Raw genomic sequence first — 117,842 nt, forward strand, 5'->3', positions numbered from 1 at the left:
TGTCTTGCATGATTAAATAAGCTATGATTGAGTTGTGAATAATTTATCATGATGTAGCATTTAACAATACTGTTAAAAAGTTAGACTATGTATATATTGATATAAAATCCGTCTCTCACCCCCTCTGGGGTGGTGTGTATATCTTCTTCGAGTTTGGGTTCTCTGCCAGAGGCCTGGGAGTTTGAGGGTGCTGAACAGTATCTTAGCTGTTCCTTGGACTGCACTCATCTGGACAGTGACCACCGATGTTGTACATGGAATCTGCTGGAGCCACTCTTCCAGTTTGGGGGTCATGGCCCTTTGTTCCTCGATTACCACTGGCACCAATGTTGCTTTTACTCACCACATCTTTCCTAGTCCCTCTTTCAGTCCTTGGTATTTTTTGACCTTCTCATGTTCCTTCGTGATGTTTCGGTTGCTTGGGATCGCTGCATCCTTCTTCCATTGTTCGTCGACCACTACCATGTCCCACAGGATCTTAGCTTGATCATTCTCAATCACCTTGGGAGGAGTCTTCCATTCTGACATTGGGTCTTCTACAGTCTTGGTGTGCTGGATTTGGGGTGGAACCCTCCGTGCATTGTGAGGAGCTTCCTTGTCTTGAAATCAGTGCCCCCTATTCCCTTTGGCCAACTTATTATGCCAGTGGGGTATCTGATGACTGGCATGTGTTGATACTATTCAGCTGATTTCCCAGGACCTGCCTCACTCTGTGTAGGTATTTGACTGCAGCAGACTTCCTTGTGGCCTCCTCATCATTTCCATTTGGCTGCATAGTCCCAAGGTGCTTGTAACTGTCCAGAACATCTGTAACGCTGCCTTGTGGTAGCTCAACCCCCTCCAATTCTTGTTGTCCTGAACAAATTAAAATAGCATACGTTTTAGTATGTCTGATGGAGTTGACACAAATGATCCTGAATTGTACTGTATAAGGCCATAACCTCAGCAGGGGCTAAATTTCCCATGCCTGAAAAAAAACAAAACAAAACAAAACAGATCTCCCCTATTTTGAACGTGACATAAGAACAAATGTTCATAACAAAAATAATAAAGGTGAAGACTTCCTGTAACAGAGGGACCTTTGTGCCTATAAGGTCCCTGTTGGTGGATGGAGGGAAAACCCCTCCGAGATGGTTGGGGCTCTCCATAGTCGTGGAGTGACTGGCCTGTAGATGTCCACTAATACCAGACCAGATTACTCCCCTTATTTTCCAGTCCTCTCACAGTTTCAGATCTTTCAACTTTGTGATGATTTCCTAAACTCCTGGAACCTTTCTTTCACTCGCGTCTCCATTTGTTTTCCTCTGATGGTTGCTTGTTGCCATGGGAATGCCTTCAGTATACTCTCCTTCAGGTTGGGGCAAGGGTCCTCTCTCTCAGCAGCCACCTGTAACCTCGTGCACTCAGCTCCTGTGTGGTCTGATGTGCGTCCTCGTAGGTCAGTGGACCAGTGCTCCAGTGGATTCAGATTCTCATGAGGAGACTTTGGAAGCAGATGCCCTTTTCTTTCTGTGCTTTCTTTCCCCCATAGCCTCTGCATTTCTCCATCACTTCATAAGCGTAATTATGATCGAAGAAAATCTGTTTGTTGTTTCAGTGGATTTTCTTCTTCCAGGCCAACTTCAGTACAGCAGAGACATACCCTCTGGGAGAGCAAGCTCAGCAGGTTTTCTACAAACTTTATCATCGAGTCACCCTCGGACTCCTCCAGTACTCCATACACCCGAATGTTGTTTCTTCCGGACCTGCTTTCCAGATCTGTGACTTTCTCCCGCAGTCTGCGTTGTTCTTTCAGCAGACACAGCGGAGCCTCTTTGGTTACAGCGTTGTTTGTTTCTATGTCCGAGATGCATTCCTCTGATGTTATACATTGAAATTATTTTAATGTTGCATAGTGTTGTTTCTGTGCTTTCATTTTTTATGCCCTGTAAGTTGACCGTGGGTGTTTTGAAAGGTGCCTATAAATAAAACGTATTTTTATTATTATTAACACATATGACTCCTTGAAAGGTTTCAAGGAAATGATGGTGAGAGAAAAGCTGCAGCATTGTGACTATAAGTGTGCAAATTCAGTCCACTGATTGCATGAGTGGAGCCAACAAACTGAGTTCAGCTGTGTAACAGGTTAAAGACCACAGGTGACTGAGCATGACTTCTCTTACAACCAAATAGGGTTCATGCTCAGCCAACCTATCTGAGTAAACAGCTCTGCCCAAATAAGGAGACTGTCTTGCATGATTAAATAAGCTACGATTGAGTTGTGAATAATTTATCATGATGTAGCATTTAACAATACTGTTAAAAAGCTAGACTATGTATATATTGATATAAAATCCGTCTCTCACCCCCTCTGGGGTGGTGTGTATATCTTCTTCGAGTTTGGGTTCTCTGCCAGAGGCCTGGGAGTTTGAGGGTGCTGAACAGTATCTTAGCTGTTCCTTGGACTGCACTCCTCTGGACAGTGACCACCGATGTTGTACATGGAATCTGCTGAAACCACACAAATATTCATAACAAAAATAATAAAGGTGAAGACTTCCTGTAACAGAGGGACCTTTGTGCCTATAAGGTCCCTGTTGGTGGATGGAGGGAAAACCCCTCCGAGATGGTTGGGGCTCTCCATAGTCGTGGAGTGACTGGCCTGTAGATGTCCACTAATACCACACCAGATTACCCCCCTTATTTTTCAGTCCTCTCACAGTTTCTCATCTTTCAACTTTGGGGTGATTTCCTAAACTCCTGGAACCTTTCTTTCACTCACGTCTCCATTTGTTTTCCTCTGATGGTTGCTTGTTGCCATGGGAACGCCTTCAGTATACTCTCCTTCAGGTTGGGGCGAGGGTCCTCTCTCTCTCAGCAGCCACCTGTAACCTCGTGCACTCAGCTCCTGTGCGACCTGATGTGCGTCCTCGTAGGTCAGTGGACCAGTGCTCCAGTGGATTCAGATTCTCGTGAGGGGAATCTGAATCCTGTTGCATAGTGTTGCTTCTGTGCTTTCATTTTTTATGCCATGTAAGTTGCCCTGTAAGTGCCTATGAATAAAACGTATTGTTATTATTATTAACACATATGACTCCTTGAAAGGTTTCAAGGAAATGATGGTGAGAGAAAAGCTGCAGCATTGTGACTATAAGTGTGCAAATTCAGTCCACTGATTGCATGAGTGGAGCCAACAAACTGAGTTCAGCTGTGTAACAGGTTAAAGACCACAGGTGACTGAGCATGACTTCTCTTACAACCAAATAGGGTTCATGCTCAGCCAACCTATCTGAGTAAACAGCTCTGCCCAAATAAGGAGACTGTCTTGCATGATTAAATAAGCTATGGTTGAGTTGTGAATAATTTATCATGATGTAGCATTTAACAATACTGTTAAAAAGTTAAACTATGTATATATTGATATAAAATCCGTCTCTCACCCCCTCTGGGGTGGTGTGTATATCTTCTTCGAGTTTGGGTTCTCTGCCAGAGGCCTGGGAGTTTGAGGGTGCTGAACAGTATCTTAGCTGTTCCTTGGACTGCACTCATCTGGACAGTGACCACCGATGTTGTACATGGAATCTGCTGGAGCCACTCTTCCAGTTTGGGGGTCATGGCCCTTTGTTCCTCGATTACCACTGGCACCAATGTTGCTTTTACTCACAACATCTTTCCTAGTCCCTCTTTCAGTCCTTGGTATTTTTTGACCTTCTCATGTTCCTTCGTGATGTTGTGGTTGCTTGGGATCGCTGCATCCTTCTTCCATTGTTTGTCGACCACTACCATGTCCCACAGGATCTTAGCTTGGTCATTCTCAATCACCTTGGGAGGAGTCTTCCATTCTGACATTGGGACTTCTACAGTCTTGGTGTGCTGGATTTGGGGTGGAACCCTCCGTGCATTGTGAGGAGCTTCCTTGTCTTGAAATCAGTGCCCCCTATCCCCTTTGGCCAACTTATTATGCCAGTGGGGTATCTGATGACTGGCATGTGTTGATACTATTCAGCTGATTTCCCAGGACCTGCCTCACTCTGTGTAGGTATTTGACTGCAGCAGACTTCCTTGTGGCCTCCTCATCATTTCCATTTGGCTGCATAGTCCCAAGGTGTTTGAAACTGTCCAGAACATCTGTAACGCTGCCTTGTGGTAGCTCAACCCCCTCCAATTCTTGTTACTACTTTACATACTTTTTAGCATATCTGATGGAGTTGACACAAATGAGTTATGAAGAGAATAATGTTTATTTTTAGAAAAGGTGTTTTATAACAAAAAACAAAAACTGCTCCTTGACATGGTTTGATATCCGAGAACATTACAACATACAAATATATCAACTTCAAATTAATTTGGAATACATTTTAAAAATTTGATTTCTAAAACATGTTTTGTCCCTGATCTGAAGAATCGGTGCCTAGTGATAACAGTGTATTCTTCCGAGATGTAACACTACCATATTACAAGCCTACATTTTTAATCAAATGTATGCAGTATAATGTCTATCACTGATTTGTGGGGCAAAGTTTTTTAACCCATTAAGCACACACAGGGACTGTGCATGTCATGTTCACACAGGAGAAGCTGAATGAAACACTGAATAATCACGACCGACAGAGGGCGCAGAGCTGCAACTGAAAGAAATCTGTTGCCGAGACACAATGGCGGGGCCTTTATCAAAGACGTGAGCTAGCCCAGGCAATACCAGACTTTTTTTCAGAATAAAAACATCACATTTTAATAATAAGCAAGTAAGTAATTGTATTATATCATCAGTTTTGTACAGGGCGAAATGGCTGCAATCTACATACAAAAGAGGGGCCTATCTTCAATAAGTGGGAAACATGGCTGAAGTTGTAGTAAACTAAAATACATGTTTTTAATGAAATTACACGTTTGGAACGCAGTAACACAGACAAAATTATGAGTGACTGTGAATTAGGAGCAGATAATTGACGACAGGTTTTAGCTTGTTTAAGTATTACCAAAAACAAAACAAAAGCAAAAGCAAAAAACAAAAGAACATCAGTTGTTATTTCATCGTTGCTCAGGCCAGCCTTCCTTCCTACCTTCCCGTCGTACGATAAATTAATTCGGTTAAGCTTTTATTTTGAAAGATTTGACCGGAATAGCTACTTTATTATGCTGGCTAGCTCGGCGAGAGAGGCCGTGTTGAGTTAGGTGGTTTAAGCAATATTTTGGTTACCAGAAATGGACAAGTTGACAGGCTATAAATATCTCTTAAATAAGTTCTTATGTTTCCAATAAGAGCGATAATCTAAACCGAGAGGGCAGAAGAGGAACTACGAAAACTGCAGTGTATTTAAAGTCACGTCGGAACATAAAGGAAGACGAGTCAAGCAGTGGATCCTATGGCACTCGTGGTTCAACACCATCCAAACTGAGGTTTGTTTTCTCTGTAAGGTAAATAAGTAGTTTAATTGTGTTTCACGATAAAAGCTGTATGCTTCTTTGCAGATTCCTTGCCCTGTCTTAAAAGCTGTGTTGAAAAAAAAAGCTCCAGTGGTTTGACCGCAGCCCAAACTTCCCTTGGAAATCTGTCCCTTTCGAACGCGACCTTTAGAAACGCATTTTGTCTCTGAGAACAAGAGGGTAAACCTAAGCCGTATTGGAGTTGGTACAAAGTTGACGTAGTGTTTTTTAAATCGCTGTTTTTTTTTGTTCAGTCAGGATATATTTTAGCACTTCAAAATTGTACTTTCATAACGGCTTCTCTTCGAATCAGAAACCACGTCTCCACAAATGATTATGCCCAATTTAACTGCATGTAACATGTATCATGGCGTATAATCGATAAGTCGATCTTGAATTGATTTTTAAACGGAAGTAGAGTAGCGTTTTGGTGCGCAAGTCATCAGAGCTGCCTAAGTGTTGCATGTAAATTATTAAAGACAAAGGCAATGAGTAAAATTTCAGGTACTTTATTTTGTACGCAGAATAACGGCCCATCTTTTTTTCATGAGAAGGTCGGACCACTAATTTTAACACTAAAACTGTAGACACTCTTACAAACTTTGAATGTGGACCACGTTCTCTAAACACGCGTTACAGCTGAGTCATTAGAAATGATCGGCTATAGGGAATAGGAATATGACATCATCAACAACAGATTTTTGGAGAATACCACACATACACCATCAGTACCGTCTACCCAGATAGTCTCAACCTGTTCAGCTTGGTGTAACTCACCATGGTCAGCAACCACTGTTGGCCAGTAAAGCCAATCATACAACCAACAACAGCAGACAGCAGTGAGTGCAGGACTTAAGGACAGACCGAGTGACTACAGCTTTAACATTTTTATATTTTTGTATAGATGGGAAGGTATAATATAGAGGTCAGCTAGCCTAGCTATGTAGGCTATAACATGTGATGTTATGCTGAGATCTGAGTAATATCATTCTGTGTAAACTCTCAGTGTATAACTGTATTTACAAAGGAAACCAACACAGAACACTGCACACTGAATAAGATTCAAAACACTGTGTGTTGAAGTAGCCTGATAAAGCCTGACTAATACAGTCTTCATTTTACAACTGGTAGATCAATTCTGCATGATTGGTTGACTTTAGCATTGCTAACCCTCATGCTATTATTAACTGTCTATTTTTCCACTTTTGAGAGTTTCTTTTAATATGGGAATTTGTTGTGCACATGTATTTAATACATTTCTGATGATGAGCAATTGACAGCCTGCATTGAGGCACTGTCTTTTTTTGCTCATCTCCTTTCATGCATTAGTTTCATGTTGTTGTGGCTGCTTTGACTTTAACAGTACATTGGTGTTCAAGTTTGCTGTCAGCTAAGGATGCGTCAATACCAGTACTGGACATGGGTTTGATACTGTTTATATGTACATGTACCATTCTACAGCAACATGACAGTAACCTCTCGTCTGTTGAGCTGCGTAAGTAGGCAGCGGGGAAGCAGTGTCAGGAGTTTGGAGATTTTTTAGCAAAGGCAATGAGGACAAAAATGGATCGCACAGTATTCAATACTCTGTTAAAGACTCCAGCAAGATGTGCAAACGCTGGACTAGCACATACTGCATGCTGCTGTCCCTAGTCAAGCAGTCAAGCATCCCTACTATCTGCTATAGTATGAAACATTCTCAGTTTTTTGTAAATTGTTGCTGACTGACTGATCAATAATCAAAAGTCTAAATGTATTCCCTTTACAATGATAATTAGAGAAAAAAGTGAAAAAGGAGCAAATCCTCACAACTGAGAAGCAAGATATTTTTGACTGTTAACTGATTGTTTTCTTCCATTTGGACCTGTTTTAATTAACCTGCGATATGGTCACATTACTTTTCCACCTTACATATTAATATTTTTATAATAACAACATACCAAATGACAGGTGTGTAATGTGCTCATCAGTTATCCTGGAATCAGCAGTGCCTCTCGGCTTTAGGGAACCTATTGCATTTAAAGCTTTCCACCAGTAAAGTGCTGAGAGGCTTTTATTGTGAAATAGCCACAAGAACGCATTTGCTGCATAGCAAGAGAAATGTGTGGATTTAATTGTGAAGTATGAAACCCCTCCTTATCATGACTAGTTGACCCCCAGTTATTCATGTCATGTCTTTAGAAATCTGAACTTCTCTCATCAGAATCAGAATCAGAAAGACTTTATTGCCATTGTAAGTGAAGAGGTTTCATATTACTAGGAATTTGTCTTGGTGCATACATAGAACGTAACAAGTAACATATAATAGAAAAATAAAATAAAATAAGGTAACATAAAATAAGATAAGTAAAATAAATATGTTTCTGGAGGTAGTCTAAAAGTGAGGTAGTGCAGGGTGGAGTATAGTGCAAGTGGGTGAAAAACAGTGCAAATGAACAGCAGGTGGATAATGTTATGAGCAAAAATCAGTTACTAAAGTGACTGAACCCTTTTTGTCTCCACTGCATGCCTTGAAATACACTGTTAAATCTCCCACTTTTTCTGTGTAGGATTCCATGTAACGGTGTGAAGATGGGCCAGGGTGGTGCCGGAACTGACTGCAGCCCTGGAGGCTGATGAACCTGCTCTTTTGGCCAGTCAGGATGCACATAGCTTCAGTGGGTTTCAGCAAGTTCTGCTTCCTGTTTTCCCTTGCATTCTGTGGCCTCCTGCTTCTGCTCATTCCTGCCCTCCAGCCTCCAGCGCGCCAGGTGGACCTGCCTCAGCCCCGACCCCAAGTTAGACCTACACAGGCAGGCCCATCACACCATGCTAGGGTTCCAGTGGTGTCTGTCCTTGCAGGTGAAACTGACTCCAATGTAGGGCTCAATAGGAGCTCAACAGGGCTGGAAGGATCCATCCAGACCGAAGTTACCAGTAATGATAAACACATTCCCAACAGGGGGACAGACTCTAAAAAAGGGGCTCTCCATGGAGAAAAGTATGGTCGACTTTCAGGGTTTAGGTCTCGGGACTTATTAGACTTTAAGGACATTTTTATTGCGGTGAAGACTACCAGGAAGTACCACAAGTCCAGACTGGAGCTGCTGATTCAGACGTGGATTTCCCAAGCTAAAGAGCAGGTGAGGAGAGCTTGAGTTCTTTATTGGTTTGGAGTGGATAATATTGTAAAAGGAGGCTGATCTTTTGTAACTTAATCAATGGTACCTTTCCAAGTAGTGGAAAGAGAGGCTGAATCCAGAACTTTTCTTTTACAGAGAGTACACAGGAGTTGCACATGTAGAATGTTATCTCCCTTTACATATTTTCCAAAAGTTCCTCCTCTGCAAGAAGTAATTTAAGCACATGGCAGTAAGAGCAGGAGCACCAGAGTATGGAAATGTGAAGATCACTTAAATCCTGATGGCTAAGTATTAGTTTCTTTATATTCATCTTTATACACCTGTTACTTTTCATTTATATTACAGCTCTGAAATATTGTGCTCTGGTAGCTTGCAACCTGACTTAACTTCAGCACAAAATAAATCACATATTATAAGGAGTTGCAAGTTGAAAAAAAACAAAAAAAAACAAAACTAAACTAAACCTAAACACACTGCATTTTTGAAATTTTGCAGTAATTTAGAAATATAACCATTTAATCCTTGTGTCCCAAAACTTGAACCATCCAATACGTCTGCCAATGGTGTAGTACATGAGCTAAAAGCCTTCTCTAATAATCCATAAAGTTAAAGTTATCAGCTGCATACTGACAGTAGATAATACATTCAGAGCACATCTTTAAGTAAATAAACAGTTCTCATATAAACACATTCTTGCAGCAAGTACCAGAAGTGAGGTGAGACAAAGGAAGCATCAAGAGTTCATGAAGTTGCAGAGTTCACATTCAGAAGCACATAAATCATGACTTTACCCTTATTTGTTCTGTGTCAACCATCAACCAGACCAATTTGTTCAAGGTCATTGTGGAATCAATCAGAAGTTTTAACCATTGTATTTTTCTCTCTTTTAATCTCTGGATACCTCATATTGTTTAGATGCCACTGTGTGTGTTCCCTTCGGGATTGTACATTGGCAAGAATCCAGCTTTTCAATAAATACAGGCATGACATTTCAATATGTTGTGATAAGCAAGGTGACATATTATTTCATAGACGCTTGTTCTTTGCGTATACATTAGTGATATACTGAACTTCTTCCTCTCTCAGCTGTTGTAGTTATGTCGAAATTGAAGAGTGAAATGACGCAAGATAGTCTTCAAGTCTGCAAATCTAAACAGTTTATTAAAAACATGTAGTGTTTTGAGAATTGATACAGTATGACAATCGAAAATATTGCAGTAGTGAAGAATATCATATTTTCTTACACCCCTTGTTCCATCTTGGCAGCCCTGGTGGGGACCTGTGGAGAGGGAATACTGCAACATGAAACTGGTAGAACGTGCTAAAACACTTTGTTGTGCTCTGTGATCTGACGTTTCCAAAAATCCATACACACCTGGTACTCACAACACCACGGCTCTGATTCTCTTAAGGTATGACAGAATAGCTTTATGCTTGACACTTCTTATCCGACCTTGGAAAGTGTTGTCAAAGTTAACGTTCTAGCCGACGTGGACGTGAAGTCTTAAACGTGCTTAGAAGCACAGAAAGTTTAAACTGCTACTATGACCAAACTACCATCTGTGGGTGAATATGCTAGTCTAAAGCTCCAAAAGTGGAGTGGAGTGCTTTCACTTGTTTTTGGTAGATTTTAGTCTTCAGTTTAGGACAGAAGTTGGTAGAACTATGCAGGAGATATACTGCTATACATGGTAAAGGCATAATTTCAAGAATTTCCCTTCAGGGATAAATAAAGGAATTCTGATTCTGATTCTGATTTGCCCAGGTACAAGGAAACTCGGTCTTGTCACACTAGTATTTATAACTGCAACATTTTCCATTGAAATCAGTTAGTTTCATTTGAATAACAGGATTAACTGGATTAACTCATGTAGAATTCAAATTTGGCTTTTCTTCTGTTTTTGCGTGTAACTAAAGCTATTGCATATTGGGCTCTGGGTGATGCACAAGTGCAGTTGACTTGCTCAGACAGTGCTGAGGCTGCTGGTGCTGCTTTGCTAGTTTGCTGCTCACATACCTTCTCACACGGTGAGGTGCAAGATAAATCAAAATAAAAATCAGAATGCAAAGATTTGCATTAGACCTGTGTTCAGCTGAATACAGCACAAAGACAAAATATTTCATATACAAACTGATAAACTTTATTGTTTGTGTAAATATACCCTCACCCACCTGTCATTTGTTTTAATGGACTTGTTTGAGTTGAACTGCACCTCGCTTGGACAAGTGGACGAGAGCAGGCGGCATCAGCAGGGGCAGAGACAAAAAGCTCCAGTCAAATTGGACAGTTTCCAAGATTCAAGTTTCAAGATTTAATAGTTTTTATTGTCATTATGCAAGCATAACGAAATTTTGTAAAGATTCTCAGCTCAAATGCACACATGTAAATAGCAGCAAAACTTTTAAATGAACACTTAAGAAAAACAAGAAAAATATAAAACACAAAGTGAAGTAAATAAAGTGCACTTAGTGCCAGTCTATGGTGTGCTTTGCGGGGAGGGGGGCATGTGTGAAGTCCTCAAGGGGGATGGGATGTGAGTGTTTTCACTGTAGGGGGGTTATTGCTTTAACAGCTCTGGGGAAGAAGCTGTCCCTGCGTCTGTTTGTGCTTGTTTTAATGTTCCTGTACCGCTTTCCTGATGGAAGCGGCACAAACAGTTCGTTGCCCGGGTGGGTGGGGTCTGTGGCAATGCGTCTGGCCTTTTTCTGGACTCGGGCAGCGTAACTGAGTCCAGATCTGGTAGACGGCAGCCCACAATCCCCTGTGCTGTCCTCACCACCCGGGCTAAGTCCTTCCTGTCCTATCCTGTGCTGTGCAACTGCTATACCACACAGTCACACTTAGATACAGGATGCTTTCAGTTGTGGCCCTGTAAAAGTTTGCAAGCAGCTGAGAAGACAGTCCAGTCTGCTTCAGCTTCCTGAGAAGCTGTTGTTGGTCCTTTTTTGTTGCTTCAATGTTTTTAGATATTTTTGTCAGAAGTTACTATTGTACACTGCAGTATAATAACAAACATTTGTGTCAAAAATTTTTATTGACAGTTACATTAATGGAAAGAGTCAATATTTGTATTGTTGACCCTTCTTTTTCAAGACCTCTGCAGTTTGCCCTGGCATGCTGTCAATCAACTTCTGGGCCACATCCTGACTGATTTTTTTTTTGAAATTTCAATGTTTGGTCCCTGAGCCACTTAGTTATCACTTTTGCCTTGGTGCTCTATCATGCTGGAAGAGGCATTGTTCGTCACCAGATTGTTCTTGGATGCTCTTGGAGGGAGGTTTTGGTCCCATTCTTTATTCGTGGCTGTGTTCTTAGGCAGAATTGTGAATGACCCCCACTCCCTTGGCTGAGAAACAACCCCACACACGAATGGTCTCAGGATGCGTTACTGTTGGCATGACACAGGACTGATGGTGGCGCTCACCTTTTCTTCTCCAGACAAGCTTTCTTCCAGATGTCCCAAACAATTGAAAAGGGGATTCATCAGAGAAAATGACTTTACTCCTGTCCTCAGCAGTCCAATACAATAACACTCTGGGGTACAGTATAGTATATGCAACAACAAACTGAGGCAGCAGACTAAAAATTAATATTTGTATAATTCTCAAAACTTTTGGCCAAGGCTGTACAGCTATGATATATTGTATATAGGTTATAATCAGAATCAGAATCAGAAATAATATGAATATATTTTCACTCTTTACTACTACTAACTCTCCAGTTCAGCATGAAAGAAAAATATGTATAAAAGATGTTGTTGAGTCGACTTCTAAACCAATCAGCTCTTGGATCAGGCGACATGCAAACGTTTCCCATTGTGCCCTGGGTCTTGCAGTCGGTGGAGAGTTATGTCCGACTCCATGTGTGTGGCTCCAAATGGCAGCTGTCTGGAGATTATTATCCTTACATGAAAACCAACAAAGTCAGTAGTGTATTATCTAAGAAAAACACAAAGGGGGCAGCTGTGGCTCATGAGGTAGAGTGGGTTGTCTACTTATCAGAAGGTTGGTGGTTCGATGGCTGGATCCTAGAGAAGCGCTATGTAAGTACAGTCCCTTTACAAAGAAAATTGCATCAAAAATGTGGTCTGTTACTTTTCTTGATTAAATCACTTAACTGTTGCAGCTCTATTTTGAGCAGTCTGGTGTCACACGAAACCAGTTTTAGTCTACACGCTACACGTCAATTGGACAGTGCATTAAAATTTCCAAAGAATTGTTATACATAATATGTGACATGGCCTATTTTGACAGGTTTTTAACACATACAAAGTGAATAAGGAGGGACTTCAGTTTAAAGTAGTCCTAAATACTTCATGTAAGGTTTAAAGTTTTAAACAAAGAATGCACTGTGACCAGATCTGTATTGAGCACTATTAAAAACAATTAGTAAGCTGCAATGCCAGACAAAGAGCCTCAGTGTGGAGAGAAGGAGGCTTAACTGCAGAAACGCTTTACCCAAAAATGCCAGTGAAGGAGAGTGAAGTAGTTCCAGTTCAACTTGTGCTCCCAGTATCAACAGCTCGGCTAATACTGGCTCTGAGTCCAGGTCTACTGTGAAAGGGTTCCATTGTGAGTCTGTTAACCATTTACTGTCACGCACTGAGAGGCTTTACAGGCGTGTTGCCATTTTCTTTTACTGCTCATAAATCAGTAAAGTCTGGCCCTCATGTTTACAACTGCCTGTAAAATTAAAAGGTGCTCTTATCAATTTGTAAGTGTGTCAGTTTAGCTCTTCTACTGTAGGCTGTCTGGTGGCTAGAGAGACAGATGTTGGTTGTTTAATAGAAGCCTAAGGTCAAGTTACACAAGCCCTTTGACCGTGTCATTTGATGGAGTGTAAAGATTAAGCCTGCCTGTAGGGCTTTGAAGACACTCAGCATCTCTGTCTCTGCCTGCTGTACATGACTAACTGTCCATACACAGTTTTGTGGGAAGGGACTAATATGAGCTGATATCCACATGGAATGCTAATTGATCAAACACATCAGTCAAAACTTCATTGTCAGTGTAGCACTTGAACTTTGTGTCTTTTCAACAAACATCTCAGCTTTTTAAACCCTTATCTATTCAGGGAGAGCAGGTTGAACAGGTGGAGTGTTTTAAGTACGGTATCTGGGGACACAGCTGGACACCCGCCTGTCCTTCCAAATGCACTCAGACTCAATCTCCAATAAAGCACGCCAGCGCCTCCATCTCCTCAGGAAGCTAAAGAATTTTAATGTCAGGAAAAATATCTTAATCACGGTCTACCGGTCACTTATAGAATTCTCACCTTTAATATCACATCCTGGTACAACTTCCTCACCAGTAAACAGAAAACAAAACTCTCCCGGATCACAGATCAAGCTGGAAAAATAATTGGTTCACCACAAACTCCACTGTCCCATCTGTATGAGCGCTCTGTGATCAGGAAAGCCACCCTGATCACAGAGGAACCCTCTCATCCCCTCCCCCATCATTCTTTCAGTCTTCTCCCATCAGGCAGGAGATACAAAGTCCCACTGGCCAAAAAAGCAATCTACAAAAAATCATTCATTCCAACTGCAATCACAGCCCTCAACAGAAAAGGAATTTCTATAAGCAGATAATAATTTTACTAATGGTCCTTTTAAGTAGCAATGTGTGTGATTTTAGTTCAGGTTTATGTGATCTTAGGTCTTTTAATGTCTTGTATGTGTGTGTAGTGATGATGTTGAGCCCTGTTGAAGACAAATTTCTGTTACCTTTTGGTGTCAGACAAATAAAGATTCTGTTCTATTCTAAAGAGAAATGAAAGAAGCATGCAGTTCATGTTGTTGTATCTGTTATTTCTGCAAAAGACTGAATTCTGTTGGTACTCATTCCTACAGTGCACTGTTTGTAAAAATGGTGTCAGCAGTAAGGGGTAATGTGAAATGTCCTCTTCCTCAACTTGTTTTTGTTTTTATTTATTTCACTGCTGTGTGCATGTTATTTTGTTCTACCCTTGCTCTTCTTCTTGCTATTGCACTGTCATCAGCAAGAGAAAACAATGATGCACTTCACTGTGTTCCAGTCGGAGAGCATGAATGCACATGTGTGTGCACTAACAGTGTGTCTTTGTATATTTCAGACCTACATATTCACTGACGGTGAGGATAAGGAACTGCGTGTGAGAACAGGTAAGAAACTGGGCAGTTGTCATAGAGGAAAAAAGGTTTTTTTATTGCACTCAGGCAGTTTTTGAAGTGTTTCTAGCTACATAGCTGTGTAACAACAACAGTGGTGAGAAATATGAACACCATATATGTAATGAACGATGTGACCATTGGGCAGCATGTACACAGAGAACAGGATGGGAGAAGGAGTCGACCCCTGTGGTACACCGCCTATTAAAGGATCCAGTGATGAAACATTATCATCTATGGAGACATCAAATGCTCAAGATGAAGTAATAGAAAAATATGTGAAGACAAAGCCTCCATTTAATAGGTTGAAGGATATGTATAGGTGTGCTTTGAAAGTTAATCCTGTTATCAGGTATTGTATTTGATAAACAGTGCAGATTATAGGAAAATGTGCAAATGTACACCTTATGAAGAACTGTGCCATAATGTCCAATCTTCCGTTTGTACTGCAGTGAATGTACCCAAGGAATATGTCGTCATCTGCAATTTCATATTTTTGAAACAAAGCAGATGGAGGAAGAAATTGTAAAATTGGTAATTGTGGTATTGCATTTATAATGTACAGTGTCTCCAGCGCTTATGTTTTTGTCAATCATCTGCTACCAACAAATCTGTCTCTTTTTCAGGAGTCAACATCATCAACACTAACTGCTCAGCAGCTCACACCCGACAGGCTCTGTGCTGCAAGATGTCTGTAGAGTATGACAAATTCATTGAGTCTCAGAAGAAGTAAGTGATAAGTTGATAAGTCCAATAAGTCCATCAACTTAATTATAGGTTCACTTGAAAATGAATGTACAATGCTGATCGTGCGTGTTCCAGGTGGTTCTGCCATGTGGATGATGATAACTATGTGATCCTGCCCAGCCTGCTGCAACTGCTATCCTCCTACCACCACAGCCAAGATGTCTACCTGGGCCGGCCCAGTCTGGATCATCCTATAGAGGCTGCAGAGAGGGTCAAGAGTGATGGATCGGTCAGTTAGCTTATACCTCATTCTGGATCCATTAACTGACAAAATATTGCAGCAAGCAATTAGTCACATCCAGGTTTCAAAATGTTCCACTATGTGACAAAGTTAAGTTCCCTTGTTCCTCAACAGCTGGCTGATTTGGCTGTGTTTGCCTGATTCTAGGTGTCTGTCAAGTTCTGGTTTGCCACAGGTGGAGCAGGCTTCTGTATCAGCAGAGGTCTGGCACTGAAAATGAGCCCATGGGCCAGGTAGGTCATGGAGCCCCTGATCTTTTAACTCATTCAAATTGTTTAACCATTTGAAGCCACAATACTTGTGTTGCAACATTTTGTGGAACATAACCATTTTTATATGAAGTAAAGTCAACCCTGTTGGTAAGCTATGAGGCTGAGGTTAGAAGAACTATGTTTCTTAGAATGTCTTTTCCTCTGATGCCTCTCTTTAACACACCATACAGTATATTCTTATATGTTTGCACAAAAAACTGGAACTGACACCAACGTCTAACATTTAACCCTGATGTGTTGCTGTAGATGGTGATGTAGTGCTTTGAAACCAAACAAAAGTGGTGAAAATGGATTCAGTCTCCGTGTTCTACATCCCCTCTGCTGTGATGAATGATGAATCATTATCAGTTTACATTTCTAGAAACTTCCATCCCTTATATCAATATTGTGCAGTAATGCATTCTGAATTTCTCCTATATTCATATCATTAATACAAACATGCAGTTTTCTATGGGCTTCTGTAAACAGCAGCTATTTTTCTAAACAGGCTTTGTAGGCTAAAATTGTGCCCTTCTTCCTTCAGCTTGGGGAATTTCATCAGCACTGCAGAGAAGATTCGACTGCCAGACGACTGCACCATTGGCTACATCATCGAAGCGCTGTTGGAGGTGACCCTAACACACACGCACCTTTTCCACTCTCACCTGGAAAACCTGCAGAAGCTGCCCACTGACACCGTGCTCGACCAGGTGAGTGTGTCCAACAGCGGGGATGTACATGCAATAGTGTGTATCTATGGGGGTGTGTGTATGTATTTGTGTGTGTGTGAGAGAGAAAATGTGGCATTCTCAGATGTGACTTGTCAAAGCAGTTAAGGATTCAATACTTGCTATTGTTGCTATGAAAATATCAGTATCACAATTGCATCAAAAAATTTTCAGTCTTTGGATTTTTTTAAAATTTTCCTGAAATCTTTTTTTTTTCCTTTTGATCTTTTCCCTGAAGTTGAACTGAGTATATTTTATGTTTTGCAACAGGTGACTCTTAGCTATGGAGGTTTTGAGAACAGAAAAAATGTTGTCAGCATAGTTGGAGGCTTTTCACTGGCTGATGACCCTACAAGGTAAACATGTTAATAGGGAAACACTGTAATATGGCTCTTCTGCTTTGCGACACACAACGTATTTGGTATCACATACTATACTATACTACTCTGTGAGACAAACTAGGATTAAACCTACAGTACTGAGTCAAACTTATGATTCAGGCTTTATTTAATGGTAATACAGCACCTACTCAAACTTGTAACATATTGTTCTGTGTTTTCTATTTTTCTAGGAGCTATTTATGATTCATCACAGTCAATTTTATTCTCTTGTATCATATCAGAATCAACAAGGAGCATTTGACTCCGGTTTCACTTTGCTGTCAGTATCATATTGTGCTGATTTAGCATTCTGTATCTTACTGTAGTAGAATAAGTTTTGCTAGCTGCGATATGTACAGCATAGCCAGCATGTGGACATCTGAATGTTTCTCTGAGACTTGAGACCGAAAACATGTGATTCAAAAACCAGCTGATAACAGCCTTTGTGGAATATTGTGTAGGGCTTTTCTCCATGTGAGAAAGGGGTGTGCCATATGAAAATAGTCTATCACTTCATGGACATTTTATGTCATGGTAACAGCATATATCACAACACAGTAAATATTCAGTAAATTTAGTTAAGAATTGGTTTAAAATAACAATTCTGTATCACTTCATCACATTGGATTACTGTCTTCTGTTATTTTGGACGTCCGTACAAATAAAACAACAGCCTCACATGAGTGAACACTTTGGAAGCTTTTTGAAGCATACACAGGATGCACATAGCCTGCCTAGCTCTGATAACTCTGTCTCCATGCACTTGAAATTTTGTAAGAGAAGTTAATATGTCCCTGATTGTCTTTTTTTTCCCCCCACCCTGCAGGTTTAAGACAGTCCACTGCCTTCTGTATGCTCATACTGACTGGTGTCCAGAGTACAAACCTCACCACAAAAACTGAAAGCCACTGTGTGTTTAATCCTGCAGCACTGATAACTGCTCAGCCTTTGTCAAACTGTCTGACTGTGCCATGATGCAGCTATGTTTATCTGGAAATACATTACATGTCATTTGATGGATGCCTTCATCCCAAGCAGCCTCACCTCATGCTTCATGAATGCACAGTGCTTCTGTGTCCTACGCTACCGTTGTTGCCATTGGAGGCTGTATTTGGTCTGCAATGTTTACGTGGGTGGTGTGTGTCAAAGAACATCCACATGATTGCCAGAACCCAAAGGTTTCCCTGCAGAACATTGCCTTATAAAGATATGATTAATTTTATTCACATCACCTGTCAGTGGTGTTAATGTCGTGACTGATTGGTGTATATTTTACACACCTATTCAGCAGGCCAAATTCATCTAACTCATTAAGTCACTAATAAGAGGATCCAAAGAATGACTTTCTCTGGCTAAGTGAACATGGAAATAGCTTTTAGAAGTTGTCTGTTGACACCAGCCTCAATGTACCTCAACAGATTGTGCAAAGCTCAGCTCCCAATTTCATTTCTCCATAGATGTTCACACTTTTGTGCAAAAATAGTTTTTGTGTTGACTCCATTATTGTGTCCACGATTATGTGGTGGATTACAGCATTGTTTTAATGTACATTTGACACTTCCTGTCCAATTCTTCCTGTCTGTTATTAGTTCAGTAAAAGAAAGATTACTTTGATTCTTTGACTCCATCCAGTGGAAATGAACTTGATCAGTACGGTATCCAGATGGGCTTTGTTACTGATAATAATTCTTAAATCTGAATCCTCTTTTGCAGTCTTACTCTGAAATCTAGTGGCTCTTTGGCTCAAGCAATGGCAACATTTATCTAGAAAACATAATGCTGAATTTCCACTCCGCGTGTCTGTGCTATGCTCCTTCCATTGAGTGGAAAGCTGTTTGAGGCAAATGCTACAGTATTAGAAGGACCTGCAGTGTTATACACAGTATTTCCCTGAGTTCATTATTTATGAAGGATGTTTCAGTGTTTAATCAAGGCCTTACTTTCCTCTGTCTCTTCCAAACCACTGACTCTTACTGTTAGAGTCAATTTCACTTTATTTTTGTGCTGTAGACACCCCCAAATCATCATAAAATCAAGGTAGTTTCTTTTGAATGAGAGGTTCTTGAGGTACTTTTATACAATCTGATTAAAATGTGATGAAATTATTGTATTGAACTGAACTGATGTTTTATATGAAGAGATATAAGATTATTAGGATTGTCAGAAAACCTCTGTGGATGGTTTGTGTGCTCCTGTGACCGTCTCCTCATATTAGCCTGTTTCTAAAAGGCCCATCTTTATAGTTTTGCACTAATTTTATCTTGTTACTTCCTGTATGCTATTGACTAGACTGTTTTACAGTGTTGGCGTGAATATGAGTGAACCTAGTTTAAATATTTGCATAGTTTGTATTTTTAGCTCTGCATACACTTCTTTAAGGCAGAGCTGTTGTGGAGGCAAAGATAATTAATTTGTTGGAGTATGATTTCAATAGAGCCAAGGGTATCTCAACCATATTGCCATGAAATCTGGACATTCATGGTCCCCAGAATATGGTTGCTAATAATTTAAGTGGCGCCTGGCCTTTTCTTGGGCACTGCCATCATGTCAAAATTGCCGGTTGACCAACACTTTGGTCAACAGGATCGACCCTGGTCCGCAGTACTTGCCCTATCAAATTTGAGCGTAGCCACCATTGCAGTGAGCAATTTTCACATGAAACGATTTATTAAAATAAGTCAGGATGCCAAGCTGCAAATCTTAAAGACCAACCAAAAAGATAAATTTGTGGGAATTATTCTTTAATTTCTTTACAAGCCAGTTAATTTAGAGATACTGCCTGTCTGAATTTCTCTTGAACAAGATGGAATTAGATGGCACTACACTTGTGTTGCTCAAAGCACAAATGAAGCACACTGCTCAAATAATTTTTTTAAAAAAGCTAATCCCATCATGTAGGAATTATTTTCTTTCTGTTCAACCGTGCAGAGGCGAATGTGCATCCACTCATGGATGAGGTGAGCAGTAACACTGGCTGTTACTGCTCACCGTGTCACGGGTGCAAGCCTCTCATCCACATGCTGTTGAGTCATAGTCAAGAGAAGCTAGACATCTCTGTAGCCAGTCTCTCCAGCACTCTTCATCTCACACCAAAACAATCTAGATGGACACATGGCACTGCAAAAATATGTAATATGCAAATGTATGTGTTTTGGATTTTGGGGTGAACTGTCCATTTAAGTAAGACTGGTGTTAATCTTGTTTCTATGTGACAAAACATAGAAACCGGCCATGAATACTGTTCTGGCACAACCTATATTGTATAAAGACTGGGTCACCATGACAACTGACATCTTGTGTGGTGGATTTAGCCATGGCACGGGTGATCGGTGGGTTTGATGGTTTGCCGTGAAGTTGGGTTCAGACCTTCATGTTTCCCTCTGGATCAGTCATAATTTAAGGGATCCTCTGACTTTTCACCTAGCTTTGTCATTATGTGAAACTATAATGTGTCCGATACTCTTACAAAGCTAATAATATTCCTGTCAGCCTAAGTTTTTTTAGTGTTTATTGCTAATTCACAAATGTTAGAATGCTAACTAGCTAAACTAATATGCTGGACGTGGTAAACATACCTGCTAAACATCACCTTGAGAAGCATATTAGCATTTAAGTACTGCCTCAGAGTGTAGTCATGTTTCTATGTAAACTGCAATGAAATCCAGTGAAAGAATTATGTTTATATACCTTCTCTAAATAAAGTGCGGAAATACCTTACTTGCCACAGCAATGCTATAATTTTTTAACTATGTAAGTTGGTCTGCGGACCCTCAACTCTAAATGCTAATGATAAAATAACATTGTTCAGTATCAAGGACACTGTTCCTTCATTGGACCTCATATTCAGCAGTTTGCTGACTTTTACGCCAATAAATTGTTTTTTTTGTTTTGTTTTTTTGACTCCACTCACTCAGTTTACACCAACCAGCATGAATATTTCTGCTTGTAAAAAAAGCACTTGTTTAGAACACCATCTGCCTTGTTACACACAAGACTAAATCCAAAATCCAGATTATGTGTCCTACTGCAGGTCAGTGGGTGATGCTGAGTGAGAGATGTGTGTGAGAGAACTTTTTTACTACTGCTCTGTATTTTCTATAAGAATAAAACATTTCTGAATTCACAAAAGTGTTTGTTTTACTGTTGGATTTCTACAAAATTGCAGAGTTGATGTGTGCGTTTGTTTTGTATGATGACCCATACAAAACCAAACACCATGTAACCAAATTCATTCTTTGGTGGTACCATAGGTTTTGCAGAGTTAATGACATTATGTATATTTATAAAAACTTGTTTCACACATCCCTCTGGGAACTGTCTGTACTCAGTTAAACCCCTTTTAGACAAGCACATGCATCTGCTGAGCCAAACACTGGAATACATGCTTGATTCAGGAGAACGGTGATTTACTATTGCTCAAGGATTCATTTAAGTCCCTTCATGACTGTGTGTCTTCAAAACTAACAGGAAACCACATATCAGTATCCTGTGAGTTTAAATATGGACAGTAAAAAGCAAATTAAGTGTTTTGCCAGAGGCAGACATCTTGCCTTATAACAGGAAAAGGTAAGGTAAACGAAAAACGAAAAGGTAAAATTGATACTGACACTGCTTGACAACACCAGGAACTTGAAACTGAAGCAGCTTAATGGAATTCAGATATCATTACATTTATTGTTTACACCTGTGCTTTTTCTACTGTGACATGTCAAAATGCCTGCTGTGGAAAAAGGTCCGTAGGGCAAACTCTTTCAGGGCCCTGACGAACCCACGCTGCATTCCAGATCTCATACTACTTTACTATTTGGTATGCCAGAAAAATACAAAGCTTGTCCCAATACATAGTATGTCAAATGCATTACGCCAAAAATACCATTAAGTCCTTCTGCATCCAGTCACATTTTGCAGTATGACAGCCAGCACACTTTTGTGGATGTTCTGACCCACAATCCCACAGATAGATGACAGCTCATTAAAATGATATCCAGCCAATTAATCTGTGATCATTTTTGTTATCAATGTGCCACACAACAGGCACGTAGCATTTCAGCACAGTAACACCATACACGATGCACAGATAGTGTGGGAATAGGTTTAATATGTTTTATGTGGTCCCTCTTATATACACAGGATATCAGAACATTTAGAAAATGATGCTCATTTTTGACGTGGCCATATTTTCCAGTCAAGGTTGGCCTGGGATAAAAATCTGCTCTTGGGCCCCTCATCTGTACGTGTCAGCCTTATTATACTGCAACATATGCTGAGAGAACCAGAGACATACCAAGTCCACTGGGGCTGGTTTCAGAATGCAGGCTTAATGAGTAAGGTACATACAATACATGGTCTTCAGAATTCCAATTATACCAACCTGTCATGTCTGTCCTAGTAATTTATGATGATTACTGCATGTATGTTTCTCTCTCTCTCTTTCATCCTCTCTGTCCTGTCTACCTCTTCTTCTCCTCCTTCACCCGGCCGACTATCAGCAGGATAGTTCTCCCTTGCAAGCCAGGAACCTCTGCTTCCTTTCCTCGTTCATTCATTCATTCAGTAACGTAGTACGACCGAGTAATTACTGTTAACGTGGCATGTCCTTTTCTTGAAGATCCTATAGATGATGAGGCTGCTTTGGATTGTTCTTTCCTAACTAACTCAGATAAGCTGTTCTGAAACCGGAAACCCAGAGTTTTCCAATCTCAGAGTAAATTAACTCAGGATTCACGGTTTGAAACGGGCCCCTGTGCTGGAATTAAAAAAAACAACAAACAACTGGCTGTGGGTTTTCTGTCTGTCAGTCTGAGTTCATTTGAGAGCACAATATAAACTGAAATAAACTGAAATATCAAAACCGTAAACAAGACTTGTGTTGTTGACAAAACTAAGCAGCATCACTAAAGTGTTTTGACAGATACAATGCCTGCTGAGCTCATATGATAGCTGCTCAGTATTGATCAAACAACAGAAGCAGCTTAAGCATCTAAAATCTCAAACATACTTTGTTCTATAAGCAGACAGACATTATTGAATCTCCGTGAGAAAATAACTGAATAATTTATTAATCATTATTAGGGTGAACCAATCAAACTGTCGGGTGACTTCAGTATGTTCATAGTGACTGTGCAGAAATAACCTGGAGGATAAACATGCTTTTTTTGACCATTAACTTTGGTAGAAGTTTAATCTTTGAGCCCGGCGGAACACAGAGACGCTACTTCCTGCAGTGTGTGTTGTCAAAGTGGGGGCTGGCTTAGCCGCAGTGCAGTGATCGCTGGCTCTGTCTGCTGCACGCCAGGTATGTAAGTACGTCCATGCTGTTATTAGAGCCTTAAAACACAAATAATGCATGATTAGTATTTGGATGCTGAGCTGGGAAATGTGTGGCAGATGTAGGAGACAGATCAAAAAGTTGCAGCTAAGTTTTCCTCGACGCTGACGTTGGGCGAGTCACATGAGTTCTTCATGTACCTCTCTTTATTGTTGGATATCAATCTACAGCTGATCCCGGACCTGATCGAACATGGAGATTTCATTCCCAGGCAAACGAGCCCTGGTCACCGGAGCAGGAAAAGGTAAACACAACGCTCAACACCACAAGTAGTCCAGTGGTTTTCAGTGCATTGACACCATCAGGCTGCTGAACCGACGTGACGTTCGCTTTATAATCCCTGAAGGATAAGGACGCACGCGCACGCATGCGCAATCAAGCACGGAGGCCATCGTTTTTCACCCTCTGACAATGCTGTAATTACAAAAGAGTCGTGCTAATGTTATGGTCAGTGTAGTTTTAAAAATATTTACTTATTCATTAAATCAAATATTACATCAAATGTTTTCCTGTTTCTTTAATATCCATTCATAATATTCTTGACTCAGATTTCACTTTGTTGTCCCCCAAAATGTAGACATTGTACTTCAGTAAAAGTAGCAATACCACAGTGCAAAAGTCAAAAAACAATAGTGCAAAGAAGTAAGAGTACTTATGCAGAATGTCATATTTAATAATAATATATTATTGGCATATACTGTGATCATAGATGAATTAATGTGATAGTTTGATAATCATTTTTAACTTGTATTCAACTGAAAACAGTACAAAGACAATATATTTAATGTTTGACCTCATCAACCTCACTGATTTTTAGAAACATACACTTATTCTGAATTCGATGTCAGCAACACATTTAAACAAGTTGGGACATGGCCATCAAAAGATTGGGAAAGTTGTGTTCTGTTCAAAAACCACCTGTTTAGAATATTCAACAGTTAAACAGATTCATAACAGTGCAATGTACAGTACAATGATTGGGTTTGGAAAGGGCATCCTCGAAAGGCTCAGTCATTCGTAAGCAAGGATATGTCATGATTTAACAAAAGACCAGGACACCAAAAAACAGACACTGACAGCAAGAGAAAAAGGTGACGTTCAGTCTTCACTAACAAAAACTATATACACCATTTACAAGGGAAGACAGTCAGAGTTCCCAGTCTTTTCCAACCAAGTAGCATTCAAAGCAGGAGACTGATGGCAGATGAGTGCATGTGGTCTACTTGCAGATAACTACATGAAATGTCCAACACCAAAAATCCAATCTTCCAAAGTCACTAGAGCAAGTCTGGAGAAGACTGGGCAGGAGAGGCAGAGGCAAGGCAGTACAACAACACATGACACAAGAGACAATAGTCCACAAGAGTAAGACAAAGCAGAAGGGTAGCCTGACATCGGTACCACAGAAATGATAGTATAATCTGGCGAAGGGGAAGTGAGACGACCTGTCCTTAAATAGTCACAGAGCTGACAAGGTTAATTGGTCAAGGTGTGCAGGCAAGAAGATGACTTGAGGAACACAGGAGCCGCCCAGCTCTGCTGCTGCGGACTCAGATGAGTACACACACACATGCACACACACACAAGAGAGGGGAGAGGAAGTGAGGGAGAGGCAGGCAAAATGCACAGAGAAATACACAGCCCTAACAGTATGGGCCGAGGTTCAGCACTGTGTGAAACGTGATTGTATAAAGAATATTATTATGTGGGCTCAGGAACACTTTGTAAAACCATTGTCAGTAACATATCTATATAGATTCTCAGTCATCCAGGTCATGGTCAAGGTTGAAGAGTTCCATTTCTTCTTGCATGAGAGGCGAAACATCTTCTAGAAATCTTCATGTCCAGTTGTCTAACGGAACTCTTCAACCATTATTATTAAACAGTTTGTTCTCAAGTGATTGTATTGTGTTTTTATTTACATTTTAAGCAGTGTCATATATTAAACTGAATTTTTAAAGTCCCTGGAAACTAAATTTGTTTAATAAACGTAGTGGTGTAAGACTACAATATATATCTCTGAATTGTAGTGAAGTAAAAGCATTCTAGTAAAAGAATTCTGCTGAAATGCTTGAAGTTTCCAAACATATCACATCTTTTCACACGATGTAAGTGCTAGGCATAGCTGTCGAGCTTTAGTATACACAGAATACATGTTTAATTCAGTGTTGTCATTTCCCACACAGTGAGAAAATTGTATTTTAAAAAGCTTTGTTCATGGAGTGGAATGTGTGTGTGTCAGCTCTGGTGACACAGTCTTTATATTTGTGGATGTTTGGTGTCTCAGGGATTGGAAGGGCCACGGCTCTGGCTCTGGCACACTGCGGGGCAAAGGTCATTGCGGTCACGCGCACGCAGGCTGACCTGAACAGTCTGGTACAGGAGGTACACACACATACGCTGTCATCCATTCGAGGGGCCCCTGTTCCCGACCTGTGACCCCTCCATACCCTGCTCTGTTTTATGTTTCCCATTGTGCTTTCGTTCCATCTCTTCATCTGCTTCACTGGATGAGGAGTGCAGAGCAGCTCTGCCCAGCTGATTTAGTTATCTTGAGTCATGCTGATATGCTGTAGAAACACTGTGCACTGGCAGCATAAAACTGTATCTCTTTAATTTGGGTTTCACTGCCTTGAACAGGCTACGTGAGACAACATTTAGGGATGGTTATTTAATGTGTTCCATTATTTTCAATATATCAGAGCTTTCAGAATAATCTGTTTCCCCGATGTTATGATGTTACGATCTTATAATGAACACTTTTTTAGAGTCGGAAACTGCTAATGATATGATATGTGATAACTGTAGTTGGAAGTAACTTTGCCCAGTTTTGCAGCTATCCCTTCTTTTCTAAATAACAAGTAAAGGAAGGAAATAATAAAATCATACAAACAAAATAGTAAATTGTTGGCCATATATCTATTTTAAAGGTGCACAAAACAAAAGAAGAAATTAAAATGAATTTTGAAATGATCAAAACACTACTATCAGGATATTATTCTGTTTTACTATATACTGTGATCATTTTAGAATGGATAAATATGGGCTCTCCAACAAACCCTCAAACTCATCATGCTTATACATTCCTTCTTCTTCCTCTGTTAACTGCACTGACACCTCTTCCTCTCACAGTGTGCTTCCATCACCCCAGTGTGTGTAGACCTGGCAGACTGGGGGGCCACGGAAGTGGCCCTGCGGGACATCGGCCCCATCGATCTGCTGGTGAATAACGCCGCCTGTGCCAACCTGCAGCCATTTTTTGAGGTCACTCCTGACCAGTTTGACCAGTAAGACAAATACAGAATACTTTAATGATTTCCAAACAGCACAGTGTAGAACATACATTGCACAATGCAGCCATTTGCACAGAACTCTGCACTACTCATTTCATTTGCACTACTCTGCCATTTGCACAATACCACAGTACTGCTGTAAATATTGTTGCTCCCTGTTCACTTTTATATTGTTTATATCTTTTATTCTGATTGGTTTTTTTATATTTATATAGTGTTGTTTTTATATTTATAGCATTAGGTATGTTGTTAGGTAATTGGGCTCATACTGGGACCGGGGAAACTAATTTCGTTCCACCTCATGTTCCTACATGTGTAAAATGACAATAAAGCTCCTTGAATCCTTGAATCCTTGAATACAGTATGAGTTAGACTTCATCGCCTGTTCTGTTTATTGTGTTCTTTCATATCCAGGTCATTCAATGTGAATGTGAAAGCTGTGCTGCATGTCTCCCAGGTACAATAACAGCTCTTTGAAAATCACTACACTTGCATTGCTGCAGTTGTTCCCTGGTCTTAGTGTAAGATGGCCACATGTAGATGATTTCCAGGTATTTACAGCAACTTGTATACAGTTTGGTAGTAGCAGATGTTTTATTGTTTTTTTGCCTCTTTAAAAAATATCTCCTGGACTAGAAGAGCGGTGTGTCTGATTGCACCACTAGTTTAAATTCAAATGTGTGATTCATCAAACTGCTCGTCTTGAATCAAACGGAGCTCTGTCTCTGTGGTCAGATAGTGGCTCGTGGTATGAAGGCCAGAGGTTCAGGAGGCTCCATTGTCAACGTGTCCAGCCAGGCCTCACAGTGTGCCCTGAGAGACCACACTGTCTACTGTGAGTAACAAAGAATGCTTCACATCCATCCATCCATTTTCTATACCGCTTATCCGTCAGGGTCGTGGGGGAGCTGGAGCCTATCCCAGCTGACTACGGGCAAGAGACGGGGTTCACCCTGGACTGGTCGCCAGTCAATCACAGGGCCAACACACAAAGACAGACAACCACACACTCTCACACTCACACCTAGGGGCAATGTAGAGTAGCCAATAAACCTAATGTGCATGTTTTTTGGTATTGTGGGAGGAAGCCGGAGAACCCGGAGAAAACCCACGCAGGCACAGGGAGAACATGCAAATTCCACATAGAAGGGCCCAGACCAGGATTCAAACTAGGAACCCTCTTGCTATGAGGCGACAGTGCTAACCACTGCCCGCCCAGAGTGGTTAACATTCACCAGCATTTCAGTCTTTGGATGTCTTACATAAAAGTAACTGCACAGGTGTTCATTACAAGTGCAAACAATTCTGTAACAGAATCTTTAAGTCAAACTGATTATACTGAACCACTGTGACATACTAAATCATTATTGACCTCATGATGGCCCTGTAATAGTCAAGTTTACTTTTGCACAGTTAGCACAGTTAGTTTTTTTGTGCTGAAAATGTCAGATTGACCCCTATTATTGCCACTTGTGTCTATATTTACATTTAACTTTTATTAATTGTTCAATTTGTATTCAGTTCCTCTTATGAAGCTTGGTACTACACACCCAATCTTGATGTACAATGACAGCACAGGCCTTTGTATGAGTCTGTTGTTATATGCATCCATCCATTTTCTATACCGCTTATCCATCAGGGTCGCGGGGGGGGGTGGAGCCTATTGAGAGTTCTCAGTCACAAATTCTGCTATTATGGTTTTAAAATGTCCCTATGAATTACCATACTCACAGATTCATTGAGAAGGTAAGGTTTCTGTTCTCTCTTGTTGTTCAGGTGCCACCAAAGGAGCCCTGGACATGCTAACTAAAGTGATGGCTCTGGAGCTGGGACCCCACCAGGTATTCTCCCTCTTATACAACATGGAAACTCCTCCAAATAAAAGTTGGACCATCTTTTTCTGATAGATTTTGCAGAAGGCTACTTCTAATTTACATTCACTGAGTGATCAGACAATAGGAGTCTCTGAGTATTATACTGATATACTGGTACTTTATGCGAGATTGGTGCAGTCTTACCTCCTCCTACCTATGCTCGTGAAGACTCCAGGCTTTTAAATCGACTTAGTGTTTTAAACAGCTGATACAGTAGTTTGGCTTATCCCATATCCCCAGAGTGTTACTAGTGTTGTACTATTGGACCAGTGCTCAGCAAAAGTTAGCTAATAGTGAAAGGTCTTAATGAAAACAATTAATAAAGCACAATTGAATCCTTTTAATTTTTTTGTCATTTGAAAGCCACACAAAAAAAGCAAAGCAAGGAGATATTTAAGCACAAAGACTGGATCTTAATGGTGTTCACATTTATGAAAGTTGAAGTGTTTTAACTGAAGCGCCGCTGTTGTGTTCTGAACAGATTCGGGTGAACAGTGTGAACCCCACCGTGGTGATGACAGAGATGGGGCGCCTGGGCTGGAGCAATCCTGAAAAAGCCAAGGCCATGACATCCCGCATCCCCCTAGGCCATTTTGCAGGTAGGTCAGACACCTTGGACCCTCTACACATGCTGTTGACTTCATCACCACATAGAGCAGGAGACAGGAGCAGGACAGATTTTGATTTCACCAGTCTGTAATATAGTAAGAGGTCATTTAAAGTCATTGTTTGGTACAACTGTCTTAGCACATAGCTTAAAGGATATGTGATTCATATTCATATTATAGCTGCTGGAGCCTGTTCCAGTTTGCACTGGGCAAAAGGCAAGGTGCACAGTGGATAAGATCCATCTGGTTTCTACCTTCACCTGTATTTTTGAATGGTAGATGTATTTTTGAACTTGACAGAGCCAGACTATGCTAAGCTATATTAACCATATCCTGGTACTCACTAATGTTATGGACCCACCTACCTCATGATACGGCCTTGAAATGGTGAGGTTCAGGCACAAAAGCTACCTGGTTTAGGTTAGGGAAAGGTCTTGGTGGGTTGTCATATAGTGAAGTGCAGACTGTAAGATTGCAACTGGATCTCCATGTTTAGAAGTTGCTGCTATATTTATTTATTAGTATTTAGTACTCTCTCAACCCTAGATATTGTAATATTAATGGGTATTTAGTTATAATTAGAATTATGTTTACTAAAGATTTGAATCATGTTGTACCATAGCTATTCCTTTTTTGTAATATTTTTTATATGGGGTGTGAGTGGGGGCATTTTGAGCATATTTGAATCTGGTGGTCAGGTTCAATTTATATTCTTTTATAATTGTATATACACATACTTACACTTAACATATTTGTTAAAGGCATAATATGCAACTGTCATTTTTTGCTGTTTGTAAACACAACATTAAGTGGTCCTAGAGAAAGATAGTTAATTGTAATGTCTCATACCAGGTTGTGGCAGAGGGCAGAGTCTCTGCAGATACAGACACTGTCTTCTACTGGGTCATAAGTGGTGACTGAACAGGGTTATTTTGTATGAGTCAACATTACTTTTTTTTAGGATGTTCCTGCGTATTATACTGTTAACCTGAGTGTTAACAAAGCTCCCTGTGTGTCTGTGTGCAGAGGTGGAGGACGTGGTGAACAGTATTTTATTTCTACTGAGTGATAAGAGCAGCATGACTAATGGAGTCACTCTGCCGGTGGATGGAGGCTTCCTGGCCTGCTGACCAACATGACTTTTGTCTCAACACACTGGCCATCTGCTCAGAGGAGAAAGAACAAATACTTCCTGTCTTATCGCCTCACTGCGTTTTAGAAATAGAGGTCAATTTTATTCAGTAATTAAACTCAATCAACCTCTAACTTTCCTTTGTTGTTTGTCCTTATTCGTACATTACTTTGGAGCATGTTTCTTTTTTCTTGTGTTTATGTAAATACTTTGGAATATTATTGGTAATTACAGAAGGACTAATGATGATACAGAGGTTTATTTAACATTGTGCAATATGTCCTGCTTTATACAGATGATGGCTGAGATTCTGCATTAATATTGCAAAACACAGTACTTGTACCATGAGTATTTAGGCATACATTTAAATAATATGGCCATTTTGAGAAGACAATTACAGCACAGGTGAAAGAAGCCAGCTATTGACAGATGTAGAATTACTTGATGTGCTGACAGAAATCCTTCTGTATGGCAGTGGCATATGGGTTATTAATAATCTTGAGACCAAATTAAAATGTGTCATAAATTGGCTTGAAAGGTTTGTTGAAACAAGGTATCAGTTCTGTTGATTATATGACGTGATAAGTCATGTAGTAATCAATAACTGTTGGTGTTCTGTGTATACTGTATATTAAACAAATCTTTCTAATTAAGTCATAACCTCTCTAATTCAACAAACAGATATGCATGCCACTCTAAGTGGTGGAATGTAACAAAGTTCATTTACTCAAGTACTGTTCTTAAGTACAAATTAGAGTTACCGGTACTACTTTACTTGAGTATTTCCATTTTATAATTTTAATTTATAATTCTGCTACATCTCAAAGGAAAATAATGTACTTTTTACTTCACTATATTTGTCTGACAGCTTTAGTTACAGGTTATTTCTCATTAATATGAGAACATTTTCCTACTTCCTAGTATATTATATGTAACATTTCCAAAATGAAATGTATAAAAACAACTCAACCTTTGTTACATATTGTGTTGAGTTTGCTTACACACATTATCCCAAATGTTTCCAAAGTGTCCAAACCCTGAGAGATCGGTAATTTTATTCAAGCTAATGATGCATTTCATTTGGTCCCTGCTGATGTAACTTTCAGGAGTCACAGAGTGAGGAAAGATGTCAGGGAACTAAATACAGCAAGTATGGTTAAGTATGGTTATGAATGCATGAGTTCTATATGTACTTCACAGTGTGGTATTAGTACTTTTACTTCAGTAGAGGATCAGAATATTTCTTCCACTACTGGCCACTGTGTGCTGAGGTCATGCATTTCATGTTTGACTGGAGGTAAAGATGACAGTTATCACATTAGTTTGTCCTATTCTGAAGAAACAGATTAATTAAAAATAATTATAGAATTACTCAACACACAATAAATTTTGAAAAACTGATCAATACAAGAACATTTGTAAAAGATGTTTAACAAATATTGCAAATTAAAAAAAAACTATTTCTATGTCAGTATTAAATATGTACTAGTGTCCTATGTACTATGTACTTACATATCCTTTTTTATTTACTGTATTTAAATTTGATATAAAGTACTAAGTAATACTTTCTTATATTCTTACTTAATTATTTACTTTCTTGTATGTTGTTAACATAACTAGAGCTTGTTGTGGAATAAGGAAAGAAACAAAGAAAGAAAAGGCTGAGTGAATAACAAATCTACACAGTACACAGAGTACCTTACATATACATTTGTATTTAGTATACAAAAAATTGAAATATTTCACCACACAGACATGTGAAGTAATAAAAATAAGACAAACAGCTGGAACAAGTATACAAGTCTTCTTACATTACATACATACATGGCCAATGCATTTCATCATACAACCTCCCCTATGAATTACAGTGGGTCAAATAACCAGAAAACTTCCATGCAATAGTAGATTAGAATTTTTCGCTGTGTTTCTCAGCTACATTTCGACATCTAGCTAGGCAGGACCACACGACATGATTCAACCACACAGTTTGCTATGCCAACCAAAGACAGCGTGACAGAGTGGACTGCGGTGCTGCGTCTCGCCACATGAGGGAGACAGACACACTGCAGGCCTGCAACCATACAGAAATGCATTTCATAAAGGTGCAATCTGCACTGTTCGCCACGATGACAAACAGCACAATAACTGCACCCTTTACTGTACACCGTTAGCAACACTTCTAACTTCAACATGAGCGACTATAATCCCTTTAGTCTGAATTGTTTGTTAGAGCTAAATATTCAGGTACATGTAGATAGATATTCATAATGCATTCCTTTCTAAGGATTATTCTGTATATCACTAGATGTCATTAATATCCATTTTTCTTCCTTTATGTCCACAGATTGTTGAAAAGTCATGTGTATTTCTACAATACAATATGAAATAGTACCAAAAACTGGACACTAAAAAACTTGGCCTAAAACGATACTGTCTTTTATGCACTACCCCCCAAAAAAATGCTCTCACTTATACAGACTGCTCATCCACACACACACACAAACACCAGTGTTCATAAACACACCTGTGACACACACACACACACACACACACACACACACACACACACACACAGACAAGATCTGAACAATGGGATAAATTAAGACAGAATATTTTAAGACCCATGCAAGCTCCTCCACCCCCAGAGGCAGGACTCAGGCAGCAAGGCTGTACAGCCCCCATGTTTGGCATGCTCGTCTGTCACATGTTCACAGTTAGACAAAGTTACCCAAAGACACTTGACTAAGATCAGATGTCTGTTTGAAGTGAGAACACAACAGTGTTGAAGGAACAGTTTCTCTTTTTAACCGTAAAAGGATAGCAAACCTTGGGTACACCATTTCTACCTTCCTGATAAATAAGAGGATTTTTTGTCTAACTGATCTTCACGAGGTCAAGAATAAGTCTTCACACTCAAACGTAAGGTTAGCTCAGGACCAAGGATTTTTGCAAAACTAATAAGAAAGCTAAAAAATGATGAGTTCAGAGACAGAGTTGAAAGTCACCATTTTTCTTTATCATTCCAGCTAGTTTCAGTAACATTGTGCTCACTAAAGTAATTAGTGAGAGCCCAAATTAGTCCCCATTCCTTTCACTCTTTTCATTGTTACAGCTTTTCTAAGCATCAGAGGCCCTCTACTGGCACTTGCTTGTGTTTCTTGACTTGTCAAACTGTGCTTTCTTAAATCTCAGCTGCAATGTTAGTACTGATTGGAATGAGGGTCAAAACTAGAAGAACAAGACCCAAGTTGTAAAAAAAAACAGAATTTCCCTTTAACTCTTTAAATTTTGCAAATAGAGTGTGAAGTCACTATGAAAACAGTGAAATTAGTGAAAACTTTGTTTTTATTGTCAATTCTAATAGATATCTGTGTGCATGCCAGTAGTATGTGTTTTGTCCACATGCTGATCTTAGATCAGGACCTGAGGGTAACTTCTGACCTGAAGGCATATTCACAGTTCACTTTCTATCAACACTGCATTAATTCAAGCAAGCATGGCTGAGAAAGAAGAGATGTTGTAGTATGAAGACAATTAATAGAAACCTTTGTCAGCCCTCATGGCAGCTTGATGTAGTTCTATGAATACAAAGTAGGTGGACAGTCAGTGTCTTTCACAAAGGACCTATGAATCTATTCAGTAATGGTAAAAAAAATCTGATTAAATATTGGTCTTGTTACCAATATCACTTTGAAAAACATCAATATAAAGAAAGCAATCTCAGCAGTGCACACTCACGCTCGCTAGTTTTCGCTCTCATTCTCTCAGAGAAGTAGTGGTTGCTGTTCATAGTAATGTAGTGTAGTGTTTTCATGGAGTTTCCTCCTCAGAACATGGTGCACCTCTTTCCCCTCTTCTTCACAGGGGGAGGGCAGAGCACGGCTCGGATAGCCTCATCAAATACCGTCTTCAGGCCCCGCTGGGTCAGTGCAGAGCACTCCAAATACTTCACAGCTCCTGAGGAAGGAAGAGGGCATGATGGGAAAAATATTTCTCTATGACACTTTAGTGACACTGCTTCTTGTGATCAAGTCTAGCAAGGTTGTTCAAAGGGTGCTTATTGTCAAATCTGACAATAAGCACATGTCCTTCATGCAGTCACATGTGCAGGGTAACATAAACGTATTAGGAGAAAGACTGTGTAAGAATGTGCAACCTTATCCCCTTGAATTGGATTCATTGTGTTGAGAGTACAAAGACATGCAAAAGACAGAGAGGTGTTTGTAGAGAGGTCAGGGAGGTACTGTAGGTGTTTGGAGAGAGGTCAGGGAGGTACTGTAGGTGTTAGGAGAGAGGTCGGGGAGGTACTGTAATGCAACCAGAATTCTATCTCAGCAGGCTCTACCCCATGCCTTAAACGGGGGTTATTCTGTGCAGTGTCTCTGGTTATAGTGTACAGCTGGTGACCACAGGTTTTGGTCAACCCTAAATCTGACAATGGGGTGGCACTGTTGGCAGCCAATCAGATTTCAGGGGTGGCCAGTGCTACCCCAGCCCTGTTACCTGTGTCTTTAGTCTTTATGCTAAGCTAGGATAGCCATGTCCTGATTCAAGCTCTGTACATAAGGCACATAAGACTTCACTCATTATTCACCCCTCAATAGGAAATGACTGTAGTAGCCTAGTGATAGAGATGTGAATAAAGTACATTTCTGACAACGCTTTTGATTGATAACAATTTGCTACCTATATTTAATCTCACTTATTTCAAAATACACATGTATCACTCATCATTTGCAATGGTAATAAATGACTGAACGTTTGCACACAACGTATCCAGCTGTGCATGTGGCACATGCAGCCTCACCGATCTCTCTTGCCATGGCCAGACCCTGGGGGTAGGTGATGGGGGAAAGCTTCTTGTCCCGCAGTCTCTCAATGGTGTCCTTGTCATCTCGTAGATCCAGCTTGGTCCCCACCAGGATGATGGGTGTGTTGGGGCAGTGGTGTCTCACCTCAGGGTACCACTGAGACACCACATACACAAATGCACGCGTACAAAGGCATAAAAGACAAAGCCAGTGAGAGAGGAGAAAGGGAACAGTTAGCTGGATACAAAGGGCAGGGACATGAGCGCCTTTACACCACGACATCCAATAGTTCTGAGAGTTCGCCTTTAACAGATCTGTCTGAATGGGAGCATATTGTATGGACACAAAACATCCTCAGGCAAAGTAAACCTCCAATCACATCACATGATGAGAAAATCTGGTCAGACCAGAAGCATACAGACTCTACAGAGAGAAGCTGGACCGTCAGGAAAGTGTGATTTCATATGAGAGCATCTCATGATGCTCAGCAGACCAAACCACAGCCAGCCGCCACGCTCCCTCTGCAGAGTGCTTGGACTCGGTCAGACCTCGCTTTACAACATGTCTCTGTACTACATCAGCAGTTCAAATCCAGACTGTTCTAAACTGAGGTCTGAACGGGTGGGGCAGCAGTGTGAGCCAGGTGGAGCCATAGATGTGCCTCCTTGTGGTCAGACTCGGCAAGGAGGGGGAGAAAGGGCGGGGGAGGGCGGTCAGTCAGCTTACTGACCTTGGCTCGGACGTTCTCAAAGGAGGCCGGACTGACCAGGGAGAAGCATATCAAGAACACATCCTGGGAGAGAACCAGAGAGATGGCTAGTTGAGAGTGAGCTCTATGTGTGCATATGAGTGTGTGTTTGTGTTTGTGTGTTTATGGAGCCACAAAAAAGATGCTTCTTCATTTTGAATTGACATTTAAAGAGTATTTATTTCTTGAAAAACTTCTCTGTTGGACTGTATTTCTTAAATAATTTTGAAGCCAATGATTAGCTGATAAGTTGTTTTGATTAATAATCTGCCATTTATTAAAAATGAAAACATTTATGATCATCGTGATGTCATGTTTTTCTTGTGGTAACTACATGACAAATTATTCTGTTTAGTTTAAAATAACTACATACCTCTTTTCATGTAGAATCCCAAAACTTGTTAGTAAGTTAGTAGTTTTCATGTAATTTAGAATTAAAGGAAAATATCTGATTATGCATCATAACCAGCCTCATTTAGTCTAATAATCCTGGAACAATGTTTTGCATTTTGATGTATTTTGTGTTGTTTGGGGGAATTTAGATCTTTCTAAAATTTAACATTCCTGGCACGCCTAGATTATCTTGATCAGGATTATTGTTGAGTGCTGCCATAATCTGAAACTCAAACTCCAACTATGAACAATGTTTCATCTTGAAACTGCTGGTGCAACCGACTCGAGATGTGCACTATGAAAGTCTGAACCCAAAAGACAGCACAGATGCTGTATAGCTATCACTTTACAAGCGTCTGATAGAGCTGAGCACGTATGTGTGAGCGCATATGTCTGAGTGTGTGTGTGAGACTGGGGGGAAAGGGTTTGAATACCGTCTGCGGATAAGACAGTGGTCTGAGCCTATCGTAGTCTTCTTGTCCTGCTGTATCCCAGAGGCCCAGATTCACTGGTTTCCCATCCACCATCACATTGGCAGAGTAGTTGTCAAAGCTGCAGGAAGGCAGATACTACACTGAGTAAAAATGCAGTGAAGAAGGAAGGTGCTAATCTTATTTGTTTAGGGACTTGAATGCTCAGTATAGCGAGGTGAAGCAAAAACAGAACTTCTGTGTTCTGTTCCAAACGTAAGAAAACATCAAACCTTGTTCATTTTGTGCATTTTTTACATCTAGATAAGGATGGCACATTTTAAAATTTTGTTTAAAGGAATATTTGTATTTTTCATACTTACATATCATACTAATAACTGTTTATGATGTAGTATACGCAGCGCAGTATATCTGTCTGTCTGTGTAGCATATCTGTCTGTTCTCTGTTCTGTAACACCCAGCAGCTAGTTAGCTTAGGTTAGCTCAGCTTGGCTTAGTTTAATGTAAAGACTGGAAGCAGGAGGAAAGAGCTAGCCTGGCTCGGCTCTGTCCACGGGTCACCAAGTAGACTTATCAAGACCTCTAAAGCTCACAAATTGACAGATTAGATCTCATTTGTTTAATGTGTATAAAAACTTAAGTTTAAAAACAAATTGCGGTATCACGTTGATCACATGCACATACACCAGTTTGAGTTTTCGTTCCCCAGCAGCGACTTCTTGAGGTCTTGATGTCACAATGGGGTTGCTTGGCAACCGTCAGAGACTCTCCCATCAGTAAAACCGTATCTTGTTGTTTTTATGTCAGTGTTGAAAATAAATGAAACATTAGATGTTAATTAGCTTCAGATCTTTGGACTTTAGAGATGCTGGTAGGGGTATTTTTGAATTAGGTAGGGCTATTTTAGACAGAACAAGGGTATATGCTTCATATTTACTGAACAGACACGAGAGCTATAGTGATCTTCTTAGTTAGCTCTCGACGAGATATATAAGATAAACGATACATCAACCTGGTCTTTAAGGGTTGGATCTGAATGAAGTTGCCTTCAAAAAAAAAAAAAACAACTGTGGTTGAAACATCTAATACAGTAAAATAATTCGTTACAATAAGAACATATGGTATGGTCCATTTGCTGCAAAATCAAGTGAGAAACAAGAAGAAATCTTAAATCAAGGTTCACCTACTCCATTTTCCAGAACTTTCAATTGCATCAGTGTGCTAAGTTGTCATGGGTTTAGCTCAGTTGTCATCATGTGACCTATGTATGAAACTTTGACTTAGGTCATGTGATGACACCTGAGTTGAAGACCCTAAAATATTTAGAATTAACTTTATAGCTCAATGTTTATAGCCTTTTATATTATTTATTGCTCTGTTTTTTAAATTAAATACCTGAAAAAGCACTGAACAAACAATAGCACTAATTAAACATAACATAAATCAGTCCTGTTCGCTGATGCAGTATTGCCTGTGGTTTAAGGTCTAAACCTGAGATATGAAATTATTAAAAATTATCATGGCCAAATGAATTTATGATAGCGGTATTATTGTGATATCTATGGAAAATGTGACAAAAATAAATTATAATACTGAGTCAAATTCATTATTAACTTCACTGTTCACTGTGTTTTGTCTCTTTTTGGCAAATTAATTACACCCCAAAATATGTAAATGTAACTGTACAAAAGTGTACACTTAATGTAAAGTGAAAGGGGAACCAAATGAACTAATAGGCTAAAGATCCACAAGGCCTAACATCTGAACCATATTATCATCAATGTATTATTAACCCATCATCAATATATATTTTATTTTTTATATCACAGTTATCATCCTTATCACATGGTTTTAATTTATACGGTCCCGTATGCACTGTAGTGTGCATGAGCGTATGTGGCTTACTCACACAGTGGGGATGTATTCACCAGGGAAGGCATTGGTGGTGTAACTAATCAGCAGACAGGTCTTACCCACAGCCCTGGAGAGGAGGGACAGCAGAGGAAATATTTAGTGTAGAGTTCCACAGTAATATACATTTATTTTAACTTATGCTATGTTTGCATGACTTTGTGTGAAGGCAGACTGCTGTTGCCTTTTACTGTTGCCACACAGACACTGGCCTACATTCATGTTGCCTGAGGGACACAGTAACCCCCTGTGATACCCCTCCCCAACTCACTCACACACACAGCCACACACACTCTCATGCACGGGCACAACATACCATACAGTACACATAACACCCTCCCAGTACTGTACTGACAAAAGCCACACAATGTCACACAGATTGGCAGTGGCATGGATGGGTATTGGCTCTGTGCTCATGGATTAGGTTATGAGCAATTCTGTGTGCAAGGCTCCATAGATACAGAAAAGGGTGGTGACACTATTAGGAGTGAGGGTGCCATGAGACTGATTTGAGATCACTGAGTTTCTCTGGTTAGGACAGATAGCAGGACAGAGAGGAGGAACGGAAGACAAGAAAACAACAAGAGGGACAGAAATGAAAGCCCAAGTCCTGGTACTTACAGCCTCAATTCATCTTTTCATTTCACACAGTATGGAAGAAGGCCGTTATACTAATGTTTCCATCATATTAAAGGGGTACTTCAGTGGTTTAGCACTACACTTTCATACACTTGGGAGACTAGTGAGCAACTGGATAAAAAAAGGTGAAAATCAGTTCTGCTTATTCCAGTACCCATAGACCTTGGTTGTCATTGCTAAGGAGAAGGCCCAAAACAGAACGTTGCCGTTTGGGGCCAAAACTGATCATTCAGTTCAAATGAATCTTAGGAGTTGTGGTTGATTTCAGCACTTACATTTTCATGCCTTCTACCTTCTACTTTTGACTTCTGATCATAGAGGCAGACATTGTCTAACACAGTTGTACTGAAGATTCAACCAGAAGAGTTTCATGTCCATTGGACAACTGGGAGACTTGAAGTCCTCCAGCTGTTGACTTTATTAATCCCAAGCTGGGAAATTACTTCTCTGCATTTAACCCATCACTGATTGAAACACACACACATGCAACATGCAGTGAAACACACAGGAGCAGTGGGCTGCATCAAGCACCCGGGGAGCATATATTGGGGGTAAAATGCCTTGCTCAAGGACACATCATCCGGCTAAGGAGGGTGAGGACATTATCACTCCACCACACTCAATTTTTTCCTGCCCATCCGGTGGGGGAATCGAACCAGCGACCTTCCGATCACAAGCCGCTTCTCCAACCTCTTGGAAAGGCCCCCAAAGGCAGGAAATGACTCCTGTCAGTCACAATGCTATTGCATATTAAAATCAATTTAAAGACACAAGTTGACACAAATTTGCTCTGGATGAAGCAAACGAAGCAAATGAAGCAAAGAAGTATATATGGTGAGAGTTGCAAGTGGTAACTTGAGTGAAAAATTCACTTGTATATTGAGACTTTATGATTCCCATCCATAAATGTATGGAGACAAGAGGAAAATAAAAAGGAGATAAATGAACTTGACTGCCTGAGATTAGTCAGAGTGTGAGCTGTTGCACAAAACACATACAGAGATGAGCTCCACATACATGATCTGTGCATACTTTGATAGATAGCTGCAACGAATGCAGTCAATACAGAAGAGGCACAGTCCACACATACACAGCATGTTGGCACTAGCTACATATCTGTATAATGTGTACAAGTGCACCTTTACACCCTCTCTGCCATAGGCCCCAATCTGCTTTGTTTCAAAGCCCAGGGTGATATAACCCTTAAAACATCATCACGGTCGTTGATGATAGTTTGATGTAGAAAATCGAAGGAGTGATGTTTTAAGAAATTTAAATTAAGAAAGATTTCCCAACAATCCCTTTCCACACCTCATCTGTAATATACATTATTAATATATTTTAATAAAGAAGGGGATTAACGTCACAAACTTTTTCTTTTTTTTTTTAGAGTTCTGAGATTTTTGTAATAATGAATGAAAAAAGTCAACATTCTTTACAATTAAACTTGTAAAGTCAGTTTCAGCATTCTAACTTTAATCATAAAAAAGGCTTAAATCTTACGCCTATTCTTGATTTTTCTTAGATTTGACATTAACGTTCAGAGCTCATTTTTCCTGCTCTTCGTGCACACAGAGCAATGAAATCAAGATCTTAAAACATACACCACTAAAATTCTGCCACAGATTTCAGTCTGCCTGACCCTGAACGCAGCCTGGATGCAGTAAGAAAGGCAGCGTGTGAGCTGAATGAGGGCAGCGGGGCCTGTTTGCCACTGACAGGGCCACAAATTCCTTAGCGTGCATCAGCACTTCAGCCTGCCTCCAGTGGCCTACGAGGCGTGTAGGTGTTCCCGCATAGCATCCCGAGGCCGCCCGCTGCTACAATCACAACGACCCGGAGGCAACGATGCAGGAGGCAAACCGCGAGCAATCACAAAGCACACAACTGAGGAAATCCATCGAGCAGACCACACAAAATCTGGGCGATCGACAGATCGCTGAGCCGCAGCCCCTTTTCCTACATAGCATCCTCCCATCCATCCATCCATCCGTGGACGCCTCACTGAATCACACATGAGAAAATGCACTGGTGTTCCGTTTGTGGAAACAGGCTCTTACCCGTCGCCGACCACCACACATTTTATAGCTTGCATTTGTGCAGGAGCTGAAGGCTTTCACGGAGCCGGCGCTGCTGGTTTAATAGATCCGACAGTCTGCGCTGAGGTCTCGGATGATAGCGGCGGGGAAAGCCAATCCGCTCGGCGATGAAGCCGCAGTGAAAGGGGGCTATAACGAGCGAGTGCCGAGCGACTCCGGAAAGTACCGAATGTGCTTAAAGAGACAGAGCAGAATCGAAGACTGCTAGCAGAGAGAAATGAGTCACCGCATCTACTTCCGGTTTCGCTTAAATGAGCGTTAGCCCACGCATAGTCATATTCTTTAAGCGTTGCATTGGATGTCAGTTGTAACCTGTAGAAAGTAAAAATAATATATACTCAGGGCAGACATCCTCCCAGTATTCAAATATGCTGAAAATACCATCCCAATATACTATATACAAATATCAGTGTAAGAGGGGTATAATTCATGCAATACATATCATAACCAAACTTAGCAATTTTCTATTATTACAACTACCGGTTCAAGTATTACTGCAGTTCTGTGTGTGATTTGTCCAAGCGATGTTGCCATATGGCAGCATGCTCTGCCCTGGAAATGCACCATTAATGCCATCTCTGCACAATCTGTCCTCTCTTTATTTAGTTGGATCCAGATGCATTAAAAGGTGGAAAACTAGAACATAAAATGAGGTTGTGTAGGATATACCATTGTCAATTGTGCTAGTTTTGTAAAGATCCCTCACAGATTTGACGTCATGGTTACGGCCTTGGGTCTTATGCTGTCAGTATTAATAACTAATATCTATGGGACCATAATATGTGACTATAGAGCCTGACAGAGAGCCATAGTGCTGTGGAGTCTTGGATTCCTACACCCCTCAGTGGTAATGATTTTATGGCTTTCTTTAATGGCAAAATTTTACTCATTAAAGACAAAAGTTATCACCCCCTGACCTCAACTGGGACTGATCTACCTTCAAACACTGGAGCCTTAGAAACAGCTGTAGGACCAGATAAGTAGACTGCTCTTCTCCCATCCTCTTTTCTGATCTTTTCATCCGAACCGACAAAATGCCTCCTAGGCCCCATCCCAACTAAGATGCTGGAATAAGTTTTGTGCTTAATTAGCACTTTCCTACTAGATAATATCGATCTATCACTAATAACAGGTTATGTACCACACTCCTTTAAAGTAGCTGTAATCAAACTTCTCCTTAAAACAACCCACTCTTGATCCAGAGGTTTTGGGCAACTATAGACAGGGTTCTGCTCCCAGGTTTCTGCATTCTAAAAGGCAGTTTTTCATTGCCAAGTGCTTGCCCATGGGAGAATGTTGGGTTTCTCTGTAGACTAAACTAAATAGTTTAGTCTAGACCTGCTCTAATAACTTGTGGTGATTTGGCACTGTATAAATAAATAAATTGAATTGAATTGAATAGAAGCCAATTTCTACAAAGAAAGGAAAACGTAGATGTGATGTTAGGAATCACAAAAATAAAATTACACAGGTCAGAATAATTAGTTCTTTTGGAGACAAAATGAGTGAATGTCTACATTGTCTCTTAATTTTGAAATAGTATCTCATGTTTCTGACCTAACAAGTCAGTGTTTGGACTTAATATTTCAGAACTTTGACTAACCATGTATACCATTTTCTATACCGCTTATCCATCAGGGTCGCGGGGGAGCTGGAGCCTATCCCAGCTGACTACGGGCGAGAGGCGGGGTTCACCCTGGACTGGTCGCCAGTCAATCGCAGGGCCAACACACAAAGACAGACAACCACACACTCTCACACTCACACCTAGGGGCAATTTAGAGTAGCCAATTAACCTAATGTGCATGTTTTTGGTATTGTGGGAGGAAGCCGGAGAACCCGGAGAAAACCCACGCAGGCACAGGGAGAACATGCAAACTCCACATAGAAGGGCCCAGACCGGGATTTGAACCTGGAACCCTCTTGCTATGAGGCAACAGTGCTAACCACTGCACCACTGCCCCCCAAAGAAGACCTTAAACTCTAATTCATCTGACCACAATACACATCTCCACTGTGTGTGGTGGTCCATCCCAGATGCCTCCGAGTCCAGAGGTGGATGGTGCTTCAGAACACGGTTAACATATGGCCTCCTTTAAGAAAAGTAAAGTTTTAACTGGCATGTAAGCATGTATTGTATAGTGCTTGTTAAAGGTTTGCCAAAGTAATCCGCCGATGTGATTATATGGTGTAAAGATGAAAGACGGAGATGTGCAGTGTATCATTATTCAAAAATATATGCTTACAAATAACATTCAGATTGCTTAATGGGAGAATTAGGAAAACATATGGTTATTAACAAGCTAGTCAGACTAGGGCTATTCATAAAACAGTGACTTACAGACAACATCTTCATAGGTTCCAAATGTATGTGAACCATCTTGACAGTTTAGGATCTTTGGCTGGATTTTCAAGATGCAGTGACCTCATACATCCCCACCCCAGCAAGACGCCACACTCTGAATACCATACACTGTATGTCCTCTGTTAAAGAAAACGACAGATGAATCTGTGACCATATTTAATATATGTGCATATATTATGCCAATATTTACATATGCTAATATTTAAGATGTGCTCACCTTTTTTGTATATATCAAAAATCAAATGAGAGCATCACTTGCTCAGAGCAAAAATACTCATTACAACAGAAATAATGTAAAGATGTACAAACAGTATTTTGTATTACATAAGACTGCATCCACACTTTATTTTGGTCTCCTAAAATATCATTGGTAAAAATAGCAGAAAACATTTTGTAAATCAGTCTGCTGCTCCCTGCTTTTGAGCTGCAGAGGAACAGCCATCTGGTTTGACAAATGCAATATTAAGGCATATTTGAACCAAATCTCATTTTTTTTTATGTAACAATTGTAACAACGCTGCACCGCCTTCAATTCATTTAGACTGGATGAGAACAAGAAATACGTACAACAGAACTTGCCCAGAAAAAGAAAACACATATAAAAGATGATTCCAGTTCATTGTGAGTACAGTTCATCTCAGTTAATGGGACAGATAAAGGCCAATATGTGGAGTGGAAATTGTTAGTGTTTGGAGCGGTCATTTCTCACACTTTTATACATTTCGAGGTGCTTAGCAGGACAGAACCAACTTCCTTGATAATATTTTTATCCTTTTCTTCTTTTTGATGTTTAAACTACTGTGTTGCTCATGTAATTAAGAGAAGGGAAATAACATAAGAAACTGGTAATAATCCCATCGAGCTGGTAAACATTTTTTTAAACAAACAAAAAAGACAAAAAAAAAAAAATGCATCGGTAGCAACCTCTAGAGGCTGAAGTGTTCATTACACCCCATAACATGGAAGTTTTGAGCTAAACAAACAACACGCTTATTATTGAGACATTTGTAGGACCACAGGAAGGAGGTAAAGATGTAAATTTTGCCATGTCACAACAGTCATAGTCATATTTGCTGGATTGCCATGAAATTTTGTGGAGACATACACTATATGGATAAAAGTACTGGGACGTCTGACCATTACACCAGCTTTACAGCTTTAACAGCTCACATTCGTCTGGGAAGACTTTCCACAAGATTTTGGAGGGTTTCTGTGGGAACATTTGCGCATTCATGTAGTACCACATTTGTGAGGTCAGACACTGATATTGATGTTGAAAAGGCCTGGCTCACAACCTCCGTTCCACTTCATCCCAAAGGTGTTGGATGGGGTTGAGGTCAGGACTCTGTGTGGGCCAGTCAAGTTCTTCCACACCAAACTCATCCAACCATGTCCTTATGGAGCTTTGCTTTGTGTACTGGGACACAGTCATGCTGGAATAGAAAAGGGCCTTCAACAAACTGTTGCCACAAAGCTGGAAGAAAAGCATTTTCCACAATGTCTTGCGTGTTCTGAAGGATTAAGATTTCCCCTTCACTGGAAGTAAGGGGCCTAGGCCAAGCCTTGAAAAACAACCTCATCCCAATACTTTTGTCTATATCATGTTGCCAGAGGGTGAATCCCAAAGACAGTGATGATCCTCTGACCTATCCAGTGCCATCAGGTAAATGTCTCATCTGCAAATCGATGACCTTCCCGTTAGCTTCTTCTGTATTTTTTGTCTGTTGCTAATTATTATATTTTAGTGTTCTAACATGCTGAACATTCTAAGATGGCGAACATGGTACAAGCATATCTGCATGACAGCATGTTAGCATGCTAATGTTAGCATTTAGCATGGCTGTTTTGATAAGACAAGTACCAAAGTATAGGACTGGTCAATAGATGGTCAGATTGGCAGAGCAGTTTATAAAACTGTAAACTTCAATGCATAGCTGTGGCTTATGACAGCTTAATCTTTTTGGTTCACCCTAACTAATCAGTAGCAAGTGATGCGTCTGTCCATCTGATGTCATTTTAAGTCAACACACAATCTGAGGCTGTTGTTGCTATGTTTTTCAAACCAATCAAAAGAAATACGTCAGATTATCTGCTATTAGCTGCTATTACTGTAAGTGGACCTAAATCAATCTGTATCGTTGTATCTACGCTTGTTGCCATTTTTGTAAAATAACTAAGTAGTTTCATAGGAAGATGGCATTCCATTCTTAATCCCGCCTACAAACCTCTGATTGGTCACCTGTTTCACAATGGACAACCGCTATTAAGCACAACATCAGACCTATTTAAACCACTGACCAAATCAGAAACTGTGGTGGGGATAGAGAGGTCTAGGAGCATTTAGCCAAACCTGAAAGAGAAAGCTAAAGTGAACAGGAAAATTCTACACCTATTGTAAACAATGCCACTTCCTGCTTCATCTGGGGCAGTGAGGGACTATTACCAATATTTAAGAAGTGCTCACCTTTACTTTTATCTCCCAATAAAGTGGTTTACATAAACATTTCTCACGTTTCCATCCTATCTGATCATTTGACTGCTTTTCTTTGACCTGTTCTTTATAGCGGTTTTCAGATACCAGCTTTTATTTTAGTGACTACAACTTTATCATAACAGATAGAAAGGGATGGACAAATTATGAAAATTAATCTCAAGATGTCATAAACTTTTATATATTCAATATTGATAAAGTCAGTTTAAATTACATTTTAAAATGACCCTTCTTCCTTTAAACAAAGCCAATACGTTGGCACAGCAGAAGTGAAGTTTGTACTGTACTAATGATGATCTAAACACTGTGTTAGGTATAATTCCAATCATATTCCCCTGCGCCAATTATCTCCCCCATATTACTGTTACACTCCTAATTTTCCAGTCTTTTCAAGTCCAGACAGTCATGATTTGGTTTGATCTTCACTCCTCTGACCAGTGCAGAAAGCAGGTAAAAGTTCCGAGGTTAAAGCTGAAGGTTCAGGTGCCTGGATCATTTCTTGGGGCTGCTGTAGTGTCCAAGAGGGGAGCCCTGAACATATGTGAGAATGGCACTTTGCAGGTAGCTGGCTCTGTGCGCCTCATCCTCCCTCATCCTCTGGATCTCTGCCTCTTTCAGCCGCAGTTTCTCCAGCATGGAAGATATCTCACTCTCTTTGTCAAGGAGTGCCTCTCTGTGGTTACTGCTCAGTACTGCAAGACAGCAAACCACAGGGGGAGATAAGTATGAAACACAGCAGCACACATTTCCAACATGATGCATTTGAAATATACAATATCTGTCCTAGTTACAGGACAAAACAATTTGTTCCAAACAAACCAGTTGAGTGTCTGACAAACTGACAGACTATAGCAGTTGGGTGTTCAAATTACTGACTGAGTACTTCTTTTTGTTTCAACTAAATTGAGATTAGGAAACCTCAACTGGTATTATTGTATTTCTTCAGATAAAAACCTATTTGCACTGGAATAAATTACACAAAAACACAACAGAAACCCAATTGTCCCACTGGAATATATTTTTTGCTAAAGAAAACAAGACTTGTGCAAGGTGATAACAAAAAAAAAAAAAGAATGAAGGCAGACCTTTAATTTCTCTCTCCAGAGCACTGATCTTCTCTTTGAGTCCTCCCTGCGCCGCCCTCTCTGCATTTAAATGCCCGATCTGCTCCTGCAGCTCCACTCTCACCCGGCTCACCTCGGCCACTTTCTCCTGCTCCTTACCTGACAGCTCCTGCAACAACATCACCTGCTTAATACTCAAAGCATTTTCATGGCAACAAACACCCTTCATATATCACACATATATTTTGACAGCTGGCAGGCTGTCACTGAGTTACAAAGGAGTGTAAGGAATTATTTTGGGTGTCCAGCTCCAAATAAAAGTCCCATTCGGGTTTTTTTTTAAGTTTTATTTTACCATTTCATCTCTACTGTAATTAAGCCTCCTTTTACCAGCCCATCTCCTTTTTCTTTCATCTTCACCACTGTGAAATTGTGAAATGTGCATAATGCATTTGTCACATGAATATATAAAGTCAGTGAGTTACAGGCATGATTATTGCTATTTCTAAAAAAAAAAAAAATTGAGAGAAGTTGTGTGATGCTGTTTTAGAAGTTAGCTGACTAAGTAATACCCCCAGCAGGACTCTAGTTTCTGAAAGGCAGGCATTTTCCATGAATACTGGGTTATTTTATCTTATGATGTTCATAGTCTTTTGTGAACAGTTTCTGCCAGCATGTAATTTCCATATCTCAGCTGGCCAAGTTGGCTTTGAGCTCACAGCCCCTATGACCTCTGTGGAACAGCCACATTGATCAGTGATCTCATAAACCAATGTCACACTTATCACTTCCAACATTCCGGCTAAATTAGATTTTTAGATCTTTCATAATCGCTACTTTTTAATTCCTACAGATGAGTCACATGTGGAACATTACGATGCCTACACACAGTGAACCTAGAAAGTTGTATGTTTAACAGGCAGCTGGTGGGTCCTGACCTGATGGAGCTCCTCTATCCTGCGCTGTAGACTGTCCATCTCGATGCTCTGTTGGCTGTTCTTGACCTGCAGCTCAGAGATGGTCTGTTTCTGCTGGGAGCAATGGAGCTGCACCTCCTGCTGGGATGAACGCACTGAGTGAAGCTTCTCCTCCAAAGAGGACACGTGCTCCTGCTGCTCAGAGGAAACAAAGGTGGAAGTAAGGATGATGGAGAACAACCGACAGATAATCCATTCAGTATCAGAACTGCTTTCCAAGGAGGCCAATGGAATCACTAAAAACAAACAATAAAAAAGTCTGTTGTGAGTGTGTAAGGAAAGATCTGAAATAATGTACAAAATAATTTTAAAAAGTAACAGTCTGTCACTACTGGCAGATTAGATCAGTTGAAGCTAATCAATGCTAATACAGTAACTAAAATGAAACGTTTGTGTGTCCTCTGGTTATTCTGCTCTCTGCAGCTGGAACCTGCAGTTACATGAAGATTCTTTATAAGTGTAAAGACAAATCACCGTACGACTGTCACTCTTAGTTCCAGAAATAATCAGTTTATCATCTCGTGTCAGTTTAAAAATCTCCCACTTAAATTTTGATTCGCATCAGATCAACATTTAATTCTGATCAGCTCCACGGTTGAGTTAGGACTGTCAGTATGTGGAGTGAGTATTTGGTGAAGCACAGGCTACAGCTGCTCAATGCATGTGTCTGACACATTTAATGAACATCTCATATGATCTGTTGCTCACCTTACTGCCTTCTCAGACAACAAAAGCTGATTGCTAGAGCTAGTTTAGCCTTTAATTACTACTACAAATGCGCCAAGGTAAACCCAATATTATTATGTAAGTGTTAAATGTTATGAAACCCCATTCCTACTTGTGACACTTGTGTCAGCACGTCAGCATGAAACTGAGTGTTGCAGGACTTATTGCTGAGGATTTCTCTGTGATCTTCTGAGGCTTGAATAGTACCTCATCTGTACATTGCTTTGCGCAAAAGTCAGTTTTTAACTCACCCCCTCCAGACGCACTTGAGCTCGAACCCTTCCCAGTTCTTCCTCTGCCTGGGCCCTCAATGTCACACACGCTGTTTTGGCTTTACTCAGTTCCTACAACAAGTGGAGATTATAACATGACTTTACATTAAAAGCACAGGGAGAGAGGAGATTTTAGCAGTGCTTCTTACACTGTGCTGAAGTAATTAAATTGCAATTTCATCATGCAGAAATGCTCCCAAAATATGGTTCTATTGTGTTGACATCACACTGTGAAGATGATTATCTTATCATGTCCACCAACTGTACAGCTTAACCTACAGTGTAAACAGTTTTATAATTACATTTTCCAGTATTTCCATCCCCAGGTTATCCTGAAAAAAGGGAATTTCCCAGCTTCAGTAGAAACCAACTTGTGGATTTGAATAACTGTAATGTTTGGAAAGTTACAGTTAGGGAAATTCCCCCTTTAATAACTACAGACGCCATTCACTCAGTGGCAATGTATGGTGCTGGAAAATAGATCCAACGCAGATGTGCCAAAAAGCAAGTCAATCTGCATAAGACCCCATGTTGAAATGCCCAACCTTGCAACAGAAAGCTGCTTTGATGGACAGCTAGCTGCAAGCTGTCTGCTAAGCTTCATCTCAGCTGATTCGAGCCGCTAAACTGGAGCACTCGGCCGTGGTTGTAGTGTTGGTTCCTTTTGCAGAATTTTTCATATAAATAAGAGACATGTAATAGGGTGATCTCTAGCCTAGGGTTGAGAGGAGAGAAAGTTGAGAAGAACCTCTACGGTGGAGCTGCAAAATCCACTGTAAAGTACCATGATTCACTCTTATTTGACTGCTGAAGAATGGAGAAATGTACTTTAATTCATGAATGTACAGAAGAGAGAGGAGAAAAAGAAAAGACACTGGAGGATAAGAGATAGAATCAGACAGAGTCTCTGGTGAGAGCTGATTTAAGATAAAGCTGAACTCAACACACAAACCCAAACACTCGCTGTGCCTGCTGCTGCTTGCTAGCTTATAGCCCAGGTACAGTAAGGTATTCTGGCTGTTTGAGGCAAATGAACACATGATAAAACAAAACTATATTGTACAATTGCATTGTATTATAATGCACTATGAACGCCCCCCCATAACACAGCATAAATACAGTCTTCCTAGAAAACACTACCGTTACATTATAGTTACTTTATTGGCTAAATGTATGCCTTCCATTGATTTAGTTGTTATGTTTTAAACATAGATAATCTAAACTCTGACCTCTTCTAGTTGTATCCTCTGTCCCTCCAGTTTGAAGATGCGCTCCTGCAAAGCTCTCTCACTCTCTTCCAGATGTCGATTCACATGCTCCACCTGTATAAAAAATGCAAAATTTTAGTATTTTGTCTTTTTTGCCTACATCTAATGGAATACATACAGAAAAGTGAAACAACCAACCAGCTATACCTTGTTTGTGAAATCTTTATAAAAGCTAAAATATATTTACTGTTGGGATTTACTGTATATAGTGGACTATTTCTTGGCTGGGCACATTCAGGATCTCTTAAAAAAGTTGAAAAAAACAAAAACAAAAAAAACCCAATTAATTTGGCAGAACCACAGAGAGCATTTTTATACATTTTTTTAAACTTGCTCCAACATTACCCAAAACTAAAGTGTTTTCTCAAAGATTCAAGGTGTGTTGTGCTAGTTGCAGTTAATGCAGACAAGGGGAGTGTGTAACATACAGTAGGTCCAGTAAGCTTTAACTCCACACACCAAACCTGTAGCCATCGAACCCAACTGACACAGACTCAAGTCACATCACTTGAGGACATTTATTAAAACATAATAGACATGTATATAAGACAGTTTCTGAAAACACCTCCTTCTGGCGTAGACTGTCCATGTCCTCCAGAGCTTGCTTAGACCTTCGCTTCTCCAGTTCCAAGCGGTCTGCCAGAGGGAGACATACAGCAAATCTTTCCTGAGTTATAAGTAAAAAAAATGAAATTCTCTTTTTATCCATGATAAGAAATATCTATGAGTTCTGTGAGTGTTCGTTACCTTCCGCCTGTGCCAGCCTCAGCTTTAGTTCCGCTGTGCTGTTGGTCAGCTCCTGTTTCAGCTCAAATATCTGCTGCTGCTGAGACTTACACCTCCGCTCCGTCTCCTCCACCTAACACACAAGGCTCACAGCTAACAGTGCTCATAATGCAGCTTTGGTCTGTGCATTCACATTGCTCTGAACAGACAATACTCTTACTTTATTCCTGAGTTGGACATTGGTTTCAGTCAGGTTTTGGATCTCTCTGAGGAATTTGCCCTCTTTAAGTGCACTGTCCTATGAGGGAAAACACATGAGGAATTGATGACAGCAACATGTTAACAAGCATAAATGATTTTAATGTTGTGTTTGTCAGCTTGTCATAATGTGTTATTGTTTAGTAGGATATTATTGTTGTTTGGGTTAGCACAATGTAGATGGAGCAGATTCCAGTTATTGTGGTTTTCGCAACACTCAATCTTGACTTGAATTGTTTTCCTACTGTATGTGATTCAACATGCTTTGGCCATGTTAAGCTGTACAGTGTTAAAGAGATGGTAACACTAGGTTGATTTCAGCTATACTTGCCAAGGTCCACATGTGCCCCCCAAAACTCCCCAAAACTATTGTATTAAGTAAATCAGCAATGAAGAAAATGAAATTAGTATCGGTGAAATAATTGACAAAATTCTTAAAATTCACGCCACTACAATGATATATTTTAACCATTCATATTTTCAGTATTTTATAGGAGTTCATTCTTATTTCAAAACAGATTTTTTGGTAACACTTTCTATGAAGACAACACCTACAGTAAGTTATGAGGGCATTCATTAATTACTCTGATTTTGGAGTATTTCTGGCGGAATTTTTTCCCATTCATGTAGTAGAGCACTTCTGAGGTCAGGAATTGATGTTGATGCTAATGTTGGACAAAAAGGCCTGGCTTGCAATCTCCGTTTCAGTTCATCCCAAAGATGTTCGATGGAGTTGAGGTCAGGATTCTATGTAGGCCGGTCAAATTTTTTAAGACCAAACTCATCCAACCATGTCTTTATGGACTTTGCTTTGTGCACTGAGGCACAGTCATGCGGGAATAGAAAAGGGCCTTCAACAAACTGTTGCCACAAAGTTGGAAGCATAGCATCGTTCAAAATGTCTTGGTATGCTGAAGCATTAAGATTGTCGTCTAAATAGTGCATATACCATCGTATGTGGAACATATGATATCATGTATACCATGTATCTGTGTGTAAGTATGTTGAGAGCAATTAAAAAACTGGGGTCAAATCCCTTGTATATGTACACATACCAGGCCAATAAAACTGATTGTTATTGTCAAATTCATCTTAACGCATATGATACTGTTTAACATTTTGCTGATACTTGTGCACATTTAACTATAGAGAAAGTACAATACAGACTATCTAAACAGCTTTAATATGAAGAGAGATAGAATGGTTACAGTACTGAAACGTCGTTTTTACCTTTTTTTCACATTAATAACTTGCTGGTAAACTACAATACAAACTTGGCCTGGTGTACAGAAACAGAATCAGCTTCCCTCAGGGCTGTAGAGAGGATTGGTGAAAAGGTTTTCCGTTAAGTTCTGGATTATGGGTCCTTCTTGCTATTTTATATCTATGTTTTTCCTCCTTTTAAGACTTGAGTGCTATGTTTACGTAACATTTATTGTTTGTTCTGTTGTTTTGTCACTTCAAAAAAATATTAATTATAACTAACAAGGACACCTACAAAAATACGTTGAAATCCTACAATCTCACTAGAAACATGTACATGACAGCAGGGTATTCTCAGTGCTGTGACAACATTTGGATGTACTGAGGAAACTAAGGGGTAACAAGTGTAATGAGTGACAGCTGGAATTTAAATGTAACGGGAACTTCCTTTTAGAATCAACAGCTATTTTGAAATACCTATCATCACAAGCTTTAATTACTCTTTAAAAGGTGTTTTCCTCACTGGGGTTGATTAAATGTATTACCACGTATGAAAGATTTCATGAGCTAGCTATAGACTGAATCACATATGAAAAATGTGAGTCAAGCTAACGTTGATTTAAATATGGTTTCCTGTCCATTTGAAGTAATACGACCTGTTGTAGTGCTACATCTCGCCTCATCTGTGCATACCTCTTGATCTTTCTTCTTCTCTCTGGTCTGTCGTTCCCTCTGTGCTTCTTTCTCAGCCTTTATTTGTGTCAGCAGCTCCCCCATGTTGTGGTTTTTCTGCTCAGAGAGGGCGAGGGCAGCCTCTGTCATCTGCAGTCTGCGCAACATGTGATCAAAGTTACTGCATGTGCTGCTGGCTATATCTTAACCAACACTAGTGAACAGAACATTTATGATTTGAAGACGAATGAAACATATAAAACATTGAGGATATAATTAATTTTAGCATGTAGACAGGCAAAAGGGCCACCCAAAACAACGTGCTGCATTATTTCATTTCCAGTATACTACTACCTTCTTCGGAAACTGGTCTTTGTCACCTAGGATATCAGGACAGGCACAGTGTACACAGTGCAAACAGTGAGGAGTTTCATTCAAAGGAGGCAACTGGAAGGCAGCTGTTGAATACTGGGGTGACAGTCTCAAGGTATGGTCATGTCTCCTTTTCACTGTTACTTCCAAATTCAAGTTTGTTTCCTGTTTTGCTGTGATGTTCAGCAGGTTCCTGAGACCTGCTCTCACACTTGGTTTATATAAAAGCAACCTCAGGACCCTTTTATTTGGTGTAGCATTCTGTGATTGTGTATATTATTGTCCTTGTTATTTTGTTATTGTATTCATGTTTGTTTTTGTTTTCCATGCTGTTGCTACTCTTTTTCTTGTCCTCTCTGTTTTTGCTGATGCACCCTTCATCACGCTGCTGTCAGTGTTGTTGTTTTCTCTCTATATTTGTCTGTTTCAGTTTTTTTTTTTTTTTTTTACAGTTGAGTTTTGGATCCAAAATTTTGGACACATTAATATAATTAATAACAGCACACAATAAATAACTTACATTTATGCATTTATAGCATTTATAAATCCATATAGCCTTGTTTTAAGCAGTAATGATTGTGCAACAGGCGATATTTACTTGCTCATTTTGTATTTTTTTTGATTATGCATGTTAACCCAACAAATCTCTTGTTTTCTTGAAACATATTTCAGGACCATTCAGGACCAAGTACTTTAATTGGGATTGACTGTTGGGCACTGTGTTTAAGGCAAAGTAAGTAAAAAATGTTTAGCTCAGCACCTTTGGCAGCATATCTTGGGTGCTGTGCTGAACTGTTTGTGGGCAGAATCACAATTCAATTCAATTTACTCAAACAGCAAGAACTCACAAAAAAGTTATCTGCTGACACTTAGAGCAGGTCAAGGTGAAACTCTTTAATTAAGCTATTAGTACAGAGATGTTTAGGTGGGGAGTGAGTGTCAAAGAACATCCACATAAGTGCCAGAACCCAAGGCTTCCCAACAGAACATTGCATTCTCAATATATGATTAATTTTATTACTTCACCTGTCAGTGGTTTTAATGTTGTGGCTGATTGGTACATATGTATACTTTGGTGAAAAATTCTTAAAGTTAAAGTTTAAATTATTCAAATTACACACAATACCTACATACAGACTATGCTGTTTTTCATGTTGTGAACATAGAGTAAAAGAAAATGGCATGTTTACTTGGCAGTGAGAGAGTTGACAGCTGATTTCCTCTCATTCAGAGCTTCCTGAAGTTGACTTATCTGAATGGAGGTGGACCTATTCAAACAGTAAAGAAGCAACAACATCATTGCCATGAGGCCATGGATACAAAATAAGTTCTCAAACTATGGTCATGGCCAATGACTATGCACAGCAACAATCCAACTCACCTGCTGGAGTGTCCCATTTCCTCCCTCTGCCTGTCTATGGTTTCCATCAGGCTTAAGAACTGAAAGTCAGGAAGAACAAGCACAGGTATCACCACAAACTTAAACCCAAACCTGCAGCACTTTAACAATTAAAAGGGACATTGCACTCAAACTCTTGTGCATATCAAAAAAAGGCCCCAAATGTCTTTTGAGTATAAAACACACCACCTGTATGCTTTTAAAAACGGCTGCTAAAAGCTTTGCCCTTATCGGAGCATAATGACTCCACGTAGCTTCAGTGCAGTTGCATTAGGCATATTCTGTCCCAAAAACATGCAGAAAAACTGATCCACACATTTATTTCCTCCAGGCTGGACTATTGCAACTCAGGCTGCCCCAATAAGTCTCTAAAGACTCTTTGACTAATCAAGAATGCTGCTGTCCAAAACTCATATTAGAGAACGTATTTCTCCTGTATTGACTTCTCTACACTGGCTGCCTGTAAAATTCAGAATAGACTTCACATGCAAATGGTGAAGCACCACCTTATCTCAAAGAGCTCACTATACCTTATTATCCAACTAGAATTCTACGCCCCCAGGATGCAGGGTTACTTGTGGTTCCTAGAGTCAAGAAAAGTAGAATGGGAACCAGAGCCTTTAATTATCAAGCTCCCTTCCTATGGAATCATCTTCCAGCTTCGGTCCAGGAGGAGGACACCCTCTCTATGTTCAAGAGTAGACTTAAAACCTTCCTTTTATACCGCTTATCTGTCAGGGTTGCGGGGGGGGGGCTGCAGCCTATCCCAGCTAACTTCTGGTGAGAGGCGGGGTACACCTTGGACTGGTCGTCAGTCAATACCTTCCTTTTTGATAAAGCTTATAGTTAGGGCTGGCTTAGGTTGGCCCCTAGTTATGCTGCTAAAGGCTTACACTGTCAGGGATCTCCCATGATGCACTGAGCTTCACTCTCCTCCTCTAACTCTCCTTCCATGCATATTCATGTCCCATCAATGCATGTCAATAACTTGACTTCTTCCTCAGAGTCTTTGTGCTTTCTTGTCTCTCAGGTTCCCATGGGTCGTGTCTGGACAAAAAAATCAAATTAAAGAGTTTGGTGTACCTCTGCTCTAATTAGAAAGTGTCACAGCAAGAGGGTTCCCTTTGGTGCAGAGTTTGCATGTTCTCCTGTGCCAGCACGGGTTGTCTTCAAGTACTCCGGCTTCCTCCCACAATCCAAAAAACATGCACATTAGGTTAATTGGCTACTCTGCATTGCCCCTAGGTGTGAGTGTGCATGTCTTTCTGTGTCAGCCCTGCAATCGACCGGTGACCAGTCGAGAGTATACCCCGCCTCTCGCCCTTAGTCAGCTGGGATAGGCTCCCGTCCCCCTAACCCTGATGGATAAGCGGTATAGAAAATGGATGGATGGATGAAATGAATTGAAAATTGTTGAGATATTTCACTAAAAATGGTGGTGCTAGAGTAAACATCAGGAGATCTCCCACAGCCTGAAGAATTCATCCTCTTCATCTACCTGCATGCCTGTTGTGCATAAGAGTGAATTCAATCTTTGGCGTGAGGCTTACCTGCCGGCCCTTCTCTTCTTTTAGTGTACTAATCTCCTTGCTGAGAACCTGGCTCCGATTGTGGTTCTCTCTCTTGGTGGACTGTCTTTCTGAGTTATGCGTTGTGGTCTGTTCTTAAAAGGTTAAATAACAAGAGCAAAGGGACAAAAAGTGCGGAGAGAGGAACATGAGTCAAGAGCAGAGGAAGGCATGCCGACAGGTAACACTGCGTGATAATATTTACCACATTCAAATCCATATTATCGTAGTAAGATAAGATGGATTTGATACTCCCAGTAATGGAGTACAAGGTGCAACATGAAAAGCACTTTGCAATGTTAATGTTGAGCATCCAGATGAAACAAGATATCATACAAGCTTGTATACTACAAAATGAAAAGGCCTCTTTTTTCATGACATTCTTAAGAATCTTTTGGTTGTGTTTTGTGGACTCAGTTTGATTAAAACATTTTGGTCACACTTGGACTAAATTATTCTTGATATAGCCTATGATGTTTGTCCGGGTTTCAAATACTTCTAAATGTACTCTTGAAAGCATGGCATTTGTATTGGTATCCTTGTATTGACCTCTGCTTCTGTTTAAAAATCTAAATCTCTCTGTCAAAGCTGTATGGCACAGGCTTGAAACGACATGGCGATCTCAGCAGTGTTTCTTCTCCATATAGGCTTTGCCCTCTAAGAGCTGTTGCTATTGGGTTTGTCCCTCTTGCACATGTGCAGTGGTGAAGATTTTCTTTTGAACCTTTGTGCTGTACACTGGGCCTCCCTCAGGTCCACAGTCACGGTATATAAGCCCTGTGTGACCTGTGACCTTCCCCCTCTTTTTATTCAGTGTATGAATTCACTTAACTTTAGAGTGAAGATAAGAAGATGTGATCTTATCTTCATTCTGCCAGCGGGGTCCATCTCTGTCCTTTGTGCCAAGTGGGCTACACCATGGACTCTGACCTGCATGCTTGCTGTGAGACACACCTCAGCCTTGAATGGGCTGGCCCTTACTCCCCAGGCCCTCATGCCTCTACTACCCCACGCTAGGGAAGCAGCTTGGAGTGGACGCCCCTTTGGGCCCTACAGTAAGTAGCTCTGTAAGCTCTGAGCACATCCTCTGACTTGGTTCACTCCATTGCTGGCTCCCCTCCTGGTCCTCCCCTCTTCCCGCTGGAAGATCTGGAGTCAGAAAGTGAGAAGGAGGCCCTAACAGCTCTGGCTTCTCTTCCGCCTGTTACCCCTATCACCCAACTGCCAGTCAGTGGGGCTCTCTTTCACATCCTTCCAGACATCATTTGGAGTGCCGCCACTCAAAAAAAAGTTTCAGTGCCAGTGGAGCAACCTGCTCCTGCTCCCAGAGCCAGAGACACATTTATGGCCCAGCCAGACACCTGGCGTCACCCAGTATGACCCACACTTTGGCCCTCCAAAGCGGCAGCTGAGCCAGGGAATCCAGTGTGTGACAGTTTTTGATATCCAAAGCTATCTCTTCAGCCAATGGCAGTCGACACCACCTTCCTCTTATGATCAGGTTATGGCTGACCTCACTGACTGCGCCCATCCGTACGCAGCACAGACAGTGGTGGCCATCAACAACATCTCGTTACTCATCTCTTCCACTGCTCAGCCCAGGACTCTTTCTCCTCAGCTGGTGAGAACAACAGGGAAGGCAGCGGTCCCGACCCTCTTCATGGCTGCAGCTGTGGCAGAGGCCCGTATTATGGTATGGATGGACTCAATCTCCAATAAAGTACTCCAGCACCTCCATCTCCTCAGGAAGCTAAAGAATTTTGATGTCAGGAAAAATATCTTAATCACGGTCTACCGGTCACTTATAGAATCCATTCTCACCTTTAATATCACATCCTGGTACAACTTCCTCACCAGTAAACAGAAAACAAAACTCTCCCGGATCACAGATCGAGCTGGAAAAATAATTGGTTCACCACAAACTCCACAGTCCCATCTGTATGAGCGTTCTGTGATCAGGAAAGCCACCCTGATCACAGAGGAACCCCCTCATCCCCTCCCCCATCATTCTTTCAGTCTTCTCCCATAAAGGCAGGAGATACAAAGTCCCACTGGCCAAAAAAGCAATCTACAAAAAATCATTCATTCCAACTGCAATCACAGCCCTCAACAGAAAAGGAATTTCTATAAGCAGATAATGATTTTACAAATGGTCCTTTTAAGTAGCAATGTGTGTGATTTTAGTTCAGGTTTATGTGATCTTAGGTCTTTTAATGTCTTGTATGTGTGTGTAATGATGATGTTGAGCCCTATTGAAGACAAATTTCTGTTACCTTTTGGTGTCAGACAAATAAAGATTCTGTTCTATTCTGGATGACAATGCTCAAGCACTGAGCGTAACGTGTGGCTCCACATATCCCCACTAGCAGTGTGGTATAATTTCTATGTAAGTTATGATGAGCTAAAGTTATAGTATGCACTGCAATATGATAGCATGAAGTAGTCATGTTATGTTTCCATTAAGATTTAAAGAAAAGCAAGATACAGCTGTATTAAAAGGATACAACTGGTTAAGGGCCTGTAAGCTATAGAAGGTAAAACTGTAATTGTGAAACTGTTTTATGGTAGTGAAACACTGTCTATGGTAGCCATACACTGTCAATGTAATCTCATTGTAACTGCTGTAAACCTGAAAAGAGCATTTATTGTAATCCTGCATAAAACAATTATTTTTAAAAAATAGCACAGAAAGAGGACTGGAGATAATGGTGTCTGGTGCCAGCCGAAACTTAGGCCGAAACTGGAAGGCAGCCCAGAGAGGAGAACTAATGGTGTAAACTGTGCACAGAAGCACATAAAAATAATAATAAAATAATGAATAAACAGGTGCAAGATAAGGCCAGTGGAAAGTCCCCAGAAAACCTAGGGCAGGTCTACCTAATGGTGTAAAAGCCACCACCCAATCCAGGACAAAAATAGAAACCTATTGGTGTAATAAAAATAAAGTTGGCAAAAGGGATGGACAATAGGCGTGGAAAGGTCCAAACCCTAAGGTATATAATGTAAAGCCACCAGTCATTCTAGAAGAGACCCTTCATGTGTACCCAGTGTGCTTTGTGAACGGTTTTTCCCTTTTTTGCCGGCATTAAAGTCTTTCCTGCTCAGAATCCTGTCTCCTGCTGATGATTCTACTGGACTTCGAGGGAAGATTTTCCTGAATAATTGAACACAGCTAAAACCCATCAGTGCGTGTTGGTGGAGATTTTTTCCCCATGCCATGAATCTTATTTGGAATATGAGGTTTTTTTTAGCTTTAGCATTTGTTCTCCCAAAATTCTCTTCAGTCAGTAAAGCATAAGACTCTTTATCTCACGGTTGCAGGTTTGAGCCCCACATTGGGTACGACTTTTTGGGGTGTGAGAGATATGCAGTCGTCGCTCACAGCATCAGAGAGGGCTGCACAATGTGGCGAAGTCTGCTGTCAATGAGAGAATGGATGACAAAATAGGAAAAATGTTACAGTTTACCCTGCTGGATACAGTCATATGATCTCCGTCAGCGACCACTCTGACGTCAAAGGTGTCAGAGCTCATGGGAAAGGGTGATTTTTTGTGGACCCACCTAGTGAGGTGAAGGAGGGATGTTACTCCTGTTGCTTCCTTACTGCCAAAGAGAACAAGTGGCTCAAGACCAATTCTCGATCTCGATCACTCTTCAACAAGTGAACAATGATGAGACCATTTCAGATGCTATGAAACATGTCTTAGTGTGCACGTTTATGTCTCCATCATCCCCAAACACAGGAAATTCCTGTGATTGTCCTTCAAAAGGGTGCATTTTTCAGTATTACCGTTTGCCTTTTCGGTTATTCTCTGGCCTTTTCCGGGTCCCACATCACGCCCTCTCTCTTTTTGTTAACTTTTTTCCAAACTGTTAGTAGATCGAAATCTACCTCTGCCTACAATAAAAACATAAGCTGCAGCCATCTCATCCTGTCATGAGGACTATGAGGAGAGATCTATTTATGTGCATTCACCAGTGAAGCATTATTAGAAACGATTCCAAAGACAGTGTTGTGTCATGCGCTCCTTAGCTCCAGACTGGTTTTTATCCTGGTTTTATGCGCCTTGGGAAATCCTCCTTTCAAGCTGCTATCACAGATCCCCCTAAAATGTTTGTCCTATAAGCACTAGAAAAAGTTACCTATGTGTGCTCTCATTCACTCAATCCTGCCTTACTATCAGAGGTGATTTGAGCTGAGCCACCTTGAGACTGAGTCCTGCATTCATACCCAAAGTCATAACAGGTTCTTTCAGATCAAGAGTTAACTGTTGAAACTAATTCATTCACTATTGAATGTGCTTGAAATTACGCAAACACAGCAACAATGATGAAATGTGGAGACATGCGCTGCTTACTGTGCGTGGTCATAGGGTTTTCATGTGTTATTCCCCTCATTTTTATAGTGTGTATTTATAATCCCTGCTCATGTGGGATGTAATGCTCCAACCCTGCTTTTCTAGTCTGCATTCACAGCAGAGGAAAACCATGGTGCTGTTTCCTGTTTGATAAAGCTTATAGTTAGTGCTGGCCTAGGCCAGCCCCTAGTTATGCTGCTATAGGCTTAGACTGCCGGGGGCCCTCCCATGATGCACTGAGCTCTTTCTTCCTCTCCCTCTCCTTCTGCACACATTTATGTCCCATTAATGCATATCACTAACTCAACTTCTTCCCCGGAGTCCTTGTGCTTTTAATAAAGTTGTCTTGTCTTGTCCCGCAGGTTCCTATCGATCGTGATTGGACCTCCTGCTGCGGTCCTGCTCGAAACCTACTGCGATTACTACTGTTTAGTCATAATCTGATTTAATTCTGTTACGACTCTGTACAGCTACTACTATTATTATTGTTACTACTATTGTGATCAAAATCACCATAATACCTTCTGTATGCTTCATTGTCATTATCATTATCTAGATTTCCGATACTTCTGGTATTATTACTGCTGCTATGCATCTCTGGTGGTGTGCTCCTTCTCTCACACCCCACCCCCTCTCCCTCTCTCTCTCTCTCTCTCTCTCAACCCAACCGGTCAAGGAAGATGGCCGCCCATCTTGAGCCAGGGTCTGCTCCGAGGTTTCTGCCTTATAAAAGGCAGTTTTTCCTTGTCACTGTCGCCAAGTGCTTGCTCAAGGGGGAATGTTGGGCTCTCTGTATTACAGTTTAATTAAAGTTTGGTCCAGACCTGCTCTAATTAGAAAGTGTCATGAGATAACTTTTGTTGTGAATTGGCGCTATATAAATAAACTGAATTGAACTGAATTGAATTGTTTGTGTTATTTTCATTTCTATGCACTGTGTGCTTGTAGTGCTTGTAGTTTTGGTGTTTGGAACTGTGGTGGTCCTGTGGGGGCATAGACCGCATCCAGCTTTGCCATTATCCCAGTAGTGGCAGCTCTTAGAGGGCAAAGCCTAATAGAAGATTGGCTACGTATGGTAAATTCTATGAGAATAAGAGTAGCACCATAAGCTGTGGGCCCCATTGTTTTTCCCATCTACATCAGCTGCAGAAAAAGATCTCAGTTCACACAGGGCTTATATACTGTGACAACACACCCGAGGGAGGCCCAGTGCACAGCACAAAGGGCCAAAGAGAGAATCTTCACCTTTGTACATGCAACAGCAACAGCTCTTACAGGGCTATGTCTACACTTATAAATTCTGGGCTTACCATATGTAACTAACAGGGTGTGTGTGGAGGGGATCACTTAAAAAATGTACAACTTACAAGCTTACATACTTAAAAACCATTAGTAATGCAGGTAGAAAAGATTTGGCTAACACACACACACACACACGCCTTACCAAGTGCTCTGAGTGTGTCACTAGGTATGTTGTTCCCTGCCATCTCCAGCTGCACTATGCTCTTGTTCTTCTGCAGAGCCTCCAGAAGAGACCTGCCACCCAGCAGACCAATGTTGTTCCACCTCAGATCTGCAAATGCAGTCAGTGACAAAGCCAGAATGGACCATCAGTTAGACAGGCAAGACACACCAGAAAATAGCAAGGATTTATCTTTACATCTCCAGGTTATGGATTAGATTTATAATTCTCCACATTTGTTCAGCTCAGAAGCAGACATATTTATGTCCATGTATGTCCCTGGTTGTTGTGAGGCATCAGTCAACTTTAACCCCCCTCCCAACCACTGCATGAATAATAAGTAAAGCAAATGATTATTCACTTTTATAGGGAAATAGCTTATTGAATGAGTTTTCACATGGCAAAAGCTGCAAATTTTGATAATTTCACAAGGCCATTTAAGTTCACCAGAAAAATCACTGATTCCATGACTTGGCCAAACTACAAGAAACCCATGTACATGTATGACAAGTACCGTATACACTATGGTAACATCTTATCAAGTTTAAGCTAAATTGGCTGTTTATTTAATTGAATTCAACTGAAATAAATCCAACTTAATCCAATCCAACTCAACTATAAACAATTACATTATACAGTATCTGTATATAAATGAATAAAATGAAGTAATAAAATGATTAAATCTGCTGGATTTCAGCGAGAAACAATATAAATTTGTTAATATGCTTGGTGCTTCATACTTCAAAGTTATGCAGAGCACTAACATCGACCTGAAAGTTCATTTATGATACTTGATCACAATTTAAATTGTAGTCACACTTACACATTATGCTCAAATTGCTCTAATAAGTGGCACAGCCAACTGTTGTATTTCACAGTAAAGCGTGCGTGACCTCCCAGGACATAACCTGTCCAACTGCTGACAACTTAGTCATAAAATGTTTTCACAAAAAATAAACAGCTTAATATCACTGTATTGCACTGTGTGTCACCTAGGACTTCCACTGCGTTGTTGCGTTTAAGTGCCAGTGCAAGCTCAGATGCTCCATGGTGGTTGATCTGATTGTTGCGTAGGTCCAGTTGTGTCAACACGCTATTGGAGGCCAAACCCTCACAAAAGATTGAGAAGGCTTCATCCCACACCCCCAAAGCGTTCCACTCCAACACCAGCCTGCAACAGTATTAACAAGTTTTAAGCAGTGTGTTAATCAGGACACTGTTCTCTGTTGTAGAAATCAATAGATAGATAGATAGATAGATAGATAGATAGATAGATAGATAGATAGACAGATAGATAGGTAGGTACTTTTTCGATTCTGAGTGAAATTCAGTATCCAGTAGCATCAGTACAAAGACAAAAAACATAGAGCAGCATGCAGTAAAGTATTTAAATGATCAAATACTAAAATATAAAGTATGAAAAAGAAGAAAAAAAATGTAGAATATTGAAAAAATTAAAAACAACACCACAATAAAACAATAAAACAGTATGGCACGCAAACAATTACTGAGTGATAATGTGATAAATGAATAAAGTGATAAATAAATAAAGTTGTCTTGATAAAGTGATGAAGGAAATGTGCAATTTGAAAACATCCAGTGACACAGTCTAATTCTTCAGTCTAATTACTGTGATTTTGGAGTATTTCTGGGGGAATTTTCCCCATTCATGCAGTAGAGCACTCCTGAGGTCAGGAACTGATGTTGATGCTGATGTTGAACAAAAAGGCCTGGCTAGCAGTCAGTTTCAGGTCATCCCAAAGGTGTTCAATGGGGTTGAGGTCAGGATTCTATGTAGGCCGGTCAAATTTTTTAAGAACTCATCCAAACATGTATTTATGCATCTTGCTTTGTGCACTGAGGCACAGTCATGCTGGAACAGAAAAGGGTCTTAACAAACCTGTTGCACCAAAGTTGGAGGCATAGCATTGTTCAAAATGTCTTGGTATGCTGAAGCATAAAGATTTCCCTTCATTGAAAGTAAGGGGCTCAGTCCAGCCTCTGAAAAGCAACCCCACCCCAATACTTTTGTCTACATAGTGCATATACATCATATATTCAATTGATAGACATGGTTTCTTTGTATGGCTATTTACGTGAAGCACATGGTCAACCACTGACAAATGCCTTGCATTCTTTTTTTAGGCAATTTCACCTGAATTGCTTAAATTAAGATTATGTCTTAAAATGTGATTCACTGAGTTTAACAATGAAAATAATAATGATTAGAAAAGTTTAAATTTTATTATAAATTAACATACAAAACAAAGAAGACAATTTGTAAAGTTCAGAGGATTTGGTCAGAAAAGTTTTTTCTTGACCTTAGAAATCATTTGACAAAATCATCTAACTCAAGGTCCCCTTATTAGCTTCCTCCTCAGCTTTCAAGCACATCTCAGGGTCTCCATCAGTAATTCTCACATGAAGAGCATTGTTCTCACCTACGCAGAGTCTTGTTCCGTGCCAACAGCTTTCCCAACACCTCAGCCCCTTTGGACCTTAAGTTATTTCCCTGTGAAGAATATTTTACATCACCCGACTATCTACTGTATGCATGACTCTTGAAAGGAAATCCTTTAGTGACTTTGAATCAGATTACCTTCAAATCCAGAACTTTTACAGCTATGTTGTCAAACAGTCCAGTCAGCAGTTCTTTGGCACCTGACAGTGACACATAAGGATCACAACACATACTGTTGTACATGATGCTATACTCACTGTCATCAAATCCCAGAGCCAAAACCAGCACCAACAAGGAGTCAGTCCTATTAACATGTATTGTGTGTGCATCCATATCTTCTTCCTCTTTCCCACCATGGGCTTTGGAGCTTAGAGCCACAGACAGGGTAAAGAAGCCACAAAGTATTAAAAGACAGACTAACGCATTGTTGACTTTGGTCCTTGAATTGAATTTATTGAAGAAAGAAAATTGAATAATGGCAGCTTTATTGCTTAAATATTAGACATTGCATTGCATTGGATGTGTTTGCAGCAGCTACTTAACACTGGTTTCAGCAAAGGGTTACAAGTAGTATTAACAACCACTTGTCAGAAACCAGCACTTTTATGGCCCTGGTAAATGGCCAAACCACTGCACCAGTTAAGGTTATCCATGTAGAAGAAAAAAAAAATGATTTTATATATTTATATGCATGCAAATGGAACATGCTCTTGTGCTTAGCAACTTACCATAAGATACACCAGAATATACTTAACCTGTTTGTGGAGTTTAATAGCTACTCACCTTCCTCACTGAGCATGCAGTCACTGAGTGACAGCTCTGTCAGGACCGTATCTTTCTGGAATGCCCTGGCAAGCACAGAGCAGGTTTCTGCAGACAGACTCTGTCCGCTCAGGTCCAGTCTGGAACCCTGAGCAGCCTTGCTCTCCTTGAGCTGAGCCACAACCCCCTGCTGAGGCTCCACACCTCTCTCCTTACACAGACACAGGTATGTCTTCCTGAAATCCTCCATTCTGGCCGACCTGCCTCTTTTTCATGTATAACGCTGTTTTCCTGTCCTCTCTCTTTCCACCTTGACCTGGAGAAAAAAGGCTGAATTTACAAACAAAGGATACACAATAATAATAATAATAATGACTTTATTTATATAGCAGAACCAAAGTGCTTAACAACCAGTTAACCAGAAATACAAACCAAACTAATTAATCGTTAAATGTAAGAAATTGAAAATTTAAAACAAATAAGATAAAAAGACAGTAAAAACACGTACATTACATTACATTAAATAAAAGCCAGTCTATAAAAATGTGTTTTAAGAAGTGACTTAAAAGAAGTCACCGACCTTGCAAGCCTCATCTCCTTGGGCAGGTTGTTCCAAAGCCGAGGAGCCCTGACTGCAAAAGTCTGGTCACCTTTAGGCTTTAACCTCGACTCTGGAACAACCAGGAGGGCCCCAACCAAGGATCTCAGGCTGTGGGCTGGCTCATATGAGGTCAACAACTCAGACCCAGACCCAGATGTGCTTTGAAAGTGATCAGTAAAATCTTAAAATCAATTCTAAAAGGAACTGGCAGCCAGTGGAGGGAGGTTAGGATACGGGTGATGTGATGATGTCTGTTAAACCAGTGAGAAGCCAAGCGTCTGCACTCTGAACTAATGTGAGAGGGACTTATGGAAAATACCAGACAGAAGACAGGTGCAGTAGTGTGACCTGGAGAAGATGAAGACGTGGATGACCTTTTCCAGGTCAGACGAATAATACACCTAGATTTCAGGCAGTGAGTTTTTGAGTTCTGAGGATGTGGGTGGTTAAACAATATGATTTCTGTTTTTGAGTTGTACAAAGTTTTGAGCCATTCAACAGTTTATATCACTAAGACAGTCAACAGCAGCAGTTAGGCGCCTTGGTGGGCTGTGATGACTGCAAAAGTTCTTTCTAGAAGATAAGAACAAAACCATTGAAGCGCAGTGTCCCTGGATGCCCACGCGGGTCTGCAGAAGGTCATTTAAAATTTTGTGATCCACAGTATTAAAAGCTGCACTAAGATCTAAAAGAATTCAAACAAAGCTCACTTCACTGTAAATTGTTACAGTGCAAGGTCTAAACCTGCCCTAATTGGAAAGCGTCATGAGACAACATTTGTTGTGAACTGACACTGTATAAATAAACTGAACTGAAAATTGAAACTGTCAGCTGATAAAAGAAGGACATTGGTCACCCTAAAGAGGGCAGTTTCTGTGTACTGTTCTGAAACCAGAGTAAAATTTTTCAAAGAAGTAATTTTGACACATAAAGCGTAAAAGCTGGGCTGAAACCACCTTTTCTAAAACTTCAGACAAAAGTGGGAATTTTGAAATTGGTCTAAAATTACTAAAAACTGAGGGATCAAGGTTAAGTTTCTTTAAAAGAGGTTGCACCAGAGCACCACAGCCTGTTTGAAAGCAGAGGGAACCATTTTCTAAGGAGTTATTTATAATCAATAAGATAATAGGACCAATACAGTAAAAAAAAACCTCTTTGAGAAATTTAGTGGGAGTAAAATCAAGACTGCACGTGGTTGGCTTAATGTGTGTCACGACCTCTGCTTGAAAAGGTAGTGAAACTGTCTTAAAATTAATTAATTAATTAATCTGCAACTTTTAAAAATATACTGTGGTAACTGTGAAGATGTTAAGATCTCCTTTCATCAACCATCCTACAAAATTCAGAACATCCCTGTTTTATAATGTACAGTAACATTACTACACTGATGAAACCCAGTTATATGCCCCATTAAAATCCACTAATCATAGCAGCTTAACAAAGCTTAGCAAAACTTTTAAGCACTGACATGAAGTCTCTGTAACGGACAGTAGGGCTAATCATCTGGAGATATCCCACCCAAGACATCTCTGATCTAACCTAAAACACTCTTCAAACACAGCTTCAAGTTACACTCATTCACAACAATCAGTTAACTAACAGCATCACTGAAAAACAACTCAATAATGTAATCTATAACAGTTGTTGCAAGCAAAAACTAGAACTGACCTTGCAAAAACTCTATTGTGTTAAATGCCATCAAAATGGAAGCAGTTAGAGCATATTATGATGAAAAACACATTTGCCGTAACATAAAGGAACATCTTCCAAAACACCATAAGAATCACCTTTTCAATTCGCAAACATCCAGCCGAAGAGGCACAACATGTTGATAAGAAATTTACAAGACTTTAACGACTGATTTTTCAGTGTTAGCTAGTTTGGCGGAAGGAGGTTTTGTGACACAAAGGCGTTAAATTAAATGAATTAATCAGCTGCAGTGGAATAGTGTGTGTGCGCCGAATCAAAATATTGATTCTTTTGATTTAGAAAAGGAAAGGTATTGTCTTTAATTTTACAATATACGTTCGACAAACAAGCGCGCGTTTTATTCTCAAATCTTGAATACGAGTTACGCGTAACGTTATCATTACAATATCTCCATGCGATTCGAAGTCTGGTACAGGGACTATCAAATTGTAAACCGTCGTGTAAATTCAGGAAGTCTAAAAACAGTAACGTTAACTGATAAAAAAAACACGGACCTCAGCGAATGCAGTACAAATATGTTCCCGGTAGTTATTGTTGATGTAAACAGCACCGTTGGCAGACCAAGGAAGCGAAGCAGCAAAGTAACTAGGAAGTGTGTTCAGGCACAGTGCATCTTGGTCAACGTAGTTTCCAAAGTGTAGCCACAAGCATCGTCCAGGGTTGGGATAACTAACAGCCAACTAAAAACTGAACCCCCCCCCCCAGTCCAGAAAACACGTGGTTATTTTATGAAATACTATATAATGTTGTGTTACTTTAGCTTGGACCTCAAATAGGATTTTTTTTATTAACTCGTTCAACCAGCAGGGGGGGCGGTACACAACACAACTCACTAAGCCGCAGTTGGTATCTACGTAGAAGAAGAAGAATACAACAAGCATGGCAGGAAAGATAAGTAACAGTGCAGCTCCAATATCCAGTTCCCTGTCTAAACTTCAGTCTTTAAATGGATTGTTTGCGATATATAAAAAACGAGGACCTACATCTGCAGACGCGTTAAATGCACTCAAAGAAGCTTTACTCAAAGGTAATCGGATATGGGGCAGAATCACGAAAGAAGCCTAAGGTCATTTGTTTAAGCTAACAGTTAAATATTTTTTGTGTCACTTGTCTTCCAGAAGCTGCTGTACAAAACCCAAATCCGCGAAAGAGGAAGAAGCAGTGCCTGAAGATGGGGCACGGAGGGACGCTGGACAGCAGTGCCAGTGGGGTGTTGGGTAAGCGGCGTGTCGCATCTGCGTCCACGTGCCTCTGTTGTCATTTCTGCTTTGGTTGGGTTGTAGCTGAGCAGATAGCAAAGGAAAGTCCCACCCAAACACTTAGCCTCTTATTAAACGGCGACTAGTGATACACCGTGTGATATTGCTCCAAGGGCATACCGTTGGTAGTGATGCCAGGGCAGAGTTACCTCTGTTCATAAGGATGCAGCCATCACAGGTTATGTGTAGTGTAGTAAAACCTTGACTTTTGGTTGCTCTAAACTGTAAACAAGAGTGTTAAAGGATAGGTTTACATTTTTTCACATTTGTCTTTAAACAGTACTCACCTGCTCACATGTTACTGCAAAGCGCTGTTGGTCTTTTTAATCACTTCTTCTGTTCATTTGAGAATCCCTGATGAAAACTAGTACCATTGAACAAAATCCATAGTTTTGTATTTATGATTTAAAAATTATTCTACAGTTCTGTCAAAGATAAAATAAAGTGGGTATCTTCCATCCATCCATCCATTTTCTATACCGCTTATCCGTCAGGGTCGCGGGGGGAGCTGGAGCCTATCCCAGCTGACTACGGGCGAGAGGCGGGGTTCACCCTGGACTGGTCGCCAGTCAATCACAGGGCTCACACACAAAGACAGACAACCACACAGTCTCACACTCTCACCTAGGGGCAATGTAGAGTAGCCAATTAACCTAATGTGCATGTTTTTGGTATTGTGGGAGGAAGCCGGAGAACCCGGAGAAAACCCACGCAGGCACAGGGAGAACATGCAAACTCCACATAGAAGGGCCCAGACCGGGATTCGAACCTGGAACCCTCTTGCCCTCTTAAATGTTTGCTATGAGGCGACAGTAACCACTGCACCACCGTATCTTCCAATGATTCGCTTTGTGTGTCCTCTATAGTCGCCCAAAACAGACAAAAGAAACCGTGGCTGTAGAGATGGCCTTTGACATTTTTTGCCTTTTTAGCAGCCGCCGCAGGTTCTCCGAGAGACATTTGGAGGAAGGGTTAGGTGAAGTACAGTATATTCAGCTGATTACCATTTGCAAACTCACTGGAGCTTATTGCAGCGCCATTACCAGAATTTTAGAAATACTAAAGTCCAAATTCCCCCTGCTGCAAACACACCCCATTAAGGCAAATTTGAGTAGGCACCAGACATTTTAAATGTTTAAATGTTGATATTTATTTTGCTATTTAGTTGTCTTTGCTTGTCTTCTTTCTTAAATTCTATAATCTGTTCTATATGTTCTACTTTGTCTCCTTCCATGAAGGAGTAAATGCTGTTTGAAAGAATTCTCCACTCTACCAGGAATATAACTCTTCCTGGTGAATACTGGATGAATACTACCTAACTGTATTATGTTAATTAGTTTATAGTTTGAAATTAATGTGATGCAATTGCTCTGACTACAATTGATCACACTGACTCTTTACATTATCAGAATTATCCCCAGTTTGCCACAAAGGACATAACCTCAGTGTCTTCAGTAGCAGCTGCAGTCCTGGTTTATGACACGAGATACATGAGCACAAAATATATGAAATATATAAAAATGTTTGTTTGGGTTTTTTAACTATATCAGAAGGCTAGGAATGGTTTATGATTAGGTGATTCTCATCAACTTGAACTTGAGCAATACCATTATCCTCACACAGCAATAAAATTGTAATAATCAGCATGTTGTTAGAGTTGTGTAACATGATTTTACTGATGGGTGTAATGAACACTGACACCTCTAGGGGATGCTAGCAAAAGTTTGGACATCTTATTCTGTCATTGCCTGTTTCTTTCAGTCGTTGGTGTTGGAAACGGCACAAAGATGCTTAGTACAATGTTGGCTGGCTCTAAGGTGAGTTTTTTTTTTGTCATTATGTCAACAGTAAGTTAACTGTACAAAAAAAGCTTTGACGTGCTATTTCAACCAAGCAGCGAAATTGCTCTCCTGACAAAGAATGTTGCATTTCCTTTAGGACAATTCTGTTAATTCTAAAAGCATAGAAAAAAACTTGCAGATTTATTGACTGGTAAGAACTTTATTGAGCAGTTCAGCTCAAAAAGTAAATTCAGTCTTTATCCACTGAACAGTGTGTCATTGTGGTATACTCCAGAGAGCTGTTTCACATAGGACCTGTTGGGTAGCTAAGAAGCAACGGAAAACTGAAATGACCTCAGAAAATACCGATTAAAGAGACATATCATAGAATCCAAGTATATTAGGCTCAGTCTCAGGTCGCTCCTCCTACCAGATATGTCAGGCAAAGTTTGATTCTGCAGACTTTCACTGGTGACATAATGCAAGTTCCTCCACTGTGAGTACAGCCTCCAATCTGAGAAAATGTTGTCGTCTCAATAACAGTTGTGTATGTAAAAGTAAACTTGGCGGGATTTAAAGTGTAAACCTTTTACAGTCTCTACTCCTACAAGGACAAAACAAATCTAATGTGCATATTGATGCTCCTCACACAATGCCCCCATTATGGACCCTCCACAAGTTTTTCTTTCGCATCTGCCTTGTCAACTTTATTTCAGTAATTCCGTATAAGTGGGGTATGATTTGCTTTTTGTTTCCAGAAATATGTTGCTGTCGGAGAATTGGGTAAAGCAACAGATACGCTTGATGCCAGTGGGACTGTGATTCTGGAGAAAGACTTTGGTAAGTATTGGAGTACAAACTACATCGTTCATCCCCTTCAGCAGGCTAAGCTGTGTTCATACCTCTTTCTCTCTGCATTTCTTTTGTCTTTTGTCTCTTTCATGTTATGTGTGCCCACAGAACACATAACCAGATTGGACTTGGAGGAGAAGTTGAAAGCTTTCACTGGTGAAATAATGCAAGTTCCTCCACTGTGAGTAAAGTCTCCATCTGAGAAAATGCCATCACAATGATATTTGTGTATATAAAAATAAACTTGTCAGGATTTAATTTGTAGATCTTTTGTAGCCTCCACTCATATAAACACAGAACAAATCTAAAGATGATGCAGCTTTATGGACCCTCCACAAGTTTTTCTTTTGCACCGCCCTTGTCAACCTTCTGTACTTAGAAAGTTGCTATATTTACAGTTCTTAGCATAAATCCATTTTATTTTGGTCATCCTGTGAACTGTACTTAGATATATCAATAAATAGCCTTCATTGTCATTGTATATACATTCAGTGAAATTGGAATTGCTACTATGTGGTGCAAGTAAAAACACAGCACATTTGATAAACATACGACAGAGTTGCAAATAAACACAAAATAAAAACACAGGACTTTGATAGAACTACAATACTGAATAAAAATTCACCCAAGTTGGGCTAAGATGGCGGCGTGCATGAATGCAGCGGCTTTATGCTATGCTCTGGAGCCTTGCTCACGAGATACGGTCAGCTATAACAGACTGACACTATGGCGTATGCTGTAGACAGTAGTACTGTTAAGAGGAAGAAGCCTTGGGAATCTGATGATTCCATAACCCAGGCTCGTGTTTTCCAGATGGTTAATGGTAAAATTCGTTCCCTCATACATCTCTCTGGAAACCCAGCAACAAAAGCCACTTATCGAGTCACTTAGTTTGACTTAAAATTACTATTAGTCAAAGGTTTGGTATCGACTGTGATCAGCTGTGTGGCATCCAAAGCAATATGAATAAGTTTGTTAAGATGCAGCTGCTGCTTTGATCAGAGTTGTTGTCTCCACATGCAGGTTTGATTGGATGTTGCACCACCTTGTGTTACAGTGCTCAGAGATGCAAATGGCTAAAATAGCCTGTAGCGATTTTGTCTTTTCATTTTTCCATTCATATAACTTCACTTCAAATTAATATGGTTAAATGTTAAAGGCCTTTTTACATAAGGCACACTGTCAGGTGCAGTTTAATTAACAGTTTAATCAAACTCAAGGTTTCTAAGGATATTTAATTACTTCTAGTCTCTAGAAATAAATAAGTCATGTATGCTTTTTGTGTTCGGGTGCAGTGAACCTTGCAGCTTCTAGAGTTGACTAGCAGGGCTTTAGATAGACTTAAATATCTGGTTGGAGAAGCGGCTTGTGATCGGAGGGTCGCTGGTTCAATTCCCCCACCGGACGGGCAGGAAAAGTTTGGGTGTGGTGGAGTGATTAATGAGAAAAAAATGTCTCCGCCCTCCGTTAGCCGGCTGATGTGCCCTTGAGCAAGGCACTTAACCCCCAGTTTGCTCTAAGTCCACTGCTCCTGTGTGTTTCACTGCATGTAATTTATATATTTTACATTTTATTTGTGTACTGCCAATAAAACTGATTCTTCTTCTTCTCTGTAATTCTGCACATAACAATTTTTTTACTACAGCTTCTCTTTCCAATAAAGACAGGAATCTTCAGTAAGTTGTCATTTACAGATTTTCTGTCATTTCAGGTACTCGGCACTGAAAAAGGACGGCCAGCGTCTGTCTGTCCTACTGAAGCAAGGCCACAAAGTTGAGGCCAAACCAGCCAGACCAGTCACTGTGTACAACCTGAGCCTCCAAGAGTTCAAGCCTCCTCTCTTCACTCTGGGTTAGCACATGTTGCCTGTTGCAGTATTTCTTCCTTCCCCTATGTAAACTACCTTCTGAATTTCTGGTGTTTAAGAAGAAGAAGAATCTCTTTATCGCTTTATTGGCAGTATATATATTTTTACATACACACACTGAATTCGTCTTCTGCATTTAACCCATCCTTAGTTGAACACACACATGCAACACCTGGCAAATTACATGCAGTGAAACACACACAGGAGCAGTGGGCAGCATCAAGCACCCGGGGAGCATATTGGGGGGTTAAGTGCCCTGCTCAAGGGCACATCAGCCGGCTAATGAAAGGGGGGGCATTTTTTGCATTAATCACACTCAAATTTTTCCTTAAAAAAAAAAAGTTTAAAATATAAAAATATAAAAATTTTGAGTATCATTCTCTACAGTTTTCCTCTTTTTTTTTGATGTTGAATTACGCATTGACACAAGCAGAATTGTTTTATTTCTGTAACAGATATTGAGTGCGGTGGAGGATTTTATGTCAGAAGCTTGGTGGATGACCTGGGAAAAGGTGAGATTCATTTAGTCTTGTTTCACCATTTCCTCTTCAGCGCATTTATGGAAAAGTCAATAAACTAAACCAACAAATCACAACCCTACTAACAGTTAATCATGAGAATAATCACTGCATGTGTGCTGCAGCTTTGTCATCTTGCGCTCATGTGAAGGAGCTGACCCGGACCAAGCAGGGTCAGTTCACCCTGGAGGAGCACGCCTTGCACGAGGAGCACTGGACACTGGAACACATCCTGCACTCTCTGCAGCCCTGCTCCCAATCAGAGCAGGCTGTGCCCTGTAAAAAACCACCGGGAGCTGACATCTGACGAAACACCCCAAACAGGACCCAAAGTGAAAGTAACATGTTGGGATCGATGTCAGTTTCTTGGTTAGTCGTGACTCACCCTCAGAGAACATTCTACCTAAACGTGTCAAGTTTTCCTGAACAAATGGTGACAAGTTGAGGCAAATGTCAAAACCATTGTTGGTTTGGAATGCAGTGGACTTATTTAAGTTTGAGTTAAATTTGTAAATAATTCTGCATTTGGAAAGGACAGCCGCTCTTCCTCCCCAACCTCTATCTTCGTTTGTTATTTCTCCTGGAGAATCAGTTGATAGGAACGTCGCAGATGATGCACACATCTCACAGTGTAGATTATTTCCACTATATGTAAATGTGTACTGATGTTCTGTGTTTGGGAAGATTGCTTGTCAGCTCATGCCACAAACTTCAGCCAGTATATCTAAGACAATCGCTAGATGTCACCTTGCCTCACCAGCCTCAGAGTATATTCAACAGAGAAACCGTGAGATTTTGTATGATTTGTGCTGAAACAATTCAAAAAAATTGCACCCTTTTTAAGCTGAAATCTTCACTGTAGCTGCAAAGCTAAACGTGCTAATGCACACCTTACCTGAAGTGGGTACACAAGCTCCAACACACCTCCATACGCTGCTGGATGAGATCAGTTTCAGTCTGTTGCAGGTTTCCAGGCGGCAGGTAAACTCTCAGATGTGCAGCGAGTAGCGAGTTTTGATCTTGCCTAGCGCCTCGTACACTCGTTCAAGCTTGTGTAACCACTTCATAAGGAGTATGTGCTTTTAGCTTCACAGCCAAAGTGAAGGTCTTTGCTTTAAAAAAAGTGTAAACGACGTCAAATTTTCAAATCAGTTTGGGATGTTTGGGCTCTGCAGACTTCATTTGTGAGCTGTTTTATGGGGTTTTGCTGTTGTTGTTTTTATTTTAAAACAAGAGCCCAGTTGTTCTGGAGAATGTGGCAAAGCTGTTTTACAGTGAACCTCCAGAAATGTTTTGTGGGGGGGGGCTGGGCTGGCCTGAGAAGATAATGACTGAATTTTGATTTTTGGATGAACTTTTCCTTTAAAATAGTTTCTATTTGCCGTCATATTAGTGTGGAATCATGACATGTTATGATACTTGATATTGACTGCATGATGAAAAGGAGTATTGTGATATATTTTGTAGCCGTGAAGTCTTCATCTAGACACAGTCTTCCATTAGATGAAACACACGTAGTTCCACCTACTGTAGCAGTGCTGAATACTACACATGCAGGTAAAACACATATATATTTGTAGTTTTACCTGGAGATGTGTTTGTGGAGCTGTTGTGCTGTTTGGTCTAATCAGTGCTCTTAACTATGATTTTTTTTTTTTTAAGACTGCCATACTTAACTTGATCTGCTTTTGCAAATTAAATAAACATTCAAGTGAAACTAATGACATTTCTTCTTTGCTAAATACTTTCATGCCAGCATCATTTCTAACTGAGTTCATGGACTGCTGGTGAGGGAACTATTTCTTTACTAGGCATTACTGTTGCCTTTTCCTGCCCATTAGTTACGTCTTCTTTGTTCTTTCACACCTTTAAGGAAACAGTTTGAAATGACAAAACCAGCTTGAGTCCCTGATAGCTGAAATCACGTACAGGAGAGGAAATAGCACAGTATTAGTTCATACCCTGTGGTTAAAGCCTGAACAGACACTGCTGGTGCAGTGGTATAATTAGGCTGTACCATGATACAGTACTGCTACACTTTATTCCATATTTCCGGTGCCACAGTAAGGAGGAGACAGTGTTCAGTTGATAAAACATGTATGGCATAGGTGCAAGTTGAGGGAGGTATGGTGATAATGTCTACATCATATCACCAAACTCTATCAAGTGATCATGGTGTGAATTGCTGAAAGCAGAATGTGGGAGCTGTCAGCCATGCCCGGCCCACTTTGAGTGGAGGACTAATCACCCACAAAACGCTGACTTCGCTCTTGTAAGGCTGCTGCCATTTTGTGCTACTTGTACAACCAACAGTCCCCAAAAAGTTTGGATACTGTGAAAATGTAAATAAAACAGATGCGATCATTTGCTAACATTTTTGACACAGACATTATATTTATTCATGTACCTTCATTGATTTTTGTCAATATGTTAATATATATAATATAAAATATGTTCTGAATTTGATACCTGCAAAGTTGTGTACTGTTCCAAAAAACGTTTTAATTGAACCATTTTGTCTCTAAACATGGCTATGCAGCCCTACACAAGTGAAAAACTGGAACTGTGAAAAAAAAGAGTGCCATCTGTTTAAAAAAGTTGAAGATAAATATCTCATTGTACCAGAGGCAATGCAGCAGAGCAGCCTTGTGGTTACCCTGTGCGTTACAATAAACCAATCAAATCTTGCGTATCTGTGATCCTATGTTCCAGTTCATTTGGTACCAGTTAACACCGTCCATGCGTCCAGACCCCAGTATCCCAGAGAAGAATCCAGTGCACACAGAGAAGCCACGTTACAAAACAGACTCTGTGCATTATAGAAAACGCCCGTGCGCCTACCTGCCCCGTGAATGTTGGCCATAAGCCCCGCGTGTCCTCCGTGGATCTGCCCATGGCGCCAGCTGCCAAGGAGCAGCAGCAGCGCCTCTCAAGTTATCAATCGCCTTTTTGGACAGGAGTCTGACGCCGCGAGGAGCTGGCCGGATCAATGAACTGCAATGATTGTCTCAGTCCAAATATTAGCCGTTTGGTGATTTCTTTCATGTCTTCAAGGCTGCTCATAGCCCTGTTTGTTCTCTGAGTCCACTTTATCTAAATTGCAGCCGTTAGAAAGTTGGCAGTCAGCGTCGCGCGCTTTAAAGTCACATCAGAAAATCGAACCACTGGATTGTTGGTGCGCGCAGTTATCAGTGTGAAGCAATAAGCTTCCTCTCGACGCTGAAGCGTGACTTGTGACCGTATCATTACTGAATCACCTGGTAATAAAAAAAAAAGAAAAGAACAAAATCAAAATGTCCATAACACGTGCAGCTGGAGCCTTTCGAATCAGAGGCAGCTTTTGTGGTCGGTGTAACTCTGAAACTGAGAAGTTACGAGTTATTGTTTAACACTTTGCGGAAACATGTGTGAGAGGATAAACATTCACAAAGTGAGCCATTAAGGCCATTTGCATTTATATCCATTATCGTAAGTATATCACCTCAACCGCACTGATACATGGATTTCACAGGAAAACTGCAAACATTCAAATTATGAGTTAATCACTCGCCATTCAGCTGCCCCGTTCGGGGTGTGGATTGCAGTTGGAGTATAATATTGTTAAAGATAACACTCAAAGCTGTTTGATTAGTGAAAGACCTATTTAACTCGCGTCTGGGCTGTGCGTAAAAGCAGGGCCAACGCTGAGGTCCTGTCAGCTGGACTGCTTTCTTTGCGGTGCTTTGGGGTTCCAAGCTGCAGCAGTATTTATTTATTTATTTTACTACATATGAATACCTGGGGGTTCTTCTACAGGACTGTATCTCTGATTGCATGAAGACGCCATTAAACAGCATTAAAAATATAACGTGTATAAAGTGTAAAAATAAGATGTGCGTAGCTGCACTTAATGTCTGTGAAGTTACAGTTTATGGAGCAAACCTCTGACGTCAGTGGCAGTGTATTAAGAAGTGTTAAGAGGAGCTGAGGAGGACGACTTGATGTTCATTTCCTGTGCCTGTGGGTGTGTCAGCATAGATAGACAACTGAAGGGGCCTGGCGGTCACCGGGGCCACGGGCCAGGGGCCAAAGGTGTCAGGAGGCCCTGAGCCTCCGCACAGCTTGATTGTTAAATGCATTTTTTTTAATTCAAAAGATTAATAGCTCAGTCAGAAGTGTAACAGTGCATATTGTTCTGTTTTTGTTCATTTTGTCCTAATACAGTTGCACACTGGGTGCATGCCACAGTATAAAAATCAGTAATATGCTGCGACTATGTTTGACAACAAAATAACGGAGAGAAACATGCACACGACGGTAATAATAATAATAATAATAATAATAATAATCCAAAAATATACAGAATAACACTGTCGAAATATCTATAGTTGACAATGCACTTTACACGGTATAAGAGCAGAGGATGTGAATTCTTCTTCCATCACTGATTTTTCCAGAATCACAGTATAGCGTTGATGTATCGCTTAATGACCAATTTGCTTACAGATCTACTTTAAATCTGTGAAAATGAATGAAACAAAAATCTTCCACGGGTTACAGGCGATACCTTAGAGACGTTATATGTATTTTATATTTATTAGATTCATCTCTATGTTTCTCTGGGAGCCAAGTTTTTTTTCCAACATTTTTCATTGTTTGGTTATTTATTCCTGCGTTCCTCATCGACTCCAGCTTTACTCAGCAGTTCCCTGGGCTTCCAATGAACACATCCCCAGCTTTTCAAAACGATGAGTTACAATGACTCAAGCTCGGGCCTCTTTTTCCGTTTTTTTAGCGCTTTCTAAGAGGAGCAAAGTGGAAAAGCGATGAGATTAAAATATGAGAGAAGTAGTTTTCTGAAGGTGTCATTTAAAAACAAAAGTCTTCTATCAGTTTCATCCTTGTATCATCACATCACTCAAACAATAGATCTCTCGGTTTGCTATGATTGGCTGTAGTGAACTGATTCTCATGAAATACCATAATCTGTTCTCTTCTGACACTGTGTGGCTTGGTTGGAGCTGAGAGCAAGCCAATCAGAAACGCCCAAGGGCCACCTGCAGGAAGTTGGCCGTCCACTTATCTCCTCCCTCCTCCTGCCTGCAGCCAGATAACAGCACAACAGTTGGATCAAGCAGCAGCTCGTCCACCACCGCAAACTGATGGACAACAAAACACTTTAACGGTCTCCTCCGCGGCCCTGACAAGCTCTGTCTTTGGTGTGTTTCGGGTGGACTCAATGAAAAGCACCAAAGTTACAGCAGATGCTTGTTAGTATGTAAAGAAGTTCTTCTGAGATACTGCCGATAAAGGGGAAGGCTGTGGGGAGAGAGAGGAGGGACGCAGCCTTCCGTTAACTTACTTCCATTGCGCAGCGACGGCAAAAGGCACCATGAGCGTCCCGCTTTACGCACCGACTCCCATCCAGCCGTCTCACCCGACACCATTCTACATCGAGAACATTCTTGGAAGAAGTGCCACCACCAGCACCACCACCTCGCCCTCGTCTTCTTCTTCATCCTCCTCCTGCTCCACTCCGATCATACCTACACCGACTCTCCCGTCGCCCAACTCCTCCTTTACAAGTCTCATCTCACCGTACCGTACGCCGATTTATGAACCCACACCGATCCACCCGGCGCTGTCTCACCACGCAGCTGCGGCGTTGACGGCGGCGACGTACGCCTCAAGCGGGACTTTCGCCAGCTCCATCTACCCTTTCCACCAGCAGCACCACCGCTCCATGGGAGAGTACGCACAGGCACTGCTGCGGCACGACCCTCTGGGTGAGTTGGGCAAGTGAGTGTTGTCTATATGTGTATGTCCGTGTATGTGTGTGAATCTATCTATCTATCTATCTATCTATCTATCTATCTATCTATCTATCTATCTATCTGTGTATCTATATGAGCAGAGAGAGAGAGAGAGAGAGAGAGCGAGAGAGAGAGAGAGAGAAATAGAGAAGGACTCTTAACTGTTAGTCACACTGTGAGTCATTTGGATTTAAGCTTTCATAAATCTAGAAATCCAGATTCCACATCTTGCATTTGATCACGTCTTGCGCATCAAGAGATTTTTTTTTACATTACATATTTTTTTTTTTATCATTTTGTGATGTTGTCATTTTCAGTGCAAAAGAAATCAAACTTGCTTGGCTGATGTGGCAGTTGTTCCTCTGCATGAAAACTTTGCTGTCTTCACAAGCCTCGTTTTCAGTGACAACGAAACCGTTTTTGCATAAGTATACCACGCTTGGCCATGCATGCATAGCGAACTCAAGACAGTCTGCAGTTACATGTCGCTTTGTGAGGGACTTTGGACGTGTTCCTTTCTCAAGTCTCAAGTCTGCGTGATGCCTGACCGTGCACACATGAGTCACATTGTTATTGTCACAGGCATACGTGGGGGCCACAATAGCAGCAGGCTTATCCATTCAGTTTGCTAATGGTGGTGGTGATAGGGGGGGGGGGGGTCCATGGCAACCTTGACTCTTTTTCCTGACTCCCATTGTTCTGAAACATCAGAGGAGCAAGTCACGGTGACTAAAACATAGCTGGGCTCTAAATCACTTGCTATTTCTCTGCTTTGAGTGTGTGTGTGTGTGTGTGTGTGTGAGTATGTGTTCATATACTGTACTTGTGAGCACCAAACTGCCCCTTCAGGGAACAAAATGATTCTAACTATATGCTGATTTTTATTTTGTCTAGCTTCTGACTCCATTGATAGAGGACTCATTATTACTCACATATCTTGTTCAAACTCATTTAAGCTTATTTCAAATTGCGGCCATCATCCTAAGGTTTTCAAAGGTGCCATGTTATCTCCGGTTGCACTCCATACAGAATAGGCTATTTTGATTTGATGCAGCGGTGCGTCTATTAAACATGTGCGCCTTGAAGGGATAGAGCTCAGGGACAGATATGGATTAGATATTTTTTTTTCATTTTATTTTTTGAGTGGTTAACATGAAATAGTTTTAGATGTTTTGTTTAGGCTGTGGTTGGGGGGGTAGAAGCATATGGTCCTCTTAAGTATAGTGTGACAAGCGGAGCGTCTGACTTCATGCCGCGCTGAACAAGCCGGGCCTTTTTCCGTTCATAGCGGAAGCCGTGGGCCTGTCGATAGGAGTAAATCTGGTTTCAGAAGCTGTTAAATGTTTTCCTGGCTCACCCCGGCCAGCCGCTTCCTCGGGAGCTCGCTGCACGCTGCTGATTATTTTATCGACATCCTCAATACAGACATATTCAGGAAACACTCGGCCTCTGATAGCCCGGGATCCGTTTTTCACATATTGTTGCACTTCCTCTGCCTGGCCAGCGAGGATGTGACTGACTTTCTTTATGGTTGGCGGAGAGAGAAGAGAGAGAAAAAATAAAGCAAACAGGCCAGCACATCAAGCCTCATGGGATTTTACCAGAAAAAAAATCAAAAATAAAAAGACTCATTTAGAAGACTTTTAAAAGTGGGCCTGGGACGATAAAAAAAGGGTAAGGTTCAGGTGACGTAGCCTATAGCAGGCCTTGTGCTGAATAAAAACAAATATGATCTATTGCCTTATAATTATTCCACACAAACATATTCAAAATAAACGGAAAAAAGGCGCAAATTAAAAATGCATTTCAGTTTTATCCCACAAAAAAAATAAAATAAAAATCAGGCTACCGGATTCACCAGATATATGTTAATATGTTAAATCACTATGAAGGCCTTTCTTTTAGCATTTACTATAGTTGGGCCCTTACAATTCTGTTAAAGCGTATTAACAATGAAAGGGGAAACAAAGTGGGAATGGAAAATAAAAACTGCTTTCGTATCTGAACAACACATCTGTAGACATAAACGTCAGGATCATTCCTTTATCTCATTCACTTCATCCGTACATTTTATAGGCTTTTATAACTAGTTCAAATGTTTAGAAAATCTTTATAATGAACATGTTCATGATAATTAAAAAGCAGGATCCTAAACAGGTAACAGAAAGAGAATTGTAAAACGGAAAGGTGAACACTGTAGCAGTACAAATATGGCTTTTTCCTCCAGGTAGATGGCTCGCTTTAGCTCATTAATTCAGGTCAGCTAGTTAATAATAAAAAGAAGCTTTTGGGGCATCTTGAGAATCAGCTCACTTCCTTTGGAAAATAGTGGCCCAAAAAAAATCCCAAAACAGTTTGGAGCCCAGCAGATGTGTATAGCGTCAGTGAGAGCAGAGGACATGTGTCTGGCGGTGGACACCATCGCCTATAATCACACCACAAAGCAGGAAGCACATGAAGCGGATATTTGGCCATAGTTTTCACTCTGTCACGACCTTCCTTAAAAGACAGCGTGCAGCAGGCCAGTTTGGCGGCCTCAGCCTCTGCTATTGTTTGTTCCAGGCCATTAAGTGCAGAGGAAACCAGACAAGACAAAAACAGCCCTGATTAGACTTCTCTCTCTCTCTCTCTCTCTCTCTCTCTCTCTCTCTCTCTCTCTCTCTCTCTCTCTCTCTCTCTCTCTCTTCTCGCAAATAAACCCGCTTGTTAAGTGTTAGGCTGCGGCGTAAACAGCAATCTGTTTCTTCTTCTCGGCTGTTATTAAGCGTGACGTGTTTTCCCACGTTTAATTCCCACGTCACTCTGCCATAGAAACGTGTGATTGTGCCATTCTGCGTGATTAGCGTGAAAAAGAAGAGCACGTCTTTATGGTATCCATTATGATGAGCCCAGATGGGGACTTATGTTTTGTTTTTCCTTCTCTAAAGGCAAACCTCTGTTGTGGACCCCCTTCATCCAGCGGCCCTTACATAAAAGAAAGGGAGGTCAGGTCCGATTCTCGAACGACCAGACCATCGAGCTGGAGAAGAAATTTGAGACGCAGAAATACCTCTCACCCCCGGAGAGGAAAAGACTGGCCAAAATGTTGCAGCTGAGCGAGAGACAGGTGAGTACGCTGTTGTTCTGTTGTGTCGAATTACGGTAAGTATTAGTATTATATAGTATGTAAGTATATGTATGTATGCAGATATGTTTCTCTCGCTCTCTCTTTCATCCTCTCTGTCCTGTCTACCTCTTCTTCCCCCCCTTCACCCAGTCGACTATCAGCAGGATGGTTCTCCCTTGTGAGCCGGGTCCTGCTCAAGGTTTCTTCCTGTTAAAAGGGAGTTTTTCCTTGCCACTGTCTGCTTGCTCGGGGGTTCAGGATCTGGGTTTCTGTAAAGCATCAAGAGACAATTTAGATTGTATAAGGTGCTATATAAATAAATTGAAATTAAATCACAAAGGCCCACTGACTATTCCCATGAAGTATTTTGGTCTCTCTGTGGGCGCGGGCAGTGCGCGCGCGTGCACAGGAGATGATGCTGCAGCCTGGCGCGTGAAAACTGCTATAGACCTATCATATTCAAGCTTTAGCCTAATGCACGTATGTTTTAAACGAAAGTCTTTGCCGGAAGTTATAATTATAGATGCATTCTACTGAAAAAGACTTGAAAATGTCTGATGTTTATAGACAGAGGTTGTGTTTATTTATATATTTATAACGAGGTGCTTCAGGTTCACTGATGATCAATCAAGGTGTGAAGGATTTTTTTTTGTTTAATCAGATGATGTGTGTGACAAAATTAGGGATTTTCAAAGCGATCGAATTAATATGTAGGGCTTTCACTTATACTGCAGAAACCCTGGCATTGTAGATATGTTTCAGCTTCCGGTCGAGCTATTTGACAAGGATCTATTTTGATAATTACAGCCGCTTGGACACGCAGCATTGTAATCAGTAAGAGTTCCAAATAATTTAGAAAAATAGCATTATAGCGGAAAATTCATCTACAGACGGATTTTAGTCTATAATCACAGTTTGACATTATTAATGAATGTTCATTATCGGTGCCATTATACAAACTGACACACTCTTGTCGTGCTTTTCTTCTCTGGATTAACGCAATTTAAGTTTAAGGCAACTGCTGGAGTTCCCAACACTTTACTGTGTAAATCCCAGGAACATGCGCACTCAGTTAAAGTGCTTATAATATTTTGTTTATTTATCGCTTTGTTTCTTCTCTATTCCCTGCTGTTGTTTCCTCAGTCAGACTCTGTTTGAAAAAACAAACAAACAAAAAAACAAAACAAAAATCAAACTCACAGGAGGAAGATAATTAGTTAACTTTCCGTTTTGTCTTTCAGGTTAAAACCTGGTTTCAAAATCGACGAGCCAAATGGCGAAGACTAAAACAGGTATGGAGAATGGAAAATACATGTGAAATATCAATGTCAAATGTTTCCGTTAGTCCTTACTGAATTATTATTAAAGAACAATATAAGCTTAACTGCATTTAAAGGGCATCTACAGGCTTTAACTCATAAAAATATTTCAATTTGCATCAGGAAAATCCTCAGGGGGGTAAGAGGGACGTTGAGGACGACAGTTCCGCCGGAAGGAGCAATAAAGGAGATGACACGAGCGAGCCTTCCGGGATGCAGAGCCCGGAGCACCGACACACGGTGCTGGGCTCCGAGCTGGCGCCGACGGGCCTCCGCGTGCGCTCCGTGTCCGCACAGCAGCCCCACACACAGCTGGACTCTGACGTGTCAGACGATTCAGACCAGGACCTGGACATAGAGGACGAGGCCGACTTAACGATGAACCCCTAGTTCGGAAGTGGATGATGAAGATGACAGGACTCCTCTGAAAGTTGAGCCGGGTTGTTTTGACAGACAGGACAAGAGACTCGATCCTGCTCTAATATACCGGCTAGAAGTAAAACATCTCACATGTCACTATCCCCCAGTGCCTTTCACACTGGGTTGTCATCTCTGTTCCAGCTGTTTCTTTTTGTACATAATGCGTGTAGTCCTTTGCTGTATTGTTGTGTTGATTGTTCGTGTGGATCGCTGGAAAGCAGCTGCAGGTCTATAGATGAATTAGTCCTGTACTGTGTGTCGTTTTGGATGATAAATGCTCTTATGGGCCACTGCCTTCAAATGTGATATTCCGTTAAATAATCAGTGTAGCGCGAATTATGTTTTGTTTGGTGTTATCTAAAATCTATTATTGTGTTATGTTTGTTGGGAAAAAATAAATTTGTCACTTTTGGTGTAGCTCAGCTGGACTTTTCGACTGTGATTTGATTTTTGTGGGGGTTTTTGTTTGTTTGTTTGTTTTTCAGAGATTTGGCAAGAAAAATTAAAAACAATAATTTATGTGAAGTTTTGAATTTTAGTGAATTATAGACCGCCTCCACAGGACTAAAATGACAAAGTGCAAGCAAATCCTATATAACTGAAAATAGTTAAGTCTTTAGACTATATTTAAACCTAATCTCTGCTTGTAAAAAGCGATGTAGCCTATTGACATACAAGCAGGTAGCTTTGTGTACTGTTGTTATTAATAATGGCAAAATATACAAACACCTAAAACTGGAGTTTTATGTGTGCACCCATAAGCACAGGAAGGATAGTTAATCTATGAAAAATATGATCAGTTTGAAAGACAAATCTGTGGTCAATATGATTTTTTTGCCTAAGCAAAATAACTTTAATTAGGTTGACAGGACACCAGGAATTTCAATTTTTAGTACAGTACTAGCATTAAAAGATACGCCTGATACATCAACACCACGGCAAAAAGGAAAAAAATGGTGGCCATACAAAATTCACTCTACTTCCTCACAAGTAAAAGGTGCTTTTCAGATTTTAGTTAGTCTAAATTAAAGTGGAATTGAATTGTAAGAAGGCTGTACTTAAATTAAGTTACTCAAAGTTTCAGAGTTCTATATTCTGATATAGTTTATGATTATGTTATAATATAATTTATTGTGGATATTTGGTGGATTATTGACACATTCATTCATATTATTGACACATTAATATGTAATTGACATTTTAATGTACAGATGATCATATAAGCCTGTGGTTAGATAGGTTCATATATTTTGGATGAAATTTTCACACTGAAAAGTAATCAGAACCAGTAACATGGAATTCACTTGCGTTATATAATCCACACCAGTGAAAAGAATGTTTAATTTCATTTATTTCTAGTTGGCCTGTTCACATGGATTAGTAGAACTTAATCCTGGCCATAACAATCTATAACCAGAACAGAAAGATTTAATCAACAGAACAGGAAGCTTGCATCTTGCAGACAGTAGCTTATACTCCGTCCTATTTAACTTCAGAAATAACTACATTTTGATGTACAGGTGTACAATTTGTGTTTTAAAAGAAACATTTTTAATTTGTTTTATCCATTTGTTGTATATCTTGGTTCAGTGGAGGACCTCCTCACTCCTTTTAAGTTTGCTCCCACAGCTCACCTCATAGATAACAAGAACCATTACATTTACACTTTAAAGAGAGCCTGAATCCCATACTGCTGCTTTGCAGAACTGTGAAAGGGCAGAACTAGTAAGTAAAACCACACAAAGCAGCTTGTTGTTTGTCAAAGTTCAAAGATGCAAAACCAACCATTTCGCTTCATTCTGCTGTTTCCTGAGGAATCAAAGGCACCACAGATTGGCAAACAGTTTAATGCATGTCAGTGGTTGTCCCATCACCACATTCAACTTCAAATAGCTTATCATGGAGCTCTCATGCAAACACTGTGAGTGGGAGTTTTTCAGTAAGTAGATTAGGTTAATGATTGATTGAATCCTCAGAACGACAGAGACAGCAAAAAGATAGCAGTGGGCTGATTGATAGCCATACGATGTGTTCGTGGTACTTTTTAATGTAAGAAATGAGTACAGGTACTGAGACTTGTTGTTGAGTATGTTGAGACAATGCAGAGCTGATTTGGAATTTTGAAGGATTTAAAGGATTAAAGCTCATTGCTCTCATAACCTTGTTTGAGTTACATTACTGAGGTTCAATGGCCTCACACATACAAAACTATTCCAAAACCAACAGTATGCACATTGATCTCAGCCTTTGTATTGTGTAATGGTTCACAAATTGTGCAGGGTAAAGTCAACATTTGGAGGCATAGCACACACAGTTGGTGGGTGAAATGTTCTGCAGATAGCTGTGTGATTCCAAAGTGCCTGTGTGATCTGGTCAATTCACTCAAACACACACACACACACACACACACACACACACGCACACATAATCATTTTTGGCAGCATCTGACAAAACACAAAAACAGATTAGTTTTTTCTAGCCAACATGTTGACGTTGACATAGTTTCATCAAATATTGTAGTGTTCTAAAATCATTTATTTAGGCAACAAATGTGACCATTATTCATGAATAATTTTTGATTTTTTTGATTTATTTTTTGTTTTTTTTTACTTGGGATGCTTGAAGCTGTTCTTGTGTTAATTCAAACTATTTGATGTCACTGCTGTCAGGTAATCCTTCTCCTAGAAAGTGCCATTCTATTCTACATATTTGTGAGTGTAAAATGTTTCCAGAAAAAAAAGGAATATCGCCTGAATAACATTTATTAACATAAAAAGGAATTTCTCTTTTATGAATGCATTTATAATGTTGAATAAATGTACATAATGAATACATCTGCAAAAACATTTACTGTCAGTGCATTTCTTTGTTTTCCTACAATATCTACTTACAATCTAATGTTCTGTTCAGTCATTTCGAAGCTTGTGGTGAAGATCAAGAAAAGATGGTGTGATTTGTTAAATAGTGAAAAAGTCAAAGCTGACTTGAAGAACAAGACGGGCACAGTTACTTTATATCAAATCGTGATTCCCTAAACTTAGCCATAGTGTTTCAGCAGCCTAAACCTAAACACATGGACAACTTAGTCCAAATGACAGAAGCTTTTTGTAAAACTTTCTGGACTGAAAAAACATTCATGTAAAAATAATCAATTACATTTTGCAGACAACAACAACAACAGCCAAACCAGACTCATTTCTTAATGAGTCTTTTGTTACTTTATATTTGTCTTATTGTCAATAAATCCCATGCAATGTTCAACCAACAATGTTTCCTAAATGCTGAAGTTCCTGCTCTGCCTGTGGCTCTCACTCCCATCCTACTGGTTCTTTCCAAAGATGTAAGGCTTGAAAAATACTTCAAAACATATTGTTTATTTAAACAAATAAGCTAAGGACCAATAAGCTTTTTTTCACTCCCAATACTGATACTGTTCATCAGTAATCAAGGAGACCAATAGCCAATATTTACAGATGACATATATTTGTAAAATAAAAATTGTACAGTCAAATTTTAGAATAGCCCAAATAGAATATAACTAAGTACAATTCACTCAAGTACTGCATTGAAGTACAATTTTGAGGTATTTCTAAATATTTTCCACTACATTTTAAAATTAATTTACTAATCCCACAAACAGTAAGCTATGGGATATACTTAATATATCCAATAATTGCCCATAAATGACAACCAGTCTATCTTTAGCATAGAAATCTTAAAATAAAAGCCACATTTTCATCATTGTGTGTACAAAAATATTCAAGACCATGCCGACTCAAATGGGTGTTGTTTTCATTAAATGAAGTGAAACGGTGAACCATGATTACATTTACCCTGACCAAATTTCAACCTAATCAAACTCTTGGAAAACTGAGCCAACTTATTAAATATTAGACACAATATTCAACAGGTGAAATGGATTTATGGCTTCCAAATGCATGCTGATCTGGGGAAAAGTAGTTTTTTTTTTTATACTCAGAGACTTGGTATCACCTATTTAATAGACAAGAGCTGTCCTCATACACAAGTAGGACAGCTCTCTAACAATCTATTAGTTCTTTGTGTGTGTGTGTGTGTGTGTTAATGTGTGGTTATATTTGAACGACTGAGGAATGTGTTGACTGTTGACCTTGGCCAAATGGAAGCCATTATCTCCCTCCACTGAGGCCTCTGTCCTCCGCCGAGCTGATAAATTAATGAGAGAAAACACTGCTTACATCGATACTAGTGTCGCCAGCAGCCACATAGACACAGAGGGGGAGAGACGCAGAGGGAGGAGGGGGGAGAGGGAAACAGAGAGACATGAACACTGGAATATTACAATAGCAAATATTCTTATTCAAGCACTGGTTGGTGGAATAAGTTAAAAAAAACATATACATATACGCATAAAAGCAACAGAAAATAACAATGGAAGCGTTAACATGATTCAAAGAATCAAAGAAGTGATGTTTACTGTTACCTAATTAGAGTGGAAAAAAAAGCTTTCCACAAGCGTGCAATAATGTCTTTAACAACACTGTTTGCCACACACTGTCAACAGTGTTGCAAACAGACACATAGAACAAACAGGAGAGGAAAAAAGTACTGTTAATTACAAAACTGAAACCACTGAAGGCTATAAGATAAAAATATATATATAAAAAAACATATGGACTTAGAAATAAATAAATTCATACATAAGATATTGTTATGGCAGCGATGTTAACATGTTCTCAGGTAGTTTCAACACGCTCAGTGGTTCACATCCTGTTTAACTCTAATAATCTTTCAATGTTTTAATAGATCTTAACTACTGAGGCTATTTCTGTTCTTCACTGTACAACTGTGAAATCTAATGAAAGCTAAAAGATCCAAGCACCTTCAGTTAAAGTTTAAAAACTAATAAGAATGATGGAAAGAAATGACTGAAAAAGGATATATCTTCGCCCTTAAACTTTTCACACCGATGGGGAAAAATAAGCATTAACTGACAAATGCAAGCCCAAGTCACATGACTAAAGTCTTTTTAATGGCGTGTTACAAAATTTAAATTGACCTATGACCTTTCTGACTTTTGACTGTAGCTAGTAGAATTATTAGCTGGGACCACTTAGTCCATCCCTATCAGTGCAGAGGAACTAAGAGTTAAATTGGCTGTGTACTGATTTGTGTTAAAAGAGAACCAACAGTGGCTCATGTGCTCTGCTGGATGGCAAACCAAACAGCTTTCTGAAGACTTGTAATGATGACAAATGTGTGTTTGTGGGTGTACCATGAAGGAAAGAATGAGTGGCACATCACAGCTCTCTCTAACATTAACCTGCCATTAAGAGAGTGTTCTGCCTGGAATTGTCTGTCCAATGTCTACTATCAACATCTGCCCATGTTGTTCTTCTATGTACTGCTATTATAACTAACTTAAACAATATATACTGATATATACATACTTACTGTATGTATGCCCCCCCCACCAGACATCCTCTCTAAGTTTAAGAGTAGACTAAAAACTTTCCTGTTTGATAAAGCTTATAGTTAGGACTGGCCTAAGCCGGCCCCTAGTTACGCTGCTATAGGCTTAGACTGCCGGGGTCCTCCCACACACTGAGCTCTCTTCCTCTCGCTCTCCTTCTGCACACATTTATGTCCCATTAATGCATATCACTAACCCAACTTCTTCCCTGGAGTCCTTGTGCTTTCTCGTCCCGCAGGTTCCCATGGATCGTGGTTGGACTTCCTGCTGCGGTCCTGCTGTGATTACTACTGTTTAGTCATAATCTATTTTAATTCTGTTACTACTCTGCCGCAGCTGCTACCCTAACCCTTGCTATCATAATTACCTTTTGTATACTTCATTGTCACTATCATTATCTACAGCTCCAATACTTCTGGGGGAATGTTGGGCTCTCTGTATTACAATTTAATTAAAGAGTTTGGTCTAGACCTGCTCTAATTGGAAAGTGTCATGAGATAACTTTTGTTGTGAATTGGTGCTATATAAATAAACTGAAATGAACTGAATTGAAATGAACTACCTCCATCATCCAGGCTTTTCCACTGTACAGGGAAAGGGGAGTCTGTTTCTGCCATCGCTGTTGGTATGCCTTGTAAAAGGGATACACAGAGCATAGCTTACCAATTTTACTTTAAAAACTAAATGCAAAAATATGTCTCTCAAGGCTTTATTTGCCTGGCACAGATAAACAACCTGGAAGCCTTGCTGGAAAGAGACAGTACATTTAGGATTAATATATACTGCAGGAGAAAATTATGTATTCAGGTAAGGATTTATTGGTCAGTCACAGAAAAGTTCAAACATTTGACATTAAATCTGTCTATGGTCCCAAAGTGGTTATTGAACTCATGACATGTTATGTTATTTCACGTGGTTTCTCACTTTTAGCTGAGATTTACCTCTGTAGAAATATTTGAAATTATGATAGTGGTGTAGATAAAAGGGCCCTGCCACACATTAGCCACTGAGCAGGAGCATTCTTTTGGACCTGAGGACATCTGGGGCTCAGTCCAGGGAGACTCCCCCATGGATTTATTTATTTATTTATTTTAATACAAACTCGTGTTTTGCTGTCCTTTTAAAAATGCAATTGTGCACCTTATTTACATTACAAATAACCTACATGACTAAAAGGTTCCTATAACACTTAACTATTCAATTCAATTCAATTCAGTTTATTCATATAGTGCCAATTCACAACAAAAGTTATCTCATGACACTTTCCAATTAGAGCAGGTCTAGACCAAACTCTTTAATTAAATTGTAATACAGAGAGCCCAACATCCCCCCTTGAGCAAGCACTTGGCGACAGTGGCGAGGAAAAACTGCCTTTTAGAAGGCAGAAACCTCGGAGCAGACCCTGATGGGCGGCTATCTGACTTGACTGGTTGGGTTGAGAGAGGGAGAGAGAGAGAGAGAGAGAGAGAGAGAGAGAGCGAGGGAGAGGAGGTGGGGTGTGAGAGAAGGAGCACACAAGCAGAACTATGGCTCATTTTCTCAAAATTCAAAACACAAAACAGTTTGTCAGTATGTCTTGCCACGTAAACAGTACATGCAGCTATCCTGTGAATATGATGAATATAAAAACTTTTTTTTCTTTTAGCATGGTGATGTAAAGTGTATGACAGCCATCTCTTTGCAGCCACGCCTCTTCTCCAGGCAGTGGAGGATGTTGTTGGGGCTTTGGCAGTATACATCTGTCACTCCAGAAGATTTATCCATGAAGAACATGATGTAGACCAAAATACAATTCTTTTTTCTTACTTTTATATTTGCATTTGTTTTAGTATTTTGTTTAGAGATTTGACGTTTGCTTTGTTTTGTTTTGTTTTGTTTTTTGCAGAAAACCTTTAACTTGCTGAATGTTTTTCCTAGTTTTCTGCTGTTGAGTTAAGTGTTGCATACAAAACATGTTTTCAAACATATTGCATTTTGGAAATAAATGAAAAGGTTTTTGTAAATTTTTACATTTGCGTGTGTATTTATATATATATTTGAGTTGACATTCTTGCGTTCTAATACATTTTGTAAAAATCACATGTGAGTGAGCTGTATTTGTGAGAGCACAACTCTATTGGAAGTGTAACATTTTTTTACAAGTGGAATATATGTCAATTTGATGCAATAAAACATTTTGTAAAGAGAAAGCAGTTTACAATGCCGTGCTTAGCTTTGCTAGAGAATTTTGTGTTCAGAGTCATGAGAAAATTAGCTTCCTTTGAGATTCAGACAGCATGTGTAAACAACTCTAAAATAAAAAAAGGGACAGCCAGATGAATAATGAAGAAGAAATGCAATTACATGTGAATTTGTAACCCTCATTCTTGGTTGGGCTTTTCAGTTTTACGTTCAGACCTTTAAATAAACAAATGTACAGTAGGCCAGATGTGAGAGTCCGTGTGTGTGTGTGCAACCACTGTATTAATTCAACCTTTCAAGTGTTGACGTCTTTGTTGTTGATTAAGACCACTGTTTCGCTTGAAAGCTTTAAATTCTGACTGTGTCTTTATTTCAAACAGTAAACTGAAGTCTCCTTTGTTACTACAATGAGACCTTGTGGTTAGCATCTGATACAATTTAAGCACAAAAAGAAGGAGAAAGTAAAATAGCTAATAGTCAAATCATCATTCAGTAATAAGTATAATTCTTTACACACAGTACACAGTATTACCTTCTTGCACTGTATTACTGTGGTACCATCATAATACAGTGTAAATATTAGAGTCAGAGAGTGGACTGTATGGAATATTCTGAGACTTAATTTTGTTCTCACGCTTTCACAAATACATTCTCTATTTGGCTTTCTTAACTACTACCTCAAGATCACAATTTCATTATCCATCTAGGTTTTTCATCATTACATTTACGTCATCTCATAAGAAAACAATCCTGTATGTGAGACCCTGATAAATGTCAATTATATATTCAGTAGGTATGGAAGGCCTTTAAAGAGGCTCTCCGATGTTGTAGTATTGCAAGGTGATAAACAGCGAGGACAAAATCAGGGTAGCAGAGGCGGAGATATTCAGACTTTCAGTTTGTACTATGGGACCAGTACAATATGCCCTGTTGCCTACATTCTCCATAATGAAACTCAACAGCATGTTTTTGCTAGATCACTGCCTAGTAACTGCCAGTGTCTGTCAAACCCCACACCAAGAGTTTGTTCTGCGGATATTTTGATTTAAAAACTAAAATAACCCTGATGACATCGCTGTGGCATCAGCAGAAGATACTATACACTTTCTACATGTTCTTTCACAGGCTGAGTGGCAATAATAATAATTAACAGCAATTTGACATTTATGTGTTAAGTTGGTCTCCTTCTCCTTTAAGACAAACCATGACGAGACAGAGCAACGCTGTCCTCAGTCTGACAGTTAAAGCTGAGTGGACAGACTTTCAAGTGAAACACTACTGTCACCAGTGCTCAAAACAAAGAAGTGAAACTAGTGTTTAGGCTATTCCAAAGGAAACAGTAATGTGCATGTCAGTAGGGCCCATGGCAGATGTTTTACAAATGTTCTCTATATACTTGGGGAGAAAAATCATGTAAAGGATTTAAAATCCTCCATTATTCCATTATTGACTGTTTACTAACTTGGAGTTTTCTATCACCCCGTCTTTGCTGGCTCACTGCAGCGTATCTTCACATGTTTTTGCCACCTATTTATCAGTAAACGAGTGTAACGTGATTGGCAGGACTTTTTAGATTTCTCACATTATTGTATTCTACAATATGTGCGCATAGGAATGATGATAATGAGCTTAGAAAGCACAAGATCATGGCAAATAGTCTACAATAAAGGTATGGATAGAGTTAGGCCACTAAAACACTTGAGCTCTCTTCTAATTCTATACTGCATACTAATAGTTTAAAGGATATAATAATCTTTATAGTAACCTGTTTTTACAGTCAGTGTAGAAAAAACAAACAAACAAAAAAACATTGCTTACCCATTTTATACTCACCAGAAATGATTAATTATGCTCGGACAGGTGTGAGATATCTGGATTGTTACTGCTCGTTAAACTTCTGACAGTTTACTTATTTCTAACAGTTCATAAAAACGGATTGTTGGCTGTTTGTTGATTGTTTGCTGTTGAAGGTTCGACTGAGGCTGTCTCATCATTCATAATTCACTCTGTTATTTCCATTATGTGATGCTTTTTGGTACGCATATATATTTTTTTTAGTGTTACTGAATTATGTCCAGACTATTTGCTCTGATGGCACTGATGGTAAAATTTTGGTGAGACTTTTTTTTTGTTAAATACATGTCAAACACTAGTCTCGTTAAATATTTTTTCAGGGAGATTGACAGAGATATATTTCACACAACACAGGTTTGGAATGCAAATTCAGTCTGTAAATGGTCACTTCCAGTGACGTTTTCAGAAGATATATTTTTACAGAGACACTGTGACTCTTATAGCCTGGTCACACAACTGTGAACTCAATAGGTCTCTAGAGAGAAATAGAAATCCCCAGTGAAAAGTTCACATGTACTGTTGAAACCTGTTCTGTAAAAATTTTGCAAAAACGCCTATGTAATAAATTCTAAAAACTTTCATCATCACCATCACTATGAGTTTTCATTTTTATCTTTTTTTTTTAATAAAGTCGGTTCCATTTTGGAAAATCTTCTTCACATTTACCTTGAACATTGAGTGTATCAGCCTGTCTTTGTTCAGCGTCCCATCTGGTGAGTCAACAATAGTGAGGCCTGGAGTTGTCCCAGAAACCACTTACTATGTGTGTGAAAAGGATACACATCGAGGCATTAATCCCCAAAACAATAATCCAATAGATAATGCGTGAGGGAGGCCATTTGAAGCAATGGAAAACAGGAGAGGGGACGAGGGGGCCCACCAGGAGAGATTCATTCCTCCGGCAGCTAAGGAGATATCACTCACCGATTCATGGGTGCACTCAAGTGTACTATTTGCTTTTCAATTAAGCCATATCCAAATGGAAGATAGGGAGGTTTTAAAAGTATTCACATGGTAGTTAAAAGAGTACTGGATTTTCTGCCTCACCATCCAATTTAGATAGAGTCCATCTGAACGATTAGCTGCTCAAACAAGCTGCCCTGGCAGAGCACACACACTGATAATAAATAGTTATGGCCAAATGTTCCAAACATCCGACTCAATTAAGGTGCTATTAGGGCACAAGTGACATTTTAGGAACAATATAAAAGGATATCTTCTGATGACTGCTGCAAAACAGAAACTTTTCCATTGTTACATTAAAAAAGTCATTTTAATAAGGCCTTTTTCTAAATTCCTATCACATTCCCAAAAAGAAGTCATCATTATTTACATAGCACGCCATTTTCAAGTTCAGTCTTCACATTTTTCATAAGTTTTGAATATAATGTATAATGTATAAATGCATAAACAATGTTATGTGGTGTGCAAGGTCAAATATCAATAGATTTGACTCATGAACAATAAAGCAAACAAATAAAAAGTGAATAAATAACTTTGAAAGGTGTTTGAAAGGTGTTTTTAGCTTTGTCATTAAGTCGATACCACTGTTTGTAAAAGACATACTCTCAGGCTGATACTCTCACAATGTTTTTCTTAAAAATAAAGTGTATCTTTGAATTCAGAGACAAGAACTCAAAATCAAATGTGTCAAAATCACCTGAAATGCATGTAGTATTAAAGATTAAGATGTCCCATTTGGAAAAAAAAATGCCAGAAATGAAACCTGCTTTGTCAGTGGGCATATCAAGATTAACATGTTAGTCAGCCCTTGTGCTGTTGGACCCTTGTTGACTGTTGACAAGCCCACTTCCCTCTTAGAGCTTCTGTGCGTCTCGGTGCAGTGTACTGTGACGCCTCCACAGCAGACTGTGGAAGCTTCATCATATCATCATCGTTGATGTCTTAATTATTTTCAATAGAGTGTCAATAGTTTGTGCACATTTAACTTTAAACACTCATTATTTATGAATATGAACCATGTGACCACAATAAAAAAAGTGTAATTAAACTAGATTAATTTTACTTGGTTACTTTTATTACGAGACTGACACAGGGTCCCACCCCATGACACTGCAAATTTTTTGACTCTTTTGAATTTTTTTTTTTTTTTACTTTAATTTACTTTGCCTGATTGGTAATCCATCAACTACAGCAAACACAGCTTCTTTAAGAAAGAGAACTATATGTCAGTCGATACATATCCCAGCTTGTAAAAGAAAAACAAAAAAATAAAACCTCCAGACCTTTGAATCCCCCTCTCCATCCTGACATGGAACAGCATTTTCCTCATCTGAAAAAGTAGCCATTGTCAGCCACAAGACAGATGTTGTTATTGAGGCTGTCTTTGCCTTCTCAGTAGTTTGTTTTTACTTCTCTCCTCTCACAGTGAGGTATGGCTATACATCTAATCTGATTGTATTGAGTTGCCAATTCAGATATCAAGCAACACCAATCCCATTCTTTCCCCTGTGGTACCAAAGCCAGTCTGAAGGCATTCACAGATCATAGAGATGTCATAGTTACCTGTGAGTCCCTGATACCACTCAGTGTGAAGACACACAAACTATCTCTTGAAGTCAAGCCAACAAATTAGATGTGTCTTGTGTCACAAAGCAGAACACACACAAGGACACAAAGAATAAAGTTAAGATCATATGATGCAAATTGAATCACAAGAAAAATAATCAAAAGTTAGTTTCACAAAAAAGTTCAAGAATTTCTTAAGTCCAAAATGCAAAGGTGCTAATGCATTGGTGTGGTCAGGCAGATGAGTGGTCTGGGGTATGACGGTGGGTGCTGAGCGAGGCGCTGATCCAAGGAGATGAGGGAGAACAAAGAGCTGGGTGTGGTGAGTTCGGGAAAGAACCGGAGACGGACCTGAGCACAAAGAAACAAGAATCACAAAAACCCCCAAGGAAATAAGGGCAAAACCATAAGGTGATACCTGGTTTGAAGTGTTTACCACAAACTATGACTAAATAATCTGGTGAAGATGGAGTAAATGAGCCAGTCTCTTTATCTGGCATCTAAGGGAAGGAGTTGATCGGAGCAGGTGAGCCACAGGTGTGCAAGGTGGAGAGGCAGGAAGGAGGAGAAGATGAAATGCTGAACAGACAAGACAGACAGACAAGAATGGACCACTACACTATGGAGGGGAAAGCAGAGGAGAACACCAGGAAATATGGCAAGAGTACTGGCAGGTCCCCACACCTTGATTTGTTGTCAGACAGAAATGTTAGAAATTGGACAATTCTCCAAGCCCCCATATTACATTCAAAAATAACATTCCTTTTACCTCTCTTTTGGAATATCTGTGTATGGAAACTACATTATAGGGAAAGACTGCAGTTGTAGTTCAACCAATCAACCAGCCAACTAAATTAGAAAAAGCCACTGTCTATTTTAGGTCTGACCAAGACATGACATCAGGTCTCCTACATGAAGGTCAGATGTGTGCGTTGGCACTAAGAAGAAGAAGAAGAATCAGCTTTATTGACAGTATATATATTGAATTCGTCTTCTGCATTTGACCCATCCTTAGCTGAACACACACATGCAACACCCGGCAAATTACATGCAGTGAAACACACACAGGAGCAGTGGGCAGCATCAAGCGCCCGGGGAGCATATTGGGGGTTAAGTGCCTTGCTCAAGGGCACATCAGCATAGGTATTGGGCATAAATTCATGTAGATGTAGAATTATCTGGTGTGGATGTTAAAAAAATGACCATTATGTTTATGTAACAAGGTATGGTAAATAGGTAGGTAAGTCTCAAGGAAGCTTAGATACCAGGGAACATAGTGATGCAACATTAGTGCTGCACTTTAAATGTAATTCATACCTGTTTGAAATGCATTGTCAGTGCATATCTCGATAATGTTTTTATATTCATGCTCCTATCAGCCACTCATCAAGAGAAACAGAGCTAAATGATCCGGTTATTATCTTTCATCGATCTGCTGCCGGTCATTTTATGACGTGCTTGTGCTGTTGTTGCCATACCATGCCACTGATTTTTACTGCCTGTGTAAACAGTGGGCCCCGTTGTAAAACTACCTCAGTCCACAGCAATGTGTCGGGCAGGTTTTGCATGTGTGCTTGTGTGTTTGGATTCAGTGATGACGCGTTAATCCCAGATCAATGAAAGATAAGGTTTGAGGATGCTATTCTTTCCACTGACATGTGCGGATAGCCGTGAAATGTTTTATTTTACCCCGAGATTAACCAGACACACATTTAACTGCTATGTTAGAGAGCCGCCTACTGCTCCTCCACTGGTCGAGACAAGTGCAGGAAGTATGCAGTGGTGGAAGTATGTTTACTAAAGTCCTTTATTTAAATATTATTTTGATGTACTTCACTCAAATTTTTCCACGTTATGCTGCATTATATAATTTACTCCACTAGTATGTTAGTATGTTCGCTAAAGTCCTTTATTTAAGTATTATTTTGATGTACTTTACTCAAATTTTTCCATGTTATGCTACATTATATAATTTACTCCACTACAATTTATGTGATAACTTAATTTATTATAGTTATTTTGCATATTCAAATTAATAATAAAAAAATCAACAAATAAAATGAGTGTTATTATTATTGTTAGAATTATTATTAAATGGACAGTACTTATTAGTACTTATAATACTTAAATAGTTCTAATCTGTTAGTGCTTGAGTGTAGTTCTGTTATGTTCACCTCCTTTATGGACCCAGCATTATTGTCATGTATTTTTTTTTTTTTTTTTGCATCATTTGTAAATAAAAAAGAACAAAACACAAAAAACACCTGAGACCTGAGATATACCAGCTTAGTCTGTGACACCCATGTATCACCTAGCAATATTGCTGTCATGATCACAGTAATGCAACAATTACAAATATAATATACCATTATAATAAATGAGTGCTTTTACTTTTGTTACGTTTGATACTAATGCTTCTGTTCTGCAAGCAAAATTCTGAATGCAGGACTCTTACTTCTTCCACCACTGTGAAGAGATAACTTTTTGAGTGACATGCTGGAGTTTTAGTTGTTAAACTACGAACAGAATTTAAAACAATATACAACAGTTACAGGTTCATTGGTCAGGCTAGACTGTCATAACGCCTCCTAATCTCCACAGCTTTGCACACAGCATATATCTCAGGGTTGGACATGCTGGCAACTACAAGATAAACAAAGAATTAGAAAAAAATAGTTAAAAAGTATTTGTGACATTGTGATCACGCAGTCAAACTGCAAAAAATGTAACCAAAGACTGAGGTTGTATCAACACTGGCAATGTGATGTGTCATTTTCATCTTTGTTTAGCACCGTAATAGAACTCTTACATGCACAGCATCCTTTTTTCTCAGCACAAACTGAGTTACTGTTTTGCCAATTTAAAGGAGGAAGTCATTGCAGAGCCTGTCATTCTTTTCATATCCAGCAGTTGTCTCCAGTGTATTTCAACCACTCCACATCACCTGTTCACCACAGCCCTCTGCACTATTCCCAGTTTGGCCATCTGGGGCCTCATCACCACATTTCCTGTATATATACAATATATACAATTGTATTTAAGCTTTTTTCTGAGACTTCAACCCAAGATAGTTTTTGGACTTTTACCCACATACCTGATTCCTTTCGGTTTTAATATATGTTTTTATCTTACCACTCCAGTCCAATGACATCCAGAGTTACCACATAGCCAGGTAGTGAGCTATGACAGAAACATCTCAGCCAGTGTATGAGCAGGTACTTCAACATGAGCAAACCGAAGACAGCCCAGTTCCGAAACTTGAGATAGTCATGCATGAGGAGATGAGTGGACCCAATGGATTTCTCCATTTTTAAAATAGAATGTAATTGTTGAAAAATGCTGATGGATGGTCAAATATTGTGGATTACCTTAGTTTAGTCACAAACCACCAAGTCCTCCAACATACAAAACAAAAAAAGCTGTTTGTCATTGCTTTCAGAAATTACCAGTGTGAGCATATCGTGATCTGGTGCCTCTGCTCTTGTAAATAAAACTATTACGAGCACCACACCATAACAAGCACGGACTACTGAACTGACAATCATTAGCCGAGACACCACTGCTCAACGGATCCTAAAGTCAGAGTTATACTGGACCAATTAAAAATCTTCTTCTCTTCTGATCTTTTGATACAGAGATACAGTTGCTGTTATTTCATTTACTTGCCTGTAGGACAAAGTATTTGATTAAACTGAATTGAACTGATAGGATAGTGATTTTCAACAGCACATAAAAAATACATGAATGTTACAGCAGTTCATTATAATTTCATTATTATAATTTCAGTCTTGTGAAATGTTAAAATCATATTGAGGTGGTAGCAAAAGTGAAACTAAACAGTTGAGATTTTGTTTTACTTGTCTTTTTAGTAATGTTGTTCTCATGTTGTTAACTGCTTTCCTGCCTGTACAACATCCATTGCACGTCTGCCCGTCCTGGGTGAGGGATCCCTCCTCTGTTGCTCACCCTGAGGTTTCTTCCATTTTTTCCTGTTAAAGGTTTTTCTGGGAGTTTTTCCTTAGTCGATGTGAGGGTCGAAGGGCAGAGGATGTTGCTGATGTTATGTTAAGCCCTTTGAGACAAACTGCTTGTAAAAATGGGCTATACAAATAAAGTTGTCTTGTCTATTAATTTAGAATACTGATGTGTGATTAGCTGCAGAGAGTGAAAAGCCAGAGACAGGGTGGGGAATTCAAAGGAAGAGAGAGAGAGAGAGAGGGTGGGAGAGAGAGGATGGGAGGGTGGATGGAAGAGAGAGAGAGAATTGAGTTTAAAGTCCTCACAGACACACATGTGCACACACACACACACACACACACACACAATCTCTCTCTCTCTCTCTCTCTGTCTCTCTCTCGCTGTCTCTCTCTCTCTCTCTCACACACACACACACACACATCATTATCACTGTGCTTTGCTTATTAATGCGTAGTTTCAGGAAACTATTGCTGTGCTGATGTTTCCAGCTATAATGTGACTGGCCAGAACAATGTAGTGTTAATTTGTTTGGTTTCCGGAAAAGGGCTGTGAAAACGGTGATGACCACAGAGACAGGAAAGGGCTATAATAGATGAAGGAATGTTGAGGGATAGGGTGGGGGTGCAGAGCAATGTTCAGAACAAAAGATGTGGGGCAGAGAGAGATAATCTTAGCACAATTATAAAATGTCCAGGATGATTAATATGTATGTGTGTATTTGTACAGTAACATTCTGGTAACATTCTATTCAAGTGTCCCAGTATGTCATGACAATAAGGCTGTGATCCAGCTTGAACACCAACACCAAGCCTCTGAAAATGAAGCAGCATAACAGTATATGTAGTGTATGTATATGTAGTGATACTGGTCCCTTGTTCAGGTATCAGATTCCATATTGTGCTACACAGACACAGCTGCACCCAATACCACATCTGTGTAGCCTTAACATCTTGTCAGTTGACCAGAGGAGGTGCATAAGTGATGATGACAAAAATAAAGTTGTCATGTTCTCCCAAATTGTTAAGAGGAGGGGTGAAAAGTAGCTTCCTCCCACAATCCCAAAAACACGCACATTAGGTTAACTGGCTACTCTAAATTGCCCCTAGGTGTGAGTGTGAGAGTGTGTGGTTGTCTGTCTTTGTGTGTCAGCCCTGCGATTGACTGGCGACCAGTCCAGGGTGAACCCCGCCTCTCGCCCGTAGTCAGCTGGGATAGGCTCCAGCTCCCCCCGTGACCCTGACGGATAAGCGGTATAGAAAATGGATGGATGGATCTAAAGAACAAACACAACACACAGCTCAAGGAGTTTGCTAATGCTAAACAGTGGGAAAAGCTAGCTGGAGAAGCTAGAGGAACGCATCTAGTGACTAGCCAAATAACCTAAGTTTTTACCCAGTACGTTGCTTTTGATGACCCTGGTTGTCAGTTGTATTCGTGTGTACTGGAGCCACATCACATCAGCAGTCTGGTGTAGGATATTTTGCCCTTCAGCTTCAGTGCTGATATTTGGACTAGCGGTCCCGGTCAATTGTCTCTCATCAGTTTAACTGGACTGATGAGGATTTTGCTCCCCGGAAAGTCATTGCACAAGTGTGATAGGTAGAGCTCCTTCCCCTCCCACTGGCAGCTTGGTTACGCCCCTCTAATCAGCACCGATTCATAACAGCCGAGGTTAGATCACTTCCTGGTCACCTTTAAATGTAGCTGCAGACAGCCAGTGGTAGGTTCCCCTCATTCTTTCCGGATCCTATACTGCCAGGAACGGCGTCTAGTTGAGGTATGTTTCTCTGTTGTTTTGGTTGAAAATAGTTTTGGTATATGTACTTAGCACTTCCTTTATATCTGTACAGGTGCAGGACGGAGCACTTAAGCTGCTGGTCACCGTGCTCCCCTCTCCGTTTGGTGCAGTGCTCATCATGTGTGTATGTGTGGCTGTATCATGTGGAGTTCCCGGGTATGCCTGCTCTTGGCATTTTGAGTAAATTCTTGTTTTTTTGGTTGGATATGTTACTTAGATACCCAGTAGTCACATTATCTTAACATCTTGTATATGATGCATGTTTTTCATATTAGGAACGGGGAAGTGATGTCGGCTCCTGGTGCAGTAGCTGAGCTCTAGGCACTGCTGTTTTTGCCCATTTGTCAAATATGTTTGGTGTATTTATCAACTTTGTTGATTAGCTATTTTTTTATAAGTTATTGTAGTCATTAGGTTTTTTTCTCCCCAGTTGGGTTAAGTTTTGTTATTCTTTTTGGTAAACCAACCTTGAGCTTGCACTTTATTTTGGAGTCCTTTTGATACCAGCATAGGTGGGTTGGTCAGAGGCTTACGGGTGGTGGCTCACTAGGTGGAGGGTCCCCCCCCTACTCCTTGAGTTTACCTGCATGCTTAATATTTTGTTGTGCTCTAACCTGTCTTTCTGCTTTGCAGTGTGTGTGCGTGTGTGTGTGGGTGTCACCCCCCCCCACTTCCTGTTGGTCTCCCTGACACCACCCCTCCTGCTGGTAAAATGCTCCAGTACAGTCATACCTTTTTTGAGAGTATGTTTTTAGTAGTGGGATTTTAAGCCAAGTCGGCATGTGATGCGGTAAATTCTGTTTAAATAAAACTTGAACATTGTTGTGAAACTGGAAATCCACCTCTCTGCTCCTTTTTCTCAAATCAAAGAACCTGTGTGTATTCTCTGGGTGAAATTCCCAGAGTGGCGTTGTCATATTGTCAGGGGTGTAGAGCTGCCCCGGTCACACAAGCAAAACAGCTTCCGGGTTTGCACACTCGTCCTAGCGTAGTAGGTGCAGTTGATGATATGCTGCAAATGCAAGGCACCCCGAAAACTTCTGTTCATGTTGTTCTCCAGCACAAAAACTTGATCAAAGCAATGAGCGATGCCAGACTCCTTAACTTGCTGTATGCCACTCACACGCTCAGGCTGGTTGTCAACGAGGGTCTTTTGGCCCAGAAAACTGTAGCTGATGCAGTGGCAGTCGTCTTAGACATTCTATCTGAAAGACATTCAGGTGCAGCTCAACCATGCCACAAAAAGTCCAGCAAGACGTGCAGACCAGTTGAAACAGCATGTGCTACATGCCACAGCCTCACTGAGCCAAAGCAGGCTCTGAAAATATCTGGGTCTCAATATGAGATCCCCAAAAAAGTCCACCATTCACCAGTAGACATTCAGGAAAAGGCCCCTGGCTTTGTTTGAGAAGTGAAGCTGAAAAGTGAGCTCCTGTGATTGTCTTGTACCAGATGCAGTTCCTGCTGTGACCCTGCTTCTGAGATTTTTGAGCAAAGAAACAGATGAGGACCGTGACATCAAAACAATGAAGGGAACCTTAACTCCAGCTGTCAAGAAACACCTCACTGACAAAAGAAAAATCCACTCTATTGCAAACAGTTGCAATTGATCTCTGGTAAAGTGTGTGTATGCGTGTGTGTGTGTGTGTGTGTGTGTGTGTGTGTGTGTGTTTGGACGCGTGTTCCTGTAGTTGTGGGGACAAAAATCTATTTCTGTCACATTGTCAAGACCTGGAACTCAAGTCCCCACAACCTATATCATTACATATTACACAGGGTTAGGTTTGTAAGGGTAAGGGTTAGGATTAAGCAGGTAATATTTATTGTTATGGTTAGGTGGTATTTAAACCTCCAGGAAATTAATATAAGCCTGTGTAATGTTAGCAAAAGTGATGGCGACACGACTGTGTGTGTGTGTGTGTGTGTAAGTGTGTTGTCTGTCTGTATCTGTCTTTCTGAGCATGTCAGAAGGAAAGTATGATGAAAACAAAACTTTGTCGTTAAAACCATGAAAACAACAACTTTTTTTAAAATTATTTACACAATAAATTTACTTTGTGCAATTTGAGGGCAGACACTTCCAATGAAAATTTCAGACAAGCCATTCTGTTAAAATATCATTTCTGTTTTTGATAAAAAGATGTTCTTGCTCAAACATCAACATTGCTACAGAGGCCAAACAGATGGTGATGCTGGAGGCTCAGAAGGTGTGTGGAGGAGAGGCAGACCAGCAGGAGGATCTGGAGTATCCACCTGCCAGAAAACTGGCCGCAGTTCACCACTGGGCGCTGCCATTTACCTTGAGGGGACGACAACTTTTCTGGAAGACAAACCACCTCAGTAGCCAGAGGGCTGACAATGTGCAAGAGAAGCGGCTTGTGACCAGAGGATTGCTGGTTTGATTCCTCCCAGACCAGCAGGAAAATACTTGAATGAGGGGGGGGGATTAATCAATGCTCTCCCCTCCATTAGTAACCGCGGAGGTGCCCTTGAGCAAGTCACCTAATCCCCAGCTGCTCCCTGGGCGCCTGACATGGCAGCCCACTGCTCCTGTGTGTTTCACTGCATGTTGCATGTGTGTGTTCAATCGGTGATGGGTTAAATGCAGAGAGGGATTTTGGCGTATATATAGTATATATGCAAATATACTGACAAATAAAGTTTGAAGTTGAAGTAAATGCTGCTTGTGATCAGTGTTACCAGTGTTACTAGTGTTACAACCGTGATGGGACATAAAATGTAAATGAAATCAAATGTACATGAAATTCAATGTAGTATTATACCATCTACTTTGTAAAATCATACAGAAAGCGAAAAATTCTTACTTGACTTCTACAGTTTTTAAACTCCATATTAACTCCATATTCTTTGTACACTACACTTCAGACAGCAGAGCATGATTTCATGTCAGAAAATAATGGACCTTTTTTTTTTTTTGTTATCCATGGAAAGTGTTATCTGAGACAATGAGGGTAACAGGATGTGCTGTTTTATCACTTCCTCCCAGTCCCACTTTGCTTATGACTGCACCACAGTGTGAGGGAAAAGAAGAGGAGGTGTCGAAACTAAAGAACTGAATGGACGAATACTTTGATAAAAGGTTTTATTGACAGGTTGACTGAAAAGTAGATTTAATAAGCTTATATATATTCATTGTCTTGTGGGTCTGGTGTCTGTCCACACTGCTCACTTTAGAGCCTTTTCATCAGGTAGGTAACTGTACTTCTGTGTACAGTATGCAGCGAATAATTTGTATTTTAGTTACAGAATCACTTAACTCTTCTTGTTCTGGGTAACACAAATTAGTTCGATAGTATCATATGCTGTGCAATATCTTGTAGTGTCCAAGTAGAACTTTTTGTGTAGGAGTGGTGAATGTGAGACTGTCAGAGATCCTGAGCTGATAACTTCCTCTTGGTGAGAGGATGGTGCCAGATAAAAAGCCAGGGAATCATCAAAGCGGTGCTGATTCCAGTAATCATCCACAGAAAATGGGATGGAAATTAAGTCCTTTAAAGAAGAAGTTTATTGGCTTTTTTGATTGCTTCAAACGGATATAAAAGGTATTCTACATCAGGAGCATTTGTTGAACAGAGAACATGTAAGCTCCACATAGACAGGTTCTGCTCCAGGAGCTGAACCCAAGACCTTCTTAGGGTGTAGTCAAAAATAAGTGAATGCAGGCAAATGGCGACTGCCTGCCAACGCTGAATGTGAGCTTTATGTGCCATTGGGCAAAATCAGTTGTCTGGCCTGTAGTCCATTTGAGGGGTCAATTACACACATCTTTTCTATTGGTTGTGGCTGTAGTCAAAGTTCACCTCCACGCTGAACTCCACTTGAAACCAAATTGCTAATTTTTTTTAAAGTGAATGTTTTTTCACATATGATGGCAGAGAACAAGAGGTGAATATTTGCCAGTGTTAATTTCAAGTATGTGTATGGCACAGCCCTTATTGTGAGGCATATATGCATGCTGCATATGTTTTTCTCATCGGGACTGAGCTTTGGTCCCTGTGAGGACTACTGGTCCCATTGATGTTCACACTGTGGTTATTAATTGGAGGTACAAATATTACCTGAAAAACAAAGTAACCTGTCATGTTGCAGTAGTAGTATCTGTAGGCCTTCCTTTCAGTTTCACATAGCTCAACAAACTTAATCAATAAAATAAGGTAGCCTGTATACAGCCTGAGAAGTGAAACCCAGGGCAAAAAAGACACTTGCCACACCACTCACTGGTGCTCGCTATGCTTGACAGCACAGTAATAACTGAATGCAGCTCCAATGAGTGTAACAACATTTGAAACAACTCAGATTTTCTCTCATCTGGATTTTGGCAGAGGTCTTAGTCTTAGGCTTCCTTTTCTTGAGTCACTGCATTTGTGTTTTTCTACCAGTGTTTTCAGGGTATTAGTTCTGATGATCATACAAATGAGCGAGTGTACATTAAAATAAACCTAATTAACTTTGCACTCTGCATCAAAATATGGCTACAAGAACTTTCCACTTTACATGTGCATGCACTCCATCACACCATCTCACCATCTAATCCTGGATACACTGACCTTATGTATCAGGAAGATAATTCTGTCGAGTGTCAAGTGTAATTGTAAGAGGATATCAATTTAATATTGATAACCTACATCATACTGTTAATTAAGTAAATGGATTCAAATAAATGTTTCCATTCCCAGACCCCCTGGCAAACTGGAGGCCTGCTTCTTTAGCAAACTGTGATCTCATTTGTTTTTTTGTCCATGTGGTCTCTCTATTCGCACTCTATTCAGTTATTTTCCTGACACTCTCTTTTGACCTCTGTCTCTCTTTGTGAGTCTCTCTGTCTGGAAGTTCCTTCTCCACAGACCGAAGTCAGTGATGGTACCCAGAGGATTTGCCTATCAGTAACAGCACATGTTCTCCTGTTCAAAAACAACAAGCTATCTAAGACCACACATGTGTCTGCAAGGGCGTATGACTGCACTGCTTTACTGAACACTCTGCATGTGTGTGTGTGTGTGTGTGTGTGTGTTTATGTGTGTGTGTTTATGTGCATCTCTGCCTCTCTTTCACTTCCTCATTCTAAATGAACAACCAGCCAATTTCACAATCACGACAGACAGACTGGATTACCATGCACATGCTGTCTCCCTCTCTCACTCACACACACACACACACACATTGTTTTTGTTACTTGTAGGGACATTACACAGATATTAATATACCCATTTACCCTAATATAGCCATTACTTACTTTGGTTCTTCTCTCTCTAAAGAGCTTCAAGACGGACCTCTCTGAGCAGGAGGAAAGAATAAGGATGGAGCTCTCTAAAAAGAAATATAACATGAGAAAGCACATCTCTGAGAAGAAAGAGAAGACACAGAGATAATGTCCAAAGAGGAGTTATCAAAACTCATCCTTCAGTCCAGCTTCAGGTACCCTGCTTCATTTTTTTCTTTTGGGTTCTAACAGTTTCAGACCGTTGTAAAAGAAACTAAAACATGCTGCCTTTCTCTTTTCAGCTCAAACTGCTTCATTCTTCTTAACCCACTCCTCGCCCCTTACACTAACCCCTTACTTTTCAATTCCACTGTAGTTTCAGTTTCATTGTGTAGGTGTGCAGTAACAATAAAGACTATCTTATCTAACTCCAACCCTCCCTCCCCGTTCTACACCAATTTCCTCCACCCCTCCTAACCTTCCTACCGCTACATTACACCAACTCCTTCTACCCCTACATTTCTCTTTACCTTCCTTATGTTATCTATGGGGACAAAAGTATTGGGCCACCTGACCATTACACCAACAGGGACTTTAATCGCATCACTTTCTAAATAGATTGACAGCTTTGCAGCTAGAACAGCTTCCACTCTTCTGGGAAGGCTTTCCACAAGATTTTGGTGTGTTAAGCATAAAGATTTGCCTTCACTGGAAGTAAGGTGACCGGCCCCCAACCCCTAAAAAATAGCTCTGTTCCAATACTTTTGTCTATATAGCATATATAGCTTTTTTTTTTAGCGTTTTTTGTCCTTGTGAATAAATACATAATATAAATTATTAAATTAATAAATGGCATTAATAGCTCCAACCGTGCCCTAGAGGTTGGAGAAGCGGCTTGTGATCGGAGGGTCACAGGTTTGATTGCCCCACCGGACGGGCAGGAAAAATTTGGCCGTGATGGAGTGATTAATGCGAAAAATGCTCCCCCCCCTCCATTAGCCGGCTGATGTGCCCTTGAGCAAGGCACTTAACCCCCCAATATGCTCCCCGGGCGCTTGATGCTGCCCACTGCTCCTGTGTGTGTTTCACTGCATGTAATTTGCCGGGTGTTGCATGTGTGTGTTCAGCTAAGGATGGGTCAAATGCAGAAGACGAATTCAGTGTGTGTATGTAAAAATATATATACTGCCAATAAAGCTGATTCTTCTTCTTCTATAATAAATATTTCATGGTATAGTTTCTGGTGTCAACTAACAACAAACATTTAAACAACTAGTCAGTCAATCTTGCACATCCCTAATCTAAATACAATAACTTAAGGCAGATGGCCGTCCACCTAGAGCCGGGGTCTGCGCTGAGGTTTCTGCCTTCTAAAATGCAGGTTACCATTAACATATCAAAGTTAAATCATTAACATATCAAAGTTAAATCATAGTACTGACTTAGAGTAGTATCACATTTCAAGTTGATTCGAGAATTTCCAGCACAACATCGGTGATCTCTGTCAGATACCTCATCGAACTGTCAAACTTCCGGGCCTCCTGGTAGAGGACCCGAGCTTTATATATATATATATATATATATGTGTGTGTCTTATTTTACTTATGTAAAATTTTGACCCAAAAACTGGAATCTGCAGAATCTGCAACACATTTTTCACATCTGAGAATTTTATCTTTTGCTTGTTTTTTCCAAGGTTGATGTTGATATGCAACTGGCTGTTATATCTGAACATCAACCAGCTGAATATCTTTTAGACTCTATCTTAACAAAGGCAGAGGGAGACCATTATCTATGTTTGACTTCCCCTTCTTGGTGTTTGTTAAATCTGTGTAGCAGGATGAGCTTGACCTTTTCATTCAGACAAATAGAGGTGAAGAAGAGTCCACAGCAGTGCAGACAGAAAGGCTACACTGCAAATAATAACAAATCTGGCAGGTGCTGCTGCTCCTTCTTTAGAATGTTTCTTTTCCAATGATTTGCAATACCATCTCCTACACTTACACGTGTATCAAGAGAGGCAAACAGACTGTTTTTGCAGTTTGTGTAGGAGAAATAATGAGAATGGGAGGGAGAGAGAGAGAGAGAGAGGGGGGAAGATAAAGTGTGTGTACATATGTTCACATTCCTCCTGGTTCCTGTCCACTTGAAGGAGACAGGACAGACACCTGACAGCCTCTGAGAGGTTTATGTCTGCTGAGCAATAATCATGCATCTCTCTCTCTCTGTCTGTGTGTGTGTGTGTTCAAGTTGTATATGTGAGTGTGCCAGTGTAAGTGGTGAGTGTGGCTGAGTAAACTGAACACTGAGTGACACTCAAAGACCCATCAGAGCTTTTTGTCCTGCTGACGAGAGCTCTTCACGGAGCCAAACATTCACCAAGAGCAGCCTTTTCAAATCCAACTCACCGTCCATGACTAACCTCCGACAGCACAAACGGCAACTTCCCTCTGTGTTGCAACATTACTTTTTATAAGAATTTCCACATTCGGATCACTTCTAATCATCAGCGTCCAAACTGGAAAAGGTGCCACTGCTGCTTCAGTTGCTCTTCACTGGTTTTGAAGAGGACGTTATCAGTCATTTAAGGCATGAGCATGTTAAGCAGGCATAGCCTTTATGTAGTTTTTATCTTTCATCAAATTATAACACAATGAATGATCATATACAGTATGGCAGTCTTTAATTGACAGTATTTTCAGTATTTTTCTCACAGTGATCTGAAACTGAACTTGTCTTTTAAAGCTTAACTGTTGTTGAACCACAAGTGTTAATTTAAGGACAGTGACACATTGAATTGTTATAGTGTAATTGTTCTTAATTTTCCATTAATAGTGTGGAAGTATTATCAGCACTCGATACCACACTCCAAGATGGCATACGTGCATTCCGGCCCATACACACACATTTTTTTTTTGAACTAAACAAAAACAAACAAACTAAACAAAAAACTTTTGCCCGCAAAAATGGCGACCGCGGCACATAATGCATTGTGAGATCACGTGCCCATTCGAGCCCCACAGAGTTTTACTAAGACCGCAAGATAACGAGGATTCTAAACAGTGCTGTATACGTAGCCGCGTCCTTTTTGCTGTTAGCTTAACAAGACTGGTTATTTTTAATGTCCTAAAGATTGTGTAGCCCCCAGACTGCGGAGCGGAAATCAATTTCTAAGACTTTTCGTTGTTCACCTTGCGATCTAATAAAACTCTATGGTAAAACGTCCCACATGGGTGCTGCGATGTGATTGGAGCAGAAGCAGCCAATCACAAGTTTTCGCCATCCCAGTGTTCTGATTGGTTGACCTTTGTGGCACATTTATAACGTGCAAACTTGAACGAGCGCACAAGTGAAGTTGAGCGAACGCGGCTGAGGCAGACTGAAGGGAAGGTCACATTGTGAACGTGCAGAAGTCTGCCTGAGCGCGGAGGAAGATTTTTTTTGAGCACAGCATCGATTTTTGTGTGCTCGATTTTAATTTTGCGCGCTCAAAATTTCCCTGTGCGCGCTCAGAATTGTGGCATGAATATAATTCCATAGATATCACCCACATCTTGCGCACATTCTCTCGGCTGTGGGAAATAAATGTTTAAACATAAACTTCTCATGGGTTAAAAATTGAACGGAATTGCAGTTGGATGTGTCAAGTCAACAGTTTTGCAGACATCTTTCTTATAAAGGTGATTTATGAGGAAAATGACTCAATATGCATGCATATCACACAATGCATGTGGGCTTCTAATAGAGTGTAACAGTTCTTTTAACTTTATTATTTAATTGACTATAGCAAAAAGTGACATGGCACAAAGGAGTAAACACAAAGTTATACAGAGACAACAATAATATTATCTTTCAAAACGGTAGAGTACTGTGATATTTCATAACATGCTGAATAGATCGGGGTCTTTCTACATAAGTTTAATGAACTTTGAAAGCGTTCTGGCATGTGCATGTGTGTGTGGCACTGCAGGCTACTGTATGTGTGTGCAACTGTCAGTGTGCAACAGGCAGCAAGAGAAAAGGTGGAAAAAAAAATCAGACCAAGCAATAAAATAATGCATAGCTGGGGGAATAGAATCAGAGAAGGGACACCTGACCTAAATATAATTAATTCATATTACATAAAAATATTTTTGGATTAACGGTATGTCAGGGGAAACAAGAGCATGTGGACTGGTGAGACAAGTTTGAGGATAGTTGGAAAGTTCAACACGTTCTCTGTGGTTCCCTCTGCAGGTCAGTGCCAGTCAGTGCTGCTTCACAGGCTTCATGAACTGTTTTATGAGGGTGGAGAACCACAAGTTCCGTTTACAAATAATATATACAAACAAATGTCAGCGACATTGCTGTACTATATTAGAGGAATAGTACTAGGTAATGTTAGTATTCCAGTGGTAACAGTTGGTGAAACAGTTCACACTAACAACATGATATTTACATATTAATGCTGCACATGCTAAAATTGGCTTCCTTATTTAAATGTTTAGTTTTCTATTCTATTTGTATTTAGCTTATATATTCTATTTTTATTTAGCTTATATTTCTATTTTATTCAACTTTTCATTTCATATTTTTATATTCTACTTATTGTTCCTGGGACCTGAGTCCTAATTTCGTACCATAAGCATGTAAATGTGAGCTGTTAAAGTTCCTTGAATCCTTGAATATTTAATGTATAGAGAAGTTCACTTATTTTAGTTCAGGCTCAACAAGCGTGCCTTTGTTACTAGGTTTATGATCTCTTGAGAAACAATTTAAAGGTAACCTTGAAACTTGATTCAAGGGGTTAATAACATTTTGATGTAACATGTAATTACTACAGATGTTCCTAACAACTAATTTGTCAGACCATCAGTATCATCCCCCAAAGGCTCAATTGTTCACAAGCAAGGAAGAAGGATGAAGTGAGGTTCACCACTTTGTTTAACACATATTACTATAGGGTAGTGGTGCAGTGCTTATCACTGTCGCCTCACAGCGAGAGGGTTCCAGGTTCAAATCCCGGCCTGGGCCTTTCTGTGGAGAGCTTGCATGTTCTCCCTGTGCCTGTGTGGGTTTTCTCCGGGTACTCCGGCTTCCTCCCGCAATCCCAAAGACATGCACATTAGGTTAACTGGCTACTCTACATTGCCCCTAGGTGTGAGTGTGTGAACATGTGTTAATGTCTGTCTATATGTGCATGTTTGACTTGTGACCAGTTCAGGGTGTAACCTGCCTCCTGTCCCCCCGGCGATAAAGCAGTATAGAAAATGGATGGATAGATTACTATGTAGACTCAGGAACACTTTGTTAACTAGTTAGTAAGTTTGTAGTTTGTTTTCAGTCTAATTTTATGTGTGCCTTACACAGTGTTCAAACTTTTGGAATCAGGACTGTATTTGGTTGTGAAACTGACACTTAAAATACGGTCTAATTGGTCGCTGCTCTGTCTGAAACATCTGGGCAAGCTTCCTGGGTTAACGGTGAACTGTCTTCATTCCAGGATGTCCTTCAGTGTTATTTGTTTGGAGTGTAACTTACAATAGAGGTCAGCAGATGTAGAACAGCCTGCAACGCAGGAAGTTGTCAGGAAGTTGGCAGAGCAAGGAAAGGAAGAGCACATGGAGAGAAGAATGGGCACAGTGACATCTCACAGAAGACCCTAAATGCTGTGATCCATATATCCTCTTTCAAAAGGGACAATGCGCACAACATTATCACTTGATATGAAATACATCATCATTTTCCCCAAATGTTTACTGTAAGGATTCTGAACAGACAATTTTTAAATGGTTAGACAAGGTTCAAATTCTCCTTATAGATTTGTCTAATCAGGAAGCACTGTTCTCAACAGCCCTCTCTCCTATAAACTACATTCATGTGCAACTAATCTGCAACAGCGAATATGTTTATAGGGAAAAATAATGCCGACAATATGGTTTCATTTGTTTGATGGAACATTTAACCAAAATAAACAGAGAAGAAGTTTCCATGACATTAGCCAGATTTCTTTTGTTGTCTAAAAATAACCAGAAACACACAGTTCCAATCCTATCAGCCAGTAGGGTTGGCAAGAGAAGCTAATTTTGTGTATGCGCATGTGTGTCTGCGAGGGACAGCAAGGGAAGTTAAGTTGTATGTTGTTGTTATATATGCGCTTTCAAGTCATCTGTCATATCTTTCCATTCAATCTTGCCTTTTTCTTCCTTATTGTGCAGCATCAAACTATTTGTTTGTCTGTTCCCGCAACTCTGACACATTTCCTATACTGCTGGTGTGTGTGTGTGTGTGTGTCTGTGTCAGTGTGTGTGTGACCCACTTCTTGTTTTGGTAGAGTAATAAGGAAACTCATAGTCAGGGCTTTTGTAAAGGCTTTATTGTTAACTGCTGCGTCCACACTCCTCATGAGCCAATCCATTTCACAGAGAATAGCAGGAAATAGAAAGTGGTTGAGTAAGGCTTGCTGCCTTACTCAAAATACAGTTTAAGAAAATATTTTTATCTATACCCATCAGGTGGTTCACTTACAGACTGACATTTGACAGATGTGTCAAATAATATTTTATGACAACTTACAAGGACTAAATGTTTGACAAATATAAGGATACACCTGTCTCTGGGTCATTATAATAACACATGTACACATGCAAACAAAAACTTGGACACATAGTATAAATAAACAGTATTTGTTGTATTCAATTCAATTTATCTATTTATGTAGCACCTTATACAATCAAAATTGTCTCTAGATGCTTTACAGAAACCCAGAGCCTGAACCCCCGAGCAAGCAGACAGTGGCAAGGAAAAACTCCCTTTTAACAGGAAGAAACCTGATAGTCGGCTGGGTGAAGGGGGGAAAGAAGAGGTAGACAGGACAGAGAGGATCAAAGAGAGAGAGAGAGAGAGAGAGAGAGAGAGAGAGAGAGAGAGAGGGAGAGAGAGAAACATACATGCAATAAACATCATAAATTACAAAGGACAAACATGACAGGTTGTTATAATTGGAATTCTGAAGACTATGTGTTGTATTTATTTGTTTTTTAGCTGATATGTTGTTATGTTCTTTTTTTTGTTTGTTTTTTTTACTTTACACTCTATTACATTTCAAAGGAAAATATAGTTTTTACTTTACAACACTGTTAGTGTGTGTGTTAGTGCTGTCACAAGACAATCTTGGGTTTGTTTCCAGAAATGGCCAGATCCTTTCTCCTTTGCTCTTGCTCAGGTTTCCTTTTTTTTCATGATTAAAGGGTTTCTGGGAGTATTTTGAGAGAGATGGCGGAAGAGAGAGAGAGAGAGAGAGAGACAGTTTACCATTGTTTTATGGTGGTTACATTCTGAATCACAAGTAAACAAAGCCATGCCTCCAGACAACAATGTTGGAAGGTGCCAAATGAATGCACCTAAAGCACACTCTTCCCGCCCAATTGTGTCGTATATCCCCGCTCTCAGTTCCTCAAATGGCTGAATTTCAAGAATGCTACATGCTACATGAGTCTACAAAGGACTAAGTCCCTTACAGAGAGATTTTTTTTTTTATTGAGGCTGAACATGAACATGAGTTCTCTGTATACCAGGAAGGAGTCTTGTCGAGTCTGTACAGGACCCATGCTGGAGACATCCGACCTACCAAAGAAGCATCCTTGACTTTGAGAAGCTCTGTCTACATCCATGGCACACTGAAAGCAGAGGGACAGAGACAACAGTGTAAGCTGGTTCCTATATTGTTACATTGCTACCTCACAATCTGCAGCTGTTAATGCCTGCGAGCTGCATGCCAAAAAACAACCTGAACCCAACAAAATAAGAAAATACAGGCCAGGGGCAGAGTCTCGGTAGATAAATGCACTGCCACACATTTCTATCAGGTTATGAATTATGACTGAGAACGATTACTCTGAAGCCCTCCGACCTCAAAGTTATCGGCATCATGATAAGAGATAAATGAATTGATGGACTTCACTAAAAATATGTGACAGCTGTGGTTGGCAGATTTAGATTTAGATTCCAACATCTGTGTTAATGCGTCCAATATTCTGAAAAAACAATTCTATTATATATAACAACATATGTCTCTGAAAGGGGCCTTCACAATAATTACAATTGTTCTTAAAGAGAATGAAGTTGCTCTACTAATTTTACACATGTAAGTCACTTTATTAGTCATGAGAGGTACTACTTATCCTGTGAAAATAGATGTAAAATGTCTTCTCAGGCTATAGAGGACATTTGTCAACTCTGACACAATAACCCCAAAGATATGGCAGTAATGTTGTCTGAGTATTTTGTAATTTCAGTTTGGACTTGCAGAGTACACAATTTAAAATGCAAAAAAGCCTCAGTTTCATCTGTGGTGCGAGGTTTTGAAAGACTTACTGGGCAAAGAGGGTCTAATAAACACATTACGTGAAATGCATGTTACTCCCACTGTAGCTGATTAGCAAAAGTAACGACAACAGTGGAGATAAAAGGAATATAATCTTTATTACAAAGGCTTATCTTGACAGTTTATCAATATATCCACTTTTCTCACCGATAAATCTCCAGTTGTCCTCAACAAGGCAGGGACTAAATTTTACTAACTTCAGGGCACACAGTGATCAGTAAGTCAGAGAGAGTAGACCCACGTGCTTATTTTCACAGCAAAATTATTCATAGTGGGGGGAAGAAGGCAGAATAATAACAAAACATCTATATCTTCTGCCTGCTAGCGGCTCACTTGCCAGGGTGGACGGGACAAAATGAAAGCCCAAAATAAACGTGACAACTAAATGACCACAGATGATCTGCAGGGAAACAAATATTAACAATCTTAAAAACTTTACAAAATATAAAAATACATCCTAGAACTTTAAAATACCTGATATGTCAGTCTAGCAGCTAGTCTACCAGCTACCTCCAACCCCACAGGAAAGTGGGTCTGCATACAAGCAATGAACACATTGACAAGAACCGGCTTATAAACACGACTCTCGTAAAAAAACAACCTCAGGCCTGCCATCGTTCCTGCATGCATACCCCCTGAACGCAAAGACGGAGTGAGGTGTGCACCTTCCTCACTCCATCGACCTTAACCAACACTGCAACCTACGGCAACCTAAGCTACGGCTAAGTAACACACCTCCCCTTTTCACTCAGAGGCACTTGCCACATATCACCCCTTCAAAATGATGATGTACTGATTCTGAAAACAAGTAAAGCAGCAAAAAACTTCACCTTTAGATCAGCAACCTCTGTGAGTACTTCACTGATTATGTTGATGCATATGATTTGGTCTCACAGACCGTGGTAGCTGAAATGAATTATTGTGATTGCCTGCTGTAATTCTAATAGACTTTCGTGGGACCTCCACTACCTGTGGGGACTGTTCTGTTTCCACATCCTCCTCCTCTTCTTCTCCTTCTTGTTTCCCCCCTGCACACCAACATGGAGTGAGGTGTGCACCTTCCTCACTGCATCGACCTTAACCAGCACCGCAACCTGCATGCCTCCTGGGTCTAATTTACAACTACTGCTTAGTAATACGCCCCCCCTTTTCACTCAGCGACACCTGCCACATGCAGAATCCAGTGTTTTTGCACCTTTACTCATATAAGAGACTACAAGTCAAGCTATCTTAGTCTCTTTTTTCAGTTTTGACCTATATTTAAAACTATGTTTCAAAAGTCCCCCTACTTTTTGGAAAGTTGTCAGTATTTTAAAAAAATTTTAGCATTTCTTCAATATTAAAGTTTAATATTTCTTGTCACCACTGCCAGCATATGCAGCCTAACAGTTAAAATGCAAGACAAGAGAAAACAAAAGCGGAAGGCAGAAGTGGAAGAGAGAAAGATATCATCTGACCTTTGATGTATGTTTTATGTGAGAGAAAGATATTAAAGCCTTCTTTCACTCTAAGCTGACAGCTAAACATTCTAACTCAGGCATGTT

At 40.1% G+C, this 117,842-nt stretch overlaps 6 protein-coding genes and 2 long non-coding RNA genes across 16 annotated transcripts; 5 read left to right on the top strand and 3 right to left on the bottom strand.

The window, feature by feature from the left end:
• Positions 1–5,108: 5,108 nt before the first annotated feature.
• Positions 5,109–19,130, top strand: rfng (RFNG O-fucosylpeptide 3-beta-N-acetylglucosaminyltransferase). 2 transcript variants are annotated; one of them, XM_046377008.1, is made up of 9 exons: positions 5,109–5,397; positions 7,956–8,528; positions 14,623–14,671; positions 15,304–15,406; positions 15,500–15,653; positions 15,813–15,898; positions 16,461–16,626; positions 16,915–17,000; positions 17,851–19,130. In XM_046377008.1, exons 2-9 carry the CDS (start codon positions 8,022–8,024, stop codon positions 17,924–17,926), a joined length of 1,227 nt encoding a protein of 408 aa, XP_046232964.1. In that variant the 5' UTR covers positions 5,109–5,397; positions 7,956–8,021; the 3' UTR covers positions 17,927–19,130. The 2 variants fall into 2 exon arrangements, with proteins under 2 accessions (XP_046232964.1, XP_046232963.1); XM_046377007.1 differs by having other exon boundaries at positions 5,109–5,379.
• Positions 19,131–23,107: 3,977 nt separating this feature from the next.
• dcxr (dicarbonyl/L-xylulose reductase) lies at positions 23,108–30,398 on the top strand. Of its 2 annotated transcripts, none has more exons than XM_046377127.1 (9): positions 23,108–23,323; positions 23,523–23,596; positions 25,640–25,737; positions 26,485–26,639; positions 27,060–27,102; positions 27,381–27,480; positions 28,422–28,486; positions 29,001–29,118; positions 30,154–30,398. In XM_046377127.1, exons 2-9 carry the CDS (start codon positions 23,545–23,547, stop codon positions 30,255–30,257), a joined length of 735 nt encoding a protein of 244 aa, XP_046233083.1. In that variant the 5' UTR covers positions 23,108–23,323; positions 23,523–23,544; the 3' UTR covers positions 30,258–30,398. The 2 variants fall into 2 exon arrangements, with proteins under 2 accessions (XP_046233083.1, XP_046233082.1); XM_046377126.1 differs by having other exon boundaries at positions 23,112–23,319.
• LOC124052643 lies at positions 23,175–23,718 on the bottom strand. Its single transcript, XR_006842029.1, has 2 exons — positions 23,493–23,718; positions 23,175–23,351 (listed from the first exon to the last, which is right to left on the bottom strand). It is a non-coding gene; the product is annotated as an uncharacterized LOC124052643 (long non-coding RNA).
• A 1,347-nt stretch (positions 30,399–31,745) lies between the features above and the next one.
• rac3b (Rac family small GTPase 3b) lies at positions 31,746–41,549 on the bottom strand. Of its 3 annotated transcripts, none has more exons than XM_046377130.1 (6): positions 41,253–41,549; positions 38,552–38,623; positions 36,646–36,763; positions 35,801–35,863; positions 35,064–35,226; positions 31,746–34,217 (listed from the first exon to the last, which is right to left on the bottom strand). In XM_046377130.1, exons 1-6 carry the CDS (start codon positions 41,285–41,287, stop codon positions 34,156–34,158), a joined length of 513 nt encoding a protein of 170 aa, XP_046233086.1. In that variant the 5' UTR covers positions 41,288–41,549; the 3' UTR covers positions 31,746–34,155. The 3 variants fall into 3 exon arrangements, with proteins under 3 accessions (XP_046233086.1, XP_046233084.1, XP_046233085.1); XM_046377129.1 differs by having other exon boundaries at positions 31,749–34,216; positions 35,067–35,226; positions 41,253–41,287; XM_046377128.1 differs by lacking the exon at positions 35,801–35,863 and having other exon boundaries at positions 31,747–34,216; positions 35,067–35,226; positions 41,253–41,466.
• Positions 41,550–46,223: 4,674 nt separating this feature from the next.
• Positions 46,224–77,541, bottom strand: lrrc45 (leucine rich repeat containing 45). Of its 4 annotated transcripts, none has more exons than XM_046376539.1 (18): positions 77,125–77,541; positions 65,717–66,011; positions 65,072–65,133; positions 64,914–64,984; positions 63,465–63,643; positions 62,455–62,583; positions 56,635–56,747; positions 55,067–55,125; positions 54,876–54,953; positions 53,335–53,470; positions 51,401–51,478; positions 51,202–51,313; positions 51,020–51,090; positions 50,416–50,508; positions 49,166–49,258; positions 48,150–48,323; positions 47,233–47,380; positions 46,224–46,839 (listed from the first exon to the last, which is right to left on the bottom strand). In XM_046376539.1, the coding sequence occupies exons 2-18, from the start codon at positions 65,943–65,945 to the stop codon at positions 46,640–46,642; spliced, it is 2,025 nt and encodes a 674-aa protein (XP_046232495.1). In that variant the 5' UTR covers positions 65,946–66,011; positions 77,125–77,541; the 3' UTR covers positions 46,224–46,639. The 4 variants fall into 4 exon arrangements, with proteins under 4 accessions (XP_046232495.1, XP_046232492.1, XP_046232493.1 ...); XM_046376536.1 differs by lacking the exon at positions 77,125–77,541 and adding an exon at positions 68,501–68,675; XM_046376537.1 differs by lacking the exon at positions 77,125–77,541 and adding an exon at positions 68,084–68,493.
• On the top strand, positions 68,814–75,974 carry trub1 (TruB pseudouridine (psi) synthase family member 1). Its single transcript, XM_046376542.1, has 8 exons — positions 68,814–69,033; positions 69,125–69,223; positions 71,027–71,082; positions 71,805–71,886; positions 72,007–72,079; positions 73,610–73,749; positions 74,221–74,277; positions 74,409–75,974. Exons 1-8 carry the CDS (start codon positions 68,886–68,888, stop codon positions 74,588–74,590), a joined length of 837 nt encoding a protein of 278 aa, XP_046232498.1. The 5' UTR covers positions 68,814–68,885; the 3' UTR covers positions 74,591–75,974.
• A 1,840-nt stretch (positions 77,542–79,381) lies between the features above and the next one.
• hhex (hematopoietically expressed homeobox) lies at positions 79,382–85,342 on the top strand. The gene is made up of 4 exons (XM_046376541.1): positions 79,382–80,048; positions 83,003–83,181; positions 84,423–84,473; positions 84,624–85,342. Exons 1-4 carry the CDS (start codon positions 79,655–79,657, stop codon positions 84,888–84,890), a joined length of 891 nt encoding a protein of 296 aa, XP_046232497.1. The 5' UTR covers positions 79,382–79,654; the 3' UTR covers positions 84,891–85,342.
• Positions 85,343–102,500: 17,158 nt separating this feature from the next.
• On the top strand, positions 102,501–103,549 carry LOC124052782. 2 transcript variants are annotated; one of them, XR_006842057.1, is made up of 3 exons: positions 102,501–102,634; positions 102,765–102,868; positions 102,988–103,549. It is a non-coding gene; the product is annotated as an uncharacterized LOC124052782 (long non-coding RNA). The 2 variants fall into 2 exon arrangements; XR_006842056.1 differs by lacking the exon at positions 102,501–102,634 and adding an exon at positions 102,637–102,691.
• The last annotated feature ends 14,293 nt before the right edge of the window (positions 103,550–117,842 follow it).

Source organism: Scatophagus argus, chromosome 21 (genome assembly GCF_020382885.2).
Source record: "Scatophagus argus isolate fScaArg1 chromosome 21, fScaArg1.pri, whole genome shotgun sequence".
NCBI lineage: Eukaryota > Metazoa > Chordata > Actinopteri > Scatophagidae > Scatophagus > Scatophagus argus.

Bases quoted from the DNA above. Each gene is read 5' to 3' on its own strand.
- rfng (XM_046377008.1), top strand. From the start codon at position 8,022: ATGAACCTGCTCTTTTGGCCAGTCAGGATGCACATAGCTTCAGTGGGT. The intron at 15,407-15,499 runs GTAAGTGATAAG...TGCGTGTTCCAG, and splicing joins TTCATTGAGTCTCAGAAGAA to GTGGTTCTGCCATGTGGATG. The intron at 15,654-15,812 runs GTCAGTTAGCTT...GCCTGATTCTAG, and splicing joins GGGTCAAGAGTGATGGATCG to GTGTCTGTCAAGTTCTGGTT.
- dcxr (XM_046377127.1), top strand. From the start codon at position 23,545: ATGGAGATTTCATTCCCAGGCAAACGAGCCCTGGTCACCGGAGCAGGA. The intron at 23,597-25,639 runs GTAAACACAACG...TTGGTGTCTCAG, and splicing joins GGTCACCGGAGCAGGAAAAG to GGATTGGAAGGGCCACGGCT. The intron at 26,640-27,059 runs GTAAGACAAATA...TTTCATATCCAG, and splicing joins ACTCCTGACCAGTTTGACCA to GTCATTCAATGTGAATGTGA.
- rac3b (XM_046377129.1), bottom strand. From the start codon at position 41,287: ATGCAAGCTATAAAATGTGTGGTGGTCGGCGACGG. The intron at 38,624-41,252 runs GTAAGAGCCTGT...CCTCCTCTCCAG, and splicing joins TGTGTGGTGGTCGGCGACGG to GGCTGTGGGTAAGACCTGTC. The intron at 35,227-35,800 runs GTCAGTAAGCTG...GTGGTGTCTCAG, and splicing joins TTGAGAACGTCCGAGCCAAG to TGGTACCCTGAGGTGAGACA.
- lrrc45 (XM_046376539.1), bottom strand. From the start codon at position 65,945: ATGGAGGATTTCAGGAAGACATACCTGTGTCTGTGTAAGGAGAGAGGT. The intron at 62,584-63,464 runs GTGACACACAGT...CTGCATTTGCAG, and splicing joins CAACGCAGTGGAAGTCCTAG to ATCTGAGGTGGAACAACATT. The intron at 55,126-56,634 runs GTAAGCCTCACG...CCTGACTTTCAG, and splicing joins AAGAAGAGAAGGGCCGGCAG to TTCTTAAGCCTGATGGAAAC.
- trub1 (XM_046376542.1), top strand. From the start codon at position 68,886: ATGGCAGGAAAGATAAGTAACAGTGCAGCTCCAATATCCAGTTCCCTG. The intron at 73,750-74,220 runs GTTAGCACATGT...TTTCTGTAACAG, and splicing joins GCCTCCTCTCTTCACTCTGG to ATATTGAGTGCGGTGGAGGA. The intron at 74,278-74,408 runs GTGAGATTCATT...TGTGTGCTGCAG, and splicing joins GGTGGATGACCTGGGAAAAG to CTTTGTCATCTTGCGCTCAT.
- hhex (XM_046376541.1), top strand. From the start codon at position 79,655: ATGAGCGTCCCGCTTTACGCACCGACTCCCATCCAGCCGTCTCACCCG. The intron at 83,182-84,422 runs GTGAGTACGCTG...TTTGTCTTTCAG, and splicing joins TGCAGCTGAGCGAGAGACAG to GTTAAAACCTGGTTTCAAAA. The intron at 84,474-84,623 runs GTATGGAGAATG...AATTTGCATCAG, and splicing joins AATGGCGAAGACTAAAACAG to GAAAATCCTCAGGGGGGTAA.